Source organism: Zootoca vivipara, chromosome 1 (assembly GCF_963506605.1).
Source record: "Zootoca vivipara chromosome 1, rZooViv1.1, whole genome shotgun sequence".
Classification (NCBI taxonomy): Eukaryota; Metazoa; Chordata; class Lepidosauria; order Squamata; family Lacertidae; genus Zootoca; species Zootoca vivipara.
The window spans coordinates 99,306,722-99,450,900 of record NC_083276.1 but is presented as its reverse complement, the minus strand read 5'-3'; the positions used below and the strand labels follow the sequence as shown (position 1 = coordinate 99,450,900).

Sequence of the window (144,179 nt, the reverse complement as noted above, 5' to 3'; positions counted from 1 at the left end):
TTGAGAAAAGCGACAGGAGTTATTAAAAAAGTAAAGTACATCACTTTCACAAAGAAGCTCATGTTTTATGGGTGTTGACCCTTGGAACACACGAAGGTAAGGTAGCGTAAGAGATAATGAATCAGCTTCACAGCTGAGGTGAAATTTGAACTCAGGTGGTTCAACTGCAGCCACTTATCTACTACAGAATACTAGCACTTTCAGAACCATGGTGGCCTGTATTATTCTTAAAATCATGGTTACCATAAGATAGTTTTGGAAGTGTACTGCTTTACTTCATGGTGTGTAATACAAAGTTTACACACAGTTATTACAATTATTGTTTCTAGGAATGTGTAATGGACCCACACATAATCATAGAGTTTGCTGTTCTGTTTAGAGTGATTTGTACCCCAATGGTCACAGCTCTCCTTAAAACACATGTATATTTCAAGATACAACTTCATTTCTGTGATATCCTTGGTAAGAAGGACTGTATAAATTATGCTTAATAAGAAATTATGAGATAGAAATAATAAAAAATAACAATTTCAGATGAGGAAAAGCTTAAAGCAAAACAAACAACCCCAAAGCCCACAACCCTGTTTATTTACTTGTACAGCAAGCACCGTGTTTGCTGATAACAAACAACACACATTCATCTAAAAAATTGTTTTCCTTGAGTTTTACTATTCAGAGATGCTGCTGTTTATCAGTTTTTAATATACTCTTTGGAAATTGATGTGTACTTTACCCAGTCTTTTAAAAGAACCAAGAGATTCAAAGGCAGGGTAAAATACTTTCATGATTCCCCAAAGAAAACTGAGAGGGCAATTAAACAGATGGTAGCAATAAACTCACTTCTAGCACGTCAGGGAATAGGGTCCCTTATTAAAAGCCTAGCACAATGAAAGCAGGAACAAAACTCCAGGGGGGAATTTTTCCAGTAGCCCATACCTTTCAACCAGGTTGTACATAAGGAACAAGATCTCTTTGGAGAACTGCTTTCATACCAAAGGAAGATTTTGAAGTAGCTCCACCTCCAGATTGCTAAGCTAAAAGCCAACATGCATGTTTAAGAGCCCCTTAAGATCTGGGAGTTGCAAAGCAAGGGTGTCTAGCCCAGAATACATGTGCTGCAGTCAAAGCCTGAAATCAAAGGACTTAAGAATTTAGATTACGACCAAGCAATCAAGACATATTGAGGGGGCTTGTATGCCTTCATTTTATCAATAGCCTCTTGGCAAAGTTGAGAAACATGGTTTTCCTGCTTGAAGCTCAGTAAAGGGGGTGTGAGGGGAACAAGACCACGACAAAATGAAACACAAAATAGACACATCCTTAACACACGACAGCTCTCAGCAATGTTTCACCGTGGAAAACAACAGTGAAGCCAGGTGCCTCGATACAGAGGGCTTTTGATGCCACGGATGCCAAGATTCCATTAAAATGCTAAAGAAAAAAGTTGGAAAGGAGAAAACTCAGTAGATGAGTATTTTCTCTCTCTCTAGGCATCAGGCATATTAATAGATGTCTATCATAACTATCTGTGTTGGCATCTTTTCTAAGGTACGTGAGCACGACAAATGAGGTGTGAACTGAAGAGCGCAATTTGCATACTAACATGCCACAAACTTAGATTTATAAATAAATAAATAAGAAAAGTAGAAACCTACCAACTATATGAGCCTTTTCATGTATGCAACTCTATTTATTCTCTCTCTCTCATATTGGCTTCAAAAGGAAGGTAGCTCAGCTGCACAGTGGACCATGGCACTCATGGAGGTAGCCTGCCATTTCTGATATTGTTTGACATTTTATTTTCTAGGTTTGGTTTCTCATTCATCGGCACAACAGAGCAAGGAATTCAAGGTGTAGGAAGTCACCGTCAGGTTCTACTCGGACTCTTCAGTTAGGTCCAAATTGTACTCAAGACTTGACTGATCTGCTTTTTATAGAAGACTTCACTGGTACGATAACAAACAAACAAAATCTGACTGGCACAAGCAAGCACTTTTGCAGCGGGGAAGGAAGCAAGTTGAATATTGGCTTCACCTGTAATCTCTAATGCTGCTCTGCCCCCTTGTGCTGCTGTAGTGAACTTGACTGAAAAGCAGATTGGCTGTCATTGTACATGAACCCCCCCCCCTTTCTCTCTCATACACACATACACACACACATACACAAAGCCACTGTCACTTCTCACTGTTCTGGCAAGTTCAAGGTCAGTGCCTAGCTATTTTCAGCTCATCTCTTCTTGATCCATTCAGAGAGATGACAAGGTAACGTGATTTGGGGTCAGCTGTATTACAGGAACCGTTACATAAAGGGAGAAAGTAGAAATCAATCCTAGCTGACAGTGTCTTCAGGATAATCAGCGCTCACTCCATGCCGCTGTCAGCTTCCCTGCATCAAACACCATGTTACTTCTGTCAGATCTTTTTAACAGAACCATATTCTCACTTTTGGCAAAGTAAATAAATATTTCACTTGGGCTTGCATTAAATTCATTGTTGGGGAACTTTACCACCTTGGCCTCTTCCAACAAACTCCCCATTCCATTTGTTAGAAAAACATATTCTCTCAATATGTAAATTCTTAGCCATGGCCATTTGTTAGTAAGAGATGATGGGGGAACGATGCAATGGTTTTTTGGGGGGGGGGTGTCTTCTTTTATACTGCTCCTTTTCAATTCCCCCCCCCAAGCACGGCCCCTTTTCCTCCAACTACATCTGCTCCCTGAAACGTTTGCCTAAACGATGCTCATCGCTGCGCCGATTCTATTAAGGCTTTGCCGTAATGTTTTAAGACACCTTTCTCAATTTGTTTGATTACGATCCCTTTCCCTGAACCATTTCCTCCCTGCAACTAGACATCTTCTTCTGTGTGGAATTATGAACATATCATTTCACAAGATGGGCTGCAGTTTAGTGGCATTTCAGCGACAGCACATGGTATGTCAGTTTAGGGGAAAGAGCTGCTATTCCATCCCACCCACCTTGTGCTCCCATGAAACTGCCAAAGCCTGCAGTACTTCTCGGAAGAGCAATTTACCATAATATTAGTTGTCAGTAAATTCAAAGACAGAGCTCCTAAAGCTATAAAATGGATTAGAAGCCATTTTTTGAAAGAATATTTTTTTAAAGCAAACTAGAGTAAGAGTATACTGTCAACAAACAAATGCTTCATCATAGCACTGTAATTTGGAATTTTAATTACCCCTCTGCTTCTGTAACAAAACAATGTCTGAACTGGCAGCCATTTGAATCTCTCACAGGTCATTGAGCATTCTAGTTAATTACTCTATGAATAGCCTGTTTTTCTCCCCTCTGGAAACACGTTTCTAATGGCAGTCAAGGTCTGACAAATGTGTCATCTACATAATTAGCTAGGAAGCAACACAAAACATTAAACATGCTTTGTGCCGACAACTATCAAAACATTTCATTTGTTGTCAATTATTCATTACTTTGTAGGTTCTGAAGGGGTTGTTATTATGGAAATAAGTCCAGATGCTAACAAGGTTAGAGCTTTTGATTCAAATTAGTAATCAGAGGACTAACTTTACAAAAAAAAAAAAAGGTATCCCCTCGTACATTTGTGGCAGCATTCAATCGGCAGTGAATTATAAACGAATTTAGCTAAGTTCAAGTTTAAAATTGCGGCAACATAGTGTGATCACTAATGTGGAGAGTTGCATCCTCCTTTGAAGTGCAAGGATCTAAGCAGTAGTAGTAAACTTTCAGAACCTTTGGCAAGACTAATTTGGATTGGTAAATAGACTAAAATATTTTCACAGCATGACACGTCAGAACATAGGGGATAGGGGAGAGCTTGGAAATTTTCAAAACGTTTTATCCAATCCATGCATTCTATTTGATATAATAAAAATAAAAATAAAAATGATGGTTGTGATGGAGCAGCCATCCCAGCTCACACAGTATTTCATCTAGTTTTCATCATACGGCCCTAACCTTTCTATCAAGGGGTTGGAGTAAATTAAATCTGGCTATCAAAAATTGTACTGAAGATTTCTCTTCTATGAAACACCATTAGAGTGTTTTCCAGAAAATTAGATGGATAAAACTATAGCAGGGGGCAATTTACAATGCAGGGCAATTTTAGTTTGACGCCTTTCTCATCCTTACTTCCAGTTACCTGAAACTTGCTCCAATAGGCTAGGGAAAGGGAGGGATACAGAGCACAGCTATTTTGCCAAAAGCATATAGCATATCAATAAATTAGGGGAATCTCAGGATTAGAAGTTTTGCTATCAACAAAATGTAGCAAAATACACTGTAGATGCCTAGCTCTAAAGAAATGAGCTTAGATGTGTCTAACTGCATATGATTCAAGCTATGTGTCTTAAGTATTAAGATAATCACTGCTAGAAAAACAGGAAAGGAAGAAATTACTGGCCAGGGAAAGAACAAGTGTGTGTGATTCCTATAAAACTGAACCAAAGGCTCAGATTACTATGATTTCATACTGGCTCCCCCACCCCACCCCACACACACTTCTCCAAAAACCAGAATTCAGCCCACTGCCCTTCAAAGTAAGAATGCAAACAACCAGATCTCCAGATGAGCTCTTTTGCCTTCTCTTACTTGGCACCAGGCCTAAGTTTACACCTGAAGCCGAATGTGGTAGCAGAATGCATGGAAAATGGCGGCAGTAGCCTTATTTCATGATTTCCTATATTAATAACTCCCTGCAAATAGGAAGCCAGCGCAGCTGACAATGGGCTGGCCCTTCCTTCCCAATAACACTAGTTTCAGTTTGCAGGGAGAATTTTGTTTTAAATGGGAATATTCAAAATTGGTGTCCCTCGGCTGTAGTCTAAAGTGACACAGTCCTTTATACCACCTCAGCATTCTTAGAGCCTCATTCTGCTGTTGGTCTTAGCATTTCATGCCACACAGTATGGACAATTTTACCATTTCAAGGTCACACCTGTGGGAAAACACGGCCATCCATATTGACTTAAACATAGATGTTCTTTAGAATCATAGAGTTGGAAGGGACCCCCAAGGGTCATCTAGTCTAACCCCCTGCAAGGCAGGAATCTCAGCTAAAGCATCCATGGCAGATGGCCATCCAACCTATGCTTTAAAAGCTCCAGGGAAGGAGAGTCCATCACGTCTCATGGGAGTCTGTTCCACTGCTGAACAACTCTCACTTTCAGAAAGTTTTTCCGAATGTTTAGTCGGAATCTCCTTTCTTGCAACTTGAAGCCATTGGTTCAAGTTCTATCTCCAGAGCAGGAGAAGGCAATCATGCTCTCTCCTCCATGTGACAGCCCTTCAGATATTTGAAGGTGGCTATTGTATCTCCTCTCAGTCTCCTCTTTTCCAGGCTAAACATACGCAGCTCCTTCAAGCACTCCTCATAAAGCTTAGTTTCCAGACCCTTGATCATCTTAGTTGCCCTCCTCTGCACACATTCCAGCTTTAGATGTTCCTCAAGCTGTATGGGAGCCACTTATTCTGCCTCCTGTACAGGCAGGAGAATATTTACCAGTAAATGACCCCCCCACCACCACCATGGGGGCATGGTCTGATTATATGTTTTTCTCTCTCTATAGAATCAGCACCATTCCTACAGCCCACATGGCTGGGCTACTGAAATGCTCTTGTAGCCACACAATAACTGCTCATGAATAAGCAATTTTTATGCAGCTGGAACATACCTAAAGAACACCATATATCTATAACCTCAATCCCGCTAAATTTACATTAGCACCATATTGCTTTGATTTATATTTTGACTCGGGCATCCTTTACAGTGAAAAGTTTACATGTTATAATCATGCTGTAGAAGTCACTTTTCTATGGGTTCATCCTATGCCCCCTGAATTCACGTACCTGCTACTATATCAGTGGGGTCACACCAGTTGTAGTTTGTGGCCTTTAGGATTAAAGCCATAATGCAACAGAATGAACACATAAAAAAAAACCAGCTCCCACCAGGGGGCTGTAATATGGAAAGCAAATTGTGGGGGTGGGGGACGGACTACTCAACTTCATCTGGATTAGAGACAAGGTTTCCTGAACAAAAGCTAAACTCACTGATTAGTTTACGTCAGCTTTCTTACATTTGGGGGGGGGGGTGTACACGACCATGTGTGAAGTACTATGTCAGTGTTTCTTTTGCTGTGAGTTCAAGCACAGAGAAACTTCCCAACACTATGGTGCAGCACTGTGTGAAGTTGACCTCAAAAGTGTAAGACTTGCAGATGAAGCTGTATCTGTGTTACCCTCAAAACATCCTACCAAATGAGACCTTTTTTTCAAAATAATTAGCTTTAAGTAGTTCCACTTGATAGGAGAATAGTCAAAATCACACTCTGAATACTGTGCTTTATAGAATTGTAGAATTGGAAGGGATACCAAAGGTCATCTAGACCCAACCCCCTTGCATTGCAGTAATCTCAACTAGATCATATATGGCAGATGGCCATCCAACCTGTTTAAAAACTTCCAAGGAAGAGTCCACCACCTCTTGTGGGAGTCTCTTCCACCGTCAAACAGCTCTTACTGTCAGAAAGGTATTCCTGATGCTTAGTTGGAATCTCCTTTCCTGTAACTTGAATCCATTGGTTCAGGTCCTAGCCTCCAGAGCAGGAGAAAATAAGACTGCCCCATCTCCCATGTGATAGCAGTTTATATATTGAAGATGGCTATCATATCTCCTCTCAGTCTCCTCTTTTCCAGGCTAAATCTATCCAGCTCCTTCAACCATTCCTCTTGGTTTCCAGAACCCTTGATCATCTGGGTCATCATCCTCCTCTTTACACATTCCAACTTGTCAATATCCTTCTTAAATTGTGTTGCCGAGAACTCCAGGTGTGGTCCGAACAAGGCAGAAGAAAGACAGACTATTACTTCTCTTGATTGGGACATTATACTTCTGTTGATACAGCTTATAATAGCATTGACTCATGCTAAGCTTGTGACCCAATTAGACCCGTAGATCCTTTTCACAAGCCAGGTGTCCCCCATCTTATATTTGTGCAGGGGATCAAATGAGCCTCTCCAGGATAGCTCAGTTGGTTAGGGCGCAGTGCTGATAACGCTAAGGTTGCAGGTTTGATCCCTGTATGGGACAGTGGCATATTCCTGCATTACAGGGGGCTGGGCTAGATGATCCTCAGAGCCCCTTCCAACTCTACAATTCTATGATTCTAGGCTTGTCTACATGAACCTTAGAACTTTCTCCAGGCCACACCCCTCACTGGTCCTGCTTTGCACCCCAAGTGTTTTTGCCTGGCTGGAATTTGTGCTTGACTTTTGCTTCCTGAATATAGTATAGAAAGGAGTGTTTAGACAGGGTGTGTAGAAACTAGCCTGATGTACAAGGGTGCAATTTACATCTGTTTGCTCCACACACTTTAGCCTCTGGCCCTGCCTGCCCACCACTGGCATGTGGCCATCAAAAGGCTACCTAGCCTTAAGCTTGAAAAAGGCCCTGCCCACCACCACTGAACTTAAACATTATTGGCATACACAGGGGCCAATTCACACTTGTCAATGCCCCCCCCCCAACAAAAATGCATCCAGAGCAGGTGAAGTCAACTGCAGGTGTGAACTGGCCCCAAAATGGTCAGCTGAATAGTACTAAAATCCTCACTACCACCTGGTAAAATGTAAAACCTGACTGGTTTTGCAAGTGGTTATGTAACACCAGGCATCCCCAAACTTTGGCCCTCCAGATGTTTTGGACTACAATTCCCATCATCCCCGACCACTGGTCCTGTTAGCTAGGGATCATGAGAGTTGTAGGCCAAAACATCTGGAGGGCCGCAGTTTGTGGATGCCTGTATAACACCATTGTGGGTACCACTTGATAAATGGTCATCTGCATTTACCTTCTGCTCCAGACTGTCACAGATGTTAATTTGTTGGGATAAGTACTGGCTGGGAACAGATACTCTTCAACAATGCTGGTCTTGAACCAACCATGAGAGCCCTTCAATTTCTGCTTTGAATCTGTCAGCCAAGTTTTTTTTTCCCCATTTGGACACTGCCATTTTGTCATATAGCACTTCACAGTAAAAGTCAAGATGGAGGCGCCATATATAATCCAGTGCACTGACTGTTATGTGCAATGTCTCTGTGTTCAGTAAAGGCTAAGAAAATAAGCTTTTTGGGGGGGGGAGATGACAGGGGAGGGACAGCATGAGGAGTAAAATAATTTTAGTTTTGAGGCAAATTGAAGCAGCAATGGTTGTTTTTTATTAGAAAACAGAATCTTATGGGTGTCTTGCCCATTATTGCTTGAGAAAATGTTTTTCTTAGTATCTACATTTCTCCCAGGAAAGAACAAAGTAGAAAGCAAAACAAATCTTCAAAAAAAAGCCCTTCCACTAAATATACTCTTTTTAAAAATGTGTTCTAATGATCTTTCCAAGAAGGATATAATCCATTTTCAACTAAAATTACCTGCAGCTATAACTGGAGGAGGGGGCAGGGGGAAGATCATGAAACTAGAAACATTTTTGAAAGGACTGCAGACTCATTTAATTAAAACTAAACAGATTACATATTTACGCAGAAGTCAAAATATTTTGGAAGCTTATAAACCTGTAAGCCTTAATGCAGTAGAAAAACAAGAAATAAATGCAAAGTGTTACTGTTACACATGCCTGCCTGATCAACGGTTTTCATGTATTGATCTATAAATGGAGTTGACAGTCTGTGTTAGCTGCACATTTTCCAAGCAGCTCTATTTTTGTACAAAACCAATATGGGCAATTACCTTTCTTTGAGATGCCAACTCTTATCAATTCAATGTGATTTAATGTCATATTAATTAAATATCAGGATCTACTTCAGGACAATCTTCACAAAGCAAGCCTCAAACTTGACTACAAGCTTGATGTAGAAGTAAACACACAACAGCCTCGCCTCTCCTGACGTTGCTCAAATAGCTCTACTCAACAGAAGCACCAGTAATTTTAGCAATTTTATTTGTCTCTTTGGCTAGCTGTAACTTTGGCAAGAAGTCGAGGTTCTGGGAAGGGGGATGAGAAAGAGGGTAGCAAGAAACAAAGGGAAACTGCTTCCTGCATCTTTGATAGTGTATTAGAGAGATAAATAAGACAACCAAGTCTGTTTCATCTAATCAAAAAGAACTCTAATTCATTAACATTTTGGAATGACTAAACAGCCTCTGATTCTTAATCTGAGCACCAATGAAAGACGATGTTTCATGCTTTGAATTTGCACTGAGACAAAATGCACCTCTCTGAGATTTAAGAGATGAAAATGGTTAATATTCATGCACAATGAAGGATTGCATTTGAACAGAAAGCATACGAAGAGCTCTTGCTTAATAGAGTCCATGCCCAGCCTTAAGATTTGTGTAGTTGAGATAAGACATTAATATCATTTCATCGATTATGGACTAGTCTTAGCAGCATGGAAGTTCCCACTGAAAACTAGACAAAACTACAGAAGGACTAAACATCTTCTTGCTCCAAGTTGCCAGCTGACAGCGCCAGTCCTATATGCATAATGGTGAAACAATTTGATCTCTATCTGAAAAATAGTCCCAGTATGTGCATGTATGCAGCCATGAATGTTAAAAATACAACATGTTCTACACATCTGCAACACCAAACGAACCTTAATATTTCATGGTTGCCACAAAAGGCCTTGTACTTTTTCAACTATGTTTTGCAGCATATATTTTTTGTATGATTGGCAGCAACATCTGAAGGCTTAGACAAATTCAGTGAGTTGGCAAAGAAAAATTGGCACAGAGTCAAAAGTTCCAATACAGCAGGCTTAGTAGATTGCTGAATATGAATACAATGAAACTAGAGCTGTCACCTGATTAAAGAACTTTTAGTTGATTAATCATATGGCTCTCGATTGATTAGTTTTTTGTGAATTAAATCCACATATGTATTCTGATGAACAAATCAGAATGCTTTTTGTGTGTGGGGGGGTGTAATTTCTACATTTTCAGATGATACATGCATCACAGAAAACTATGTTAGAAGCAACTTCCATCCTGTGTTGAGTAGTATAGTAGTACTAGGAAAGTCTCCTGCAATATAAAATCTGCTACCTGCAGTTCTTATAGTATGTGCATTAAAAATTACTTGTGATTTTTTAAAAAAAATATCTGGTCCCCCATTAATTGGTGAAAGTATTTTAATCCACTACAAAACTTAATGTTGCAGCCTCCACCCCCCCCCTACCGTCCCCAAAATCTTCTACAGAGGTTTTCCCAGCCCTGCTAAAGAGATTTGTATGGGTGATGGGCGAGATGCATGGAATAGGAGAGGAAAGGGAATTCCTATTGTGTGAGAAGAAGTCTGTTTCACTCATCGACAGGCATCACAGGCTATCACCCTATGATTACACATTCCCAATGAACCAGAATGGATCGGTGAACAAAGTGCTGAGCTTCATAGCTATGGGTTCCGATTCTAGGCCAAGTTAGACTTACCATAGTAGCAGCTTTTGCCCATCTTCATCTGTAGAGTTATGTTCTACACATAAATACTTAAAGCATGTTTATATATAAATGATTAACATTAAAATAGTGCTCATTAAATATTTTATTTTCTACTGATGATTATTACCCATTTGCCACCCAAAGGTCCCAGGATGGGTTACACAGTAAAGAAACCCAAATAAAACTGACAATAATTATATTTAAGTGAAATTGCCAGATCTATAGAGGCTGCACTTTAAAATGCTTATTGGGAAACCCTACAAAATCAGGGTATAATCTACTCACAAATCTAGGAGAAAGATCTGTGTATGGGTGCATGAAGCTGCGTACAGATATTTCCAGCTTCTTCTGCTTTGCTTCCTGCTATATTGGACTTTTGCTCTGCCAAATAGATATACATTTGTTTGGTGTTGCCAGATTTATACAGGTACACCTTTTCATAAAATCCCACAAACTGCAATATAGTTGGTGTAGCTTTCAAATGTGATTGACATACAGTGGTGCCTCGCTAGACGAACGCCCTGTAAGACGAATTTTTCGCTTAACGAAGAGATTTTTCGAGCGGAGGTTGCCTCGCAAGACGAATTCGTTTTGTGAGAAATTCATCTACCGAATCGTGGTTTCCCATAGGAATGTATTGAAATTCAATTAATACGTTCCTAATGGGCAAATAATAATAATAATAATAATAATAATAATAATAATAATTCAATGCATTCCTATGGGATGCACTAAACGATTTTTTCACAAAACGAATTGACTCACAGAACGAATTAAATTCGTTCCAAGCTGGAACGTGTCCAGAGGAGGGCAACCAAAATGGTCAAAGGCCTGGAAACAATGCCTTATGAGGAACGGCTTAGGGAGCTGGGTAGCCTGGAGAAGAGAAGGTTAAGGGGTGATATGATAGCCATGTTCAAAAATATAAAAAGATGTCATATAGAGGAGGGAGAAAGGTTGTTTTCTGCTGCTCCAGAGAAGCGGAGACGGAACAATGGATTCAAACTACAAGAAAGAAGATTCCACCTAAACATTAGGAAGAACTTCCTGACAGTAAGAGCTGTTCGACAGTGGAATTTGCTGCCAAGAAGTGTGGTAGAGTCTCCTTCTTTGGAGGTCTTTAAGCGGAGGCTTGACAGCCATATGTCAAGAATGCTTTGATGGTGTCACCTGCTTGGCAGGGGGTTGGACTGGATGGCCCTTGTGGTCTCTTCCAACTCTATGATTCTATGATTCTCTGAAATTCGTCTAGCGAGGCACCACTGTAATTTAATTTCAAAAATATGGGGCAAAGAAAGATTTTTACCTTCTCTGTTCTAGGACTCTTGGCACAACAATCAACCAACATGTACTTCTGTGAATTGTTCCCATTCAGAATCCCACTAGTTTTTCAGGATGTGTTTTGTAATGTTTGGGGTTTTGCTTAAGACTTTGGGCCTTTCCTGTTTGCCTTTCACCAGCCACTTGACAGACTCGCTCGAGCAAATATGCCAAAATACTTTGCATTCTGTCAATATCTAGTCAGGAAACTCTTCATGGAAAAATGAGAGAGATGAAAATACTAGAAAGAGCGAGGAAATGAGGAGCATGGCAAGCTTTCAATCTATTATATCAGAGCCAAGTTTGCATGGTGAAAAGACATACCCTGCGTCTCTATAATTAGCTGCTAAGAAAGCACAACTTTTTCAGCTCCCTACAAAAGAACATAAATTGCAACTGTTATGCTTGTGGAAAACCCAGCAGCAAATGTTGGGTGTCTGGTGGAACTTTTTAGAATCCTTTTTTCTTTTATCATCCCCAAGTATTCTCTTCTCCACCCCACCCAGCCTCATCCCAGACCGAAAGTTATGTAACAAGGTAATACCAACAATGAGAAACTGCATGATAAAATCCTGCCCAAAAGTGAAAAATGCTAATTTTGTCTCATTTAGCAGCTGGATACAGAAATGCTCATTAGTTTTAAGAGGGTTAATCCTTTTAACTTTTGCATATTGATATGCCAATTATGCCTAATTGTACAAGAGGCATCAGTCAAGGTAATAGTGCATAAACACATGAAAGTTATTAAGTACATCCCAACATGTAATAAAGTAGGTGTTAATTGGTAGCTGAGTTCTGCAGGCTATTGAGGTGGATAATTCATTGAGAGATGGATCACTTGTAATTTCTCTACATAATTCCTTTTGCAGTCTCATGCTGTGATGTTTTCATGCTTGTCAAAAACAACTGCAGCCTAGTGCCTTTTGTTAAACACAGCCAATAAAATATGTTAGGCATCATTAAATATACTTAACTTTTAAACTTTTTCAAAGTTACAGTTCCTACTGATAATACATTATACTATTTCCAAATAAATTACAGTAAACATTCTTTTAACTTCCTAACAGAACATCTCACTTATGGGGGTTGGGGGTTGGTGTGTGTGTTTTTTAAGAACTACGTGCAAATGTGTCGCCAGCAAGTGATAGTTTTAAATTGGAAAGCAAACATAAGGAAATGAATGTTTCATCAGCTACTAGGTTGATATTGAAAGGGGGGGGGATTCAGTTCTGAAATGCAATGCAAGTTTCTCTGAACTAAAGATTTACTTCTGCCAACTGAGAGAAGAATAATTAAAATCATGTATTTGCTGAGCTATGGTGATGAAACGGCTGTGGTTAATTTTGCATTTGAACATGGAGGTAAAAATAGCAGAAGGGCGGGTGCGGGGGGGGGGGGAACCAACAACTGCAGCAAGATTATTCCATTTACTGTCTCAGTTAAATAGCTGAATATTTCATAGGGGCTTGCCATATCAGCAGAATAGCCAATTAATAGCTTCGATGGCTCTGAAAAGAGAAATTTTTGGTGCTGGTGTGGGATGCTAGTACAGTTTTGGGGCTTTCACTTATTTGCTCTGATTTGAAAAAACTGAGCTGGAATCCAAAGCGAGTGACTAACATTGCATAAATAATTTTGCAATATCATATGGCCTCAGCTGCAAGTTGCAGCCATTATGGAGGAAAATGAACCAAGGGAGGCTCACACCAATCAGTTTGTTTAGTAGCACAGGATGAGTAAAAGGGAAGGGACATGACTGGCAACAGAGTTCACCTCTAAAGTATTAGTGCTTAAATATTTTCAGGGATAAAATAAACAAATCCAGTACCACTTGGCTCTCTCTGCCATGTGTCAGGGTTATTTCAGACTCCAGATTTTAACTATCACAAATAATCTCAATCATAGTACATTAACAAGTGTAATGTTACATGCTAGGAAGAGCTTTCATTTCTCATTTACCTATCTTAATACAATGTTAGGCCGTGACTTTCAGAAATATAATCCAATGTCTGCAACACAAAGGATTTTTGGTTGTTTAGTAAGAGCTTTACATGGGCACAGCTGGCAACCCAAAATTTCCCATTGAACGAGTTTCTTACTCTATGTAATAAAGAGATGCAAGACTTCTTCAAATGCTTTCCCAAACTACGTAACAAAGCAGAAAATGCCACTGAATTATTGGACTACTGAAGCCACAGTGTCATTATTTTTAGCATAAGAGTGATACCAATGAACTGTGGGAATATGAATGGTCATAAAGATGACATTAGGTGAGTGGATGGATGAGTACCTAAAATGCGAAGAAGCGCTCTATCAGCACTTCGCGCACGTGCAGAAGCATACCTTTGGGGAGCGAATGCCTCCGTTTAGAACGCCTCCGTGGAACGGATCACGTTCCTAAACAGAGGTTCCACCTCTGTACATAATTCCCAACAGGCCTGGGGAATGTGCCTGGGGAATTTTGTACATTCTCCAGGCATAATTCCCAACAGGCTATGGGGTTATACGTATCTCAACTTCATTTTGCACATTCTCTGGGCAATATGCACATTTTCTGAGCAGTATGCATAATCTCCAAGAATGTTCAGGCGTTTACAATCTGCAGTCCCCAGGCTGCTTCTGGCCCACTTCTGAATTATACATGGTCCACAACATAACCTCCATACTGATTAGGCAAGAAGCAGGAAGGTGGGAGGGGCTCCAGATAAAATGGTGGGTTGTTGTTTTTTACCATTATTTACTTAATTTATATCCTACTCTTCCTCCAAAGGAGCCCTTTCCCCTTCAATCCAGCCCCATTTTAACCAATCTCAGCTGTTTCCTAGTCAGTTGAGCAACACAAGGGTGATTGCAGGGAGAGGGAAACTAAACACCTTCATCCCTCCCTCCCTCCCTCCCCCCCCCCCCCCGCTTCCTGCAATTCTAATGCCCACCCCACTCCCCATGGGGTCATTCATAATGGGACTCACAGAAGAGTTTATTCAGCTGAGGAATGCTTACCCAGCAGGGAAAAAGAGAGCTGTGAAGTGTCACTGATCCTACACAATGCCATTTCTGGCCCCATCCTATGCAGGCAAATTACTTTCCTTCCCCCTGCCTTTTGTGCCAGCCAGCATGAAATGTTCTAAGCGACGCTAACATTTGGAGGAAAACTATATTACTGTGTCAGTTACAGTTTTTCATAACAGCAGGTGAACAATAAATCTACAATGTTTTGCCCATTTTTATTTATTCTTACAAGAGGCAGTTGGTCCAGGTGACATGCAGAGGGACAGCCAGGACAGGCACCAGCAGCCCCCCTGCTCTGCTAGCTCCTCTGCCTGCCAGCCCAGGGCCGCTGCCCACAGGATCCAGAAGCCCAGGCAGCAGGTACCACTACTCACCACCTTCCTCCTCCATGGCCAGCTTGGGGATCTGCTGCTTCTGCCACCAGTGGTTAGAATTAGTGGTTAGAGTTGGCTCAGAAGGAAAAACAGCTCAGGATGGAAGAAGGTGGTCAGAAGCAGCAACCAGCACACCTGGTAATCCACTATTAGGATGAAGAGTCAGTATGGATAAGGCAGGGCCAGCAGCAGAAAATATTAGGCTGATCAGCCACCACTTCTGGCCTCTTTCCCATACTGCTGCTCCTACCAGGTTGACTTTTCATCCGGCTTGGCCTCAGTAGCAGCATGAGGAGGAAAGGGGCAGCTCTAAGGCACATGAGGGTGTGGCAGGGTCTAGGAGGATGGGGTACGATGAATTGGCACAGCCCCTATGAAAACAGTAGTTTAGTAAAGGACTTGTTGCCGTTTAGTCGTGTCCGACTCTTCGTGACCCCATGGACCATAGCACGCCAGGCACTCCTGTCTTGCACTGCCTCCCGCAGTTTGGTCAAACTCATGTTCGTAGCTTCGAGAACACTGTCCAACCATCTTGTCCTCTGACGTCCCCTTCTCCTAGTGCCCTCCATCTTTCTCAACATCAGGGTCTTTTCCAGGGAGTCTTCTCTTCTCATGAGGTGGCCAAAGTATTGGAGCCTCAGCTTCACGATCTGTCCTTCCAGGTAGTATGGTAGTAAAGGACTACCATTGGGATTATAATGGACACAGAGTGATATGGTGACGGGGTGGATGTGTCAAGTGAGGAAAAGCTGGGCTAGATGTCTGTCTTCAAGCTACTTCTCCTTCCAGCCCATCTCCCAGCTTTGATACTAGTAGCCTTGCTGTGTGGTTCCCTGAAGTTGTTAAGGTGAAACTAGAAAATTCCAGATCAGCTAATGGAAAGACAATTACCGGTACTGTCTCTGATCTTGTCCAGGAAGGACACGCTGATCTGGCTTTTGTAACTGAAACCTGTTTGGATAAAGGGGGAGACGCTGATCTGGCTTTTGTAACTGAAACCTGATTGGATGAAGGGGAAGATGCAAATGTTTCCCAGATGTATCTCTTTGGGCAGAAAGGAGAAGTAGCTGTTATTTATAAATATATGAATGTATCTATAAATATATCATCTCCCTCATCAGATACTATGTCCACACATCAATTGTAGCATCTGTATCTGGTGTAGGGAACTTAAGACAGGAATGGTTTTGAGGAACCACAAGGTTTTTGGTCTTGGGGGCCTTCAACACACCTCTCAGTGCAAGCTTGTCTGAAGAAGTATGGCACCTCATGGCTGCCAATGTAACTATGGGCTTGTCTCAAATTACATCAGGTCCAACACATATGACAGAACACACCCCAGAGCTGGTGTGGAAAGGATTGGGAGAAAGTGATCTGTAAGTGAGGGAGCCAATAATGACTCAATTCTAATAGGCATATAACTGTTTGGTAAGGTGTGACCGCCATGCTGCTGCTGCTAACCTATGCAATGGTGAAGGACAAATTTCGGTGGTATGAAACAGTAGCTGATTAATGGTTTTCTGGTGTCTCCGGCAAAGTTTCCTGATACTCTAGTCCTCGCAATACTGGAGAAGGTAATGTAATCAGTTTCAGAAGACTTCAAAAAATGCAAAATATATATAACAAAACAAATGAGTGGAGACAGAAAATTATTGTAGAGCAGTACTTACGGGCTCAATGACTTTCACATTATCAGACAGTATCATAGATTTGCTTTGGCTGTGCCTGTCATGGGGGCTGTTGGCACTTTTGATCCTCATCTGAACAGCACCTGTGCTTTCATGGGAACGATGCAGCTTTTCTGCACTGGTATCAGCAGACATTAACCGCTGCATGATTATTATGTCAACCTGAAAAATATAATAGCCAGTTAGGTCAGGCACACCATGCACTAATCTAGGTTTTATTCCATTTTAGGCAGTAAGAAGACAAGGTTAAACACATTGTGCATTAATCCAGGTTTTATTCCAGTTTAGGTAATAAGGAAAAATAATAGTGAAACCAGCTGAGTATCTCTTAAAAATCTATCAGAAGAATCAATAATCTAGGGCACCTTATTACTCACCAACTCGTCCAAGAGCGAAGTTTACATAAAAGATTATCTTTATCTCAAAGGCCACTCTTCTGTTGTGTAATCTTTCAGTAACCTTTCCAGTACATCCAGCTGGCAGGCCTTACAGTTTGCCTTTGGTCTTCCCATGTTCACATCTGAGACAGATATCTCAAGTTTGCTCACAGGCTAAAAGTGAAGTGTTTGGCCTTTGCCGATTATGCCAGAAAGACCAGAGGAGGATGTTGAATGCACGCCTGCTTCATATATTATGTTTCAAAATGCACCCCATAAAACCTCTTATATGCCGACTAAAATAGGTAGATGGTTATGGAACTAATTACAGGCTAGAGCAAAGCAGAGGCAAACATGTTGCTATTGCAGTGGGGGTGGAGGGGTCAGCATCGGACATCAAGGTCACTGGTAGAGATGTCACTAAAATATGCAATTCCTTGACTACATGTCAAGGTGTTGCTAATGGATATATTTTCCACTCAAATATTAGCCATGTTCTCAGGCATCGTTCAGTGCTTTTAAAACACTAAACATGCTTATCTAGTTTCAGAAAGAGAACACATTTTCAAAGCTTCATCCATTTTACTTAAATTGTAACATGATTTTTTTTTGGTACTTGGGACCTTGGGCTATTATTAAATCTGCCATATCTTTTAACTATAGGGTTGTCAGGCCAGATTTGTGCTTAGGTGGGAAATCTTTAAGGAAAGCCCAAGAGCTGTGGGAAGTATAGGCACTTTGATGCAAAGAATGCCATCTTCCGGATGAAATGCAGAGCAACATTTTCCAAATGTTTGCTAGGAAGTATCTGTCTGCATCAGCTGTTTTTCATGTGATATGTGTACCTAAACATAAAGCAAATAGATGGTGAAAGCCATGCTGCATCCTGATTCCTCTTCTGAGGAGGTCTTAATTTCTGCAACTTGCTGCTTGAAGGTAAACACCCCCAAAAGGTCCTAGATATCAAATGTTATCTCTTATGACAGTCTGCACAAACATCCCATAATGGCATTTAATCTTGCTATTGAACTGCTATTCATTTTCTAGTAAGCAGCTATTATTTGTATTTGCCATTATGGTTACTACCATTATGATGGATTGAGCATGCATATGGAAAGGACTTCTCTATGGCAATGACCTCTGTAGATGCAGCACATTTCTATGGCCCGGTTCATACATAACACTAATCCACCATCCACATCACAGTAAGCCACGGTATTACATGAGAATCAGGTCTTTGTTTTGACCCATGATCTCTAGTTTGTAGAAATTAATGGAGAGTGAAACTGAGGTCCTTCTCCCAGCCATGCGACAGGAGGAGTGGCAGGCGGGTGAGAGGAGAGAAGCACATGAGCCTGAAACCTTCCTCTGTCTCTTTCCTCCTTGCGATAAACCATGCTTTCACATTATGTGCAAATGTGGTGCATTTATTCTACAGACACACATTGATCCTCTCTGGATGAGATTGTGCCTCTGTCACAACAATGTCCCCATGTGCCCTACATTTTACCACAGAAGTAAATGCCAGCTATCTATTTGCTTATATGGGAGTGAACTGCAAACCTGATTCCCGAATAGAGATGGCCAAAGAGACTTTGGAATCTGAGGCAGAAAATGCAAACAGCACTCCACCTCATGGTGCTAAAGTATAACAAACTAAATAATTGGCAATGTGCTCATCTTTAATGGCATGCAAAAACCTCCTTCCCCAGGCACCAGCATAATGGTAAGGCTGTTCCTGAATCTGGTGAATCTAGCCCAGGCTTCCTCAACCTCGGCCCTCCAGATGTTTTTGGCCTACAACTCCCACAATCCCTAGCTAGCAGGACCAGTGGTCAGGGATGATGGGAATTGTAGTCTCAAAACATCTGAAGGGTCGAGGTTGAGGAAGCCTGATCTAGCCATTGAGAATCGGGTCTTACCATCTGCATAGCTCAAGCATGGTTCCACGTCTTCTGAAAACCCAAAGCTCACTTATGCTGAGTTGGGCAGCACTGGACTGGACTGGAGTAATAGTTTAATTCTGACTGGAAACACCTTACAAAGATCTCAGGCAAAGGCCTTTCCCATTTTCAGTACCTGAGGTCCATTGACTTGGATAAATTGGGGGCTGAACCTGACTGATGGAACCTCCCAGGCAAGTATATGGATTGGCAATGGGCAGTAAGACAGTGTCCACCGCCTATAATCTGATCCTCAAAGTGGCCCCCAGATAGAACTAGTTACTGACCAGTGTTCTACTAGCTAAAGTGATCTTAGAGATCTATCAATATTCACATTCATTTTCTTCTTTGTTTTGTTGTCTACTCAAAGCATGATGGGGCATACAGCTGTCAAGAGTATTTATCTTTTTTTTAAAAAAACTGTCTAAAGATAAACTCTGTTCTGGAAGGAGTGTGTAGGTACAAGAAATATGCAAAGAATATTACTGAAGCAGCGAAGGAAGGTCTGCTTCTGTTATCTCACTTGGTACGATCCTCTTTGCAGAGGCTGTGGTTTCTATTGTAATTCTCAAGGGAAATTTGCACATATTTTCAGAGGCTCTATTTATATACACTTACTAAGCTAGCAGTACACCTTAGGATTCATATACTGTACCATCTCCTTTTGTAACCTACACACACGTGAGGGGATCTAGCAAAGTTTAGACTCATAGATGTGGAAACCCAGTTATATTGATCTCTCCCTCACCTTCTTTAAAGGTGAAGAACTGTGTGACTTGATCTTGTCTTCATACATATAAGTTCTCCATCACACTTTCCATTTTGAGAATGGTGAAGGGGAGAGATTAGGTAGCAAGTGAAGTGAAAGAGCTCAGACCCAGGAGAGCTGCTGCAATATAATGTAGACAGTAATGTTCTATCTAGATGGACTGATAGTATGGTCTAGTAAAAGGCAGTTTCTTGTGTAAGGATTTGCAGAACAGGGTAAATAAAGGGAGACTGGTGTGACTTGTAAGACTCATCTGTATGTTTTAAGATGTAACCTTAGAATTTGACTTTCACTGTGCAGATACAGTACTCTGCAGTCAAGCAAAAGCCACCTAATCTTCATTCCAGGAAGCTACTGATACAGTACTACCCAATTACTGAGGAACTAAAGGGGAAAGTCTTTTCAGTAAGATATTAGGGGTCGTTATGGGGGGTGGCTCTGGAGAAAGCTGAGAAGATAGAGGGGTGGCTGCCTCCCCTCTGAGGGTGTGGGGAGGTAAGGAAAATGGCAGAAAGACGTCTGGAAAGGAGAACTTTCAGAGATACAAACTTTTCAGAAAAACAACAACTATCCATTGCTCAAGAATTTGTAACTCTGGGGTTCCAGTTAATGATGCAGAAGGCAGCCGTTTCCTCTCTGTCTCTCCATAAGCATTGTAGAGCAGAGCTGGTTTGTGCTCTCTCTGCCTCTGTTGGACATTTTTTGCATTAGCGTTTGGAGAAATCTCCTAACTTTCATTGCTGCTGATATGGCTCCACCACTGATTTTTAGTGCACATGCGATACTGTAGCTGAGCACGTTTTTCATTCTTAATGATATGCCCACAGGATACTATTTTTACTAGCATTCCCACTGTTTATTACTATTGCTGCTAAACTTCAGCAGTGGGACTTCTTACCAAAATTTGCTAATGTGGCTTTATCATCATGCCGTAACATCTTTTAATTTCTTCATTATTTCACTGCCTCTATATTCACCATACCTTTCTCAATCAAAACCATTTGCCGAGCACATTTCTGTAAGAAGTGACACGCCAAAGCTGGTAAACGTTTTTTTGACAAAACCAGTTAAGCCTTTGAAAATGTAAAAGTTATTATTGTTTGTGCTCCCTGTGCAAATACAGATGCCAGTATCTGGACCCTTTCTCACATTATTTATCTATGTTGGAGGCTTCTTTGAATAAGTTGTTGCTGTATTTTCTACTACATCTAACATAACAATGCAAAGCAATCGGTTTCTCTCCCCATCCATGTGCTGTGCTTATTTTATCATGCACATCTAGCAACAGGTTGCATGTAAGACTTCAGAAATAAATGAAGTTTCCTTACCTACAGTTTGCTACACATGATGTTCTTATCCACTGTACCAACATCCACCGGTAGCTTCAAAAAAGCAAATGGAAAACATGAAGCAGTTACGTATGTGAAAGCTACACAAATCTCTCTTCCCCCGAAGCAACAGAAAGAAAGCAAAGAGGAAAGCACGATGTAACCACTTCCTGTTAAAGGGAGTTAAGCACCCCCACAGCAAGTCATACATGCAATTTCATATATAGGAAGAAACTGAAGAGTAAAGCAGGCAAACGCTCTAGCATGAAAATTACTTAAAGTTACTACAAGTAGACAAGCAGACTTTCAGAAGATCAGCAAAGCAGTTGAAAAGGAAATACAAGGAGGAATTAAACTAGCTGGAGTTTGAACCAACTTCCTTCTCCTCTGTTTTCTGTAGAAAATAAAAAGTCTTGCAGAAATTTACTTGGGCATGTTGGAGGCAGATGCTTGGTTCTGCTGCCTTTTTGCCATCTAATTAGCTATTGAATTACAGCTCTAACTACTGCATCTAGTTTACATTTGCGTATAACATTAGGTTTTTGGTGTTGCACTTCTGGCAAGCTTAATGTGCCGCTGTTAATGATCCTGCTTTGTCAACTTCCTGTTTGAAAATTACCTACATGAGAGACTTTGCTGAGCCTCATACATCCTTGTTTGGAAGTCAGTTGCACTGAAATGAAAAGAGCTTACATGTTGGCTTTTTTTTTGGTATCAGCGTTCTACCAGACCAAGTCTAAAATCCTTCTCTGTATTATGACTTTCTATAATGAGGGCATAAGGCACTATGAAGTTGCAATTTCCATCTCCTTCTCTTATGCAATTTCCACACATTCTATAATGAAACGTGAGTCACACCCATAATCAGTGGGTCTGAGGGTAATCTAGTCCAATCCTCTGCAATGCACAAATCACAACTAAAGTATTCATGGCAGTTGATCATTCAACATCTGCTTAAAAACATCCAATGAAGGAGAGCCCATCACCTTCCAAAAGTACTCCGTTTTATTGGAGAATAGCTCTTACCGTCAAAGTTCTTATTGATGTTTAAAAAGGTAAAGGTAAAGGGACCCCTGACCATTAGGTCCAGTCGTGACCGACTCTGGGGTTGCACGCTCATCTCGCATTATTGGCCAAGGGAGCCGGCGTACCGCTTCCAGGTCATGTGGCCAGCATGACAAAGCCGCTTCTAGCGAACCAGAGCAGCACACAGAAACGCACTTACCTTCCCGCTGTAGCGGTTCCTATTTATCTACTTGCATTTTGACGTGCTTTCAAACTGCTAGGTTGGCAGGAGCTGGGACCGAGCAACGGGAGCTCACCCCGTCACAGGGATTCGAACCACTGACCTTCTGATCAGCAAGCCCTAGGCTCTGTGGTCTAACCCACAGCGCCACCTGGGCTCCCCTTATTGATGTTTAGTCAGAGTATATTTGAGATTTGTTCACTGTTGACTTTTTAACAGATTGTGCTCAATTCTTCGACTTCCATTTTCAACCATAGGGTAGGGTTGTCCAGTGACACACCCAGGACCCATATATCAACAAAATTTGTGTCCGGATAGGCCTTAAATACACACACAGGTTGCTGGAGCACAGGGGAAAAAACATGAGAGGCAAGTTCCATGATCTTTTATCCATAAGAGTGTTGTTGTTTTAAAAGAATTCTGCACTTAAAAAATAATCATATTCTAGGGCTGAAGCAAGTTTTATAAATAGAGAAGTCTGGCATAATTTACATCAGGGTTGTATCTAACTAATTGTACTGCATTGAAAACAGTGGATTTAAGTTAGTGAAGCCCGTTGATTTCATTGGGTCCAATTTGAGAAAGCCTTGTTTGGCTGCAACCTTTTTTATTTTGGCTGTTTTGAGAGGATTTTATATTGAAAAGCATTCTAAATTTCATCTTGGGGCAGTCATGCATTAAAGTTACTTAACTGCATTATGTAATTTTGGGAAACTTTACAAACAAGGGCCTGGTACTTCTCACTAATGCTAGTAAACAACTGGACTGAGTATTGCCCACATTGTGTTATTTGTATCACTTACAAATGAAAGCACTTTATGAAAACAAAAGCTGAATATCTCCAAGAGGTCCATGCTGGGCCTCCTATGCCTATAGCCCTAAAGAAGCACAGTTTAGCAAATGAGGCCTACAGCTCTGAAGGGAGGGTCTTCAGTCCAGCTCCCACCAGCCCCAACAAACACAGTCAATGCTCAAAAATGATGGGAACTTGGAAATCATGGCCTCCCCACCTCAAGTTTAAATGACAAGGTCTGCAGCACTGAGAGAGAACAGTTTACAAAATGAGGTCTACAGACCCGAGGGCACCGTATTTAGAAGATAAGGGCTGGAAGAATGACCAAGGGAAGTTGGTGACCCTCTCCCCCCCCCCCTCTCTCTCACACACACATATATAGAGAGAAGACTGACTGGTCTTGAAACTCTGAAATAGACAAACCTCTAAATATAGACAAGTATGAGCTGCAGCTGCAACAGAACAATCCAATGTGATTTATATAGCCAGAAAACAGAGATACTGTATGAGGAAAGTTGACAAGCCCACGCTGAACTGAATTAACTAGCCAAATATATTGTAAACCTGTCATATGCCCTGAGTCTATAAAAATAAAAATCTACGCAAAATTTCAGTTGGACCCTTGAAGAAAAGCCTTGTATGATGTTAAGGGAAGGAACATGCGCTTTTAACACCCCTTTTCTAAAATGCTAGTATCATAGTGAAAGAAGTTGTGCAACACAGCTTCCTCTTGTCAATAAAGCCAATAGTGTCTGTATACTATAAAGAGCTGGTAGTTTTGTATGTTGCTCAGGCTTGAGCCTTTCAGGCTTCCTACCTAAAAATATCTGAAATTTTGATCTGAATGTGTGAAAAGGGTAGTGGGAATTACTTCAACACAACGAGAATGCCCCAGCCAGAAAACAAAGCTTTCAGTTCTAGGCTAAATACCTCATGAAATTCACTATAATTGTCAGGGCCAGTCCAGGACATTTTGTTACTTCAGGCAAAATTGAAAATGCCTCCTCCTGCAACCACTGCCACCTCCTCTGTGCCCGCCCGCCTCCTTTGTCACCTCCTGTGGCCACCACCTCCATTTGATCAGGTGGGTTATTTTGCACCAGATTCAATAAATTTCGGGGGAATAAGAGATGACACACAGGCAATGCAGATGGGAAGACTTGAGGGAGGGTTTGCCCTGAAGGAAACAGCAGTAAAGGAAGATGAGAGAACAGGTGAGTTCACCAAAGGAAACTGGATTACAATAAATAACAAAGTTTGTCATTGGTATGAGCTTTCGTGTGCATGCACACAAAAGCTCATACCAATGACAAACGTAGTTGGTCTCTAAGGTGCTACTGGAGGGAATTTTTTTTATTTTGTTTCTATTGTGGCAGACCAACACGGCTACCTACCTGTAACAATAAATAACAAGTACATTTCAAGCTTATCAGATAATATTTCTCTCTCTCATAATAACCCGCAATACAGCTCATGAAGAATAATCACATTGATAAATGGGGCCCCCTCCGCATGTAACTAGAGCAAGGTGTGTTGCTTGCTGAAAGGAAAATATTTGCACCCAGAACAGGTCTATAGAAGAAAAGCTTCTGTGATTAAACTTGTGACTAAAGTTTCACTCCATCCAAATTTCCTCTCTCTATAGATTTGTTCACATTCAACTTTTATGATGCCACTGGTTTCAGCACCAAACATAGCAGAGTCTACAGAACAGAGCTAGAGGCTTCATTACCAAACCCCACTATCAGTATTTCAGTGGAGGTGTGCTGGAGGTGGTCAAATAATGTGTGAATTTCACCCCTTCCTCGATATAAGTAAGCTGTGAGCAACTGTGCATCCTTTCATTTAGGGGTGGCTGTCATTAAGTGACAGTGTCACATAACTGATATTTGACAAGCTGGAAGCTGTGCCTGGTGCCATTGACAACAAACCCTCACTTATAATAGTCAGAGTGTATGCACGAAGCCAGCATCACAAACACATGCTGATGCATTATTTAAAGAACGCTTTTGACAGGGTTTAGGAACATGTCAGCTGAAAATGCAGAGCATTCTCATTTGTGATAATGTTAAGACCTTTAGGTGCTAAGAGCACCATGACAGAAGTACTGTGGTGTAAAAAAGAAAGAAAGAAAGAAAGAAAGAAAGAAAGAAAGAAAGAAAGAAAGAAAGAAAGAAAGAAAGAAAGGGTGTGTGTGTGATATATTCAGTTCAGTTTAAACAATAAGCCTCTCATGAAAAATATGTCAAATTCTTAACTACTGTCAATATGTTGAAAAGACAGATCCATTGCTATATCAGTATGGGGGTTAGAGGGAAGTGAAACATTAGTTGTACGTACTTTTAAAAGACACTGCACTTTATCAAAATGCAGTCTCTATGAAATTTATATTTTTCAAAGCAAAATCCCTTTAACACTTTAACGTTATTCCAGTCATCCATTATGTTCAAGTAAAGAGGTCATATTTCACCTGAGTTAAAAGCGGGAACGACTCCAGTGGCAGCTACCTCTTTGAGGACCCCCATTCCCCAAAGATCTTAAGCTCCTTTACTTGAGGTATGTGCCCATTCTGTTTGTTGCTTTAATTTCTTTCATGGAGTTTTTCACTTTTGCCTACATAAACCTTTTAATAAGGTCTCTCTAAATCGTCCATTGGGTCTTCTGTGTGTGTGTGTGTGTGTGTGTGTGTGTGTGTGTGTGTGCGCGCCAGACTTTAAAGGGTATTTACCCCACCCCATATCTAGACCATTTGGCATCCTAGCACATGTGTATATCAATGGGATTTGCCTAAGGAAACCAAGCTGCCCTGATCTCCTAAGGCAGAGACAGGGGTGGGCTGGATGTTCCCTTCATAATGCAGAGACTTAAGAATTGGCCTAAAGGTTAGAGGAAGGAGGGCTAGTGGCAGCAAATGTTGGTTTTGAGAGATCACCGTTACTTTTCTTCTTGTGCGTGGAGGGAGGAGAGCTCCTTACCTCTCTGTACCATCACAGATGTAGATGGTTTTCAGGTTCCAATCCCAAGCTTCAAGATTTGTGGGAGAGGCCTTAATTGTGGTCCCATCTGCATCTGTTAAGAACCCAGGTGGTGCTGTGGGTTAAACCACAGAGTCTAGGGCTTTCTGATCAGAAGGTCGGCGGTTCGAATCCCTGCAACAGGGTTAGCTCCTGTTGCTCGGTCCCAGCTCCTGCCCACCTAGCAGTTCGAAAGCACATCAAAGTGCAAGTAGATAAATAGGGACCGCTCTGGCGGGAAGGTAAACGGCATTTCCATGTGCTGCTCTGGTTCGCCAGAAGCAGCTTTGTCATGCTGGCCACATGACCTGGAAACTGTCTGCGGACAAACGCCGGCTCCCTCGGCCTATAGAGCGAGATGAGCGCCGCAACCCCAGAGTCGGACACGACTGGACCTGATGGTCAGGGGCCCCTTTACCATTACTGCATCTGTTACATTATGTGGTGACCTAGGGTAGTCCTTCACTGCTGTGGTGTCTGTTGTGGACACCTTCCATCAGAAGTATGATTGTCCCCATCAGTACTGATTTTTCGTCCTTAGCTAAACATGTTTTTGTTCTATCAGGCATTTGGGAGAATTTGATGGGAACTGTTTTGCTTGTCATGATGATACCACTGGAAGTTACATGACTCTTGGTGGCAATGTATATGATGTTATGGTATTTATTATTTGCTGCACACCATATTGGGATCCCTTTGAGATAAAGGTGGTTTAGAAATTAAATAAATAAACAAATCATGGAGGATGCTATCAGTGGCTACTAGCCATGGTGAAGATGCTAGATGTGTCCCTCTGAATACCACTTGCTGGGCTGAAACAGTGAACAGAGACTGGTTCTTTGGGGATTCCCAGAGGTCATCTGGTTGGTCACTGTGGGAAATAGGATGCTAAGCTAGATAGGCCTGAAGTATGATCTACCAGGGCTCTTCAGAGCAGCATATGGACCTGCTCTGGTCAGACCTCACCTGGAGTACTGTGTCCAGTTCTGGGCACCACAGTTCAAGAAGGATACTGACAAGCTGGAACGTGTCCAGAAGAGGGCAACCAAAATGGTCAAAGGCCTGGAAACGATGCCTTATGAGGAACGGCTTAGGGAGCTGGGTATGTTTAGCCTGGAGAAGAGAAGGTTAAGGGGTGATATGATAGCCATGTTCAAATATATAAAAAGATGTCATATAGAAGAGGGTGAAAGGTTGTTTTCTGCTGCTCCAGAGAAGCGGTCAAGGAGCAATGGATTCAAGCTACAAGAAAGAAGATTCCACCTAAACATTAGGAAGAACTTCCTGACAGCAAGAGCTGTTCGACAGTGGAATTTGCTGCCAAGGAGTGTGGTGGAGTCTCCTTCTTTGGAGGTCTTTAAGCGGAGGCTTGACAGCCATCTGTCAGGAATGTTTTGATGGTGTTTCCTGCTTGGCAGGGGGTTGGACTGGATGGCCCTTGTGGTATCTTCCAACTCTATCATTCTATTCTATTCTATTCTTTATTTAAAAAATGGCATTGTCATGGCACAGAGATGAAAGAGGCCAGACCCAGAGCAGAAAGCAGAAGTCTTCATAGTTTTCAATGGAGCCTTTTGCCCCTAGCCTAAACATAACAGCCAAATTGGCATTGATCCAGCTAGTTACCCACACTTATACCCTGTACATGGTTGAAGCCATTCATCCTTACAGCAGTTAGTCAATTTGCTAATAAAAGAAGCAAGGTATTGACCCCAACGTCAAATATGTTTTTTTCCTCATTTACTAATAGCATTTGATGATCTGACAAGTATTTTGGCTTGGGTTTCTACCCTGATTATTTTGCCAGTTTTAGTAGCTTAATTTCCTATAATCTGATTTGCCTTTTAGTTTAGATTTGTGAAATTTGTCTTCATTTGTGAAAATTGCTTAATGCATCTCTTTAGTGTGTCTAATTAATTTAATTCATCATTGTGAAAAAGAAACTGACATAATAAGCTTAGAAATATCAAGAAATTTGAGATGAATCAAACACACCCCATTCTTGCATCACATAGTATGCATGTGTTTTATAATGATGTTGAATGATACGATGCCGTGAAACTCAAAATTTTGCTCCATTTTGTGATATTTTCATTTTTTAAATGTGATTTGTGACATCCAAACTTTTTTGTTAAACGAATTTCCTTGATTCTATTTTGTTTGTAACAACCACAATAAATTCAGAAATAAAATGTCCATATGTGAGCCAAAATGCTTATTCGTCCTCTTCCTTATTTAGCATCTGCAATGTTCTAGCTACAAATAGCCATTATGTTTCTCAAATGCAAAATTCTGATCCTGCCAGGCAGATCATTCTGTCAAAGAAAGCTCTTTGCATGCATTTCTGGACCTGCCTTCTGGATGTCTGTATTCACTATCAACAAAGGGTAGTGGGATAATAATGCTAGTTCGGTAATTACACATTCAGTGACATACACACAGCAGGTGCTGATGAGATGGGGTGCACATGTGTATCCAGACTTTAATGCCATGAAGCCAGTGTGGTGTAGTGGTTAAGAGTGGTAGGCTCGTAATCTGGGGAACCGGGTTCGTGTCTCTGCTCCTCCACATGCAGCTGCTGGGTGACCTTGGGCTAGTCACACTTCGCTGAAGTCTCTCAGCCCCACTCACCTCACAGAGTGTTTGTTGTGGGGGAGGAAGGGAAAGGAGAATGTTAGCCACTTTGAGACTCCTTTGGGTAGTGATAAAGCGGGATATCAAATCCAAACTACTACTCTTCTTTTTTTTCATCGTGACTGCACCACTTATATAGGATATGCCTTCTCTTTATCTTGTAATATACATGGGAATTCACACACATCCCTCCAGGATTGTTTTCTTCATTTCTTATCTATATGCAACTAAAGGTAAAGGTAAAGGGACCAGGTCATGTGGCCAGCATGACAAAGCCGCTTCTGGCAAACTGGAGCAGCACATGGAAACGCTGTTTACCTTCCCGCTGTAGCGGTTCCTATTTATCTACTTGTATTTTGACGTGCTTTCGAGCTGCTAGGTTGGCAGGAGCTGGGACTGAGTAACGGGAGCTCACCCCGTCACAGGGATTCGAACCGCCGACATTCTGATCAGCAAGCCCTAGGCTCAGTGGTTTAACCCACAGCGCCACCTGGGCTCCCCTATATGCAACTAGTGTTGTCCATAACAGGAATAATCAACGTACTTTGGTCTGAGGGCCACACTAGCCCACTGCCAACTCTTTAGGAGGCTGGAAAAGTAGGTATGGCCTAAGTGGAAAACTGACCATTCAGTTATAAAGCTATCGTCCACAAGAATTGCCCACCAGACATTCTACCCTATTTTCATGCTTTAAAAAAACCATTCATCATTAAATTCAGTAATTTATATATTTTAGGACAGGTTTTTTTTTCCTTGCCTTTTTGTCTTTTCCTAGTGTGGATGGATGGATGACTATGCTACTAACTTTGTATGTATCAAAAGGTTTTGTACCTATTTGTATTTCTAATATTTTTGCAGTTAAAGAAAAAAAGGTAAGATATTTATATATGAAGGACCACCTGCACCCACTGTTGTAGTCTCGTTGCTGAGCAACAACGTGCAGAGCTCAGTGGAGTGGGAGGCCAGCCAACTGGAAGAATCTCGGAGATGTACTTGCCTGGAGGCAGAGTCAGCATACAAAGCCAGGTCCAGTCCTAGGGTTGAGCAAACAGCAATCCACATGGTCAGATAGTCCAGGGGTCAGGGAATCCAAGACCATGGGGTCAAGGGTTAAGATGAGCAGGAGGCAGCAAGGTAGAGCCAGGAACTTCAAGTGTTGTTACCAGCATTTGACTGCTGCTGGATGTTCTGCTTAAGAAGGCCACAGCCAGCTGTTTCTCATCAGTCCCTTATCCTCTGTGTCCTTGAAGGCTGATCAGCTGCAGGTGGAGTCACTCCACCTTTCCCCCCCTTCAGGCTGCTGTTCATCAGGTGAAGATGACTCCTGGCCCATGGCACCCATACACACTTGCTTTGGCCTTATGAGGTTGTGCTCGTAAGTCTGCCACATAGGTGATCCCATATCTCTGGAACTCTCTCCCGAAAGAAGTACTTGCTTAAGTGTAACATTTACATTCCACCTCTTCTCCAAGTTGCTTCTATCCCACTTAGTTTTATCCCCACAAATGTGGGCAAAATTAGGTTGAGAGTCAGTGGCTTTTCCATGATCGTCTAGTAAGCTTCAAGGTCAAGTGGGGATCTGAACCAGGTGATAGTCCAGTGGTCTAATCACTAAACCATATTTTCATGAATAGCCCCATATTTGATAGCTTTTAAAATTGATGTTTCATAAGAACTGTTGTCCTGGTCTATTAAACTACAACAGTTTTAAGTAAATTTAAAGTAACTTGATTGTTTTATATTATATATTGCTTGTGAGTCATCTTGGGTGGGATTTTGCCCTGAAAAGCAATATATACACTTTATTTTGTACTATCACTTGTACATGCCACTTAAAAGTTGGAAAATAATAACTACACTTTGGATGGTATTTTATATTATTCTCTATCATGGAAACTATTATAAATAAGAATTACTTGAATTCTATTAATTGTTCATCACATTTTGTGTAACAGGGTTGGCTGAATGTTCCAGAGCATGCGCAGAACACATTTGTTTTTGTTTCCAAGAAAGCAACAGATGTAAGGAGTAACATATCAAAGCGCTATCTTATAGAATAAGATACACAAGCTAGGGAATAAATCATTTGCAAGGCAATACTTAAAATAGATTTCACTGTAATGTATGTGTATATTGCAATGTGTGTGTGTGTGTGTGTGTGTGTGTGTGTGTCTGTGTGTCTGTGTGTACAGACAGACAAATATATGCCTATACTGCATAACACAAACAGTAACACATTATGAAAATTGCGGATCAAATAAAATGGTAGTGTGTTTATAGTTGCAATCTTGCTGATAACCTTTTCTCAGCAATATTTGCTTTAAACTGAAATCCAGAGTTGTCTACATAGCTTTCGTAAGTGCAACAGCTCTTAATGTCTGCTTCAGCAGAAACCTCTTCTAGCAACTGACATATCCCTTTCCATATTATAAGATAAAGTTTTCAGCCAATGAAGTGAAGCAAATGTAAATTTGGGCTTCAGAAATTCAGATACAGTACACTAATATTTAAAGTCCCGATATACTGCCTGTTTGGCACTAACTATGATTATTTTATTCTATTTTGGAGAGCAGTGAGTGATCTAGGGTGACCGAGTGAAAGCAGATGGAGTCTGTATGTGCCCTGTGTAAGAACAGAATTTGTTTGTTTATTAATTTATCACACACCTTTCACCCTAAGGCCCCAAGGCGGGTTACAACATTATATGAAACACGATGTTAAAAACAGTTTAAAATAACTTTCAATCACAAAAGTAAGGTGAGCCCTCAAATACGTGTGTACCTGAAGTGTCAAAAGCCAGAGTAAAGAGGTGCAAAAGAGCTATTCAACAGAGAGAGGTGGTGGACTCTCCTTCCTTGAAGGTTTTTAAGCAGAGGTTGGATGGCCACCTGCCATGGATGCTATAATTGAGATTCCTGCATTGCAGGGGGTTGGACTAGATGACCCTCAGGATCCCTTCTAATTCTACAATGGACTATGAAAATACATATGGGGCAGTTGTTGTTTTTTTAAAGTAGTACAGATAGAGTTCATGAGGTGAATTGTGAGCAAGTATCCGATCTTTTATTCCTTCACGTAAGAAGCAAAGTTACACCCTTCCTCGTCACTTCACTATGAGGTCAATTGGATGCATATATGCTTTTTGAACTGATAAGAAAATAAGCACCTAAAATTATGATTCTTCAGCTTTTCCCGATGTGTGAATTTAAAAAGAGAGATATTGAAAGTAAACAGAAGATGACACCAGCTTCCCCTCTGGTCTTTTGAAGACTGAATGATTCTGCACGCATACATACGCTATTCTGCACAAAACAGATTCTGAGCTAATTTTTTCTTAAGAGAGGCTTTAAAGTATAAAACTCATCAAACATCTTGTCCTCTGAGACAATGTCATCTAAGTTCAAAGAATGAACAGCCCTACAAAAACAATGTCTTATTTCACTGCATGTTTCGAGTTGATGAAATTGAACTGTTTTTTAATCTTTTCCGTAACTTAAAAAAGTTGGAATAATCAAGCTTCCAAAGCTGAAAAGCAATACTTTATATATTCATTAGCACATATGTAAAGATTTGCACCAGAAGATAAAACCTTTTAAATATTTTTCTGGGAGAGATTTTGTTTATGATTCAGGGTTAACTCAAAAACAAAAGTCACACAAGTGATTCGTGTTAATGAGGGCCCCTTTAATTATTTCTAATTTAGAGATGAATGAACTTCAAACACATTTAAATTTGGTCAAGAATCTCACTGTATTTCCTTTCAACTGAGTGCTGTTTCAAAGGTAGCCAGCCCTTTCCCCTGTGCTTCTAAGTTCTTGTTCATAGGATATCATATATAGGAGATATTAAGACCGAGCCACAATTTAGGCTCCCATGAGCGAACTGTTCCACTTCTGTTATGCCTGGAAATGGATAAGAGATAACAAGAGGAAGTTCCCACTTTGCCATTGGCTCTCCATGGGATTGTGGACATAATATAATCTCATATCAAGAGTGTGACAACTGTAAAATCGCAGAGAGGATCTACAGTATAAGAATGTGCAGGCCTTTCACTTCCCTCAGCCTCCCTCTTTCTGCAAACGAATGGGTGGCATCGCCATGCCACCTTCTACTGTCAGGTTTTGGGGGGTGCGCCTTTCCTGCAGCTGCAGCTTTGAGGGTATCTTCTAGCAACGTAGCTATCTTTTAGGAAGAAAAATTACACTTTAACCTCACCCAGCAGTCACAGGCCACAAGGGCTAGCAGCTACCTTTCCTTCCATCAGAATCTAGATTGCGACAAAGCCTTAGATGTTTGACTTTTGAATGTTATCAAGGGAATCTTCCTTCTTTACCGTGTTTCCCCTTTTTTAAGACACCGTCTTATAACTTTTTTCCCTCAAAAAAACACACAGTGGCTTATTTTCAGGGGGTGTCTTTTTTTAAAAAAAAAAGTGCTGGTACAACTGGGACCCACTGGCTCAGGATGCTCGGTGCTCTCTTCTGCACATTGCTGGGCGCGTTGTTGGCGCTGCCAGTTCCGAGCGCCTGCAGGGTGGGGTGGGGGTGGCAGTGCTTTAAACCCCCAACCCTGTAGAAAGCAATGGAAGTTATGGACTGTAACAATCCTTAAGAGGCGCAGGTCTTAAAAAACCCCTGGTATCACCCTTGAAGCACAGCCTTCCAAAGTCAGGGGGGAATAGGTCTGTTTAGACAAAGGAAAGGATCGGGGGTGATTCTGTGCCCTGGGACCCACAGAACTACTTTAAAAATCCCAACCTGGGGGGGGGGGTCAAATAGTGAAGCCCCATAGCCCTGTAGCAACAGAAGGCACATTCTGAAGCACCCGAGCTGTTCGGTTCCATAAAAAATCCAGGAATTGTAAAATTAACAACAATAATGGGGGGGCACTCTATCCAAAGAGTTAAGAAGGAATGGGAAAGTGTTGAGTTATATATGGAAAAATATGGAAAGGAAAGTTAGTTAAAGATAAAAAATAAATAATTATCGCAAGGGGAAAAATAACATCATAAAGGGTAATAATATTAAATATAAAATAGACAACACAACAGAAAAAGCAAGTATATGACTAAATGAGATCGCACAGGAGTGAGGGAAGTGGGGAGAGAGGGAGGGGGGTAAGGAATGGAAGGAGGCAATGGTTGGAGGAGGGTATAGGGGGATGAATTAAAGGAAAATTAAGACTGAGAAGCGCATGGTTTTTGTTTTTTAAAGATGCAAAGGCTTGCAATCAGCCAAAGTATAGAGCCCAACTTCTAGGAGACTGCGATCTACTTGCGGATTTATAAACTGGAGGTGATCTACCCCCGTTATATTGGTGTTCAGGTCAGAGTTGTTTTTAGAGAGAGGAAATATCCCATTTTTGAGGTTAAAGTAAAAGTTCCTGACCTTTTTTTTATAATGAGGAAATGCTGCTAAAACTCCGTTCTTCATTCCACGAAGGGGAGAGGGGGCGGGGCCGGGTGCTCAAAGACAAAAGAAATGGAAAAGGAGATAGCGATCAAATCCAGCCTCGCATTCATGCAGCCGTCGGGAGAGGCAGGGGCTGCAGCCGAGTGCTGCTTCACAAACAAACGGGGGAAAGTGCTTAGAACCCAGAGAATCCAGCTGAAAAACACGAAGCAGCAACAGCAATTGCACACACACCATCCCAAGCCAGCACAGTAACCAAGTCCCAAAAGCAAGAAAGGACTCAGCAAACACTGCTGCGGCCGGCGTTGCTGCTGCTGACTCGGGGAGCTCAGTGATCTCTTCCGCACAGCGCCTATCACTATGGCTTATTTTCGGGGTACGGTTTATATTTCTCAAATGCTTAGAAATGCTGCTATGGCTTATTTTATGACTACGCCTTAAAAAGGGGGAAACACGGTATCTGCAGGAAATTAGAGATGGACCCTGCAGGAAACTAGAGATGGACTATGGACCATGGAGCAGTGGCAGTTGAAGTTGAAGTATGAAGTTGAAGTATGAAGACTAGTCTAGACCTGGAACATGAAGTTGAAGTATGAAGTATGAAGTTGAAGTTTATGAAGTATGAAGTATGAAGTTGAAGTATGAAGTTGAAGTATGAAGACTAGTCTAGACCTGGAACATGAAGTTGAAGTATGAAGTTGAAGTTGAAGTTTATGAAGTATGAAGTATGAAGTTGAAGTATGAAGTTGAAGTATGAAGACTAGTCTAGACCTGGAACATGAAGTTGAAGTATGAAGTTGAAGTTGAAGTTTATGAAGTATGAAGTATGAAGTTGAAGTATGAAGTTGAAGTATGAAGACTAGTCTAGACCTGGAACATGAAGTTGAAGTATGAAGTTGAAGTTGAAGTTTATGAAGTATGAAGTATGAAGTTGAAGTATGAAGTTGAAGTATGAAGACTAGTCTAGACCTGGAACATGAATGAGGTGACAGAATACTGAAGTTGATAGTACCACCCCAGATTGCAGGTGGTGATTCCATCTATAATGCTCCCCAGGCTAAAACATTTCTTGGCCCTATTCAGGAATTCATTTCCCTCATGTGATGGGAGCATGAGAGCAGGGAACTGTTGGCAAGCCCCACACTCTTTCAGCATAGTGATTCTGCCTTTCAACTTTCCACAAACTGAATGTCACCTGGAGCACAGAACCTCCTCTCCTTGTAGCAGACTCTTTCCGTAATTAACAACCCTGATACTTTTCAGCACATGAGAGAAATGAGTGCCTAAACAGGGCTCCCATATGTAAAAAGCTAGCATATAAGGGGAAAAGCTTCTAACCCCCTCCTTCCTGTTCAAGATCTCCACTTGCAATTGGTTTTTTAAAAACCAGGAATACAGAAGAGCATTGAAAATGTGAACCTACTGTCTGTTACATTTCATTCTACTACCTTTCTGCTGCCTGTATCAACTACAGTGGTACCTCAGTTTACAAACATAATCCATTTCGGAAGTCCGTTCTTAAACTGAAACTTCTTAAACCGAGGTGCGCTTTCCCTAATGAGGCCTCCCGCTGCCGGTGCCCTTCCACCATTCGGATTCTGTTCTTAGACCGAGGTAAAGTTTGCAAACTGGGACATTATTTCCGGGTTTGCAAAGTTTGTAAACCGAATCGTTCTTAAAAAGGACTGTTCTTAAATCGAAATACCACTGTATTCTTGAGAAAAAAAGCACATACAAAATGTGTATTTTAGGGGAAAGTGCATATAAAAATATGTACCATTTAAATCTAATATTTTATAGGTGGTTGAAGGGATGCAAAACTGACTTAAAATGGAAACAAGCTGATTCATCCATCCCTGCTTAAAAGTGCAATCCTGTTACATATCCTTGCAGAAGCAAAATACCTTTGAGATCAACAGGGATTATTTCCAGGTAAGTAGGCAAAAGATTGTAGCTTCAGGACTGTTTCCAACGATAGTCCAACTCAGAGCAGACCCATTGAAGCCAATGGACATAAGGTAACCTTAGACCATTTTTTTTCAATGGGTCCACTGCAATTCTACTACCCACTGCATCTTTTGGTACTGGTGTGCTTTGGCCTCAGATTAGGGCACACAGCAATTAAGGGCTGACTAAATGCTTTAACTTTGCCCAAAGCCTTTTGTACTGTACTACCATGACACAAATTCCACCTGCCTGTTGTCTCAATAGTGGCTATAGTGTATGTCCTTACTTTAAAATACCTGTGTGTTTTTTTCTCATACAGGGCTAGAATATCACATTCAGATGTGCCAGTACAATACTTGCAGGGAATTTTTCAAATGGATTAACAGCCATGCGGGTTGGCAACTGTGACACAGAATTTATAGCCATTGTAGTGCCCTCTAGATGTTGTACTATAACTCCCATTATCCCCGACCATTGGCTACACTGGCTGGGTCTCATGAGAGACACAGTACATCATCTAGAGAGCACCTAGTCCTGCCTTACACAGAACACTCATTAGTTTAACTGTTGGAGATGGATACATACAAGCAAATAACTTCATATTTGTATTCTTCTAATAAAGGTAAAGGGACCCCTGACCATTAGGTCCAGTCGTGACCGACTCTGGGGTTGCGCGCTCATCTCGCATTATTGGCCGAGGGAGCCGGCGTACAGCTTCCAGATCATGTGGCCAGCATGACAAAGCCGCTTCTGGCAAACCAGAGCAGCACGTGGAAACGCCGTTTACCTTCCCGCTGTAGCGGTTCCTATTTATCTACTTGCATTTTGACGTGCTTTCGAACTGCTAGGTTGGCAGGAGCTGGGACCGAGCAACGGGAGCTCACCCCGTCACAGGGATTCGAACCGCCGACCTTCTGATCAGCAAGCCCTAGGCTCAGTGGTTTAACCACAGTGCCACCTGGGTCCCTATTCTTCTAATAGGTACCATTTAAAAAGATTTGTTGGGAGATATTGTCATCTTTCTAACACACATTTTGTCATATATATGTAAAATCTAAGTATTTTTGTGCATATATTGATTACATGCATACACCCCTCCATCATATTACTCGGAAAACTTCTGGAAGGCACATTTTGAATGTGTGATCCATTCCTAGAGGGTTTGTTTTTTTTGTAAAGCTGTTTCATATTATTTGATTAATGGCTGAAAATTGGAATACAAAGATAAAGGGAACTTTGAAATTCATACCTTGGAGTATTAAACTATACTTTGGAGTAGATGTAAATGTCAGAGAGAGAAAAAGATCTAATGAACTCTTTATTGGCAAAATATAGCTCTGCATCTGCACTGAATTTAACTTTTTTTTTGCAAAGCATATGATTTCAGTCTTAAAATAACTATTGAGAAGTTTTCTTACTATTGTTATGAGTTTGGGGAGTTAAACTGGATGCCAGGCTGGGCTCCTCTAATCCCTGAATCCAGCAAGTGTTACAATTTAATCAAGGCTTCTAATTCTTGGAATAGCCAGGCTAGCCTCCTGGTGATGGTGAAAGCCTGGGTAATGAGCCATTAAGGGGGATTAAGGGGCTTAGTGTGAGACAGCAAATGGGTGGGGGCCCCTTCCCCAACAGATAAAGCCAGATTTTGGAGTTTTAGAGACTGATGTGACCTAGACATAAAGCAGCAAGCTAGAGAGTGTGTCTGAGCAATGTTTGATTTCTGTTTGAATCCAGGGCTATGGCTATGGGACAAACAAGACCATTTTGAGGTGTTAGTGCTGTGAGCCCCTCCACTGTAGGTTCAAGTTGTATATATGTATAAATAAGTCATGGAACATAAAGATACCAGTCTCCGCTGTGCTGTCTTTGCAAAAACAAACACGAACTCTGGATAAACGCCTGAAACCCTGGAATCTTGCATCACTCAGAGATTGGGGTGATGTGCAACACTATATTGACCCTCGTCTATTACTTACAATTAAATGCCTTTGTTTAAGAATCACTTTGGCAATGTAGAAGTTGCAGAAATGTCTTTGGCAATGTAGAAGTTACTTACAATTAAATGCCTTTGTTTAAGAATCACTTTGGCAATGTAGAAGTTGCAGAAACTGGTAGTGAATACAACCAGAAGTGATGACTATTACTTCATAAAACTATTTTCCTTTTAGGACCCCAAGTTTTATTCCCCCCCCCAAAAAAAATCTCTTCCCTGCCACAATAATGGCTTCAGGATTTAAATCCTGTGCTGTTATTGTGACTTCAAAGCTTTAGAAAACTGCAGTTGAATGAAGCAGTTCATCTGTCATTATTCAAATAAGAAGCAATTATGATGAAATAAAGATAGAATTCCATGGAGAAATGCCCCAATCAATTTTCACTTATATTTAACAGGAAACATAAAATGATGCATAGAAGAGTACATTTAAGTTAGTTTTTTTTTAAAAAAAACATGCTATGAATGTAAAAAATAGGAATTGCTGATCTTTATCAAGTTCATCGTACAACTGCAGGAGCCATATAAATAGATTTCACAAATATTGACAAAAAGATAGCTTTGAAGGGAGCAATTTTCACATTAGGTGTGGAAACAAAACAATTTCTATATTCTAGATTTGTTTGGATTGTCCATTCCCATGAGGACTACTTCAGATACCACAATTTTCTGATATCTAGATAAGCTATGGGCAGGAGAAGGCAAGTTTCCTGTGAAACATGGCATGGGTATTTCCCCCCAAAATGGTTTCCTGAGTGGGGCACTTGTGGCACAAACGTATCTGTACTGCAGTTCACCTATCATGCTAGATCTATTAATGCAGATTGTGAATGCAAAGAAAACTGCTTGCCAAGCAGCACAAGGGTTGCTTTTAAATGATAATTGATAACAGGCAAAGTGCGGCTTTTCTTTTCTAAGTTAGCGAAGCACTAACCTGACTTTGTTTGATTGGGTCTCAATATTCTAATACAATATGATGTAGGTAGTGATGAAGGAAATGGGAACAGGCAGAAAAAGTTTGTCACCATGCCTGAAAACTTGGTTGTAGATGATTTTACAACATTCCTATATTTATTTATTTCATAAGATTTATATACCACTTGATTGTAAAAAAAATTAAACGGTTATCCATTATTCCTGTTCTTTTTTTCCCCACTCAAGTGTTCGATTTTTCTTTTTCGTCATGAAAGTATTATTTCAATGATATTTAAATGTGTTGCTTGTGATAGAGGTATGAAAATGTATGTTTTATTTGACTCGAACAGGTTGTTGTTCTTGTGATTCCAGTTATCGTAACACAAAGCTTTAGAAATGAAAGCCTGAAACATTTATTTTCTGTGCTGTAGCTCTTCTGGGATATCTACTCTCAGCAAATAATATGTAAAATGCTGACACCTAATGTTAAGTTTGAGTATTATTCTTGAGATGCATTTTCTAACAATTTTAGGAATAAAAATGCTGTTCTGCAGCTGGTAGAAAATAACAAAAAAACAAAAACAAAAAACAGGCCCATGGCTGACATCAAAGTATCACTTTGGGAAGCTCTCTTGCATCATCTTCCAGTCAGTGGTAGGTACACATTCAAGGTGAGCACAACACTTGAAGCATAAAGTATGTTTCAGCTATTTTTTTTTTTGCATCCCCAAGAACCTATATACAATTCCTGATGCCTCAGCATTAAATAATCCCAGGAAACAGAGATGAGAAAGACTTCTGCCCATCACAATTGTATTGGACCATGTGAACTACTGGTCTGAGCTAGCAGCTCATATATTCCAGGAAAATGGCAGTGTTGAGATATGAAGGCATCACTTGACAAAGCAAGAAAACTGTCCCGTTCTTCTCTCTCAGGCTTCTTCAAGATGGGGAAGTCCAGTTCTGACATAGATTCCACAGAGTAGCAGAACCGGTCCCAGACTCCCAGTGAATTTATATGGCAAATGTGTACACACAAAAAGTTCTGTGCATATAGTGTCAGCACTCAAGTCTGCAGCAGGTCTTTAACTAGTGACTGGAGGACTGTCAGACACAGGATACCCTGTGTAACAGCCCCTGCACAAAGGAGAAAACTACAGGGAAATCAGTCAAGGAAACATGGTGAGAGTGAGTCAGGTAGTGCCCATTGACCCCTTATGAACAATTTTTCTTCATTTATATCCTTGTCCAGCAATTGTGCTTCTCCGAGCCACTGCTGATACCACCTGTCCCAAAGGTTCACTTAGCTTGTACTAGAAACTGAACCCTCTGGAATCAATTACTAGCTGAAATTAAACAATTACTTAGTGTCTTGATATTTAGGTGGCTGCTGAAGACACTCTCTCTCTCTGTTTGTTTGTTTAAACAAAATATAAAAATTTCTTCCAGCAGCACCTTAAAGACCAACTAAGTTTTTGTTTTGGTATGAGCTTTCGTGTGCATGCACACCACTTCTTCTTTGTTTGTGTCTGTGTGTGCGGGGATGTGTGTGTGTGTACGCTTTCCCTGGTTACTCAGTTTTTTTGAAATTTTACTTGTAGACCTATATAAATGCTTTTATTGTGTTTTAGAGTCTAATCTCTTGTATTTTATCTTACTGTACTGTACACTGTTTCTGGGGTGTATGGGGTGTTAGGGGAGGGGTAGTACTTCTGGTGAAGGATCCATCATGATCCTTCTGGGCTAGTTTGTCCACCTTTGGTCCTCACCCTGCACTCAGCTCTCACCTGTGGACCCTAGAAGCTGTTACACTGACTGGCTGGCTAAACCAGGTGAGGGTAACTGATGGGTCTCAAACCCTTGGTGAATTAGGGACTTCCCCTGCATACGAATCTGGCGGATTGAGCAGATGAGGCCAGTAGTGGGATAAATGGTAAAGGAGGTGGTTACAGTGCATGTTGCAGACGGAAATGTGGGCAGATGGGGCTCACCAACTACTGAAGGTAGCCCGTCTAGGAGAATTAAAACCCTGATCCTAAACCTCTGCTGCCTTGCAGCTATACTCATTTGTGAGGAAGGCTTCAGGAGTAAGGTAGGTAAAAGTAAGGTAAAGGACCCTTGGATAGTCCAGTCAGAGCCGACCATGGGGTGCAGCGCTCATCTCACTTCAGGCTGAGGGAGCCAGCATTTGTCTACAGACAACTTTCCGCTTCTGCCGCAACAGAACACCATGACAGAAGCCAGAGCACATGTAAACAGCGTTTACCTTCCCGCCGCAGCAGGTACCTATTTATCCACTTGCACTGGCATGCTTTCTAATTGCTAGGTTGACAGAAGCTGGGACAGAGCAATGGGCGCTCACCCCATCCTACAGATTTGAACCACCGACCTTCCTATCAGCAAGCCCAAGAGGCTCAGTGGTTTACACCACAGTGCCACCCGCATCCCTGCTTCAGGAGTAAACCCCAAGGAAAAATTTGTACCCGCTGCTTTGTGGGACATCTTCAGGAGAATAAAAGGCTAAGGAGTTACACAAATCCAGACTGGACTCCCTAAGACGGTTGGGTGGTATCTTGTACACTTCCTTCTGGCAACTCCCGCAGCCAAGCTGGTGCCAAATTTATTGTTATGCTTTCCTGTGGACGACATCAGCAAGGCCGAGGGGTGGGTGGGTCTTGTTGTCTGAGCAGCCCAGGACCTCCAAACACACTGTCCAGGCTTGTGTCCAGGAGGGGTCAGTTTGGTGCTGCTAACGCAGCAAAAACAATACAGAAGGCAGCCGTTATTGTTATTCTCCATCGGTTTGACTTTACTACCTGCTGTAACTAAAAATGCAAATTTCCAGAGTTACAATTCTGCCCAAAAAAGTTTTACTTTTTAAAAGTTACTCTTTAAAGTCCTCATTTTCCTCATTATTTAATAAGTGGCATATATGGAATGTTATACAGCAGAGTAAGTTATCATAGGCTTCCTGGGGCTTATTCACACATGATATCAGCAGTACACTGAAAATGTTGTAAGAATACCCATGACAATTAAGTATTTGCAGAGAGCTGTATTATACAAATACATCCATTCAGAACATGCTATAGCATCATGGCTGAAATCAAACACAAACCCAGATAATTTTGATGAATATCCAGTAAATGTTCAGAAAAAAACTTATAAAAAGAACTAAAGGATCACCAGCTATCTAGATACCACGTCACCAAGACTTACCAAAACTGTATTCTCCACCTTTCCTTTGTCTTCACACTCAACTCATTTTGCCATATTTCTCTCATACTTTATAGATTATAGTTCCCCATATCCAACATATGGGGGCAGGGGACGACCCCTGAAGTACAAGATTAATGCAAAGTTTGTTACAGTGGGATTAAGTGAGTTTGGTGCAATAGACACTGATGGTTGGTGTGCAAAATGTTGGTCTCTTGCTGCTCCTTACACATTCAGACAGCATAATGTCTAAATATTTTTCAGATGGCCCAGTGATTAGACTGATACGGTGGTGGATTACAGTGACAGTTTACTAAGCAGCATACATTTCCCTCAATCACACCACATCTGGTGCACTTACAAGATAAGCCCATGATTCTACACTGAATTAGGAGTCAAGCCCCACTTGCTTAATGGAAGTGTTTCACAATCACTGAGCATGTTGAAAAACAAAACAGTGTGATGCCTTAGCATTCCAGAAGATTGGCATTCTTTTAAAACCAATGTCAGAGGTATGATGTCAACACACATACCCTGATGACCGCAAGAGCCCAAACAGATATAGATCAGGATCCCCCTGGATCTGTTCTTCTAGAGAAGCAGGCTTCTGGGCCATTATCTTGCCTGGGTATCCAGGGGAGCTGTTAATCCTTCAATAAATGGCTGTAAGTGAGCAAAGCAACTCAGCAGAAGGTTTGTGAGAAACAAAAAAGAAATTTAAACAAAAGTTGAGATGTCTAAAACTTAAGTCATTCGTGAATTCTTAAATTCTACTTAGATGTTCATGAATACAATTTCAGCACAAATTAAAATTCCCTTTAATAGAAATTGTGCTTAAAATCCAATGCAGGTTATATCCACAGAGTTGTATATGGTGCCTTATTCCACACAGTGACATTAGACAAAGATTAGGTTTGCAGCTGTCTTTCCGTTTTGTCTGTCAGAAGTAAACCAGAATTATCTAAATGAAGAAAGTATCTAGAATGCTAAAGACTACCCCTATTAAAATACATAAAGCATATTAATTTATGGAGCCCAAATAAGTAGAAATAATGAGTTTTAATAAAAAGTGTATCTATTGTAAATAACTATCCAAGCAAAACTAATCTTTTGGGGCAAATGGGTGGAATACATATAACAGAAACAAACAAACAAAAATTGCTCAGAAGCATTGATGCATCTTAGTAACAGATTAAAAAGTATAGCTGCACCGTCAGTAAGATCAGGAAAGTGCTGCAGTGTCTGTTCTTTGCTTTACAGATGCCATTGCAGATCCCAGGATTTCAATAAATCTGTGCACGTCATGGAAAGAATTGTAGAGAGGAACTGGGGCAACACGGAGAGCATTGGGTTCCCGAATGTCACACTGCAAAACAGTCAATAAACATCTAGCAAATTAATATAGTTGCATATTTGTTTGCCAAACTCCAAATGCAGCAAAGCTAACATAAAGTTTGTGCTCCTGTTATAATGCTGGTCAAATGCAATGCTTCCTCCCATTTCTGGCCCATATAAGCTGAGAAAAGAGGGGGAAGATGGAGAGCTAGGGTCCTTGGTATTGATTTTTCCATGGTATATTTTACAGTGCAATTCTATATGTGTTTACTCAAAGAAGTAAGTCTCATGTTTAATGTGGCTTGCTGCTATGTAACTATGTGTAGGGTTGGGCTGTTAAAATCACGAGAAGCCTTTTTTTAGAAGGGAAGGTGGATACTAATTCATGTTTTGTCATTCCAAGCTGAAAAACCAGGGGGACAATGGGAAGAGAAATTAATAAAAATCAGTTATTATGTGATATTCAGAAACTAGTTGCTATATGCATCAGAATGTTTTCAGAGACCTCTGAGCTCTGGCATAGTCACACCCTGTGCCAGAGGACACGGACCAATGCAGAAATAAAGGAATAAGAAATCCCATTGCTTTAGGAGCTCAGATTGTCATTTCCTACACAGGGAAGGTGTAGGAAACTAACAGTCATGTTTCAGTGTATAATCAGTTAATACTGATTTTCAGGATTGGTTTCTTAAAAGAAAAAGGAATTGCGGTGGTGGCCCCAAAAGACCTGCTGTTCTAGAATGTCGGTGCTCTGGGATTCTGAGAATTCTTGTGAGGAAAAGGGTTTGTGGGTGGGAAATATAGTGGCAGGGGAAAGTAAGACTGATAAAGTAGGTCAGGTCAGGGAAGTTGCCTCTGACTTTGTGCATTGCATTATCTTACAAATAAGTAATAGCTGAGAGACTCTCATGGCAGCATATTATTGAAACACATAGGCACATACTGCCATTTCAAATGATACATTAAGAAGCCATTTCTAGCAGATTGTAAAAACATCTCACTTTTGTTTTGTCAGTGGCTAAAAAGATATGAGGAAGGTGACATGCAGACTCCTTCACAGTTTAGTTTCCCCTTCCATAGCAGCACACTACTCCTCTTAATCTTAATGCTGTGGATTTGCTTCAGATCTTTTTCTCCAACTAGGCCCTTCTTGCCTCAGTTTTCCATTTCCTCTTTCTTCTACTCTCAACTCTCAACTACACTCTCTTCTAACTACTTAGCCCATTACTCACTCTTCTGCATTCTACCTTCTGCCTCCTCACCTCTACAGTTCCTGTTTGGGACCTCTCCCCAGTCTTTAATCTATTCCTGTGCAAGATTTTAATCCCAGCCCAACTGGCAACTTTCTGTTCTCTTCCAGAAGCTGAACTGCGAACTGTTTAGTTCTGTGAGCATTCTGAGCCATCACACCAGCTCAGTTAATCAGTGCCACTACTGCAAGTCCAATACAATATAGACAGCTTGACAGCTTCAAAAGTGATTTGAATTAAGCCTTAAAATGCTCAATATAGTCAAGTGGTAACTTTTCTTGCATGCATGCATTTATTTTTGCTGGGGAAGTCTACAATAAAGGTATCACCTTATATTTTTTATTTTGTTTGTTCCCCAGGGCAAACATAATACCACCACCATAAACCAATTTATGTGTTTTGAAGAAGCATATCAGTATTCTGATTCCCCCTCTTTCTCCTGACCTAAGCAGCGGTGAATAGAAGCAATTCTAGAATTATTACACAGCCCACTATCTTTATTAAATAAAGCAATGTGAAGCCTCGGTTACTTACAGCGACACCTCTTTTTTCCAACTCTTTAAAAACATCCTTAATTGGAACTGAGAAGACCAGTGTGAGCTGGCATCCTCTTTCTTCAATTTGGGAAGGTGTGATTATTCTTACAAAGGGCTGCTCAGGGTCATTTGTATCTTCACTATAGTAATGCTTTATCAAATATTCCAAGTAACCAGTCAGAAGAATGGATTTCCTTCTCAGGAGTTTCATTGTAGTTTGACCAAATACCTATATTTAAAATAAAAACAGACAACTTCACCATTGCAGCAAAACAAAGAGAGCCCAGACAAATATAAATGGCATCCTTCTCTACAAAGCCTATATCCTACGATCTACTTTAGTTTTGCAAAAAGTGACTTTTGAGTATTGTAAGATAGTTTATATAAAAAAGCCAGTCATTTTAATGAAAGTAGATATATCTGCACCTGAGCACAAGAGCACTCATAAGGTTGGGAAGAACATTTGTGAACATACGGTAGCTGTATGAATGCTGTCGTGAGTTTCATTCTCAAGCTATCCACAATATGCAGATGCTGTGCTCAGGAGAAAAATGTTTTCTCTCAGTAATCCTTATAAGAGCAATGCAAACTAGGTCAGAAATGTTATCCTCATAGTACAGCTCATATTTAAAGTCCCTTCTTCTGGTCACCGTTTTGGCTGATGCGAGGTGGGTAATGACTGGTGATAGCAGCTTCTTGGTGGTGGTATCCTAGGGAGATTTTCCTGGTTTTAAGTCTGTTCTATTTTTTGGCACCAAGTAAATATCGTTTCATTATCATCTAATGAAACTGTTGTTTCAATCTGATTGCTGTAGTTCCAAGGAAGAACAGACTCATCCCTAGAAAGGAACGACTAGGGATGGGAGAATATTTCAGTTCATGTTCTTCTCTGTTTCTTATTTTTCCAATCTTAAATTCAGTTCTACACATTCTCACATCACTCTGAATTTTTTCTTTAAATGTCATGAAAATTCACCAGCATTTTAGTGTGAATTTCTACCTAATATACTCAATGTAAGCAATTCTACATAGTATAAACATTTTCCAAAGCAGTTTCCCCAATCTAAGACATTTTCTCTTATTTTTATGCACACTTGCCTCTAGTATATGCATTTTTTGTATATACATTCCTTAGCTGAAAAACTGTGCTGCAAAATTTGGAGAAGTGTGAATTTCAAGGATGGCTGTGTTCCAGTTTGAATATTGTTTCAGAAAGCAATTAGGCAGGTTTGTCTTTAAATGTGAACTGAACTGAATTTCTCCCTCTTCCCTAGGAACAGCATAAGGTGATTGTTTTTTGGAACCTGAACCCTACACTGCTTGGAGGGTGGTCTTGAGAATAAGAATTCCACCAGTTTAATGGTACTGAGACTTGGGGATGCACAAGGGGGTAAAAATATTGTGTGCCTTTATGTAGAAGCTGTCTACGGTTGCAGAAACTTAGGGTTTCTTCCTGCGAGATTAGGCCATTTAAAGTCTATTCACTTGTGACTTTGCAAGGGGTGTGGGAATGCTGCCAGGAATAATGTCCCCATAACAAACATTCTCTCCTCGCAAAAGGCAGGAGATTGTCCTTGCTGTGCATTTACACTTACATTGCTTGGTATTTTCTTTAGAAGCTGTACCCTCTGTTTAATGCATCCCAGAGCAAGATGGGAAACAATTTTTGCAAGCCACCTCTTGCCAGATACACATTCTATTTCACTGTACTACAGCAATTAGCACAAGGGAATCCTGACTGTGCCAAAAGAGGAACACAGGCGTAAAAAGGCAAGTCCATAGAAACTGATGAGCTCTCATTGCCTTTGACCCCCTGCCGTGGGCTAAATGGCTGCTCCCCCTCCCCCTTATGAACAGCACCATCTGGGTCAGAGCGGAGAAGCATCTCTAAGGTCACATAAAGTTTACAAAAATACAAGAGATGTTTAAGGACAAACAAAACTAATTGCCAAACAGAAGAAAAAGTATTGCTGTGCCCCTTTGCAGTTTTTCAGAGCAGGAAAAGCAAACAGTAAAATTACTGATAATTCTTTGGCTTTATTTATTTAGGACTGATGATAGCATTTAGAAAATTATCCCCCCCCCCAGATGGATTCAGAATATCCCTAACAGACAACTAAAGGCTGCAATGAATACAAGTACGTTTTAAAAACTTTGAATGTTGCAGGTTACAGAAAGTTATAAAATATTATTTTACTAGACATTCTGTGCATGGAAATGACAATTGATAGAAGTCTCTCTTTTAAGCTCTGAGAACCCCCCCCCCCCCGGAACTCACATACGAGAAGGAAGTTGGCACAATAACGATTCCCTGTCTCAAACATTGTTCCAAGATACACTATCTATTTCAATTGTATCTGCTATTGGATGCACACTTTACTTCCTTGTAGAAACCCTGCAGATTCACAAGCCAAACCTTTATAACACTTTTAAATTTAGCATCTACCTTCATTTTGTTCTCCTGTGTATCAATTGATAAATCAAGCAAGGGAGCCAGAAGATCTTATTCTGCATTATGGGTGACTGCTAGATGTATGTCAATATACAAACATCTGTGGTCACATGCCTGGCCTTTTGGTATAGCCCAGGTAAGTCTGCTAAGCAATGAACAGAAAAGGAAATTTTATGAGATGAAGCGGTCTTACTTTGTAGCCATTATAAGAACGGGGGAAATGACTTACTGACTTGGCACCATGCGTGTAATAGTGTAAAAGATTCAAAATTAAGTGATGATCCAAGATATGGCTAGTTCAAATTAATATTTGTAAGTCAGCCCCATAAGGCTGAGATGAATATTTTGAAAGCCCATTCACAGCTGTGAAAGTTGGGACTGTTTTGGCTATTTTCCCTCCATTGGGCATAAAGTAACTATTTTCAGGAGAAAGGGACTTATTGTGAAAAGTGATGTTGGCAGCACACCCACCCATTTTCTTAACTCTAAACATACTGTACTGTACTTTTGTTGCCACTGAAAGCAATGACAATCCAGACAGCATATTCCCTGCTTGGGACAATGTACTAGGATACTGTTGGGGGAGAGGAGATGGTGACACCTACTACTGGCAGCAGCAGCAAAATTATTTTATAAAGCAAGAAGAGGGGAAGGGGCACTGCTACTATTTTTCCTAGAAAATCCCAATGCGCCAATCCCCCCATACTTCTGTATTTTCTTATTTCTCTTTGCCCACGGCCCCATCCTATTTTCACTGGAGGGGGGGGGACCCTTAAGAGACTTTCAGCTCACCACTAGCTGTATACAACACCTATCTGACCTCTTCATTTCTTGCCAAAAAAATAAAAATACACATGTGAACACACAAGTGCTGCTTTAGTATAAGTGATAACTAGCTGAAGACAGGTTCATTATTTAAAAAAAGAATTCATGGTGCTGGAACATACTTCAGCTTTGTTTTAAAATTAATGCCTGACTCTAGCATTCCATCCAGATGCTACTTCTGCTTTCTCCTCCTCCAAGCAAGTTATGTGGCACAAAATAATAATGATTATTATTATTATTTATTAATTATACCCCACCCATATGGCTGGGTTTCTCCAGCCACTCTGGGGAAGGAAAGGAGCGGCATTTTCTTTGACACCATGGTAGAGGCAGCAACCAGGCACGCATACCAGTGTTCTCTTCACTGGTATGCTATAAGCAGATGTTAAGGCTGGCAGTATATTCATAGCAGTGAGATCATCCTTTTTATATCACATTAGTCTTCAACCCCACTTTTTGTTTAACTGCTGTATGGAACATAATATAGGTTAATACTACAACAAATTGCTTCATTTGTTTGTACTTGATCTGTCATGAAAATGTAACTGCTCACCTCTAAACTAGCATGGAGGGCACACACCAATAAAATCGAAGGGTTTGATAGTCGAAATCCATTGATGCCAGGGCTCAGCTGCAATTCTGCAAGATGAACACATTCTATTAGATCCCTAGCTTTTGTTTGTTCCCAGAACCAAGAACCAATCACCCACAGGGCTTCCATCTTGTCAGAAAGTACTTTTGGTTTTGTTAGCCCTCATCCAGTGTACCAATGCATACAGACATACATACAATGCATACAGCATCGGCTTGGACCTGCATGCCCCCTCCCCCCCAAAAAAATTAGAGAAATATAGCTAAGCGTTATCAGCTTCACATATCGATGACACCAGGCTCCAAATCTCTATATAACTGCTCCCAACAGCTTCATATTGGAAGTTAAACTAGGTAGCTTTGGCAATGAAATGGTTCCCTATGGCAGAACTCCAGGGATTCATGGTATAATCATCTTATGCTCTCTGGATCCTGCCATAAGTAGGGGCAGAACTGTTGCAAAACACAGCCTCTCAACTCTTTCCCACAGAGACAGCTTAATAAAACTCCATAGTTCATTCTGTCAAAAACCTTTGAGTCCAACGTAAGTTTTTAATGAGTAGATGCAATACCATCTTCTTCTTCAGGGCAATATACAGTGGTGCCTCGCTTAACGAATGCCCTGCTTAACAAAATTTTCGCTTAATGAAAGGTTTTTTCTAGCGGAGGTTGCCTCGCTAGACGAATTCGTTTTCGTCTAGCGAATCACGGTTTCCCATAGGAATGCATTGAAATTCAATTAATGCGTTACTATGGGCAAAAAAAAATTCAAAAAAAAAATTCAATGCATTCCTATGGGATTCTCTAGACGAATTTTTTCGTTATAAGAAAAGACCCGTGGAACGAATTAAATTCGTCTAGCAAGGCACCACTGTACCCTTTTCCTTCACACCTGATCACACCCAGCTCGCCTTTATTAGGCAAGGTGAGCAAGTCAAGAAGGCCGACAGCTGCAACCACCTTGTTCACATTTTCAGGCCTCAAAAAATGAAACTAATCCCATAAAATGTGACCAGGTGGTGTGTTGGACACTTCATTTGTACCCGCCACCACTAGAACATTCAAGTTCTTGTGAAGACTAATGCTTTTATAATTCAAGTGCTTAGCAAACATGTCACAGCAATCTTCAGGGGGCGCCAACATCCCATTTATCAGGAGAGATGTTAACAAACCTCTCACCACTCAGGAAAACTATGCTGGACGGCTACTTGAGCGTGCGATAGAAGTAGCAAAATAAGCTTTCTTTGCCATCCCTGTTGCCATGAAACAGGCAGAAGTTTATGCTCTAGTACATGTTAAGTCGTTGGAATATATTATATATATAATCTGACATATTCTTGGCCTTCTCTATTTCTGGCCCAGGGATTTGTGGGACAAGGACTATTACAAAAGCCTTTCAACTCAGTAACTCACAACATAGCAAAATGATACAGCATCTTAAAAACATTCTAATATTGAGTCACCAGGCTGTAAAGTACAGCAACTCAATAAATGACATAAAACTTCGCTCTGCAAAGGCCTGTTAAATGAGAAGTAGGAAGGTGGCCTTCTTGGTCATTGCTTATTCTTCTTCTTAGGGTTGGGGAGAAAGAATCCGATTATACAATCTATATAAACCATAAAATAAATCCTTACATAAAACTGAATAAGAAATATACATACTGTTTTCCATGAGAAACCGGGTTTTGAACTCATGACCCCACCATCCTACCAGCCTAAAAAGAAGGTAAAGGGGTAATGGCACAGTTGGTGACACAATAAAAGTATCGTTGAATGAACAATATGCCCAGTGCCAACAGACACAGAAATGTACAGATGCTGATTCTAGTTCTAGTCTGGCCTGGATGAGAGCTTCAGGCCCTTGCAAAGCTCAGCTCAATGAAGATACAAGCATTGCAAATTCCTATTTTTTTCCCCTGTTCAGAATAAAATCCAAGCTGGAGGAGCATTCCTGACTAATGCTAGCCCATCTGTTGCCCCCCCCCTCCACAGACACACCACCCAAACTCCTGAAATGACAGCTCTGTGAGGTCAGGGAAAGTTTCCACTAGGACCTTATCCCGCAACAGGAACCATTTGCAACCAGAAATCATGGAGGCCCACTAATCAACTAATCAACAGCCATAAATGGCAACTTTCTGTCCAGAATTCTGCTGGCTGTGCAAAGCTGTCCGAGGCAGCCAAAGGATAGGGTGAGGCCTGCAAATGATGAGGCAGCATCTACAAAGATGGTTGAGGGGAATGCCCCCTCCCATAGTGAACCCTCTTGGTCCAAGGAACCTCTGCAGGGGGTGGACTTTCCAACCCAACTGGAGGATTTCAAGGCTGTAGCTTGTTTGTCTCAAATGCTTTATGTACAACCAGGAGAGAGCTCTCCTGACCACACAGGTTTGGGAGCAATTTCTGGCCTTTTCTACAGGTAAGAGGGCCCTCAGAAGGTGCAGTGAAGTAACATGAATCAATTAATGATATCAGTGCAACACAAGAGCCAGTCATGTTGTTGTCCTGCAATGACAGACACCGTATTCCATCCTGAGAATATATTCTAAGCAACTCCTGATTCAGTGGTTAGTCACACTGTGTGCCAGTGACTATTAGAATAAACTGTACCACATAACATGCTGATTTTTATAAAACTTTTGAATATTAATTTTGGGGGATAATAGATTCTTTACAATCCTCTCTAATCTATAATGGAATGTCATTATAGACAACAAAGTTGAGAAACATCACACTACTGCTTAGTATTATTATGGCCATTCAAATTTCTATTGAAACCACTAACAAAATAATAGCTTTTGGTTATGACACAACAAGGAATTGTCAAAATAAATATATAAAGCATCGTAAAATTAATGCCTGAGAGATTTTGTTCATGATGCTTTGAATCACATAAGGAGACATCAGCAATTGTTTTTACAGTTTCAAGCTACATTTTATATTTTACCATAAAACACAATGTTAGTACATATTCATGTTATTGCAACATTCCAACTAATTCAATTTTGCAGGTCTTGCATCATTTTAATAGGGCTCGTACAGGAAAAAAACCTAAAACTAAAACTAACTCAATGATCATGATGCTTCACAGAATGATGCTCTAAGCTAAGGTCAAAAACACCAGAGCAAATAAACACTCTCTCAGAATGTCTACATGGAGAACATTAGCCTAACCATATGACAAATAAGATTCAAATCTTGGGTGCTGACCATGTAGAGGTCACTACACAACCCTAATTTTTCCCTGTGGTAGTAGCTCTCCTGAGAGGGGAAATGGGACAAAATGCTGTTAATGAAGGCCTTTTCGGGTCTCTAAGCAATCTTTTCATAAAATTCCAAAGACTGATTAGTAGTCTTCAAATGGGCTTCAAATCTCTCTGCTGTACAATCAGCAAAATGACCATTCAGCATACACTGTGAAAGAAAAATGACATTTCTCATCTTTCGCAACAAAAACACAAGGAAAGGGAAAACAGAAAGAGATCACAATAGATTGAGAGGTTGGAAATGAGGAAGTGCAAAATGCAGATGGGACGGGACAGGAAGAAATATGGGCAAGTAATAAAACCTGGGTGTTCATCAAATACACCAACAAAGCTAGCCTTTTACTCTGCTAATGCAGATTCTGGTTATCAAGTCATAAAGTGTTCAATAGCAAAATGTCAACAAAAAAGATGGCGAAGCAACATAAAGATTTCAGATAACTGAAAAATCTATTTTAACTCACCAATTATTTCTGAAGGCTATTTTAGTCATTGCCTTGCGTACGAGATTTTTCAGTTATCTGAAACTATGCATTATCCTTAGTGCTATCAGCTACCATTTCTTTGGAATGTCAAGAGATGAAAGCAAGACAGGACAGGTGGTATTGGGCAGAGGTCATTTGCAGGGGGACAACTGAGTGCTGAGACTGCTGCCTACACCTCCTGCCTTCTTCCATGAGCAAGAAAGCTTTCCCCAGAAAGGCAATATAACAGTTGGTTTCTTCCACACATTTTCTCATTAAGAAGGCAACATGTGAATGCATTCTGTAACCCTTGTGATAACCACTCAAAAGTAGTCCATAAGCATTTTTGAGGATAGTGGATACAATAAAAATAAAATAAAGAGCAATTAAATCTCCAAGATGGAGATGTTAGGTTTCAGTGGCGAGCTTCTTGTTCTTTGCGTTCCCTGCCCCTACCCATCCTCTACCTTATCACATGAACTGTTTCTTTAGAATCCCATAGACATAGCTCAGGTTATAGTTGCACTTAATTTTCAGTTGTTCTTAGTTGTACATTTGGGGGCATTCTACCTCATGACCTGGGAAGGGGCTGCAAATTGAAACTCTAAAGGATTATTGATTCTGGAAAGGGTGAGGGCAAACATAAAATTAGGGCTGACAATTTTCTGCAAAATATTAGCCTGTGATTATTTGAAATAGCTAAGGGCTTAAGACCTGACTATAATGGCTTTACAAATACATATTTTTTTAAAAAATATATATATAGTGAAACTGATGCTAAAGTAAAATTTATTGAGGAGCAAATATTTGGAATGCAAAATGAGTATTTATAATCCATTAACTTTTAAGAATATACTCAAGTCTCTGGACACCAAAAACATGCTTAACATAAATGGCTTCTTCATTTTACAGTTTGAATAACCATTTTGCAACAAGTTATACTTGGTGGTCCCCCAGGCTTTGTGTCTTGATGTGATGCTACCCAAAAGGCAATTGATACCTGGGGGTAGTAAAGACATGGGCTGGTTCTGTGCCCATAGTCGCCTTTGACTGGACTTGACTGTTCAGGGGTCATTTACTTTTTACATTTGCCCCTGTGCTTTAGAAGCCAACACATGCAGTGACCACTTTCCTGACTGGTATCAGTGTGAAGAGGCTGTGTTGGATTCCTTCCTCAAGGGCAAGACTTCTGATTGACTGGGATTCCAATGGCCATGGACCCCTATGTGCATACATACGGTGCCCTATACACTCTTGCAACACACTAAGAGGCTTTAAAATCTACTGTACATTATTTGAATGCTGTATAGTGTGTGTGTGTGTGTGTGTGTGTGTGTGTGTGTGTGTGTGTGTTAATAGTGTGTGTTAATTTTTGCTGGTTTCCATTTTTGTTTGGTTTGGTTTTATTGTAACTTTTTGTAAGCAGCCCTGGGAACCTGTTGGATGGACAGCAGCCAAATTAAATAAAGAAACAAAACTAAACTGGAGTAATAACAGTGCACAGCTGCAGCAGGTAATAATAGATGGAGGATACAGTTGTTGCCCAATTTCAAGGTGGTAATGTCATATGATTAGAAATTAAAAAGCATATTTCAGCGGCCTGGTTTTTAACCTACACAAGCAGCTCCCGTTTTGCCAGTCAAGAGGCAGCAAGACAGAAAATTTCTGGAGAGCAAGAATTATGCCCGAAAGGATCATAATTTGCCCCCATTGCTTTCAAGCACGGTTACGCTAGGGAGCAATCCCATCAGTAAAAGTTTTGTGTGTTTTTATCTAGCTCAGATTTCCTTTCACATCTGTGTGCTTATAGTGAAGCACTGGGCATTCAAAACTTGACTTGTTTCGTTTGTAGTTACATTAATGATGCAAGAGTGTGGGATATAATGATTGCTATGTATATGCGGTGTAGACATCAAAGGAGATCCAGTTTAAAGAACGTAAGGGTGGGGGGGGGATCCTTTGACCTTTGCTTCTGAATAACAGATGAGCATGCTACTCATTTATAATTTATAACCCGGAGGATCACAAGGTTCATTTGTGTTCTAGGGAGGGGAGGATCCCATCCACACTGACTACAGATTATTATTTTTAAAAAAGAATGAACAAAATTGGGCTTGTATTTATGTGGCTTGAGTTTCAGGGCAAACCTTCCTGTCTGTGCATTCCCCCCACACCATCAACAAGACAGAGAAGCAAATGAATGGCAGAAGGTGAGACACCCCATAAAAGGGCAACTTTTCTATAGCGCTGTACTTCATAAACATTCTCAACATGAGCTTACTCTGCTCCATCACACTTGTCTTTTTCATGCTCAGCTTCGAAAGAGGCACCCTCAGAATTTATGATCACCACTTAGAAAAGTGCAGTCAATGCCTGCAAAGCTTACATTTCTGCAGAGCAGAAATGGGCATAGATGGTCATGTCACACTCTGGACTCCTACACACTTCCATTTGTCCCATGGTGTCTAGACAGGGGGTCTGGGAGGTTCTTCTTTTGTCTTACCAGTGTTTACTGCTGAATCAGAACAAACGTCAGTCGAGTCTTCTACGGATTGACGTTTGTTCTGATTCAGCAATAAACTGTGGGTTACCCCACGGGAAAGCGGGAAAAACCTCTTGGATCCATGCCTAGAAATCATGGGGGAAATGGACGAAATAGCGGGACAAAGGAAGAGGAGCTGAGCTATGCTGAAGCACGGTTGCAGCTGGAAAAAGGCTTATCTTATTTTTCCTCCCCTTTCCAACACACATTTTGCCACTCTTCCAGAGTTTTAACCTACATCACATGGCTTTCTAAGGACGAAGACACATGAGATTTGTAAAATACATAGTTTAAAACCGAAAATGATATATCTCACTGATATATCACTTGTGTTTATAAGGAAGATCTGCAGAGGGGTGGTGGTCAAGATTCATTTCATACTGCTATAGGTTGAGGGTTTTTGTATCCACTGTGTTAAAACTTTTCTTGCATTTTAAATTATCAACTGTTCTATCTACAGACATCATGGCAGTTCATTATTAGCAGATTTCTCTCTTAGAATGCTGTAGCTATCCTATAGTTCTATGAAAAGGTATTTAAAAAAAACCCAAGGGTTAACAATAGTCAAATAATGAGACATTTTCATTGGATGCAAAACAATTTTTTCCTATTTAGTCTTTTGTGCAGCCCAGGAACAAAAAATAATGAGAGAAAAATAAATGTGTTTTTTAAAAAATAAACTAAAATAAAAAATAAAGATATCTGGTGACTGGCATAACTATCTTGACTTGGTTGTGGCATGTAAAATGCCACAATTTGGAATAATTGTTTTACCCAAGAAGTAACTGGATGTCCTTTCTGATTGCAGCTTTTATTTTCACATTCAGTAGAGAGTTTAATTTAACGGTTGTAGCAAATGCACTCTGTGCATGAAAAACGCATTGGCTGTTTGGTCAACCAAGTGCAAGGTGATTTACTGCTGATAGGGATTTGAAAACAGAGGGTGCAGATGTCCTCTTTAAAGATATATATTTTTTCCTTGTTAAGTCTTTTAGATTCAGTTCAACTGGGAATACACCAATCTCTGAGCATGTCCCTCCATATTACCCCTCTAGGTCAAAACAAAGGGAGATTGAGTTCACTTTTATAACAAGATACAAGTTTTCTGTGCTCAGAGTATGTGAAAGAGAAATAGCCATTATACTGGGAATCCAATCAGGGCTTGTTGAATTCATACAAAACTCCTCTGGAAGCCTCTAAGGCTTTTGTGATGAGGAAAGGTAATTTCATTCACAGAGAGCAGGCAGAGAAAAAGTATGAGCAAGCTCCAAAAAGAATTGAAGTCTAAATTACATCCTAAGAAAATATCTTACTCAAACCAACCCCTCTAAGGCTAATGAAGTTGAATTAAAACTGTTAAATCAGCTTATGATCAACTGTTACTGCAGAGTGTACATATATCACTTTTATTTAACTACATCTACAGAGAAGAAAGGGGGGCTGGAGAGAAGACAGCCAGAAATACTTTGGAACTGCTATTGAGAGTATCAGTTCCCTGCTTTCCTTCAGAAATTAAAAATCAACCTGGGAGCCAATTTATTCCTACAGATTATTAATGAAGTACACAGTAATTATTCTAAAAGTATTGGGGGGAAACCAATACCATAATAGTGAAAAATTATAAGACAATGCCTTGCTGCTTTAAAAAGCCTGTGAAAATGTGATAAAACTTTTCTAGAGTGCCTCAAAAAGATTAAAGATAACACAGGTGCTGTTTCAGAGATGCAACTTTTTCCTTAATGTTGTCAGTTGCTCATGACTCTTATGATAGTTTATAAATCACTTTTTCTTTAGCACCATGAATTAATTCACATAGACTACCGTATGTAACTAGGCACTAAAGGGCCCTACATTTCTGAAGATAGAAAATAATATATATTTCTACTAGACATCTGCTTTATTAGACAGAAATTAAAGAATATATTAAGTGGGTCAAGAATTGCAAGTAGCATTTTGCATTGACTTCTAAGCTGAATATACTGTACATCTCAGAAATCAGTATAAAGCAGTGTTGAAAATTTATATTCAATTAAAAATACTTTCTAGTGCTAATAATGCAATAATAAGCACCCCCCAGTAAGGTTTAGGGATAGCCAAAGAGAACAATTTAAATGCACACTTCTTTCATTATGTTAAAAGAGCTAGAATCAAATATAGAAAAGCACCCAATAATGATTTCTCCTTATTACAAGGTGATCTTTTCTGTTCACCTTGTGACAAGGAACATGCATATATTAAGCTTGCTAATTGTCCCACATTATACAGAATTGTACAATAATACAAGCCAATATACTTATTATAGCTTGGTTTTTGTATCAGTCACATGCTGAATATTGAAGGTTGCGCTGTTTTTGCTATACGTATAACTTTGTAAATGATTACACTTCCTGTGTTGTGTAAAATTAACTGAATGAAATAGCTCTTTTCTTTTTTGAAATTTGTACTCCTTACTAGCTCCAGATGTTTGCAGAACTTTAGATTATCCTTATTCAATTCTCTTGACAGTTTTGGGCTTCCTTGACATCCTCTTTCTGCCAAATTCCCAAGACAGGCAGGTGTCATCTTTGACTTATTGAGTCAAAGATGCACTTATTGAGAAGAGGAGCTGAGTGCTGGGTGGATATACAGAACAGAAACTGACGAAAGGCTTACATATCCAGCACATTATGGTTTCTTAGCTTATGCTAATAGGCAATTCCCTCCAATATAAAGATGACCTCCATGATGGCTCATAATGTGACTATAGAAACTTCTTCAGTCAGCATTCAACGCCCTGGTGCTTGTGTGTGAAGCTGTATTGTGAATCCTCTCTGTATGATGCATCTGCCTCCCCCAAGAGATTGTGATAATTTCCACGTGGATGCAAGACTTTTCAAATCTCCCACGCAGAAAAAGTCCAAACTCCTACGCTGTACACATCCCACCTAGTTTCATCTTAGCTTTGCCTAGTTTCTAAAGAGGCAGATGTGGAAGTAGTGCTGCATAGTACTCTACTCTATCTGTTCTGCGAAAGGACTTCTAGAAATCTGGATAGGACTTCTATGAAAGTGTCTGAAAGGGAGAAGGGTAAAAAGATAATATGGATCAACTGTGCACAACATTCTACATGTTTAGCATGTACAGCATTACCTGCTGTAAGTGCAGGTAATGAAGCTTCAATGGGTAGAAACACATGTTGAATCCCACAGCAGAAAATAAGCTTGGGGTATTTTTGAATGGGAAAGGCTTAAGGAACTCATACTCAAAATTGCAGCCTCTTGAGGCTGCTTTTCATCCACAAAACTTTACATGAATGTGTGCATGACATGTAGGTGCCGCACACTTTCTTAATGTTCCCTCTTTTTTGAAAAAAAATATGCCCTTGGATATTTGCCATTCACTTGGAGAATCCAAGAATTAAACCCTGCAGGCCTATTCTGTGTCTAGATTGGCCTAATCAATCACGTCTCCCAAGACAATGTCCCATTAAACCTAATTAGCCAAAGCCTTTATTCCTAAACTGCTTCTACTCAGGGGAAGTTTTAACTTTTGGTTTTCAAATGAGCTAGAGGCACTTAAAATGCTCTCCCCTCTTCATTTGGCAGCAAAAATAGCTTATTTTTGAGTACAGTCAAGGGTACTTTAAGAAGTTGGTGTAAAATTTTGATATAGCCCATGAACATCTTAATGTTATCTTGCAACATTATATTAGAAATGGGTAGCTGCTCAGATGAGAAATTCACTTTCTTTCCTTTTGTGCAAAGTCTCAATACAAATGCCGTCTAAACCACCAGCATCTAAATAGTTAGAAACCATTTCCTTTATTAGCTTTGTAAATTACCGTCATTAGAATCCCCTTGCTCTGATTTCACATGACCCTTCTTAAGAAACAATTACAGTCTATCAGTAATAGAAGCAAATCTTTCCAAGGACACCCTCTATACCACCACTAAATTCTTTCATCTCATTCCAATGACAACAACTTTTAGGGATGTTAATCAAAGCAGACTTGGTTACACTTTTAAAATAGAAGCCTCTCAGGTAAATTCATTTATTTATTATCAGAATAAATGTGTGTGTGCGCGCGCTTGTGTGTTTTTGTGTACACAGATGAGGTTTCATTGTAAAAGTCATGACATCTCTCCTGTTTTAAATCCCACTTCAAATAAGGCATTTTCCAGAGCACGTGACAGTGATGCCCTGTAATGCTTTTGACCATGCAGTTGTTTATTTCTCTAACCCAGGGGTTCCCAAACTACGGCCCCCGGGCCGGATGCGGCCCAATTGGCCTCCCAATCCAGCCCGCGACGACCCCCGCTGCCCGCTCTTACGGCGCGCGGCGGCAATCTTCAAAATCGGCAAAAAATTGCCGAAAATCCTTTGTGCGCATGCATATGGGCCTCTCCCGACCCAGAAGAGGTCATTTCCGATGCACTTCCGGGTCGGGGGAGGCCCATACGCATGCGCACAAGCGATTTTCGGCGATTTTTTCCGCCCGTGTGCGCATGCACACGGGCGCGCACTCCCCTGCCCTCCGGCCCGAAGCCCGGTAAGTCTGGGGACCCCTGCTCTAACCCTAGTGCAGGTTAGCCACAGACTTACGAACTGTGGTCTGAAGCAGAAGAATGAAAGAATAAAGCACAAGAATGAAAGCAATTCACCTCGTTGAATGTATTCACTATCTGAATGTATTATAAGCTTTGCTTCAAACCTGGAGCCTGATGTACAAGGTATGTCTCTCCCTACCCACAGCCCCCCCCCCCACTAAACTTTGAATAGCTGTTTATTTCTACCATTTTTTTATTAAAAAAGATAGATGCTTTTAAAGCATGTTTCTTCTGGGTAGAGCATCCCACCCAAATATCGCAGAAAACTCTGTTTTATTTCAAGACCCTACCTGCTGGTAAGCCTGTGATAAGTTTAAGACTTCATAATAAATCCTTTCATTTTAATACTAGGCGGTGTACTGTTTTGCTTTAATCCTCTGCTGAAGCTTATCTATTATTCTCTTGCCTGCTTTACATACATTTATAACCCTTTCATCTTTTTGAATTGTACATTTTGAAAGCCTTCAGCTTAGGAAAAGTTGTTCCGAGCCCAAAACTCAATTGCTCAGAAAAAAAGACTTTTGTTGTGCTCCCTGAACCACGAAGCTGCAGCAACAAACATGCTACCCCTACCCTGGCTTCAGCTTCAGAATAATAATAATAATAATAATAATTTATTATTTATACCACGCCCATCTGGCCGGGGTCCCCCCCCCCACTTAAGGCAAATTAATGATCATAAATATCCTGCCATGGATACCTACCATATGCTAAAGACATTAACAGTAGCATCTCATGGCCATAAGTCAGCCATACCTAGCTTTGAACAGCCTACATTTTGGAGATGCTCAAAACATAACGATGCTCGTCTTTTTACTTCCCATCCAAACACCAAAATTCACACTTGTGAATTCCCATAGCCCTTGCATTTCTGGCTATTAGTCCTTATATTTAAATACTATTTACAATCCCACTGCAGACATCGCAATAAGATCAACTTTGTTTCACAATGCGCATAACTCACAGTTCAACATGCATTTACGACATGAACAGTGATCATTCTCACATCAGCACATGGTTGCTACAGGGAAATACCTTGCACATGTTGGCTCTCAGCTGCCATAGTCTATGATGACCTAGTCATATTTACCTGCTGTCATGCATAGACAAAAGTTTGTAGTCATCATACTACTCATTATAGTATAATGAGTATAGTATAAGAGCCTAAGAACACGAGTTGCTGGGTAGGGGGGCGGGGGATGCTACAGCAATAGCAGAGGTCTATTGCCCCTAAGCCTTGCTTTTGTGCTTCTCAGAGTCATATACTTTGACATGATGGGAACCTGAATGCTGGACTAACTAGGACTTCAATCTAATCCAGGACGGCTCTTCTTCAAAGTGTTAATGGGCTGAACTAGAACTTGCAAGTTTAGTTCTGTTGAATTCACCCTATAGAATGTAAGTGTCAACTAATTGGATTGTGACCGGCATAATTTCTAAAAACAAATAAAAATATAACAGAAAAAACAATAATTGACTCTAAGACTTAAATCAGAACAGCAAAAATGTGTCCTATCAGTGATCACTGCTGTGAAGGAGTCACACTGTTCTTATTTACATAGATGTGGGCGTCTACATAGGCCTACCATTACCCATTTAAATTCATAGCCTTTTAGTTTTGTGTACGAAGAGAGGGGGAGTCTCTTGTGCCTAGCAGCTACAGATAAATTCATAATTAAGATCAAGTGGGCTCTGGTAACAAAAACTCAGAAAAAAGAAATGTTTTAGTGGTAGGACTCTGCTGTTTTAGTTCTGCAAAGTCAAACTTTTTGAGTTTTTGCAATGGTATTGTTATTTGTTTGTGCTAGTCAGGAACTCACCATGAATAACTCCCTTGTTCTCTTATAATGGTAATGATGTCCAAATGAGAGGTGCTGGAACTGAGTTCTTCTTCCAGTTACTAGCCTTTTGTCACCTTTTCTTTTTTTGCTTTCTCTTACCCCTGACTCTATACGAATAAAGGTTCTGTTCTCTCTCTCTCTTTACAAAGCACCTATTTCCACCATCCTTCAAGATTATTTTGAGAATCATTTAGTCCATAAAGCCTTTCCTGAATTACCATAAGCAATGGCTTTAGAGTGCTTCTTTCTACTAGTTAATACACTTCTGACCTTTCCTAACTACTCCTTTATATCCTTCAGTTCTGCTTCATCCAACTTGCTTAGAACACATGGCACTTGATGTGTCCTTACTTTAGTGTCTTTTCAGATCTAGCACTATGTGAAAGGATAAAATATCCCCTCTTCACTTTTCTCAAACTATGCATAATATATATATATATATATATATATATATATATATATATATATATATATATATAATCTCCTTTCCCTATTAATTTGAAATCATGTTCAGCAGCCTGAAGTTTCCAGGCATTTAAAATAATATTAATAATGGTATTCCTTTAGCTATCATCTCATCCTCTAAAAGAGGAGTTGGTGTTAAGAGACATTTACATTTCAAAATGTGTGGTTCAGCGATTTTAAAATTGAGACCTTCCAGACCCAATCTATACCTAGCGACATATTGCTGCTTAATCTATTTACTCTAAAACCTCTTACACGAACCTTCTGATGTGTGGGCATTCATTAAATTTGTCATCTGAAAGTGATATTTAAGATATGAGTACCTCACCTATATCTTTAGTGAAGATAGATGCTAATTATTCATTTGGTTCTGGCAGGGATCCTGCTTTTAATGCTTTTCACTTTCTTATTGTTTGATTATAAAAAGGGAAAGAAAGCCATTACTTACTGAGCCATTCTGTGAACCACTATGAACTGACATCACTTTATACAATTGACTTTTAGAGTCTCACCATTGGAGCAACAGGTGCCATTTCTGATATGCTGGGAGGGGTTGTTCCCTTCCTGTGATGTAATACAGCTGCACTTATTTGACTGGGGCACTCAGTAGGCCCCACTGTTTACCTGTGTACAAATTATTGTGTGGTCTGTGACCAGAAAACCCACCTTATCTCATATATGCAGAAGTCCGTTGCCATTACTGAGAGTTGGGACATACTCTGCCTAGTGCTATGGTAGCCAATTTCCCTCCATTTGATAGTACGGGGCTTGAACATCCACCCTTGGTCTTATATGTATCTTTTTGGTTTATAGCACCGTGCACAATACATAAACGCAGAGTGCAAACATTTTGTGTAACAAGAATTTCTGCCATTGCAGCCATGGGTGTCTGCATGTACCCTGATCATTAGATTATGTGTGCCCATAGGACTGAAGTTGTTCAAACAGGAAATCCGTGAACAGGTGGAAGAAATGCAGTAATGGCATGAGCTTCCGTCTGAATCAGACCTAGCTGGGATGAAAGAAAAGCATTAATATGCTGGATATACACAGCATGTTCTACTCTTTAATGCTTCATATGTTGAACGGCTTAACATTGCCACTGAAAACAACTGCTGGGTTTAAGAATGGGAGAAATGTTTGTGATGCGGGAGTTCATAATACAAGTCACCCCATCTCAAATAAGGTTGATCAAAGGTTGATAAAAGGTTCCTTTGAGCTTTCTCCAACTGGATGGCAATAATTGTTTGTAGCCAGAGATTGGGCCCTTTCAATTGTTGCATTCAAGGACTGGGCAGAGGAGGAATGGTGGAGACAGTATAGATTTACAACAGTAGTTTGCGGGAGGTCACAGCTCAGAGGCATATGAGGGGGAAAGTTGGGAAATAATGGGAGAGGAGGAGGAGGTGGAGGAAGCGGAGCGACAGCTGACTGACACAGTGATTTGAAAGCATCCCAGACCCTCCATCTCCCAGAACCTGGTGATCCTTGAAAGTAGGAGAGCAAAGAGCTCAAAGACAGAAGGCAGATAGCAACACTTGCAGAAGTAACGAATGAGGAAGTGGGAGAGACGGGGTGGTGGAGATTCACTCAGGACACTGCCATTATCCAAGAGGCTGGGTTCTATAGCCTCTCTCTGTAAATACTGAACAAAAAAGGATGGTAAGAAACTTTTCCTTGTCTTTATGCTTTCCTGGGCAACCAGCCAGGAGCAGCTGACAGCATCCCGACAGGTGCTTTTGAAATAGAAAAATAGGTGCCAGTACTCACCATGAAGTTGTTACAGTAAGTGTCACACTTTTTAATAACAAAAAAGAGGTGCCAGTACAATGTACCCTTGGGTATTCCCTTAAAAAAGCACTGGGTGTAGGAATGAAGAAGGGGAAGGAACTGGCTAACATTGTGTCTCTGATAACATCATTATGGGAGTGACAGGATCCAATTTGAACTTTGAACTAGAGCTGTGAACAAATGGACTCTAGAAATTATCCACCTTTTTTGTAAGTAGAGAAAACGAGGGACCCATTTCACTAAATCTCCCTGTGGAGGAGAAAGAGAAATTCTCCAACAATTTATTGGAGGTGTAACTCACTATTATCAGTGGTGGTAGCAAAGCATTTTTTTCCAGCCCCAAAGGTATTGTGGCTGCTTCTGCTGCAACAAGTGGAAGCAGCAGCAACCGACTTAGTAGATGTGGCTTGCTGGGCATTACAAAAGCGGAGAAGAGTATTTGGGGGAAATTTGGCAAAGCAGCCTTCAGAGAAAAATCTCAGAAATTTTATCAGAAAAATGTCTTCTGTAAAATATGGCAACAGCTCTACTTTGAGCCCCTATATAAATTATTTTCACCAAATACAATTCATTCTTTTTTCATAATTCCTTGCGTAACTATTTTTCATAATTTTTCATAATCCCTCGTGTAACTATTCTTTTAAATTATAGCTTATTTTTTGTATTTATTTGTTACCATATTTTAAATTGTCATGAGCTGACCCATGATAACTATTATTATTATTATTAAATTAAATTTATATAACACCCTATAACTGCAGGTCTTAGGGCAGTTCACAAGATAAAATTGCAAAATAAAAACGCAAAATATATAAGCAAAATATATATGATACAGCCAAATAACACCCCCCCCAAAAAAACACATAAAAACCTTTAAAAACAATTAATTTTTGTAAAAAATAATTGTTTTTTATAAAAAAATTAAAAACACAATTTAAAAGCAATTCAAAAGAATGTAAACAGTACTCTCTGCTGGGCAGCAGCAGTCCTTTTGTAGTCTGTTTGGTTGAGAAAAGCAGGAGGAGAGAGATACAAACTGTACAAATAAAATAAATACAAATAAGCTAGAACGGTATCCTAGACTGATGCTTATGTACTCACTGGAACAGTTTCCTAGCTAGAATCTGTTTCAACATTTTTATGGCTGCCATTGCACATCTAATGGCTACTCAGAGAACTGGGTCTAATGCACTCAGAGAACTGAGTCTTCCCAATAGGAAGGTGATTGAGCAAGTGGTTGCTGAACAACTCCAGGCATGCCTGGAAGAAGCGGACCATTTGGATCCCTTCCAGTCGGGATTCAGGCCTCATCATGGGACTGAAACTGCCTTGGTCGCACTGGTTGATGATCTCCGGCGGGCTAGGGACAAAGGTGAGAGCTGTTTCCTAGTTCTGCTGGATCTCTCAGCGGCTTTTGACACCATCGACCATAACATCCTTCTGGACCGTCTAGAGGGGTTGGGAGCTGGGGCACTGTCATACAGTGGTTCCGCTCCTTCCTCCTGGGCCGTATTCAGAAAGTGGTGGTGGGGGGTGAGTGTTCAGACCCCTGGGCTCTCACTTGTGGGGTGCCTCAGGGTTCTGTCCTCTCCCCCCATGCTTTTTAACATCTATATGCAGCCGCTGGGAGAGATCATCAGGGGGTTTGGGCTCGGTGTTCATCAGTATGCGGATGATACCCAGCTCTACTTATCTTTCAAATCAGAACCAGTGAAGGCGGTGAAGGTCCTGTGTGAGTGTCTGGAGGCGGTTGGAGGTTGGATGGCGGCTAACAGATTCAGGTTGAATCCTGACAAGACAGAAGTACTGTTTGTGGGGGACAGGGGGCGGGCGGGTGTGGGGGACTCCCTGGTCCTGAATGAGGTAACTGTTCCCCTGAAGGACCAGGTGTGCAGCCTGGGAGTCATTTTGGACTCACAGCTGTCCATGGAGGCACAGGTCAATTCTGTATCCAGGGCAGCTGTCTATCAGCTCCATCTGGTATGCAGGCTGAGACCCTACCTCTAGTTATCTCTCGCTTGGACTACTGCAATGCGCTCTATGTGGGGCTACCTTTGAAGGTGACCCAGAAACTACAATTAATCCAGAATGCGGCAGCTAGACTAGTGACTGGGAGCAGCTGCCGAGACCACATAACACCGGTCTTGAAAGACCTGCATTGGCTCACAGTCCGTTTCTGAGCACAATTCAAAGTGTTGGTGCTGACCTTTAAAGCCCTAAACGGCCTCGGTCCTGTATACCTGAAGGCGCGTCTCCACCTCCATCGCTCTGCCCAGACACTGAGGTCCAGTGCCGAGGGCCTTCTGGTGGTTCCCTCACTGCAAGAAGCCAAGTTACAGGGAACCAGGCAGAGGGCCTTCTTGGTAGTGGCACCCGCCCTGTGGAATGCCCTCCCACCAGATGTCAAAAAGAAAAATAACTACCAGACTTCTAGAGGACACCTGAAGGCAGCCCTGTTTAGGGAAGCTTTTAATCTTTAAGAAATTAGTATATTTTAATATTTCTGTTGGAAACCGCCCAGAGTGGCTGGGGAAACCCAGCCAGATGGGCGGGGTATAAATAATAAATTTTTTATTATTATTATTATTATTATTATTATTATTATTATTAAACAGTATAGTTCATATATTCCTCCCTGGAGCCCCATGTCCAAAGAATTGATGGTGGCCTGTAAGAATGGTAGAGCCATCTTACAATATACTTGTTACTTCTAGGAATATTTTCCAGTCTAGGAAAATTGGGTTCCCTGTGTTTTTCAATAATGTGCTGAACTGGAAGCATGGAAATTCCCATACGAATATGCTTTGCAGCTCCAGAATGTTCCTAACTTATTTACTGATTTTTTTTTTTATCTTACCAAGGATCTCAGACTACATGATTTTTCCCTCCCAGCCCATACCCCATTTTTACTTCTATAACAACCCTATCAGGGAATATGGCTGGCCCAAGATTACCCAGCAAGCTTCAGGACTGAGTAGAAATTTGAACTTTGTCACTCCAATTTCAGCTAAACACTAGCCATTACATCAGTCCGGCTTTCACAAGATATATTAATAACATCACCATTTGCTTTTATGTATGCTACAACGGCGGCAAGAGTATTGCTAGCCAAGAATTGGAAGACCCATTAATTACCAACAGTGGATGATTGGCAAATGAAAATGATGGAGTATATGGAACTGGCTGAGATGACCGGGAGAATCCGCGACCGGGGAGAAGAAGCGACAGAAGAAGATTGGAAAGATTTCAAAATTTATTTTTAAAAAAATGGTAAAATTGTATATTGAGATTAGATTTAGAAGTTTATATAAACTGCGGGTTTGGGAATTATGTGAAGTAAATTGAAGTATGAGAGATTTGAAATCATAAGGAGTTTTAAATAATGAATTGGAAATTGCTAAAGATAAAGGAGTATTGAACCGCAGACAGAGGGAACTCGAGGAAGTCCCCCCCCCCCAATACAATGTTAAAAGAATAAGGATTTTGCATTCGGATTTTTGTATTTGTCTTTTTAATGTTGTTTTATTGTGTTTATTGTTATTTTCATATTGTTGTGTTTATTGTTATTGTGTTTATTGTTATTCTTATATTGTGCTGTTTCTTTTTGTTGTAAAATCAATAAAAATTATTATAAACAAAAATAAAATCACCATTTGCTAGGATGCAATTGTGGTTTCTGGGGCTTGAAAAATACAAGGCAAGACAGGGAATACTTGAATGTTCCAGAAATGTTAACAAAACAAAAAAAAGGTTCGTAGCTAATGGTGTTGTTTTATGCCCTGTGTTTTTGAAGAAATATAAAGTGCATATCTGATCCAAAGCAAGATAAATGACATTAGAGACCAATATTGCCTCTTAATACATCTTGTTAAGTCGTATTAAATATTAAACTTATTTGACAAGCGGACAAGAATAAGGCCTCTTCTGTGGCTTACCCCATTGGCATTTTGTTTAAAGAAAGCTATAATTTACAGCATACATTGTAATTTAATAAATTTCAGAAAAAATACTTTCCTATAAATATCAATAAAGTGAATAGAATATGAAAGATGAGAAGTTATAAACAAATCTATAATGGGCAGGGGAAAAGGTAGCCATTGGTCACTGGATGAAAGCAATTGATCAAATCATTTAAATGGCATCAGGAAGATCAAGTGGATAGGAATTTAATTACTTCTTTAAGAGGAGGCTAAAAGGCAAGGAAATGAAATCTTAATACAAGTTTGTATGTTGGAATGACCCTGTATGGCCACTGGGTGTCATCCTTGATTCAAACGACGAGTAAAGAACTTCCAGACACAGCATAACATCTGCAACTTCAACAGCAGTTAAATTCTACTCTATTTGATTGTATGGGATACAGCAAATTGTTCTGCATTTAAATCAGCTATAAAATGGAATACTCTGACATAGACAAATTCACTTTCGTCTCACTCCCTTATTTGGAGACCATCCTGGTGACGTAGGAAGCAAAAAGCAGAAAAACACAAGGATGTGATTGCTCGAGATCAATATGTACAATATGAATACTAATCTTAAAGTCCCAAGTAAATGCTAAATAGTAAGGCTAATTTTGGAGGTTTCATGTTCCCCATGGTACCCAGATTTAAACTGTATTTGCTTTCCTAGATTCCCCTCCCCGTTGTTTATGTTTGAGCATGGAAGGACATAAGAATTACTAGTTTTAGTGACTGAAAAAAGCATGCTGTACGCTGATGGTACTATAAAATGATTGTACTACTAAGATACCCTGACAGACATTGCATTTCCATTGCTTTGTTCTGCAGTGTTTCTGTGTTCTGTCTTGTTTTTAGTTTTAAAGATTGCATATACAGTTCTGCAGGCGTACAAATGCACATTATTACCATTATTATGCTTTCCGAAATTATGGCAAAACATAGCCATTTTCAGTATTTGAAATAAAGGAAATCATTGTATAAGTGGCGTTTAAGCTTTTATGCCGAATAATGTTGGAAATCTATAGTTAATAGCTCCGCTCCACAGACTATACTGTCAGTCATAGTTTATTATGAATATCCAGGAAAGGCTGATCTAGAATATAAACCTAGTCAGCATATGCTACAGTTCTTTTGCAAAGGCATGGTCTATGCAGCTTTGACTAGTGTCTGAAATGGGGATGTACAAAAAATGCCTTTTCCAGAAGGCATCAGGTCTGGCAAAACTCATGCCCCTAAATGTTGTGGGCTGAAGAGATAAGGCATTCAGGTCCCAGACCATCAACGTTTTACATAATAGTGGTAAGTAATGGGTTTCCCAAAACTGTCTAATTCAAGTATGCTCCTCCTCCATCTCAGACCCATCACTTCATTCCCCATTCTCCAACTCAGGATAACTGAAATAGATCCAGGCGGTCATGTGCCAGGCAAAAGTTATCTATGTGCAGGTGTTGATCTTTTTATTTGGGCTTGTCTCTAGCTCTGAAGAGCCTTCCACATCCTCTTCAGAAGAGGAGTGCTGTTTCAGTCTTAGAATGTTACTTGGGGGACCTGGAGGGTGGCTACTCTACTGACCACTTAATAATGAGGGATGAGACCCCAAAACCGTTCTCTGCCCAAGCATCTCAGCTGAAAGGTTCAATAATAAGGTGCTTTTTATCTGCTTTGAGATCCCCTAACTTAAACAAAAGAATTGAGGGGCCTTGCTTGAGACTAGACATGGGGACTCCTGAAACACCACAAACTCATCCTCAGATGTGGATGAGTCTAAATTTGATGGCAAAATACGTTACTCGTTGTTGTCTGAGAGTCATGTCTTGCTCACGATGGAAGATGTGAAGGAGTTCCAGGCTCCTTCTCAAGGCCTGTGGACTTTGAACCTTCTCCAAGTCTACAAAAAGCTGCAGCTTACAAAAGCCGTGCAGGAGAATTGACCACATCCTTCCTAGCTCTATTGAGCTAACACTGTAACCGTGTGTTTACTCAGCTGGAATTACGGCAGTCCACCATCAAAGCATCTGTGTGTGTGTGTGTGCGCGCGCGCTACTGTTAGGAGGTGCAGATCCTGAATCCTAGCTAGCACCCACCCACTAGCGCTCCAACAGCAGCTACTGCTGAGCTTGATGAGCAATATTCACATTGAGCTGTGAGAGCTAGTGGATCTTTTCCAAGATGCCTTTCCCATTGTTTTGATGCTCACCTTGTCTTCACCAGAGCAACAGAGAGGCAATTGAGGTGGGGAAGGGAAAGGACCAGAGAGAAAAACTATAGAATTTTATTTTATTTTTTAGAACGCTGGGGGGGGGGGGGATGCAGAGAATCTGGTTCAGAGGCAGATGGAAATAACATTAGCCAGAAATTTAATCAAGGAACCTTTGGAAAGGACTCAGGTGGTGTGTGGAGAGAAACAAGTAGCAGTCGCAGCTAAGAAGCTGACTGAGAGATTTAAAAAAATCAGGAGAGGACCAGATGGAGATGCTAACCTCACACACAACAAAGAAGTCAAGGAAAAGGACAAAATACACAGGCCTGGGGAGGAGAACCCAGACACGAGTAGACCTAGATCAAACTGTCTGCTCCAAGCAGACATTCTAAGTTACAGAGTTTCTTTCCTTTGAGCTGTAGGGGGAGCTAAGCCTATTGGAAGAAATTCAACACTCTAGGGAGGAAAAACACATTACAACAAATGCTCCTAAAATATAATGTTTCACAATTTACACTTTAGTCATCTATGTGACGGTTCTTGGATCTTTCTGTTCCAAAGAAAGCTGAAAAGGCTTCCTCCCAGAGCATTTTTAAAATAGGCCTGCAAATTTCAAACATGGTTACAGGAGAGTAGTGGCTGCAAGCATTTTATACATCCAATAGAACATAATTGACATTGCTAGTATTCTGTGAGAAGCAATAGCCTTGTAACCCCAACTATTTTTATTTCTTTCATTTGGATGATGGAAATTGCAGGGGGGGGGGGGAATTAATATTTCTGTCATGTTCCCTTTGTGAAAAAATTCTGTACATAATATCAAAGACAATGTAACAAGAACCATAAAATACATTTATATGGGACGGGGAGGCGACATAGACAAGTGAAAGAAAAACAAAGAAAATAGTTTAAAGAAGCAACAAACTTCTTGACATTTATCTCAAGCAAATCAGAATCTCTAAGAATCAGCTTGTAAATTGGTGTTATCTCCCACAATGAGTTCTTCTCAATTAGTACTAAAAATGATTCCAAGAATTAATCAGAATTATTGTGTCTAGACTGTTGTGAGCAATATTATCTGTCTAGACAGCCTTGCTTATAATGCAATTGTCCTTGTACCATAACTATTTTTACTCTGAGATTTAGACTTCCTAATTCTAGCCAATATCAAAATATAAACCAGCAGTGTCTTAAAACATTAGCACTAGAAAGAAATATTTACATTTGTTAAGATCCTTTAAAATATATAATGCTACTATTCTTAAAGAATGTGATGTGCTGAAAAATATTTGTTTTCATGCAGCAAGCATACCATCGAAGAGCACTTAATTTTCATAGATTATAAAGGCTTTGATAATGCATATCTTTGCCTAATGCTTCCTAGCTTTATAGTTGGATATAATTTTAATGAAAACATGACACTATTAAAGAGCCATTAGCCACAGAGCTGAATTTCTCTTTGATTTTGTTCACAAACCAAAGACATTAAAATACTGTTTAAAAGAATAATTTAAAAAACCAAAACTACTCTATTAAAGCATCTATTTGGCATGACTTGGGGTTACTTATTTTTAAACATTATTTTTTCACTATTAGATGCATTTATAGCAGAAAGCAGATTCCCAGCAGATTGACATTGGCTGAACTCCTCAATGCAAAGCTGAGTACTTTGGGATGGCTTCCCTAAATTGTGACTGATGCTACCATGTTACCAAACTGTGGAAGACTTGGCTTAACAACCCTTCCAGATATTTAGGGGTGGGTGGGTGCGCACACACACATACAGTGAGCCTGCCACTTATGTGAGTGTTCGGTTCTGGGGGTCTGCATGCAAAGATAAAACTGTGAAAAGTCAGGTACCCACAGAACCGCCCCGTCCCACATTGTGAAGTGCTGCTTACTGGGGCCTGGGAAGATCGCGGGAGGGGCCTGAGAGCTTCTCAAAGCCTTCCTGTGAATATCCCAGAGCCCGGAAGCGTAAAGGCATCTTCCATAACAGGCTCTGTGATACTACCAGAGCTCTCATACTGCCTTCCCAAAGCACAGTGAGCAAGGAAATCCACTGGGTGGGGAAAAGAAATAAGTGGAGAGTAGTGGGTTTTCCCCCCCCTTTCCATTTATTTATTTATTTATTCATCCCCCATCATATGTAAGGTTGCAATTGCTTACGTAAAGCAAGCACAAGTTGTGGGCTTACTGTACATACACATACACACACACACACACCTTTGTTCTTTGTTTACAAATTCTGCTGCCACCATAAAATCTTTAATAATATTTTATCTTGTCCACTTTATATGTAATTTATTGAAACATATTTTTTTTTCTTTTATTATAAACCACCCTTGGGACTGTAGTATAAGGTGACGATTGAATAATGGAATGAACAATCACAGGTATTTTAAATGAATACATCTGCTTTTATTAAACTCTTGTTTATATAGGGTGAGATTCAATGAAGCCAAAGTCGTCATCCACTCATGCAATGGGACTTCTACTTCCTCTTCTCTTTGCTGAACTGCACTGCAGATGCCTATGATCAGCTCTGGAAAGTTGGTGAACCCTCCAGAGCAGATATGGGTGGCAAGAGGGGGTTGCAAGTGGGTGAGAAGAGAAACTGAAGACCCATTGCACAAGCAGACAAACAGCACTGGATGTTGCCCATGCAATGTATATTAATAGACTAGAGGTTATTAATATGCTTAAACTGTTTATGATTCAAATTTGTACTATTGCATTATCTCAGTTTATTTTTCTAATTAAATCCTAGAAATACTAAAGGACAAGATTTGAAGCTCTCTCTCTGGAAGGGCTGGCCTACCCAAGAGGCAGTCTAAGTCAGCCGCCTCAGGTGGTGGAACACCAAGAGGCAGTGTCCCTGCAGGCCCCCTGCCCACCCCACTGTTAGTGGAGAAGCAGCAGTGGCCACTCCAATATCGCCACAAATTGCCATCACCTCTGCTGCTTAGTGGGCGCCGCCACATGGCCCAGGTAGAGGAGGTGGTGGCGGCATGGCAACAACATCTTCACATTTCGGGCTGCACATGCCCTCTGGTTCAGTACTTAATGGAAAGATACAGGGCTCAAAAGATTTGGCAAGTTTCCTTCAGCTTCTCTTGAAGTTTGCCTTTGGGTCAGGTCATACATGTGTCATCACATCATCTATCTCCTGAGAAATCTCTATGTGGGACAAGAAGCTACAGTTAGAACTGGATATGGAACAACTGTTCAAAATTGGGAAAGGAGTACGACAGGGTTGTATATTGTCTCCCTGCTTATTTAACTTATATGCAGAATTCATCATGCGAAAGGCTGGACTAGATGACTCCCAAGCCGGAATTAAGATTGCTGGAAGAAATATCAACAACCTCAGATATGCAGATGACACAACCTTGATGGCAGAAAGCGAGGAGGAATTAAAGAACCTTTTAATGAGGGTGAAAGAGGAGAGCACAAAATATGGTCTGAAGCTCAACATCAAAAAAACCAAGATCATGGCCACTGGTCCCATCACCTCCTGGCAAATAGAAGGGGAAGAAATGGAGGCAGTGAGAGATTTTTACTTTCCTGGGCTCCTTGATCACTGCAGATGGTGACAGCAGTCACGAAATTAAAAGACGCCTGCTTCTCGGGAGAAAAGCAATGACAAACCTAGACAGCATCTTAAAAAGCAGAGACATCACCTTGCCGACAAAGGTCCGTATAGTTAAAGCTATGGTTTTCCCAGTAGTGATGTATGGAAGTGAGAGCTGGACCATAAAGAAGGCTGATCGCCGAAGAATTGATGCTTTTGAATTATGGTGCTGGAGGAGACTCTTGAGAGTCCTGTGGACTGCAAGAAGATCAAACCTATCCATTCTGAAGGAAATCAGCCCTGAGTGCTCACTGGAAGGACAGATCCTGAAGCTGAGGCTCCAATACTTTGGCCACCTCTTGAGAAGAAAAGACTCCCTGGAAAAGACCCTGATGTTGGGAAAGATTGAGGGCACTAGGAGAAGGAGACGACAGAGGACGAGATGGATGGACAGTGTTCTCGAAGCTACGAACATGAGTTTGACCAAACTGCGGGAGGCAGCGGAAGACAGGAGTGCCTGGCGTGCTATGGTCCATGGGGTCACAAAGAGTCGAACACGACTAAACGACTAAACAACAACAACCAACAGCAACAACAATAACAATACATGTTTCTCGTCTGAAGCCTTTTTGTTTCCTGAGGCCAACTGCCTCCTGCTGTCACTCTCATACCTTCTGCCTTCCTTTCATCTCAATTCCTGTTCCTCTGCCTGCTACATCCTCAGGCTCTTTTCTGCCTGAACTGTTCGCACTGCCCATGCAGGCCACACACTGATCTTTGGCAATTCTGGGAGTGTGCTTTTATACAATATCAGACCTTTCACCAACAATCACTTCTATTATCTGACATCCCATTGGTTTATAACTATGAGTCAATGTGAGCCAGCAGAATGTTAATTAACTGGCCTTTCATAACGTGACCTTTTGAATCCTCCTATCTTGTATAAATGCTGACAGGTTTAACTATGAACCACAAAGGCCTATAACAGCTTCTTTGTATATGCAGCAACTGACAGCAAGCTGCATATAACCTCTTACTCTTACCTACTTCTAAATACAATATTACACACACATGCTTCTAGCACACTCTTGCAGTTTTATCACAAAGAAGCGAAAATATATTTCATGCATTTATTTATGTATACAATAAAATGCATTGTGGTATTCTTTCAGTGTGATCAGTCCCAGTGCCATAGTCTTAGAAAATCAAGCAACAAGCAACAAAGAAAATTTAAAGCAACAAAGAATACTCAAGTAGAAGCAGTTAGTTCCTAGGACACTATTTTTCAAAGTGAAGAATCATGAGGATGAAGGAGGTGGTTTTCTTGATTACTTGATTCCCTGGTTAATAGAATACCACTAATAAATTTCGGTTTGCTGCTATGTATGACTGAGCTGATATCAATCTTCATGAATGAAGGCAAAATAGACTCTGTGTGTGCATAAACAATGCAAATTATCACAATTTTGAAACAGCAATTCAACCATGCTTGTTTTATCTCTTCAGATGGGTTTTGTCTTAAAAAAGTATTAACACTGTTACTTGTAAAACTGTGTATTCCTGCAAAATAACACTAGCTGGCTTACAGCATCATCTTATGAATGAATGCTCAGGGGGAAAAACTTTTCTGGCAGTAAGTGTGTATAGGACTGCAGCCTTAGTGTACATTTCCATTTGTAGGGTTGGGATTAACACACAAAAATAAATGAATTGTATATGTTAGTACACACACAAATGAAAAAAAATGTGTTTAGCAAACTCTTTTTTTGAAAATGCGAAATATACTTACGTTGGTTTTACAGTCTGGGAATGTTTCTCATGAATGAAAGCACCGGCTAGACCTCCTGCTCCCGAATTGAGGTACTGTAAGATAGAAGTCAGCCTTTACATATATTTTTAGTTTTATCATGCATGAAAGCATAACTGACATCTCTTTGGAAACTGCAGACTGTCTTTGATTTAAGTATAATGTGAGCGAGTGTGAACCAGTAAGGAAAGTGTTCCTTTAAACAGCTTTATATTTTAAATTGCATAGCTTCTTGTAATATTGGCTATGAGCACGTAAAGTGGTTTCTTCGGGTGATGCTCCATATTAGTGGATTTCCGTTTTCCTACAATCTTGCAGAACCTTCAGCATCTTTTGAAAGCGTTTCTTCAAGACCATGTTTTGAATTGCCAACTGTTGAGGGCAAAGCTGTACTGAAGCAGCTTACCTAGCTTACATGTATTTAAAATGTAACACATATAATACAGGTTTATATGAAACAAATAATGAACAGTTCTCTTCAGTCTTTAACCAACTGTTCTGTTTGGCTGTTTTTGCAATATCTGTTGATTTTTAACTGTATTACGAATACTCCAGAATACTAAAGACATTCTCACCTTATAGGAACACCAGCAGGCAAAGTCTACTCCCCATTCGTGTAAATGCAGTTCTACGTTGCCTACAGCATGAGCCAGGTCAAATCCAACAAAGCAACCCTTATGGACAAAGAAGTGATTTTAAGTTTGCTTTGTATATACAGAAATCGTTATTTCCATGCAATTGGATTTGTAATGGTTGGAAAGCCACAAAATGACAACAATGGGCACATCTGTCTAGGAAGGATGCAAGAAGCATCATGACCCTTCTACAACTATGCTCTGCACAACACTATTGTAATGATGATCTCAGCCGCATTTACATCTGAGTAGATATGTATAGGATTGCTCTACTGTAGTTCCATACTACGGAAATAAGCTCCCCACAACTGGAAGCAAGTGAAGAAGCAGGTTCTCAAAATCTACCGAGGATTTCTGCGGGAAGGCAGGCTCCACATGGCCTTACATGCTTTTTGATGTGAAACTCCAGGAAAATACTAGAAGTGAACTATGTAAGCATGCATAGAAATCACCACTTGATGGCAGCATTTTTAAAGTAAAGAATAATAGAAAAATTAGTATTATAAAGCTGCAGTATTCATGAAACTGAAGAAAAACGATGGTACATTTTGTGCATGGACTACAAATTAAAGAATATTTTACTTTTTAAAAAAAGGTCTCTTTATAAGCAAGGTGTGAAGATGAATAGCGAGGGCATAAATTCCCATATCTTTACCTAAAAATAACACGAAAGCTTGAGACTATTGAGTTCTTTCTTATGCTCCATCTAAATTATTAAAACAATACTTTGGTATATTAAATCTCCTCTAAACTATGTAGCTCTCAGAAAGTAATTGCATTTATAAGTGTGATGTGCTAATTCTAATGAAGCCACTAATGAGGCTGTCAGCCTATAAAATTCTTTCAAAATGAAGGGATGAACTTGTAGGCCTCATCACTTGTCAAATGTAGCTAGAAACGATGGATTTTAAAAAAACTATACAAGGGGTGGGCAAAAGGGAGACAATATTCTATTGAAAGATTGCTAAGATTCTTGCAAAGAATCTGGACAGGGCAGGCATGATTTGAACTGGGAAGACATTTTGTATGTGATTTTGCAAGAAGGTGTACTCAGGAGGATAACCTGATGAAAGGTAATTATGGCTTAACTATGGATCGAAGCTGAGTATTCGTTACACATTTAAAACATGCTGGTGCGAGATTACGAGGCTCAGATGAAGGCAGATATCATCTCATGACTAGGTAATGTACTGAAAGTACTTGTTCTTCCTCTTTCACAGCTTCTTATCATATGCAACTATGTAAATGAATCATCACACATAAGATCGCAGCAAACAAGACTTCTTTTCAATGGAGTTAGTACAGTGACCTGTTTCATAGAAGCTTGTAGCCAATGCAGTGCTGAGTGTCCCATCAGCAAAAGGATTTACACTTGTGCAACAAGACTTTCTCTCCCTCTCCTACGCCCCAAACTGCTCCCTCCCAAAATCTGCTCCAGAGGGTTGGGGAAAACCCCAGTACAGTTACAGGGGGTGTAAGGGGCCAGGGGGGCAGATAGAAGGGGAAATCCTACTACACAAGTGTAAATCCTTGTGCTGACAGGATGCTTACTTGGTGCTGTGTTAGATACAAGTCACACAATTCTAGCCCAACTGCATTGGCTGACAATTAGATTCTGGGCCCAATTCAAAGTGTTGCTTTTGACCTATAAAACCTTGAATGGCTCGGGATATCAATATCTCAAGGATCGGCTTTGCCCAGACGCCGCAATAATGACCTGAGAGGCCTGGAGGGCAGCAATACAAGAAAGGGTCTTTTATGCAATGGCTCCCCATTTGTGGAATGCTCTCCCCAGGGCAGCTCGCCGGGAGCCTTCATTTCGTATCTTTATGTGCCAGGCATAAAGTTTATCTATAACTAGGCCCTTGACTAACTGAACATTTTATGGCCTTTTAAATGTGTTTGTGGGAAGGGGTTATTGGTTGATTTATTTGTTTTCTTATTTTGTATTTTGCATTCTCATTTTGTATTTTTATGTTGTGCTCTGCGCTGTGATCCTTGGTAGAAGGGCAGTATACAAATGTAATAAAATAATAATAAATAATGCTAAACCATAGTTTAGCAGTATGTGAAGGGACAGAAGTAAGGCTTGCACAGAAGCAAGCTCTCTTATACAGCTATAATTTAAACTAACCAGAGTTTAGCATTAAACCCAATCTGGCTATATGCACGGTAAGGAGAAAGTGGATAAAGAAAAGCTTTTCTGCCTCTCACATAACACTAGAACTTGGGCAATGAACCTGAATGCTGGAAGATTTGGGACAGGCACAAATAAAGTACTGTACTTCTTCACACCATGCATACCAAAACTGGGGGCTTCACTCAAAATCTTCCCTCACTATAAACCTGCCCCCTGATCTTGAACTCAATTGCTTCAGAGCAAGTCCAGGTCTGACCATCAAGTGAGAAGTCAGTTGAGAGCACAGATCAATAGTTCTTACATATATACTTTCTTATCAAGATCCATGTTCCAAAGTCTATTACATACTGGAAAGCTTAGCTGAACTCTCCAGCAGTAGTTAAGGTTTCATTTGCTGAGCTTCTCTTGCTACCATTACCATTTTGCCAACATAGGTTATTGCAGAACTAGGCAATATGCATAGTGTATGCAATATTCGATGTATATGTATAAACACTATTAAAGCACAACCTCATAAGAATGCTGGAATATACTCTGCTCCTAAAACAAGAAAATCCCTTTGAATAAAACAGTTACACAAAAAGGATTGGTTCGGGAATGACTTTTAAATGGCTTTATGTATTGGAAAGATGAAAAGGCTTGTCTTGCATGGGTGAAAACATATTAATGCTTCCACCAAAGTCCAAAACATCATAATACTCAAGCAGTGAACCTCCAAGACCGTTAGCCATCTGAAGTGGCAATCTTATATACACTTCTTTGTCTCATTTAGCATGTAGCATTTACTTCCAAGTAAACAGTCGCAGAAGCATTATGTACTTAAGAAAAACTGAGTTGAGGAGATTTCACAAATTACAACACCACCACCTAGCTTCTATTCATGAATACCAATACAGAAAAGTTGCAGCAAAAACCTCATCGTCCTTTTCAGTATTTTTATCATGTGCCAATGATAAAAGTGTGATTTAGCTATCTGGACACAAATCAATTGATAAGATGCAATGGAGACACTGTGGTCTAGACTTCTTTCCAAATATAGATTTCATTCCAAACATACTCTTATACATGTACTTTCTTCTGATGACATTAGAAATGTTTTTAATTTTTAATTATATAATTACTCATCTAGGTGAATTATCACACCACTTTTAAGACAGACATTAGGAGTGGTGAATATGTTGCCCAAAACCACCCACCTTGCTTTAACCAAATTAAATTAATATAATGAGCAGTTCTCTGAACAGTGACGTTTGAGTTGAGGCCATGTTTGAGGCTTCGTTACACATGAACAGTGATGCACTCTACAACCAAACACACCCCATAGTCTATTATATAGGCTACAATAGAATGCTTCTTTCAAACCTATCTTCAGCCAGAGGATGAGATCCTGTGGGTGCCAGGGAAGGCCTCTGATGATGCATGAGCACCCATGAGCACCATGTTGGTAACGCGGACATGCATTAATAGCAGACTCATAATGAGTTTCCTAATCCCTATCTTGCCAATATGACACTATTTCCAATCTAAAGGGAGGCATGTACCAGAAGAATGAAATGGAGAATCCTAGAGGTAAGGCATTGGTATCTGAATGAAACTCTGAACATGAGCATTTTATCGCAGGGCCAGTTTTTATAGTGAACTCATTAATTAATAGTAAACTCATTTTCCAACCATCTATCCTTATCCTGTCACAAAGATGCCATCCACAAACAATAAAGAAGCAAAAGCAGACCCAGAAGTGCACCCCCCCCCCAAAAAAAATGCAGGGGGAAGCCCTCTAAGGGGCCAAATCACAACCACCACCGAACAGTCGAATGAGGGATGAACAGGCTCAGTTGCCACATAATGTTGAGAACAACAGTACAGTGGTACCTCGGTTTATGAACACAATTGGTTCCGGAAGTCTGTTCATAAACTGAAGCATTCATAAACTGAAGAGAACTTTCCCATTGAAAGTAATGGAAAGTGGATTAATCCGTTCCAAACGGGTCCGCGGAGTACTCAACCTGAAGCATACTTAACCCGAAGCATGGGTGTAATTGGTTCCGGAAGTCTGTTCATAAACTGAAGCGTTCATAAACTGAAGAGAACTTTCCCATTGAAAGTAATGGAAAGTGGATTAATCCGTTCCAAACGGGTCCGCTGAGTACTCAACCTGAAGCGTACTTAACCCGAAGCATGGGTGTAATTGGTTCCGGAAGTCTGTTCATAAACTGAAGCGTTCATAAACTGAAGCGAACTTTCCTATTGAAAGTAATGGAAAGTGAATTAATCCGTTCCAGATGGGTCCGCGGCGTTCGTAAACCGAAAATTCGTAAACCGAGGTGTTCATAATCTGAGGTTCCACTGCAGTAGTAGTACGGTAGTTTAAACTCGTAATTTTCACAAATAATTAATCAATGTGAAATATTTATTTTATAAAAGATAAAACTGGAAGAGTCATAAGTTTTCTGAAAGAATTATTATTATTATTATTATTATTATTATTATTATTATTATTATTTTAAAAAAGCTTCCTGAATGGGTTGGGAAAACAGCATGTAATATAAAACTGGATTACAAACTCATGACAGTGGCTGTGTTTTGGTAAAGAAAAAGCATCCAACCATGCTAGGACAAATATTTTGCAAAATGCTTTCAAACCCATCTTCCACCACCAATCTTGGCAGGAACGCATTTTGTGTGCGGGTTCCTTCTTTTATACTGTGTTTAAAACTTGCTTACAGAAGCAAGCTTTCAAACAATGATTACAAACTTACAAAAGGAAAAACTAAGAACTGTCTTTTGATTTCTTTTGTAAATCTACTAAACAAATATTTGCATAGTACAGATTTTCACAAAATGGCTCTCGTCAGCTTTCCTTCTTTTATTAATATTCACTATTTCATTTTTATATGTTATAAAATGTCATGATGCTCTGTGCTTTCACTCTCACCTCCCACAAGTGACAGCTAATAATATTGAACAGGGGCAGACCAACACAGGATGTCGTGACATCAGGACACAAATATAATCTATTCGATAATATAGAGAATAAACTGGGAACAACAGGTGTGGCTGCCATTTTTGATAGCAGCAATATATTCACCATAATGTCTAGTTTGGCCCAAATATAAGATCTGTAGCTTAATGTGTTGGACGTTCTTATTTATAGAAGGAGAAGCAATGATTCTAGGCCTATCAGGGAACATCTTTCTCAATATGAAACCCATCGGTTAAGAAACCTCAGCAGAAGAAGCCTTGTTTAAGGCTGTCCCTTACCTCCACCAAACATTCAGCTATTAGGACTAGGGCATGGTGTATGTGTACTGTATTTCTCATGAAGTAGCCTTCTATTTCAGACAAAGGGAGAATTTCCTGAACCTAAGTTTAGAGATTTTCAACATAATGGAAAGAACTTGTATTTAGAATAATGCTTAGTGATCTTATTGAAATGAGTGTTACGTTTTAGTAAACTCCTATTAATCTGTGCATAAAGACTAGCTACTTTTTAGATACAATGCCTAGTTTTAATATGTAATTAATTGAAATGAAACTGTTTACATGAAAATGTATTTATTACTATTGTAAGCTGTATAGATCATTTCTGTTTAGACACAGTTCAAATTCAATAAAGCTAAAAATTGTACTGTTTTAGAAAAAGTATCAACAGTTTGTGCAACAATTCTTAATCAATAGAATGATATGTATTAGGACATTCACTTACTATTTAGCATTGCTAGCATGCCCACTGTGACTCTCTCAATTCCTGCAATGCTTTTAAAAATGTCTCTAGCTAGATAAGGCACATCTGATACACCTCCTGAAATTCTGTTGACCTCTTGATAAGAACACTTAATTGACAATTGTTCTTTCTGATTCCTGAGGTTAAAAATAATCCCTGAGATATGTCTGTAGAGTCAGTCTCTTTTATAAATTCCCCAAGGATGAGTCACTGAAAATGAGTTACCTCATGGAGGTGATATACTGAGTAATCTGCCTGTCTCCTGTGAAATTGCTCAGCTGAATAGGAATACTGTCAGTACCACCAGGAGCAAACCGGCCCTCCTGATGGAATGCAAAATACTGCAACAGCGGATGCTATTGAGTTGGCAAAAAAGGCAGCCACTGAACCAATTGTTGATGAAATATACAAACACCTCTTATCTTGAAGCAAATTAAAAGCTTCAACTTGCTTGACCATTTTTAATGTGTTGAACTAAAAAGGAATGCAAAGTTTCAGTGGATTTGGCTATGTTGAACTGGCCTTGCAATTGCTCTAGTCTCAGCACAGATCATTCTGAATAATAAAGTGAGTAAAACATGGATGCCCTTTAAAAAATACAGTCCGCCATGCAAACTGTGCCTAATTTTGTTACTTTATAGCAGGGGTGTGGAACTAGATCCAACCAGCAGACCAGATCCTGACCTTCCCCCAGTTTCCCCCTCCCTCAACCCTTTCCAATTCCACTGCCCACTTTTTAGTCACCTGACATCACCATGAAATCAAACCACATGAACAAAGGCACATGGCTTATCAGCTCTGACAATAAGCTGATCAACATCTGTAAGCCCTGCTTTCAGAAAGGAGCCACTTCTTTACCTGCCCCACTCCAGACTCCATGAGGTGCAGAACAGGTGGGCATGGCTTGGGGAAAACTGCCTTGTGAGCCAAACTGGGCCCCTGCCAGGCTTAATTACGCCAGCAGACCAGCAGTTCCTAGCCACAACTTTACAAGATTAAATGACTAAGTTAGCAACAACCTCAAGCCCATAATCATGTGGAACTTTTACAGAGTTTATAGCTCACAAATGCCAGTCTTGACAGAATAAGCAGCAGTTTTGAAGGCCCAGCAGTGAACATTTTCCATTATTGTCCTCCTCAGAACTTTCATCAGGCTACTGGGAAGAGCCAAGAGCTGCAGAGCATACAGCTGTCCTGGTGAGGAGAAACTCCACCCCCATGAACCAAAACCTCTAGTCCTACCTGGCCTTAGTTGCAAGGGGGCAGGGAGAGAAGGGAGAAAATTTTCCCACTATGGCCATCATGGTACTTTCAAAGAGCAGCAGTTTAAGCAGTATCAGCAACAGTGCTATCTGCAGCCTGGGTTGTGAACATTTCCCATCAAGGCTTCTTTAAGACATCACTGAATTGCAAAGGTATCTATTATGTTTCCCTTGTAAATAAGTTCTTAACAGTTACTAGCCTGAAAGAAATGTTTGCTAGTGGGCTCAGGGTTGGTGGAAGGAGGTTTAAGAACACCAACCCTCCTGCAAGAGCCTACTTCACATCTATGTTTACAAGAGAATATGGATGAGGCAATTCTGTCCCTCCGCCACCACCTATTCACTCTCCTGCATGCACTCACCAACATCCAGTTCCCTTCTTGCCTATGTTTGTCAGGCTAATGTGTAAATACAAAGCTGCTTATGTGTTTTTTATATATTAATTCTTCACTTATTAGTAACTGCATTGGAGGAGGCATGAATATTATAAACAAGCAAATAATACAGTGTCACCTATTCCCCAAACTTTCAAAGAAAGGCATGCTAAAAAGCTAGATTTGTCAGGGTTGCACTTCAGGGTTCCTTCACCCACCCACTGATATAGGCTTCTTGCTCCCTGGAGAGCTTCTGAACGGAAGCCCTTTAAATTCAACATAGCTTTTAAGAGCTGGTCAAGGAGAATGCTATGTATACTCTGCATTAATAAAACCTTAATTCCTAACCAAAAAACATCCTGCTAGCTGAACATATTGTGAATATTAATAAAATGTGCATTCATTTGCAAATTTTAATGTATAGCTTGGCATGCCTGCTAGCAAAGAACAAAGCCCTTTACATCTGGAGGTCCTATTCCCTTCCCTACTTTATCTTAGCATATACTGCCCAGATGTTTTCAAGTATAGTTCCACTGCCTAAGCAACTAAAACAACCAACCAAAAACATTACAGTAGTTGAAAGTAAGTCCCACTGAACTCAGCTGAACTTACTTCTGAGTAAATGTGCACAAGACTGTGCTGTAAAAAACAACCACCTTTCTTGAGATTCTGGATACATAATTCTTCATAATTCCAGATCTTCGGCAACAGCTGTCAATACTAATTGTATAAAGTTGATTACAGGGTTTTTGTTTTTGTTTAAAAAGGAAGACCTGAGAGGGTGTACTTAATTCTTGGATTTTTTTATAAATAAAATTGTTGGTGCCACTCATCGATGAAAAGCTTCTCACACCCAACATGGTTGGCTTTGAACTATAAAGCCTCTCCAGAGAATTAGGTAGAGGAATGGTTTTTCACAACAGCAGCATGAATAGATCTTTGAACTACTTGGGCACTTGGGTATTTCTTGAAAGGGTTGGGACAAAGAACTAGTTAGGCCTGACATGGTACACAGAAGAGCACTTAAGGAGTGTGAATGCAGTCAATTTAGAGATCATTTTATACAACACTGCTGGAATTTAAGGCAGGGAATAGGTTCCAATGACACTGGAGGAACTAAAGTGTCAAATGAGTGAAACTTCAAGACCTATCAACTTTGTCTACTAGCTAGTGTTAAAGGAGTGAATGAATAGAAAACACAGCCAATCTTTTGCTAAGTAGGTGGCAGTTTTGAACAAATACAGGCACACCTCATTTTATTGCGTTCCTCTTTCTTGTGCTTCACAGATATTGTTCCCTATGAGGGTGTGGGTGCAGCTCCAGGCAGCTGCCCACTTCCAAGGAAAGGAAGCCCCCTGCCCCTACAGCATCTCTACTGTCCATGGGAATGGAGTTGGCTAGGGCTGGAGCCGAGTTTTTCCACTTCCGCCCCTGCAGCCAAGGGGGCCTGGCTTAACAGATTACGGTACAGTTTAAAAATAACTTTTAAATGCACTGGGAACCCAAAATTTCTTTGACTCGTATACTTGCGACATTCACTTTATTGTGGTGGTCTGGAACTGCAGTATCCCTGAGGTATGTCTGTACAGAAAAGCTGAAGCATCAGCACATTTAGCGCAATGGTTAATTCAGTCTGGCTGCCAGGCTTATTAGCAGAAAAAGGGTGCAGTTCTAATATTCTATTTTGACAAGCCTCTCACTTCCCAGCCCTATCCCTCAACAGTATCTCCTGAATTGACAATTAAAAAAAAATCAGCAATTTGGATAAGTATCAGTATTGTTAAGCAGGCTGCTCATTATTATGTCAAACACTTAGCCAGCACAACTGTTCCCTAGCAGCAACCAATATACATTTGCAACAAACCATTTTTGATTTCTACTTGAACCAATGTTGGCAGAGGCGCCGACTTGCACCCAAGATTGAGGGGCCCGACATGCGGTACACATGTGATGGTATGTGTGTATCATGTGTGGTGTCATGTGTGTGACACACACCATACATACAACGTCACATCACCTGGAGGAGGCCAAGCACAGAGACCAGTATGGCGTGGCTTCAATGACCGGAGGCTACTCCTCTCTCACACTCAGGAGAAGCCAGCCACTGAAGCTGCACCATGCTCAGACTCTTCTGCCCCCTGAGGGGGACCAGCCCCTTCCCAACAGATATTGAGGGGGTCAAAGAGACCTTGGCCCTATAGAGTTGGTGGGCCTGGTTGTTGGTGATATTTGTCCTTGGTTCATTTTCACAAAAGTGTCAAACTTGTCAAGAACATGAGGGGTTTGGGGGTTTTTGTGGGGAAGGATGTATGAATCTTTACTACTGTAGCAACTGTACCTTCTCTTGTCCAGCCTTTGTTATTCTTGGGATGTCAAACAGCTGTCCTGTGTAGTAATGCACACCACTGAACAGAATTATGGCAACAGAGTCCCCTTCCTTCTCAATTACAGCAAGGATATCTTCAGTTCTCAAGGTCTCCTCCCCCTGAAATAAATTGAAGCACATATTTTATATCAACCCTGGCAGTGCTGAAACTGTCATTTCTTGTTTCATAATCTATTTTTTATGATGTGCCTTGCTGACTTCAGTAAGCGATCAAAAGCAAATCCTTAACATGGCAGTAATCTACGAAAGAGCAAGCCCTGGAGTAACCTTTGAATGGGTGAATGATCATTAGTAACATAGCTTCAAGGTGGTAAATTATTCTTATTACTATTATTATCATTATCATTATTATTAAAAAAGGATATTCATGTTCCTTCCTTATATGTTTTGCTTGCCTGAACACTTCAAGATTCCCTTAACTGGCTTTGTTTTTGTTTTTTAAGATATAAAAAGATGTAAATTTTGATTCAAAGAGCATACACAGAGGGGGACATGCCAATGACTACTGTGAGCCTTCCCCAAGAAGCTATGGCCCAGCTTGCTATTAATGATGTGTCATCAATAGAAGATTCAGTTTACGCAACTGAGAATGGAAATTATGGTATCACCATATGGACACATGACAATTGTCCAAACACGCTACATTTCTATCTCCTGTGAGCCTTAATTTAGTCATGTTATTATTTGCAGCCTTTCACAAAATGTTATTATGTGAACTAGTTCATATAGCTTTAAAAATCCACAGAATATATATCTATAACCATAGATATACGGCATCTATGGCAATATGTGGAATGTGTGGAACTTCAAGATTCACAGTTAAATATGCCACTGCATAGCAGCTTCTGAGGAATAACAGCAGGAGAGAGTTATCGCCTTTGAGCTGCGCTTGTGGACTTACCAGAGTTACATGGCTGGTCACTGTGGAAAACAAGATGCTGGTATAGATGGGCCTTTGTTCCGATTCTGCAGAGCTCTTCTTATGTGAACCTGTGTGCATAGCCTAAAGCATAGCCACACACACACACCCCAGTTGATGGACACTGCCATTCAAATGGTGTGCATGGACCACGTCATATGATTGATTATGTGGGAAGGGGTTTAGCTGCCCCGCCTCCCCAATGTTTTATTCAGGTTGGCACCCCTGGCCTAAAGAGTGTTCTGTGTCTTATGACTTTTGAAATAGCTGGTGCTGTGTAAAGACTAAGAGTTCCACAGTTTGAATCTCAAGCTCAGTCATGAAATCACTAACTGGTCTTAGACCATCTGGCCATTATGTCTTAACACCCTTATCTCCATATCACCACCTGCAATATGGAGGTAAAAACACTGACCTAACTTATAAGGTAGTTGTAAGGATTTCTCATCAAAAGTGCTGCAAAAATATTCCATATATATATATATATATATATATATATATATATATATATATATATATATGAATAATTCTGACCACTGAGGTCAACTGACGAATTTGCAGGAACATAGTCATTGCTTTAGGCCACTGGGAAAAGGAGATGCTGCAGCAAATATTGTTAAGGGAAAAGCAGTGTCAATCACTGTGCATCCTGAGGTTCCCAGCCAAATTAGAATTTCAGTGACATCCTAATTTGTCCTAACATGTCACCACTGACATATACACAACAACATAAAGATGCCATGCTGGGCAAGACTCAGCAACCTATTTATATGACATCTTCAGTTCTGACATCTGCACAAGACTTAAAAAGCAGCCTCCCACACCTCTCTTCACACTTTTAAGACAAACTTGGTATCCCACAGAAAGCTATTAAAAATGTTACTGTATTTGTCTCTCAAAAACAATAGCATTCATATAATCCAAAAATGTAAAAACCCTTAAGTCATTAAATATAGAGAGATTTGAACTTGGGGGGGGGGATAACTTTTGATCCTTTAAAGCTAGTATCCCCGACTCCCTTTCCTCATTTCCTCTTAGCAAGGGATCATGTACGGTAAAACACACCATCACCAAGGGATCAATTAAGCAGTGAAAACTCCAAATGAAATTAGATGTGCCACTGCAAAGAGCTGAGATAAGATTTGCTGATTTGAAAGTAGCTCCTATTATCTTAACGATCTCTCAACATCTATCAAGGACTTGAGAGTAGCTTCTCATTTCTCTGGAAAAGGACTTTTTTCGAGAATCAAAAGGTCATCAACAGTTCTACTATAAAGTAACAAAAGTTCTTCATGGCATTCTTTTATAACGATCCTAATTACATACTCCTCTAAGCAGAAACGTGTTGCTGTAGTAATAAAGGAAACAGTATGTAGTCTTCATAGGACTTCTATAAAACAGAGAGTATTCTACATACTGAGACTCACATATACTGAAGCTCACAAATATATATACTCAGAGGAAGTGCAGTATGAGGAACATACAAATATCAATGTAGGAGAATTTAATGTAAGGAATACCATATTCTGATTATTCAGTTTAGATTTGTAGTAACATTTAAAATTAAATTTAAAAAAATGATTTAAATATATATATTGAAAAATATAAGTCCACTCTATTTTTAATACAGTCCTAAAATACATACAAAATAATAAAGTGGAAACCTATTTATTTGTGTAAATTCCCTTAATTATGACTAGAATCAAGATAGCTAACACTATAACAAAGTAAAAAAAAACAATCCAGAATGAAACAATGGTTTTTAAAACGTAAGATTTAAAGCTTAGAGGAGTGGATAAAATCAATTTCATTTAATGTAATGCTTCTTCTGCTTTTTTTTTTAAAAAAAAAAGCTTTTTCATCATACCTGCTCGAGATATACAGTGGTACTTTGGTTTACAAACTTAATCCATTCTGGAAGCCTGTTCTTAAACCAAAGTGTTCTTAAACCATAGCAGCAGGGGACTCAATTTACAAATCGAACACACTCAACAGGAAGTGAAACATGTTCTTATTCTTAGGCAAAGTTCACAAACCAAAACACCTACTTCTGGGTTTGCAGCGTTCTTAATCCAAGTTGTTCATAAACTAAGCTGTTCTTAAACCAAGGTACCACTGTAGTCATCTAAAATCTACTTTCGACTGCGTCAGACCAACACGGCTACCTACCTGTAACTACTACTTTCTTGTGTTCAGAGAATAAGTCCTCCTGTAGAGGGGAAGTTCTGGTGCAAGGAGAACATTTTGTCGCTGTGGGTGTGGTTCTACTCTACTGAGTGCATCTCAGCAACAATTCCCTCCTCAACCTGAAATCACACTATGTTCAGGGTTCCAAGACTAATTATAGACTGAGGAAGATGAACTTCAACAAAAACTAGGGCACCAGCACAAAGGGAAATTTCCAGGTGCACAAAAGGCAAATATTGCCACCTATACTTTTCTGAATAGAGGGGTATTTGGACTTTAGGTGAGTGTTTCAGCATGAATTGGAAGGTCATATAAGAACTCAGGGCTCTTGGCAACCAATTGTCTTGAGTGAAATAATGCACAAAGATTTGGCTTTGGTTCAACCAAAAGTTGCCAGGCTGATGTATACAGTGTTCATATACAGTAGTACCTGTAGTTACAGGTAGGTTGGTCTGGCGTAGTCGAAACAAAATAAAAAAATTCCGTCCAGTAGCACCTTAGAGACCAACTAAGTTTGTCATTGGTATGAGCTTTCGTATGCATGCACACTTCTTCAGATACGAGTGGTACCGCTAGTTGCGGACATGATCCGTTCCAGGGTGCTATTCGCACCCCAAAAAGTCTTTAACTAGAGCGGGTACTTCTGTGCAAGCGCGGAGCGTGATAGAGTGCAGAACGCTTCTGCGTGTGTGGCGAAACCCGGAAGTATACACGTTCGCAAGCCAAAAAAACGCAACATGAACCTAATGCAACATAAGGTATGACTGAATAGTGTTGGGGGATTCTCTTTTCTATTTCAATGAAATGTCAATGAGACATGCAAAATGAATTATTTCCAAATGTGTTAGGTTTTGCCAGCTAAGATATCCTGACAAAACAAGAGAATTTGAGTCAAGGTAGAGACAAAATGTGGGGATGCACTGATACTTTCTGGTAACACCTATATATATATATATATATATATATATATATATATATATATATAACCAATGACTTTGCCTGGTGTTAAAAAGACATATGGGCTGATTCCATGTGAGTAAAACAACAACAACAACAACACCAACAACAACACATACACCCTTTCCCCAGTTGCTCCTGCCCATGTTCTTATGGTCTGTGAAAATGGGCAGGCTTCTATGGGGGAAAGTGGTCCTTTAAGGTCAAATTAGTGGCAATACAAATTATCTCACATTAGAGACAAAGAAAGAAATATAGGGGCTGAGCAAGTAAATCATAAATACAGGTTTTGATCCAGATGATCTGAATGCACAGCACAATGAAGTTATATGAATCCACTGTCAGTATTTTATACACCTTCACAATCAATGCTGGTAAAATCCTAAATCACTTCTTAAATTCATGAATGTTTAAAAGGATGTGGGAATTTGCTGTGAAGAACCACTGGAGGGCTACCATGAAAACTGAATATATATTTTAGCAAAGTGCTAACAGAGATGTACTATATTAGACAGGGTGCAATGAATAACCCCTATACAATCAAGTATCACATCAGCAGGGGTTTCACAATCATCCATCGAGGTGGAAGCTTTTTTAGACAAAAAAGTAGATCTGGGAAGACAAGGAGATTCTAAGTATAATATGCATTTAGTTTTCTTGTCTCAGAAGTTCACAATAGGTTGTTTATAATAGGTTGCAAAGAAAATAAAGCATAAGCATACCAATATCCATTCTTGATTAGATATCAATATAAAATACCCATTACAAACCTCTTGTGGTTCTATCATAAGCATACTGCTCTCCATATCTAGCCCATGAAATTGGAGTTGAGACTCAACAGCATACTGTAAATAAAATATTGATTGTTTTTAGTGAGCAAATGTAAACAACAAAGAAGCATTTCTTTCGCATAGCAACAATCATCAGGATGTGTGCGCATGATGTGCCTGGGCAAATCTCTGCAAAATGTTTCCAGTTCTACATGTCTCTTTCTCTTTGCAATTCAGGGAACCATAGAAACATAGTATCATAGAATTGTAGAGTTGGAAGGGTTCATCTAGTCCAACCCCCTGCAATGCAGCCGTCCCATACAGGGTTCAAACCTGCAACTTTGGCGTTATTAGCAGCATGCTCTAACCAACTGAGCTATCCAAGGGCCAGTGTCCAAGGACATAACTCAGTGATAGAACACATGCTTTGCATCCATAAAGTTGTAGGTTCAGTGCCTGGCATCTCCAGTTTAAAGGATTAGGTGGCAGGTGATGTGGAAGACTTCTGCATGAGAGCCTGGAAAGCTGCTGCCAGTCAGAGTAGATAATACTTGATTAAATTGTTGACATATTCTAACAGCAAAAGGTCCTGGTAAGCCCACACAGATCATTGCTATCTTCCTTTTGCTTCAGTGCTTCTAAAGATTATGGGGGGTTGGGTACTCTGCTAATCTTCATGGTTTTCCTCTTCAGATGTGATGCTATATGCAAACACAGGAATTTCTGTCACTTTTTTTCTTGGGACCCACCCCTTATCTGAGTGCAGCTGGTTGGTGTGGAACAGGCAAATTAGGAATTTACTCTCAAAACGCTTAGCTTCCATCCAAACCCCTGGCCTAAAACCAGTCCTCTGGAACTGTATCCATGGCTTGATACAAGTGAAAGAAATATCTTTCCAACAGCAACCTCTATGGTAGATTATGCATAGCATTATGAAGTAGGCTTGCTAAATGGGTGCACTTGGGGAGACCAATAGAAATCACGGTAAAAAAAAGTAGTAGTTATTGCAGAACAAAATGAAATTCAGTACAGCCAGCTTGATAGTCAAAGGGATAGGCAAGTTGTATTAATCTCACAGGTGCACTTTCCCCCTTCCCCACACTCAATCCCCTTTAAACTGAGAGTTAGTTGCAGAACTGTCTTGTAGTATCAGATGGAGGAAAGGCATGCTACTATCTTCCTTTTTAAATCTGGGTAATATATGCCAGAGCACATAAGAGGAATATTCAGCCTGCAGAGACAATCAGGGAGAAAACAGACTAGGCAGAAGCCACATAGGATTTATCACAGCTACAAGGGTTAATGGTAAAAGACTGAAGAGGAAAGACCTTTGAGGGGTCTTTCCCACTCAGCGCACTGGGAGAGAAATGCCAACTACATGGAATACACCCATGCAATCTGCCCTCCCTGGATGTTTGTATTATTTCTATGCAGCCCTCAGCCGTGTGGGACCAAAGCACAAAAATGCAGCTCTGCCTTGGTTTCATATTGTTATAGATCTGGGATATCAGAGTCTGAAGGTGCAAAGGCCCTCACAATTCTAGGAAACAAAAGAAAAAAATCCTTCCAGTAGTACCTTAGAGACCAACTAAGTTTGTCATTGGTATAAGCTTCCGTGTGCATGCACACTTCTTCAGATACCATTCACTAAATTCTAGGAAGTTTGTGAATGTTGAAAAACAATGGATTTCAGAATTTAGCTAATACTTGGGGTATTGAAGGAGAATTACAGGCTGCAGAAGTTCTCCTGAACTGGGCGAAACAGTTTAGCTTATGCAATATAGCCTGGCTGGGCTAGTTGAGTGGAAGCCATTATGAAACAGTGGCTGGACATTAACACATCAAAGAAAGATCCTTGGGTCTGTGCAAAAAAGGGGTTGCCAAGTTTACAAGGAAGTGGTGTGATGCCAATGCAGGGGGAAAATGTGTCCCTTTTAAAACAGAGAAGTTTGGAGAAGTGGAGGGGCCACTTAAGAAAGCTTGGGATATAGAAAAGAGGTTGCCAGAACTTGAGGTATAATTCCATGTGGGGGCGGAAGGGCAAAACCATATTGGTGGGCTAGCTGAAGGCAGGCTGGGGCAGAGACACAGAGATGCCTTGGAATCTGTCTATGGCTCAAACAACATCTAACATTAGTTATGCAGTTGTGCCTTTAAATGCAGGGTTTTTAAAAAGTAAATTGTCAGTGCATACATAACTCCCTATCCCAAATTCTTACATGGGTAGGGGACTTGAACTCTTTGTCCTCCACTATCATTCCAGTCCAAGTAGGGAACCCCATGTATGCACTCCACAGAGGGGGAAATGTTCCCATTGAAGTGAAGGAGACACCCATTCATGCAAAGTAAATTACAGGTGCAGGAGGCCTGGACCAGAAGAAGACTGGGCAGGAGGGGAAGGGTTAAAAAAAGAACCCACCCCTCATGCTACAGTGATTCTGATCTTGATTGAAAGTTCCCACATAAAATTGATGCAAAAAACCTCCCTCTTGCACTTATAAACAGTTACATACCTAACATGCAATTACTGTATTTAGTTTTAACCCACCAATCCTTGCAGACTGGGCACTGCATTAAAATATGTAATTAATGTGGTATGTGTATAATTCACAGCATTTAATAATCATCAGTGATGTCATTGGTGTTTGTGTTCCAAATTGCAATGGCTGCCTAGCTGGTGCATCATATTTTCCAAGAAAAATGTAACATACTGCAGTTTCCAAGCTGAAAAAATGCTGTAATATTCCCAAAAATAAACCACTGCATTGAAGGAAGAAGTCTGTATTTCATACAACATATGAGCAACAAAGGAATATTAGCTGGAAAAATGTGTCATGTCAACTAATTGTCTGGCAGCCCAGAAAGGGTCTGAATTGCACCCTATGTGAGTTGCATTTGTAGAGATTTTTATAGCGCCTCAGTGATCAAATATCCCATCAATTTCTGAGTGTTTACAGAGTTTGATAAAGTAGCAGTGAGTCACAAATCTGAAGATTAATTTGCTGCAATCTGTGATGCATGGACTATTGTCTCATTTTATAGCACACAAATGATGTTTGAATTAGTAATCTAAAGCACCATGGACAAGCATTTCCCTATCTGTCTAGGGATATAAAACTGTTAATGTTGTGAGCTTTGTATTGATTTGGTTTCATAAAGTAAAGCAGAAACAAGAATTAATAAAACATTTACAACCTGTTGTTGATTTAGACCAACAGCTTGTTCAATGTCTTTAAAAAGACTAATAAATCAATGTGGCCATTCAATCTTTTCCTTGTGCAAGGTTTTTATTTGAACAAAAAGAATAAAGGCATGATCAGTAAAATATGCCAAGCCCAAGAGTACATGTCCAGATTTCCTGTTATTTCTAAAGGAGGATCAGGTAATAAATAATGAGACAGGATTCCTGGTATGCTTTTGAAAGTCACAATGGATAACACAAATATTATGCAATATTAATTAATTCCTTACATGGTCGGAGGGAAAAGCGTTGGCTTCCAGAAGGATTTTATAGCGATCTGAGGTAGGCTTAAAGAATGATAACTGCAAAAAAGGTAAAACATTTATTAGTCCATAATTATTAACACTTATTCATTTCATTAGTTTAAGGTGGCCCTACCCCTAAGTTGCAACTTTTTCAGAAGTAACCAGCCACATCAACATGGTGCAAGATACAGTCATGAAATTTATGGATGCCAATACGAAATAGATATATAACTGCCCAGAGTGGCTGGGTTATGAAGAAGAAGAAGAAGAAGAAGAAGAAGAAGAAGAAGAAGAAGAAGAAGAAGAAGAAGAAGAAGAAGAAGAAGAAGATATAACCCAGTTCTTTGGAACTTGATGGAGGAACAAGATGAATGGTTTCTGCACGCAGTCATGGTGGCTAAATTCTCCAGCCTCCCTTCTCCCCACAGCTGCTTGTGTTGCTGAAATGTGTCTGCACTACATAAGTAAATTGAAAGCATGAAAAGAACCAGAGGCTGCCAGGGAAGGAAGTTTGCTGGGTAGGGTGGGAATTTGTTTCTGACTTGGATTTTAATCAAAGCAGGAGAACAATTCGGGGCTCCTAATACTTCCTGAAACTTGTATCCTAACTCCAGACATACAAGTTTAATGGACATCTATCTCTATCTGCAATAGAAAGACTGCTCAGAACTTGGAAAATAAAGATTTCAATCCCAACAATTCTCTATTTCTAGTCCTCACTCAGTGACAGTGATGTGTTGGTGGTGCGTGTAGTGTACTAGCATGGGTAGTGCAACATGGGACCTGCAAATTTTTATTTCTATGAAAGGGGAACTGCAATCTCACATGAATTTATGGCTCTCATACACTGCTCACAAGTATGCTACTTCAATAAACAACTCTTTAGTTTAAGCTGGTAACCAGTATAGAACTGACTGCAAGACCCAGACAGTAACAAGTTTGACATACTCAGGGTACACACACCAGGGCCTATCCCTCCCTATCCCCCAGACCCCACCTTTGATGGTCATGCATCTAATATATTTGCTCTGCCTCTGCCAATGACCTCTGAAAATTTACTTCCATACCCTTTTGGCAAATAAGTGGTTCGGAACTACAACAATTTCTGATAGATGTCAGGAAAGCAGTCAAAATATCATTTTAGAAATGCACATGGAAGCCTAAGAAGCAAGTAACAGAAGTGAGCATCTGATAGTGCTTTGAAAAGGGTGAGGTAGGTGGGTAGAACTCTGAGAGGAAATTCATAGGGCAGGGTGGTTGGGAATGCACTAACCTTATTGTGTAAACAAGGTAGCCAATGAAAAGTTTCATGAAAGCCCTGCAGATGCTCACAGCAGCAAAGGGCTCTTTGCAGTTAGGCTTCCAACCTGATTTCTCTTCGTGGCATGATCTTGTTTCAATTCAAACTGTTCAATTAATATGTTTATTAACATGGGCGTAGGCAGGGGGGGCAGGAGGGGGCAATTGCCCCCCTAGAAGCAGGGCCGCTGGCCAGCCTGCCCCGCTGCCCGCCCGGTGCCGTCTCCCTGGCTGGCTGTGGAGCGGGCGGAGGGAAAGCCAGGCAACCGCTTTGCGCGACTCTGGGGCTTTCCCTCCACCTGCCCCGGCAATTGCAGAGGGGGAGGAGGGGATCGGAGCAGCCCAATTTCGGGCTGATCCTGGCTCCCCCTCGCCCCTGCCGATCGCGGAGGGGGAGGAGGGAGTCGGAGCAGCCCGATTTCGGGCTGATCCTGGCTCCCCCTCGCCCCTGCCGATCGCGGAGGGGGAGGAGGGAGTCAGAGCAGCCCGAAATCAGGCTGATCCTGGCGCCCCCTCGTGCCTGCCGATCGCGGAGGGGGAGGAGGGAGTCGGAGCAGCCTGAAATCGGGCTGCTCCGATCCCCTCCTCCCCCTCCGCCATCGCCGGGGCGGGAGGAGGGAAAGCTGGCAAGGGAAAAGGGAGCTTTATTTGCCCCGTTGTGGCCCCTCCCCCGCCCCTTGGCCACGCCCCTTGACCCGCCCCTTGCCCCCCTGATTTTCATCCTGGCTACGCCCCTGTTTATTAATGAAAAACTGGGGCTTTGACATTAGGGATAATTGTGGTAAGCTGTAAATTGTAAACTAAGTATTGCACACAGATAATTAGAAGACCACTTGCCATCCCTTATAAAGATTTTATGGCCTCACGGGTTTAGAACCATATAATCACAGAATCAAAGAATTATAGAGTTGGAAGGGACCCCAATGCAATGCAGGAATCTCAACTAGATCATACATGACAGATAGCCACCCAAACTCTGTTTAGGGCTATAAAAATAAGTAACCCTGACACAACACCTAAATTATAATGCATTACATTATAACTTACAGAATGCATTGTTTTGAAATATGGTGCTGAAAACTAGGTTAGAAGACTTTAAAAGGGCATTCAACAGATCCATGGAAGTCAGACCCATGATTTTAAGTAAGCAAGCTTTTTTCTAATTTTATGGTTAATTTTAACTGATTTATTTTATGCTTTATCCCTTTGTTATCCTTCCAGTATTCCTAGTATACATTGCTTAGAAACTGTGGTATTTATATAAATTATTAAAATAAAAGGACAACTAAAATAGAATCTTTATGTTCACAGACAGTGTAGTTTTCAATATCAGATGCTCTTGGACAAATAATACCTTCATCAAGCTCTTCATCAAGATATATCTAGCAAAGAAATTCTTATGACTTACCATTAGGAGATGCAGATTAACTGTCAAGCCGTTCATTAATGCTACCTCTTCTTTATGAGCCCCTGAAAAGCAATAAGGCAGATGTTTCCTTATTTCTTTTGTCCTGTGCAAGGTCTGTGCCAGTGCTGTGCAAAACCTCATGACATTGGCTTGCAGTTAATGTCTCCCTAATGACTGAGATGTAAATACATGTTTGATGTGTCACCACGGAGAAATTTAAGTAAAAAAAGTTCTCCTGTTGACATAGTACACCATTCTAACAGGGAAATATTTATTTTTACCATTCTGTTGTGGCAAATAAAGCAGATAATGAAGCCGTAACACTTCCTTCCTTGAAATCTACCTGTTGATTTGTTGCTATCATTAACAACTTGGTCAAATTCGGCACTAGTGTGCCTTTGCCTATTAAATATATCTCCAATATAAAGGCCTAAATTGTCTTAGGGGCAATCATCTATTTTTAAAGTGGCCATTGTAATGCCAAGCAAAAATGTGCCCTTAATAAAAATAAAGAGACTTGCCTAACAATTATTCAAACCTTCATTATAGTAGACATAACGGTGGTCTGTAAGACAAATGGTGCAAAGATGGGAACACGGTTAAACTATTGCATTTTGGTCATGGATTCTGAGCTTTATGGCAATTAATAAAATAAATGAAATTTAATGGGAATCAGCAGCACAACAAATGGATTTTTCCAATACACCAGAAACAATAAGGTGCTCTCTGACTCCTGTTAGTCAATATGGTGCGAGAAAAAGATGAGTAAATTCATGTTATGAATAGAAGAACACAGACACAGAAAAAAAATCATTACCAGGGTTTAGATGAAAATAACATGAACCAGAAAAATATGCAAGCATTTTAAGAAGCTTTTGTCTCTGATGTTGTTTGTTAAGTCATAAAGAGGAAGGCATTATTGGCTGGATTGTTTTTTATCAACTTTTTTCTCTATCAAAGGTTCTTAGCTGCTCATTTTTCTAGCAGTTGCAAGGGAGATAACCAGGAGATCAATCACAAAGGAGAAAAATGGATGGAGATTGACAACAACAACAACAACAACAACAACAACAACAACAACAACAACAACAACAACAACAACAGGTTCTCAGGTTCTCCTTCTCTGCATGTTTTCCTGGGATTTACTTCAGTTTTCTCTGCTGAGGAGGAGGATTGAGCTCTACAATTTCTAAACAGGGACAGCCATGTTGCTTGCATGTGGTGAGCATGCATATGTAGCTGTCTTTTCTTAAATCGGCCCAACCAGATTTACACAAACGTATGGTAAATTGTCCAGAGTTTTACTCTTAAAGAAAAAGAAAAATTCCCAGGTATAAAAAAGCAATAGTAGTCCACACTGCTGCGCTACATCTCTCTTCTGGATTTTGCATGTATCAGACATGCAGTATGTGAATATATTGAATTGTATGCAGAACAACAGCACATATGCTCCATAAAAGGTTAGAGCCGATAACTAATGAGGCTCAGCTGTCGGACTTGGCTGATAGCCCGGAACTGGAAGGGAGGCTTGCTTTGATAAAGGAACTGGCTGGGAGGGGTGAGCAAATGGCAGGAATAACTCAAACCTCAGAAGAGAGTTTGTCCGAGTCTGGTCCTAGTTCTTTAAAGTTACAGGAACGTAGGAGGGGAGGGTTACAGGATAAGAGGAAATGGCAATTACAGAGAGAGAGGCAGAGGGCGTTGTTCGAGCGTAGGAATAAAAGGAGGTGGACTCACGCTAGAGAGCTAGATGAGTCATCATCTGATTAACTAGTGGTCTTGAGCAGGAAGTTGCAGTCTTTCTTGTGGTTACTTGCCTTTGTTTTGTCTATTTGGAATAAAACTCACTATTTACACACAGACTGTGTGCTAGCCATTGCTGTTGCTTACAGCATGACTCATCTAACTTGCTGCTGAAGGGGAAGCATGTGGATTTAAGCAAGAATGGAAGAAAAGGGGAAGCAGCAACCGGCTGGGGATTTATCAGTCGGCGCAACAGCAATGGAGATGAAGTTAGAAGATAATACTGAAGCTCTCTGGGCAGAGAACCAAGAGTTGAAGGCAAGATTAGCACGGCTGGAAGGAGTGACCTCAGAACAAAATTATACTATATGGGAGAGAGAGTTGTTGGCAATAAAGGATGCTCTACAAACTTGGCGACATTTCTTGGAAGGGGCGCAGCATCAGGTGGAGGTACGCACTGATCATAAAAACCTAGAGTACTGGCAGACGGCTCGTCAATTGAACCAACGACAGATTAGGTGGGCGCAATTCTTTGCCAGGTTCAATTTCCGGATTAAGTATGTGTCTAGTGCTCAGAATCAGCGGGCGGACGCATTGTCCCGAAAACCGGAGTATTCCGAAATAGAGACCGGGTTAGAACGGAGATTGATCCTGAGCCCCGAACAACTGCAGCTAGCAACAACGACGGCATTAGAACGGTCAGACTTTCTCCAACAAACGCAGAAGGATGGGTTCGCTCAAGAGAAGAGGAAGGCAATACGTAAGGGGGAAGTCCAAGGGAAGGAGTTTACTGAGAGAGGAGGGCTGCTGTACAAGGGGGAAGCTCTCTATGTGCCAGAGGGAGAGCTTCGTGCGAGGGTGCTGAGACAATGCCATGACAGTCCAACAGCAGGACATTTTGGGCAGTGGAAGACGGAACGTCTGGTATCAAGGGATTTTTGGTGGCCACGGATGCAGGAGGAGGTCAAGGAGTATGTCCGGGCATGTGAAGTGTGCCAACGGTCCAAAAGACCTCGCGAAACACCAGCCGGGCTACTTCAACCACTGCCCACACCACAAGCACCGTGGGAAGGCATTGCTATGGACTTTATCACTGATTTGCCCGAGTCGCAGAAACAGACAGTGGTTTGGGTGGTAGTAGATCTGTTCTCCAAGATGGCACACTTTGTTCCTTGCAAGAAATTACCGTCGGCACAGGAGACCGCGCAACTCTTCATAGAACATGTGTTCAAATTGCATGGATTGCCGCAGAAGATTGTGTCTGATAGGGGAACGCAGTTTACCTCCCAGTTTTGGAGGAGACTGATGCAATTGCTGAAGGTGGAGGTGTGCCTCTCATCGGCTCGGCATCCTCAGACAAACGGAGAGGCCGAACGGACGAACGCGACGTTGCAACAGTACCTACGTTGTTACGTGAATTATCAACAGGATGACTGGGTTGGGAAACTAGCGTTGGCTGAGTTTGCTTATAATAATGCTGTGCATGCTTCTACACAGCAGACGCCATTTTTTGCCTGCCATGGGCGACATCCACGGGTGTTTCCAGGTCAGGGAGATGGACTGGCAGTGCCTGCAGCTGAACAGTTCGCAGAAGAAATGGAAGCGTTGCACAGTATTCTGCGAGAACAGCTAGAAAAAGCGAAGGCTCTGTATAAGGCAGAAGCTGATAAACACCGGCAAGTGGGCAAGGAGATAAGGGTAGGGGACCAAGTTTGGCTATCCACTAAAGATTGGCCGAGCAAGGGACGTTGTAAGAAGTTACTGCCGCAACGGGTAGGGCCATTCGAAGTGTTGGAACAAATAAATCCTGTTTCATATAAGTTACGTTTACCGACTTCAATGAAGATGTATCCGGTGTTCCATCGGTCACTCTTATCGCCAGTAACGCCAAGACACCGGTATCAGAAGAGGAAGGAGCCACCACCTTTGCCCATCTGGGTGGAGGGTGAACCGGAATATGAAGTGGTTCAGCTATTGGACTCTCGTAGAAGGGGCAGGGGGGTACAGTATTTGGTGGCTTGGAAAGGGTACGGACCAGAGGAGAACTCATGGGTGAATGCGAGTGATATACATGCATCTAGGCTGCAGAGAGAGTTTCACCATAGGTACCCTAATAAACCCAAACCCCGGGGTTGGGTAGAGGAGCAGGCAGAACAGGCAGACTGGGAAGCTGAAGTGAATGGTGGGTTTGAAGAGGAGGAAGAAGTAGAAGAGTCGCAACCGGGTTGCAGTTATTGGGGAAGTGAAGAGGGAGAATGGTGGGAGGTATCTCATAACGCCCCAAGTAAGGAAGTGCGGAGGCGGGAGGAAGGAGAGGAGGCCCCTAGAGGGGGGGATGATGTTAGGTTAGAGCCGATAACTAATGAGGCTCAGCTGTCGGACTTGGCTGATAGCCCGGAACTGGAAGGGAGGCTTGCTTTGATAAAGGAACTGGCTGGGAGGGGTGAGCAAATGGCAGGAATAACTCAAACCTCAGAAGAGAGTTTGTCCGAGTCTGGTCCTAGTTCTTTAAAGTTACAGGAACGTAGGAGGGGAGGGTTACAGGATAAGAGGAAATGGCAATTACAGAGAGAGAGGCAGAGGGCGTTGTTCGAGCGTAGGAATAAAAGGAGGTGGACTCACGCTAGAGAGCTAGATGAGTCATCATCTGATTAACTAGTGGTCTTGAGCAGGAAGTTGCAGTCTTTCTTGTGGTTACTTGCCTTTGTTTTGTCTATTTGGAATAAAACTCACTATTTACACACAGACTGTGTGCTAGCCATTGCTGTTGCTTACACTCCATAAAAGAGAACATTTACTGCTAAATGCCATTATTTTTATTGTAGATTTTAGTCATGTGTGCAGACACATAGAGATAACTGCTATCAGCATTCTTTGCTGCCTTTTCTATTCCAAGAGAGATCCTGCAAGTCTATACAATTCTGCCCAGGGGTGGCGTGTCCTGTTTTGCTGTGTTCTGCCCCTCCCACGCCTCTGCTACCTGCATTGCGTGGTAAGAGCTCGCTGAAGTCTCACGAGATCTCATGCACTCTGTGAGATCTCACAAGATTTTGGTGAGATCTCACCAATAAAAGATGCAACTTGTGGTGCAGTTTTTCCGCTGCTGGCAAAGACAGCAGGATGGGTGGCAGGTCTATAAGGTAGGTGTGAGGCAGGCATTGTGTCTAGGGCTTCTTTCACTCAAGGCGGGTGCTTCAACTTGGCTCATCAGTGGGCTGAGCCGGATTCTGCCTATGAAAGTAATGGTCCTGGAAGTACACTTGTTGTCATCTGTCTGTCTCAAGAGACAATGAAGTGTGCCTCCAGGGATGAAGTCAAACCTCTGGAGAATCACAGTGCCTGTGGCTGCAAAGCCCATTGATTCATACAGGCCCGGCTCTAGGTGTAGTCCCGTTGGCGCGGGGCACCGTGCTGGGGGGGGGGGCGCTGGAGCGATCTCCACGCCTCAGCGCCAGGGCGCCCGACCTGCTCGAGACGGCCCTGGATTCATAACTGCTGCCTGCTGTGTTGTTTTTGCTGCACTAGCAGCACCAAAATGACCTCTCTGGGGAGCAAGCCAGGGCAATATGTATGGGGGTCCTGGGCTGCGCAGACAACAAGACCCTCATCTCTGCCTCACTGATGTGGCCCAAAGGAAAGCAGAGCAATCCTTTTGGCACCATCATGGCTGGAGGAGTTGCCAGAAGGAAGCGTACAAGATGCCAACAAGATGCTAACCAACCATCTTAGGGACTCCACTCTATGGATAGGGTACTGAAACATAAGCCCTAAATCCCGGTGCTTTTACAACCTGACTGATCCACTTCCAAAATATTTCCAGAGTATAAATATAACTACTGTTAGTTCACTTGCTGTTCAAAGCACAGACCAAAATTAAATGGTTAATCTGCAGTTCACCTTTAGATGCATGCCAATATCCTATATTGAATATGACACCACATTTGTCATGTAAGTCTTGGACTCTTGTAAATGATATATTTATTAAAAGCTTTTCTTTATTGGATTTTGGTGCCCACAAAACAAGCCTTATCTGTGCCCTAGGAAAATCGTTATCCTTCATAGCCTGCACTGCATTTCGGAAATGATGTTTCTGTGATCCAATTAATCTATTACAATATTCAAAGACAAGTATCCAGTAGACAAAATGAAGTTTGCTCTTTCCAACTCATTACTCAGCACCATATATCCTGGACAGCATAAACCCCCCATACGTCCTTCCTGATAAATCTTTTCTGTAATGGAAAAAAGCATGACCTGTGATGCGCCAACCACTATTTCCAATATAACTTTGGAAAGTACAGCAGTTGCATTAGTGCAACATGTGTGTAAAATAAAGGGAGAACTGAACTGGAAAAAAAGAAAGAAGGCAAGACTTCAAAAAAACACAAGACAAGACAGTTGTCTTATAATTCAAAGTTACTGCAAAACAGCTCAGTATACATTCTCTCTCAGCACAAGCCTAAAAAGGAGCGATGCAGTTAATCTCATTCCATCAGAATGTGATACTGCCAAGGTTGCAATATATTAATAACATGCTGTGGAAAAAAAGAACAAATTTTTATTTTCCTGTTCTGTTGCTTAATATGGGAATGAATGGGGGAAAGGGGTGGTGAGAGTTTGGGTCTCTGGTGACCTTGACTCTGCATTTCACAACGTATTTACTATTGGAGTCTTCATTTAACAAGAAAAAGGTATGCTCATTTAATAAGCAAGGTGTTATAGAGTCATAAACCTTTAAATGGCCCAAAGGAAAAACCATTTACTGCCTTTATTGTATTCCTGAATAAATCCCACAAGACAACACTCACTTTTTGTTCTACAGATAGAACAAGCTCCAGCGGTTCTTCCTCCTCCATAAAATGCTAAGCATAAAAAACTAACTTAAAAATTCAGTTTATTTTCTCTTGTCAAGCCTACCACAGGAACACAAATCCCTTCTTTTCCTCCATGTAACTGCATCCACTGTTACTGGAAAAAATGCATATCCATCTTAAATACTATGCTGGATGGGTAATATTTTAATAGTGGCTTATCTTGCATTTTATCCTTTTTGCATTTTTTCTTTTTACCTAAAGGCAAATGATGTAGTCATTAACCAGTTGAGATTGTCAACATAATGGGACCATAATCTGGAATTCTTGAAAAGTCAATTTGTTTTCCTTTCTCATTATTGGGGAGGGGGGCAACTCACTAACATGTGGCAAAATCAATAAAGTGAAATTTACCCACAATAAAATAATGCTAAGTCTTAGAAGCTGAATGCCATGCCACACTTTGAAATTCAGTTGTACAGCCACTGAGGTGTGTGTGGGGATTACCTGTGCAAGCGAGGAGGGAGAGATCATGATAGCACTAACATGACAGCAAACTTAATAGTCCCTGGTGTGCAACAGACCTATGAAATACTGCCCAAAGCAAAGCAAAACAGGTTAAGGATGTGAAGATCTTTCTTCATAGTTTCTTTTATAGAGAGCTTAAAACATGGTTCCCCAACAAAGAGAATACAAATAGGCTTCTGCATAGAGATCTACTGTTTTGGATCATACCTGCCAGGTCTCCCGCTGAAAAATGCGAGAGCAGCAGCGGCGCGGCACTGGATGTTGCATAGAAGCAACTTCCGGGGCTGCTCTTCCCATGTGTGGGCACTGGAAATCAGGCAGAGCGGCAGCGGAAATCACTTCTACGCATGCCTGGCGGCTATCTTGGTGGTGGCTGCATGGCGACGGCCATCTTGGTGACGGCCGCCTCTATTCGGCCACCACCAAGATGGCTGCCGGGCATGCGTAGAAACGACTTCTGGTGCCGCTCTGCCCGATTTCCGGTGCCCACACATGGGAAGAGTGGCACCCAAAATGGAGGCTCCCTGGCAGGTAGGAAATCCAGGGGATTTCCAGGATTTTTCTCCATTTGGGAGAACAGAGGGAAACGGATTAAAATCCAGGGGTTTCCCGCGAAAAACGGGATACTTGGCAGCTAAGTGTTGGGTATGGAAAACTTAGCTGGTGGATAATGGGCAGAAGGGCCTCACTGAGCAGACATAAGCTGTGTGACAGCGAATAGAGTATGTTCCTATTAGTTCTAAAACTCCACTTGTATTTAAAGGCAAAGTAATTTTCAAACTTTAAAAAAAGTGTCTGAATGCTGAAGGCATACAGTAGTTGAAAGAGCAAAGCTTAAAAAAATCTTTTTAAAAACAAACAAACTCTTCTTGTTTTCCTTGAGAAAATGTTATATTTGACTGCAAATGTGGGTCCCAGATCTAAAAATAACAAGATTCTTTTTTTTCTGACCAAGGTGAACAAGAAAGTGTAAAACAGATTTATTGGCTGTCTAGCAGATTTTACATTAAATTTTCTCATGTTGCATTCACAGCCAGTAATTGCTTTGTTTGTTGCTATGTTGTTCTGTGTCTCTAGCTTCCCTTCCTCTTGGTTTGCATTGCTATTTTCTGGACCCCATTTGTTTTTAAAAAGGACACTGTGGACCGTGGCGTTACTGAAGATTTTGCTAAAGACAGAATGGCAACCCCGCAGAAGAGAATTGTGTGTGGCATGCATTGCCACAAACATTAGGTAAGTTCTGACTCTCTAGCTGAAGCAAGAAGTCCAAAGAGAGGCAGAAAAACCAGATTTTGCAGCCAGCTACTGAATTCCATATCCACCCCTCACTAGTGTATTCACCTTCACATCTTACAGCAGCCCCGCAGCAGAAGCACAAGAGAAGGACAGCCAAGGCCACACACAAGATATGAGACCAGAGGCAGCACTGCAGTGCCTCTCTGGAAATACTCACAGATGTTATGAAGAACTTCAATTAGAATAATGAACAAGCAGTCTTCTGATACCTTAAAGGCTCCCAATTTTATTATGTTTTATGCTGTCATGGACCACAGTCCACTTCATCAAATCCATAAAGTTATATGAAGGAAGGTAAACTTTCCAAGACATGGATGTTTTAATAGAGATTCCTGCATTTGACTAGATGACATTCAGGGTCCCTTCCAACTCTATGATTCTATGAATTCTTATATAGTATTTCATTAATAGAGAGGCCCACACACGCATATGTGCTGTTGGGGGTGTAACTAATAGAGATATTAGGTAAAGCAGGAGTACTTAACATGGGGCCCTCCAGATGTTTTTGGACATCTCCCAACATCCTTCACCACTGGCAATTCTCCCACTGGTGGGAGCTGGACTCCAACAACATTTGAAGGGCACACTGGCTACCCGCAATAGTGTCTATTTCTGTATAATCCATTTTTGCACAGTAAATATACACCTCAGATTTGATCTGTATGCTTGCATGTTTCCTTCAAGGTAGTACTGTTATTGAGAGGATAATTTATTTTCATATCACTCATAGTAAAATAATTATGTTTGAGAATAAGCAATGCCAACCCTTACCCTGTGTATTGCATCCATTGCTTTTGTGATCGCTTTGGGGAAAATGGTTGTTCAAGTGTTACAGTCATCTAGTGACTGCTGCTTGAGGCATAATTGCAGAGGAGTGGCACCACTATTCACACCTCCACTGTTTACTTCATTTATATCCCAAGTCCTCTCCCTTCCATGAAGATTCTTTAGACAATTTGACAGGTAGTATCAACTCTAATTTTCATCATTTTCTGCACTATTAATTCTTTTTTTTTTAATTGACTTCCTTGACAGCAATTAAAGACATTATCATGTAACAAGCAGCTATTGCTTTGTAAACAAAAGGAATGATCACTGATTCATGGTGACATTTGTAGGGGTGCCAAGTTTTCTTTGGTTTCGTGCATTAGACCAAATAGTTTATGACGATCCCAGAACCACATACTGCAATTAGTTTCAAGACATACATTTGCTCATATATTACTGTCTGCATTAAATCTTCTCAGTTCAAAGTTTTAAAATGCAGTTACTTCACATACTTACTGAGAAGCACTCAGAGCAGAACAAAAAAAAACCAATGGTAAATTTTTGGAAGAAAAGTTCCATTGTCTGACTTTTTTTCTAGTGCTACATAAACAGTGGGGAAAAAAAGATATATTTTCCAAAAAAAATATTTTCTTACCTACAATATCAGCCACAGGCTCCACAATGCACTCATCCCCTAAAGCCCAAGGTCGTTTCCCAGTGAAATGACCATGAACACCCCTGAAAGAGAGAACAAATGAAAATTCATATATGTGCCTTTGGTATAGTCCTAATATCAAGAATGCAACACTCATTGTGGAGCTGGAAGAGAAAATAAATAATTTTATTGCACCACATGCACCTGTAGCAAACAAGCAGTCTACTGTAGTTTTGTATTGTACACAAACAAAACAAAGTCAACAGACACGGGACAGATACTAATGAGTCATCTTCATGCTTTGTTATAGGAGAAACAAAAAATAGCAACAGCACTCAGCGAACAGCTAGGGAATAGAACTGTGAATGGTTGAAAGTCACAGTAAATCAAGTTCAGAGTAAACTACAGTAAGCCATTATGTGTGAATGCAGCCAAAGTGAACTGCAGCCAGGGGCCTACAATGCAAAACAGTCGTGTCTCTTCTATGTCAGGTAACTTGCTTCTCCAGGAAGCAAGATGAAATGGTGATAGCGTACAAGAGTGCAATGGGTCTGGCAGGAAAGGGTGACGGGCTAATTTCTCAGTTCAGAGGCAAAACCTGGCTAAATAATGTACTAGAAAATTAATGGTGTGTCCTCTTTTTATATTACACATCTTTGTCCTCAGTTACTTAGTAGGATTTAGAAAAGTGCCCGCAAATGAATCCTCTCATTTGCTCTGTCATTTTACAAGATTCACTGTTAAACTTCCTCGTTCTCTGCCAATTCCCCAACAGAAAGGATCTCACATTTTAAATATTTTATGTAACATTCCTATGAGCTATTACAGATTTTTCAATGTGATTATTATTACAATGGGAAAAAATCTGTGTACAATAAATCCAAACCCAAGTAACTAAATTAAACATAAAGAAAAGAGAGTAAGAAACAGGTGCACTTGAGTCACTTGAATGAAACGTTTCAATTATTACATAGGCAGAAGTATTTCTTTAGTGACTCATAGATTAATATTTAATCTAGACTAAACCGTTTTCACTACCTTCTTTTTTTACATAAGATGATAGTTCACAGTTTTTCTATGTACTCAATTCTGAAGTACTGGGCATACTATAGATTGAAAGTTCTGAAAACAGCTGTGAAATTTTATAATATATAGCACCCTAAAACACACCTATATCAAATTAGTTTTACCGTATATCAGACTCAGCCCTCACTTATTCCCAACTCCCAACCTGATAGGCATATGATCAATATGATATGTTAACCAATTTCATAAAGCAAAAGGATAGATGACCTAGGCCTGGTTTTCACATTGCGTGAAACCATAGTTAATATAAACAAGCAATTTGCTGATATATAGTGCACCAAAATTCTGACCCTGTCCCCCACTCCTGGCGGCACCACAAGCAACATGCTACATGTCTTGGCGTGCCATCTGTACTTGGGTTTGTGGTTTGTTTCTCTTCAAAGCATAAATAGTATCCAAGGTCTGATCTTGGCAGCAGAATACCAGTTTAAACATAACTTGGGGGTAGTGTTGGTGATGAAAAACTATGTGTTTTATAAGATACAGGGTAAAACAATGATGTTGTACCCCTTTCTAACAGAATACTTTCAAACACTGTCACATCAGGCTCCTCATTAACAAATTGAAATCACTGTAAGATAGATGTTATAGTAAAACATTATAGTCACTGCATTTCTTAAAAGTAACAGAAATTTGCATAACATTCATTTGCCTCTATTGCTTTCTTGCAGTCTTCTCTGCCTCAACACGGCAAAATCCTAATTTGCCAGTTTCAGTAGCTCTAAAAGCTAGTAAGTAGCCATGAAATAGCAACCTTCAGCCACGGCAGACTGGCACTGCCTTCAGATAGGACCAAAAGGTTTCCAGTTCATTTTTCAGAAGTCTTTAGCCTTCTGAAAGGCTTGCATTTGTACTGGATTTTGGGGACTGACTTTTCTAAATATAAGCTGCTCTTCCCTTGCTGTTCTATTTTGGTCTGGCCTTATTATGACATTTTCTTTTCTTTCGTTTCTCTGAAATAACAGGCTGCTATTTACTTCTAAGGGACACAGGTGGCGCTGTGGGTTAAACCACAGAGCCTAGGGCAGGGGTCCCCAAACTACGGCCCCCGGGCCGGATGCGGCCCAATCGGCCTTCCAATCCGGCCCGCGACGACCCCCGCCGCCCGCTGCCGCCGCCCGCTCTCACGGCGCGCGGCGCAGCGACAATCAAAAAAATCGGCAAAAAATCGCCGAAAATCCTTTGTGCGCATGCGTACAGGCCTCTCCCGACCCGGAAGAGGTCATTTCTGGTGCACTTCCGGGTCGGGGGAGGCCCATACGCATGCGCACAAGCGATTTTCAGCTATTTTTTTCCGCCCGTGTGCGTGTGCGCATGCGCACGGGCGCGCACTCCCCCGCCCTCCGGCCCGCTGCGCGCGCACTCCCCTGCCGTCCGGCCCACCGCGCGGGCGGCGCGGCGGGCACCGGCCCGCCGCTCGGTAAGTCTGGGGACCCCTGGCCTAGGGCTTGCCGATCAGAAGGTCGGCGGTTCGAATCCCTGCAACAGGGTGAGCTCCCATTGCTCGGTCCCAGCTCCTGCCAACCTAGCAGTTCGAAAGCATGCCAAAGTGCAAGTAGATAAATAGGAACCGCTACAGCGGGAAGGTGAACTGTGTTTCCGTGTGCTGCTCTGGTTCGCCAGAAGCAGCTCTGTCATGCTGACCACATGACCTGGAAGCTGTACGCCGGCTCCCTTGGCCAATAACGCAAGATGAGCGCCGCAACCCCAGAGTCGGTCACAACTGGACCTAATGGTCAGGGGTCCCTTTACCTTTTTATCTACTTCTAATATTTTCTCAATACGTTGCTGTCAGGGAGCCTTCCTACAGGAAGCCTCCTCCCCTCTTGCTGGCCAGCACTTCGCCCAGTGAGATCAGCAGCAGTGGGTCAGGTGAGGGGAATCAGGAAGTGAGCAGGACGGAGGTGTCAGGGCTCAGCGATGTTGGAGAGCCCTTGCGCCACCAGGACCAAGAAATGGAGGGGAGCAGGCAGCCCCTTCCGGAGCCCAAGTTAAGACACACCACCAAATGTAAGGTCGGGAGGAGGCGTTTCGGGTTACCCAAACTCTTATGCTGGTCCCGTAGCTGGAAACGTCCACTCCCGGATTCTGTGAGTTAATGAGAAGTCATGGGGGGGTTGGGGGGGGCTGGCTATCTGCACTGTAAATACTATGCACAATAAAACTCTTAAAGACAGAGCAGACTCGGACATTGTTACTCAAGAGTAGCCGCAACAACACCCTTACAGTTGCTTTGGCCTAAGTTTATATTTTTGAAACTGTCTTATCTACACAATCTAAACTATTGTTTATCTACAATTGGTCCCATCCACACTATATATTTAAAACACATTTAAAGCACATGGCTTTCCCCACAATTCCTGGGAAATATAATTTGGAAAGGTTGTTGGGAATTGTAGCTCTGTGATGGAACAACTCTATTCTTTGAGGTCATGTGCTTTAAATGTATGGTGTGGGTGTGACTGGAGTGTACATGTATGAGCACACAATCTTACTTAATATCAGTCTTTCTGTTTCCAAAGTTCAGAGGTGAATATTGATACTTTTGTACACAAAACAGCACCATGAACATATTAGCAGGGATATATTAGCAAGCTTCAAGCAACTCCAAAGTTTGCAGACATGCCAAAAAACTACTAAGGGGGAAGTACCTGCCCCCGCCCCAAACCAGCCAAATGAGGAATGAGCATGCTCAAAAAGCTGACTGATTGGAATGGGGCTGTAAAACCAGATGGCAGGAATAATTGATTGGAGAACCATGGAAAAGGACATGGCTGGCTGACTAGCTGACTGGAACATTGAAAAGGAGCACTGCTTGTCCACACTGTTGTAACTGTAGTTTTCTAGACCAAACACAATAATCATCTCTTTTATTTATAACTATTGGCATTCATTCTGTATATAAAAATAAGAGTGAAGATAGACCCAAGCAAGGGAGAATTATGAGGCCGCAATCTTGTGCACAGTTTACCTGGCAGTAAGCCCGCACTGAAGAGTAAACATGTTGTAGGTGTGATGGGTCTATTTTGTTACAGGAGTGTCAAAGATAAGGCAGAAACTGTATTCCTTTTTTCATGAAAGGTAATGGAACACAGATACATATAAGATATACAGAATCATATTTACTTCTTTCCACAAACTGAGAAAGAAGGGGGGAATTGTTTATGCTCCCTGAAAATAAATGCCTTGGATTGCAGTGAATTTTGTTCAAACTATTATCACCACACTTAAGTACACCGATCTTGAGTATAAAATTCTTTCATTGTACCCAGGGCAAACAGATGCATGGAAAATGAACAAATGCAAAGTTAATGTGTGAGAAATGAAATATTACCTCTCTTGGTCCCTTTGAATGGAGAAGAGAGCTATTTAACTTTAACTTCTTGAATGAAGTCAGCCATTTCCCTGAGCTACTACAATAATCACAGAAAAATTGACAGGATTGCATTTTCTTAAAATGGCTGGCAAAACTGCAGAGCTGTGCTAAATGAACAGAAAGAAGTGCTAACTGAAGTTCATATGCTCCTATTCACTCCTTCTTCCTTCACAGCTATCTAAAAAAGCAGGTGCCTTTTTATTATTAATTGCAACTCTCTTGTTTTAACAAGAGACTAGGTAAGGGCAACTCTTTCCCTCTTATAACACAATCATAGGCATGTCTACCCAGAAGTCCAATTGTGTTCAATTGTGCTTATTCCCCAGTAGAAAGATGTAGGATTGAACTGCTAGTAGGTGATATCTAACTAAGTCACGGTCAGAACAGACCCATTGAAATCAATGGGCATTATTACACAGCAAAGTCAGATTTCTTCAGGCTGCTATGAACCTAAGCCCAGCACAGCCCTAACTCTCTAGGCTTGATTCTCCCTTCCTGAACTTTAATTATGGCCACCAATCCCTGCTTACTCACACTCTACCATCCTTCCATCTTTCACCACCTTCCTAGGGCCATTTCTCCTGGGAGGAGTGTAAATATGGGCAACTGAAATAAACCACTTGAAGAATTTACCATGGACAGAAAAATGCTGGTGGGACTAGTAAATGGGGTTCAGTGGCTGATTTTAGTAATAATGAGGGGCCAAGGAAAAAAAGAAAGAATTAGTTGCAAGCACAGCAAGATTGCATGCCTGGAGTCCCACAATTTCAGATTTTGAAACTGAACCAAATTCTGAGTTTATGACAGACCTTATAACAACTCTGTTTTATTTTTTGAAATGCAAATTTCAGATTTCAGAATGTGAATTTTACAAGCATCTCAAAAGTTTTAGGCTACAAAGCAATAGTCTTTATTCTAGTGTCTCAGATTTAGGACTGACCAAGCAAAGGGTCAATCTGAATACTGCTGAAATAGGCACCAGGTTACCTATTGAAGGACATCTAAAGACTTGTGGGAACTACTACAATTTCCATGATTATTTGGGACATACACATATATCATATCATATATATATATATATCAGGCTGCTGCATACACCATATATATATATGGTGTATGCAACCTGAAATGCACAGATCAGGACAGCAATTATGAGACAGATACAAGGATTGCATGAGGTAATCACATACACTAGTAGCAACAACTACACACATACAAACAATAGGCAAGACTTGAACTAGGACAGTTAAAAAACAATTAGGCAAATAGCTGTAAGCTGAGGAGGATTCTTCCAATGTGAGCTGGTTAAAGGTTAAAAGAAGGTAAAGGCGCCCCTGACCATCAGGTCCAGTCGTGTCTGACTCTGGGGTTGCAGCGCTCATCTCGTTCTATAGGCCAAGGGAGCTGGCGTTTGTCCGCAGACAGCTTCCGGGTCATGTGGCCAGTATGACAAAGCTGCTTCTGGCGAACCAGAGCAGCACACGGAAACGCCATTTACCTTCCCGCCGGAGCGGTCCCTATTTATCTACTTGCACTTTGACGTGCTTTCGAACTGCTAGGTGGGCAGGAGCTGGGACCGAGCAACGGGAGCTCACCCCGTTGCAGGGATTCGAACCGCCAACCTTCTGATCATCAAGCCCTAGACTCTGTGGATTAACCCACAGCGCCACCTGGGTTACTGCAGCCATTTCTTGTTTTCCTAATTTATGGCTCATATCTTACAAAACAAAAAACAGTATATTGTTGGGAAAGCACTGAATATTCATTGTATTTCCATGAGAAGGGGATTTTAACAGAATATCATCATATTCAGGCTCATTTTCAAAATAAAACCATTTTTCTTTACCCTCAAAAAAGCACAGTTAGTGATTTATGTCACTAGGAACTACTCACAGTTTAGCCCACTTGTCAAGTTCTTCATCCAAGTAAGTCTTAACTTTCTTTGGCTGAAGACCAAGAGAGTTCCCAGCAAAGTAGATGCAGGTCTCATTCTTATGCACAAAGGCTAGATTGGCTGAAGGAGGAAAATCCAAGAAAGCCATTAAAAATGCTGCCACCATTACCTTTCTTATCTACACAAAAGATTCCCCATGAAAAACGTCGTACCCATTCACTAATGATGAACCCAATACAAAACAAAACAAAAATCCTTCCAGTAGCACCTTAGAGACCAAGGTGCTACTGGAAGGATTTTTTTTATTTTGTTTCAACTACTGCAGACCAACACGACTACCTACCTGTAAGATGAACCCAATATACAACTATATTCCTGAGATAGCCCTCCAATTAACAAACAGATACAATTCATTTAATTAAAAAAACACTTATTCATGATGTAATAGATTCTATGAAAACTATGCCAAAAATACAGATATAAAATTCACCATAGTACCGACAAGTGTAGAAAAATATATCAGCAGTGTTAAAAGTATGGTAAAAGCAAGTTATTCCCTTTCTCTCAGTAACAAAAGGCAAAACATCTGAGAAAGGAACTTCTTGGTTTTTCCATTACTATTATTATCTAAAGAGAAACAAGAGTATATTAATTAATACTGATATACAAGTACTTGTACTTAATACTGATATTATTATTATTATTATTATTATTATTATTATTATTATTATTATCACCTCCTGGCAAATAGAAGGGGAAGAAATGGAGGCAGTGAGAGATTTTACTTTCTTGGGCTCCTTGATCACTGCAGATGGTGACAGCAGTCACGAAATTAAAAGACGCCTGCTTCTTGGGAGAAAAGCAATGACAAACCTAGACAGCATCTTAAAAAGCAGAGACATCACCTTGCCGACAAAGGTCCGTATAGTTAAAGCTATGGTTTTCCCAGTAGTGATGTATGGAAGTGAGAGCTGGACCATCAAGAAGGCTGATCGCCGAAGAATTGATGCTTTTGAATTATGGTGCTGGAGGAGACTCTTGAGAGTCCCATGGACTGCAAGAAGATAAAACCTATCCATTCTTAAGGAAATCAGCCCTGAGTGCTCCCTGGAAGGACAGATCGTGAAGCTGAGGCTCCAATACTTTGGCCACCTCATGAGAAGAGAAGAATCCTTGGAAAAGACCCTGATGTTGGGAAAGATTGAGGGCACTAGGAGAAGGGGACGACAGAGGACAAGATGGTTGGACAGTGTTCTCTAAGCTACGAACATGAGTTTGACCAAACTGCGGGAGGCAGAGGAAGACAGGAGTGCCTGGCGTGCTATGGTCCATGGGGTCACGAAGAGTCGGACACGACTAAACGACTAAACAACAACAACAACAACAATAATAATAATGCTAGGCTTCTATTCAGCAGTTTGTTGGGTGCTAGACATCACGCTAGACATCACACAAAAGCTATACGTTCCCCAAGTTCCAATACAAAATATAAATGTACATGGAGCAAATTCCATGTACCTGATACCGGTATTGTCATTTAGTGGATCCAAGTCAACATGATACTCCAAGCTTAGTCAACAGTGCCTGCTCATATAAATGCCAAAAATAAGAGATTTAACATGGGTTGTAGCATCAGTGGTAAAATATTAGCACAAGATTCTTCCATGCCATATATCACATCTTCTTTTTTAAAGACAATTCCTAATGTTTACTATGAAAGGGGCAAACTGGGGACATTAGAAGCTCAAATGCCATTGCACATGCAGTTAGATAAGACTAACTTAACTCAGAACATCAGTGAAAGGAAAGGAATACTATACACTAGCATATGATTTCCCATTTCTATATTTTGTTTAAAGGCATGTATTTGCAACAATGAACTTTAATGAACAATGAACTTCTAAATTTTAAGCAAAAAATAAATAAATGTTTTGAGGCAGTTCCTCTGTATCATTTATTCTACTAGTGGGGAGAGTCTTGTGCTGCTCAGAAATTTGTAGAAACCAAAAAATGCTACCGTATGATTTTTAAACGGATAGTACAATTTGAGAGTTTGGAGTTGTCATGCCAAAGTCAAGACCAGGCATCCCCAAACTGCAGCCCTTCAGATGTTTTGGCCTACAACTCCCATGATCCCTAGCTAAGAGGACCAGTGGTCAGGGATGATGGGAATTGTAGTCCAAAATATCTGGAGGGCCGAAGTTTGGGGGTGCCTGGTCAAGACCATCATTGATTTGAAATGGTGTCACGTGTCCAAGCATCAATGAAGGTAACACATCCCTGTTTAACACCTGATCCCACTGTGAATGGTTCACTTTGAGAGCCATTGTTATCCAGTCAGGGAAAAAGGGAGGCAGACTATGTTTAGGGCACCTTTTCTAGCCCCTTCCCCTTTTGGGGGTGAGCAGAGTAGATCCTAAACAGGACTGCTCAGTTGTGGATACAGCTGCCAAGCTACTCAATTGCCTCATTCCTCGAGTCAGAACAGCTGAATCTGTATCCACCACTCATGTGCAGGTCCCTGACTAGGGGGTTCCAGATTTCACAGTTCTGCCCCCGTTACCATTTGCCGATCACCATGAGACTTTGTTGGATTGGGGTGGGTTTTTGGAAGACGCCTGTGTGTGAATTTGTTTTATGTGTGTAGATCAATGCGCTGACCAATGCAGATTCTTCGCAGTATGGCTCTACAGTCATACCTCAACATCCAAAGGCTTCGACTTCTGAAGATTTCGACTTCCGAAGTTGTCCCGGCGTGCGCGGTCGGCGCATGCGCAGAAGCGTGAAATCACGCTTCGCTATTGCGCCATAGCGGTGCTTCGACAACTGGAAACCTCGACTTATGAAGACGACCGCGGAACGGATCGTCTTCGTAAGTCGAGGTACCACTGTATTCCGATGGCATGAGTATCACGACGACCAGTAGATTCTTATCTGCTGTAGCCTTCATCTGCCTTCACAGCTGTTGTAACATACCGCTTGTTATCTTCTGCCTGTTCTGCCATTGAGCACTTCTTGGATCATTCTTTGTCTAGCTCCTGCCCCTTGATCTTACTGTCTTGGGTGACCCTACTGGGAGTATGAGACTCCCAACAGCTTCACTCACAAGGATCATAGGAACATGCAAGCCCACTTACCATGACAAGGTTATTGTCCAGCGAGAAGCAAACATGTATATGACTATAGCAATAGTCCTCTAAAAATTTAATTTAAAAATATAGGGCAATATCCAAGTAAGTTGTATTCAGAGTAGATATATTCATTTTAATGTATTTAAGTTACTTAACTCCACTGAGTTCAATGAGTCTACTCTGAGCATGCCTAATGTTGGATAATGCTCATCTTTTTTGATGGATAATGCAAAATATTCCCTAAGCTGGAAATACGTATATTAAAAATTCAAGTGTTTTTTTAGACTTTCATAAGTTGCCAAGATGAAATGTGGGCAGGCACGGTTCACTTGTGAAGGGGGAAAATATCTGTTGAAAATGTTTGCTGCTCAGTAGGGGAAAAACAAGCTATTATGCCTATAAATGATAGAAGGGGTGATTAGCCCTTTTCATCACCTTCCATTCTATATGCTACTGTTTCCTGCTAAGGGTCATAAGGAACAGTGCTCATTTTTGCATGTCTCAGTCATCAATAGCTTGTACAAGAATGTATACTAGTCAGCAGCTTGAGCAAATGTATTAAAATTTACATAAACACTTCTAACATTATATAAAGAAGAATAAGTTTACATTTGTCTGAGGCAATTTCATTTTAGGGCTATAGGGAAACATTAAACCACAAAGCTACTCAAACTACATTTTAAAGATACTACTTTGAATTCAACCACTAATACATTTTCCAGACATAAGAGACAACGAAGATAACTTCTTAATTAAAGCTTTAAAGGCTTTTAAAAAGCCTAAATCACAAAACCAGTTCCATCTAATCTATATTACTGACGTTCTCCTTGTTTTCATCAGCATCCTTTTTTAAAATGAGCAATAACAGAGGTGTAAATATTATTCACACTTCCAAATTGGTTCTGTTCACAGGCCTTCGTTATTCAGAAGGACAATAATGGAGTCTCATTGAGATTAGAAGAAGCAAGCATTTTATTTGAGCCTGGGGCAACCCAGTCATATTGGTGGGATACAAATAATAATAAAACTACTACTACTACTACTACTATGGTTGTTGTTGTTGTTGTTGTATTTGAGCAATTTTCAGAAGGATTCATTGAATTCCAGTCAAGCGTTAGAACAGGCAATGTTAAGGTATTTCATCTGCTCCTTCTAATGAAATATACAGTGGTACCTCGACTTCTGAATGCCTCGACTTCCGAAGGTTTCGACTTCCGAAGTCCACTAACCCAGAAGTATTTTTCCCGCACACGTGTTCTGCACATGCGCAGAAGCGGCGCATGTGGTCTGCGCATGCGCACAATCGTGCTTTGCACATGCGCAAAATGGACGCTTCGACTTCCGAAGTTTTAGACTTCCGAAGAGCGCCACAGAACGGATCGCCTTCGTAAGTCGAGGTACCACTGTATACCGTTTAGAGCTTAATATGTAAGGCAGTTTTAAAGGGTTTTAAATATACAAAACCATTGTTCCTGATCATTGGCGCACAATACCAGATTGCTACTTACTGATATTTTCTTAACTGGGTGTGGTATCCAACCAAATCACTGTAGCACGGCTCCATGAGCATAACAGAACTTTCCCTCCCTCTCCTCCTCCCATGCAGACGTGTGCACGCACAACACACACACACACACACACAGGCACAATGTGCTCTGGGTTTTCTGCAACAGTCCACAGCATATTTTGGGGTAGTACAATAAGCATGTTGGGGTGACCTTCTACTTGCAGATATCACTCCATGTGCACAATGATTTAGATTGACTAAACCCTTTAAAGTCCAGATTTACACCATTTTGCTTGCCCATTCCACTTTGAATCAACTTACATTTTTTCTATCTAAACGCCACTACAGTCCATCATTCACAGCATCTCACTTTCACTAAATAGATCCTTGCTTTGCAGTACTACTGTTGTCTGGATTTCAATGTGCTCATGATATTAGCTCATCTAATATTTCTTCTGGAGATGTGACCTCTAAATGGTGAATGCGGTTTAATAATTCTAGAGGACAAACAGCACTGATTGCTCGGTCCACTTTGTGAGTGAGATCATACCTTGAATATGTATATGTTTGTGTGAGTATAACAAAGAAGCTGGGGAAGCTATAAAGATTAGCAGATGAAAAATAAGATTAATTAGAACAGATGTGGGGAAGCTTTGGCCCTCCAGATGTTGCTGAATTACAACTCACACCTGCATCAGTAAGCATGGGCAATGAATAGGGATGGTGAGAGCTGTAGTCTAGCAACATCTGGAAGGCCAAAGTTTCTGAGTTAAAAGTTTCTTACAGTCCTTTTTTATTACAATCTTTACAGAGAGAGGCTATAGAACCCAGCCTCTTGGATAACGGCATTGTCCCAAGTAAATCTCCACCCCCATCTCTCCCACTTCCTCATTCATCACCATCATCACCTCCTCTACGGGTGCTGCTAAGTGCCCTCTGTCTTCAAGCTCCTTGCTCTCCTACTTTTAAGGGTTGCCGGCTTTTGGGAGATGGAGGGTCTGGAACACTTTCTTATGACAACATGTCAGCCAGGTGCTGCTCTAGCTCTCCTATGATTTCCCAGCTTTCCCCTTCATCTGCCTCTGAGCTGTGACCTCCCTCATACCCCTGTTGTTAATCTATACTGTCTTCTTCTTCCTCCTCCCTGGAAGGGTCAGGATGGGGAGGCGGTCTCCATCATTCCTCCTCTGCCCAGTCCCTGACACTTACCAATCAAGAGTGTCTAGCTGGAAATATGGAGACTGGTTTTATTCTGAATCTGTTCCTTTTAATACAATTCCGATATGGCATTTGGTACAATAACTTATTGTTGACTCATGTTTACATTAAACTTCAGTGACTCAAAGCAACATTTGAAAAAAAACTATTTTTAAAGACAAGCCCTCCCTACCACCATCTCCCTGCCAATTAAAAAAAGCTTGCTTATTACCTGCTTAGAAGAAGTTGAAATACTACTGGAGTTTGAACACTGCAGTTCAAGGACAAGATGTATGTTTGTGTGAGAGGGTAGTATCTCTTACACAACTCACTCCTGCACAAATTGAGAGCAACTGCAAGATATCTAGATGTAGAAATCTGTTTCAACATACAGAACACATCTACATCCGGGTGTCTTGAGTAATTTTTTTATCTACACAAATGATGTGAAGGGAGACAAAATATGTGGCAATCAAGTACTTTAACAAGAACTGGACGCAACATTTTGTAAATAGGTCTGTTGTATTTTCCCTTCCACATTTCTTGATTACAATGGCTAAATCTCTGCCACCTTAAAGTGCAGAAAGAAGTGGAATGCAAAAAAACCCTTTGGCAGCTTCTCACTTGATTTATGTCATGACTACCTAAAACAAGCTGTTACTAAAACTTAGTTTTGACAAGATTAATATATAGTTTATAAGCTTCTCCCCTCCCCCTTTTAAATGGCATACCTGCTTTACAGGATTTGCTCTACCCTGCTTTCAAGACAATGCTGTACAATGTTTTATGTAAATATATAAAGAACTTGGATTATCTCTTCTAGCTTCATGAGTGAGACATCCAAGATCCATTTGGTGCACAGATAAATGTCAAGCAAGATCACTCATGCTTGTACACACCATGTAAATTATGTTTACCCCAACTATTATTTAGATCTGTAACTGGCATTAGTGACAGCTAAAGGGAGAAATCTTAACCTCCAGCTGGAAAGCAGCAGGGCCAAAAGGAGTGACGTAGCCACTGCCACAGCCCAAGCCCATCTGCTTGTGTTGGCTAGGGCAGAAGGTTTATGTGGGGGCTTTAAAAGTGCAAAACTAAAGATCTGGTAGGCGATTGAATCTTTCCTGCAAAATAATGACATTGTGAAGGCACCCTCAGAGCAGTTTGATTTTACTGTCTATTTGAAGAGACTGTTGCTTTTTTGGTTGGTTTGTTTCTTTAAAAAGATGATTGTTATTGTTAACTGTACTTTTTTGTTTCTTAACTATCTTGTTAGGCACCCAAGGAGCATAAATTCATGCAGAAGTTACAGGATACAAATCATGTAAACAAATAAATAGAAAGCTACAAAGCTTTGAGCTCTCGTCGCTGGAAACCAAAGGAGGGAAGCGTGCTCTTGTGCTCGAATCCTGCTTGCAGGTTTTGCACAGGTTTGGCCACTGTGAGAACAGGATGCTGGACTAGATGGGTCACTGGCCTGATCCAGCAGGCTCTTCTTACATTCTTATTATCTTACCTGAAATCACCACCTGTCTGTTTACTACACCCTGGCTTTTTTGATGTATTGATTAGTTTCACAGATTATACAACAATTTCAAGATATTCCATTATTATATATTCATTATATATTCTGTTCATCTTTTTTAGCCTGATAAATGACTGGAAGCCTTAGACTGGTGTTTTGCTAAGTGCCACTGGTAAGCTAACACAAAGCCATTAAAGATGTCCAATCAATCAAGCTGCCTAATTATCTAATTTATGGTAGACTAACTAAAAAAAACACTCCCAGAAAGGATTAGTTTCTGTAAATGATGGTTCTATTTTAACCACATTAAAGATATTAGGATGGTGTATGATTTTTTTCAAAAAAACCCAACATGCTTCAAAATAAAGGTCAGATCTTGTTATCTTTAAACACCACAAACAACACTTTCATAGACAGTAACACCAAGCTGCATAGATCTGTTGTACAATTCAATGTTCTAGTTTAGTAGATTGTTGTTTAAAAAGAAAGTCACCACTATCCTGAACACTTACACCTTGACCCCAATTTTTTTTTAAAGGGAAATCAGGTGAACAAATATAGAGATAATATTTTACATGCTTACACACAGAGAGAAGTTCCCAGGATTCACAATCCACACTCACAACCACAACATGAATTCAGAGTTGCTTCACAGTGCACTTCAGACTAAGAAAATTACAGCAAAATTGATTAGCTGTCACAAACACAAGGATGAAAAGTGGGAATTTCTAGCCAGTCTGCTTGTTTAATTATGAAATAAACACTGCAGAATGCCCATAAAGAAGGGCTACAAATGTATATTTGAGTGTTTGGGACAGACCTCCCTCCCTGCCCCTGAATATCAACCTTCAATTAGGAGACTGGATAAATGTCATGTGACTTTGTATATTATATATGGTTTTTTACATTTTCAGTAGCTATCTAACCAAACTAGACTGACTGCCAAAATCATTAATAAGAATTATTTAAAAGGTATCTCAAAGGCAGAATGGAAAATAAGATATTTCAATAGCTATTTATATATCAGTTAGTGAATAATTCTGAAAAAATAACTGAGAAAATACCGATTTGAAAATAGTTCATAAATGGGGAATCTGAAGAATTCTTTAAAAAGAGAAAGGGAGCATTCATTATAGATTCCTTGGCCAGATTTACTTTTGGCTAAAGAACCTTTAGCTTAAGAACCTTTAAAACTTTATCATCATAAACTTCATTACTTTTTAGCAGATATTCTAGTGAAGTCAGAATAACTTTAGGGACTTGTTAAAACTGGACTCAAAGCAAAGATAAGCTTTACAAGCCCCTGAATTCTTCTCTGGCTCAAATTAAAATCTGACACAAAAAATGGTTGGCTTCCCTGGCTGACATGTGCTTTGTAGGGCCTGGAGAGCTCTCCTAGCCCAGCAAAGCTTGCAGGGGGTTGCCCATCCCAGGCTCAGAAATTCCCAATGGCTGTCTCTAAGACAGGGCTGGGCTGGTTTAGCAGCCAAGGATCACCTGAGCTGACAGAGTTATCATTCAGTACAATCCCCTGCTGCCAAAGCAGGTAGTTCAGCCGATGCATTCTGGGTAGAAATAAAAGATGAGGGAAAACCCAATTTCCTGCTGCAGTCCCAGATGCGGTGAATTCCCCTACACATTCTTGGACTTTGCACCTGAAATCTCATAAATCTACTTGAAATATACTCGGAGTCGAGAGTGAATTTCATGCTCTTTATTCAGCTCATATTCATCAAGGAGAAGAAGAGAAGACGAATGGCTCTTTTCCCAAAACCATCTGCTTATATACATTATTTACACAATGGGCCTTGCGTGATTGGCTACTTCAGGGCTACACCTGTGGGCCAATTATATTGTGGATTGACTTCTGCCTGCAGCCTGATTGGCTGCTCCTACAGGCCAATCAGGTAGCAGATTCACTTCTGCCAGCCGCCTGATTGGCTGCTCCAGCAGGCCAATCAGGTTGCGGATTCACTTCCACCTGGAGTTGGATTGGGTAGCTCCCGCTGATTCTGAATCCTATTGTTCTAGGATTCAGCTCAGTACATAACACCCCTCCCCTCTAAGTTCCAGTCCTGCCCGGGAAGTTGCATTCGTAGTCCCCAAGGTCTGCCGGCCGCCTCCGTGTGCGTTGTGGCCTGGGGTGTTCCTTGGTCAGGGGTTCTGGTTCTGGCTCGTGTTCCGAGGCTGCTGGCTGTGCCGGGGCTGTCTGGTCTGGCGCCACTGAACCACTAGGTTGTGACTCTGGTTCCGGTGTCCTTCCAGCCTCAGGGTCCCCCTCTGTGCCTACTGCTTCTGCTTCCCCTGCCCACCCCTCTCGCTCTACAGGCCTCACTGCCCTGCTGTCCCCTTGGGACCCCTCTGTCCCGCTCTCCTCCCGGGTTCCTCCTGGGAATCGTCGCCGTAGCTGGTCGCAGTGGCGGCGCCAACATTGCCCCCCTTCCGTTAGTACCTCGTATGACACGGGACCGGTCACCTTGGTGACTGTGGCAGGTACCCATGCTGGGCCTGCCCCAAAATTCTTTGCATACACTGGGTCCTGGGCCACAAATGTCCGGGGGTTCCCTTCCCAGTCTCCTGATGCTGGTTTGAATGGCAAGAAGCTGCTGTCGGTTGCCATTCTGGGTTCCTTGGGTCCTGGAGCTGAAGCCTGGATGCACGGTGCGATGCAGCGGTGCAGCAGGTGGCGGTGCTGCGGTGCAGTGCGTGGTGGCGGTCAGCTCAGCCGGATCCCACCTTCGTCGCCAGTGAAATATACTCGGAGTCGAGAGTGAATTTCATGCTCTTTATTCAGCTCATATTCATCAAGGAGAAGAAGAGAAGACGAATGGCTCTTTTCCCAAAACCATCTGCTTATATACATTATTTACACAATGGGCCTTGCGTGATTGGCTACTTCAGGGCTACACCTGTGGGCCAATTATATTGTGGATTGACTTCTGCCTGCAGCCTGATTGGCTGCTCCTACAGGCCAATCAGGTAGCAGATTCACTTCTGCCAGCCGCCTGATTGGCTGCTCCAGCAGGCCAATCAGGTTGCGGATTCACTTCCACCTGGAGTTGGATTGGGTAGCTCCCGCTGATTCTGAATCCTATTGTTCTAGGATTCAGCTCAGTACATAACACTACTCCTATTGAATGTAATGGGAAAGAGTTAAGGAGACATGGTTCATATTTCTGGGTCATGGGTTGGCTATAAAAATTTTCAATATATTCCTCTCCCCCTTTTTCTCTTTCTTTCTTTCTTTCTTTCTTTCTTGCATGCTTTTTTTAAAAAAATAATAATAATCTCATTGTATTATGTTGAATTGGCTTGCCCGTTGCTAATTTTTCACATAAGAAGCACATCTCCTAAAACAAGAAGAGTTGCAACCTGAATAAAGAAATCTTAGCCAATGAATTATATGAGTTTTAATATATTACTTGAAAACATATCATACACACACATATTACGACAGGGGCATAACCTGGTTTTCAACACTGTGATTATCTCACCAGCTAAAGATCACAATATACCAATATATGACAATTACACCCAATATGCCAGCAAGTTTTGAAAACTCAGCAATGGCCAGAGGATTGGAGAAGATCAGTCTACATCCCAATTCCAAAGAAGGGCAGTGCCAAAGAATGCTCCAACTACCGCACAATTGCGCTCATTTCACATGCTAGCAAGGTTATGCTTAAAATTCTACAAGGCAGGCTTAAGCAGTATGTGGACCGAGAACTCCCAGAAGTGCAAGCTGGATTTCGAAAGGGCAGAGGACCCCTGACCATTAGGTCCAGTCGTGACCGACTCTGGGGTTGCACGCTCATCTCGCATTATTGGCCAAGGGAGCCGGCGTATAGCTTCCAGGTCATGTGGCCAGCATGACAAAGCCGCTTCTGGCAAACCAGAGCAGCACATGGAAACGGCGTTTACCTTCCCGCTGTGGCGGTTCCTATTTATCTACTTGCATTTTGAGGTGCTTTCGAACTGCTAGGTTGGCAGGAGCTGGGACCAAGCAACGGGAGCTCACCCCGTCACAGGGATTCGAACCGCCGACCTTCTGATCAGCAAGCCCTAGGCTCAGTGGTTTAACCACAGTGCCACCTGGGTCCCTAGCGCCACCTGGGTCCCTAGCACCACCTGGGCAAGCTGGATTTCGAAAAGTGCAAGCTGGATTTCGAAAGGGCAGAGGAACCAGAGACCAAATAGCAAACATGCGCTGGATTATGGAGAAAGCTAGAGAGTTCCAGAAAAACGTCTACTTCTGCTTCATTGACTATGCAAAAGCCTTTGACTGTGTCGAACACAGCAAACTATGGCAAGTTCTTAAAGAAATGGGAGTGCCTGATCACCTCATCTGTCTCCTGAGAAATCTCTATGTGGGACAAGAAGCTATAGTTAGAACTGGATATGGAACAACTGAGTGGTTCAAAATTGGGAAAGGAGTACGACAAGGTTGTATATTGTCTCCCTGCTTATTTAACTTATATGCAGAATTCATCATGCGAAAGGCTGGACTAGATGAATCCCAAGCCGGAATTAAGATTGCCGGAAGAAATATCAACAACCTCAGATATGCAGATGACACAACCTTGATGGCAGAAAGCGAGGAGGAATTAAAGAACCTTTTAATGAGGGTGAAAGAGGAGAGCGCAAAATATGGTCTGAAGCTCAACATCAAAAAAACCAAGATCATGGCCACTGGTCCCATCACCTCCTGGCAAATAGAAGGGGAAGAAATGGAGGCAGTGAGAGATTTCACCTTCTTGGGCTCCTTGATCACTGCAGATGGTGACAGCAGTCACGAAATTAAAAGACGCCTGCTTCTTGGGAGAAAAGCAATGACAAACCTAGACAGCATCTTAAAAAGCAGAGACATCACCTTGCCGACAAAGGTCCGTATAGTTAAAGCTATGGTTTTCCCAGTAGTGATGTATGGAAGTGAGAGCTGGACCATCAAGAAGGCTGATCGCCGAAGAATTGATGCTTTTGAATTATGGTGCTGGAGGAGACTCTTGAGAGTCCCATGGACTGCAAGAAGATCAAACCTATCCATTCTTAAGGAAATCAGCCCTGAGTGCTCCCTGGAAGGACAGATCGTGAAGCTGAGGCTCCAATACTTTGGCCACCTCATGAGAAGAGAAGAATCCTTGGAAAAGACCCTGATGTTGGGAAAGATTGAGGGCACTAGGAGAAGGGGACGTCAGAGGACAAGATGGTTGGACAGTGTTCTCGAAGCTACGAACATGAGTTTGACCAAACTGCGGGAGGCAGTGCAAGACAGGAGTGCCTGGCGTGCTATGGTCCATGGGGTCACGAAGAGTCGGACACGACTAAACGACTAAACAACAACAACAACTGTATATAGAGAGGCACTGGCTGGCTTCACAGTTTTTCCCACATTGTGATTTTTGCATAGCATGCACACGCACACACCACATGATTTGTGATATATTGCCAGGTCAAAAAAATATGAAACCAGTATCACAATATGGACTTCAAACCGGATTTGGGCAATATATTGAAATATCGCCCAGCCCTAACACAAATGAATAAAAAATACCGTATTTTTCAGTGTATAAGACTAGGTTTTTCCCCTTTTAAAAAATGTCAAAAATTAGGGGGCATCTTATACACAGGGCCATTTCCCCCCATTTTCTGAAATATGAGCCCCCCAAAATAGGGGGTGTCTTATACATGGGGGTGTCTTATAGACAATAAATAAAGTTGTTCCAAATTTGAATTTAGGCAATATATGCAACAGTTGCAACATTAGCTATCTCAGAAGCAGCATTCTCACCTGTGTATAACAGAAAGGGGTATATCCATCTTCAAAAGCAGCGTGTCATGAGTTGGTGATTGCTGTGACACTAAAAACCTGCTGTCCAATTAATCAGGGACATTGGTTTAACTGATCAGAATATTTTGTCAATTAATTTAACTTATTTATCAACTCAAACAACATTGTAACCCTCATACCTGGTATAAGTATTCAGAAAACCTCTTATAGTGCCACAAGAACCATGAGTTCAACCCTCCTGCCAAGTGTGTTGTTCCTGCTCCTTCCAAATGATGTTTGTGCAGGAGCATAGCTGCCAAGTTTTCCCTTTTCTCGCGAGGAAGCCTATTCAGCATAAGGGGAAATCCCTTTAAAAAAGGGATAACTTGGCAGCTATGTGCAGGAGGCCTTTCCAGTGGATTCCAATCAACCATAAAAAACTGATAGTGCAAAACTTTCCTGAATGCCCAAAGTAGCAGCTTCTTTTGGCAACAAGTATCTGGAGGCAAAGCAGCTCAAATCCATTAAGAAACACTCCTGCCTATAATTTTCAATCAGTCACTATATTGTTGAAAGAGACTGAGTGACAGCCTAAGCACGACATAAGTGCTGTATTGTATTCTTCCATTCTAATCAGAATGGGAATGAGAGCATAAGGCATTCAACTTGAGGTGCTGATTTTACAACGCAGGAGACATGCTGTGTTCAAAGATGTGGCGCCAATCGTTCCATTTACCCTTTAAGCAGCAAGGCTTCCTGCAGATTTACAATAAACATATGCAAGGAGATACAAAGCCACCTTGGTATAACTGTGGTTCTTACTTGGAGGCAGATCCTTCACTCTGGGAATATGAAAACATCCACGCAGGTGTTTTAGTTCATCTTCTTCATCTAACTGAACAGCAACTTCCTTATCCACTGGCCTGCATGCTAGCTGTGAAGCAACGGTTTCTATAATGGCTGCCGGCGAGGCATAAGAAGACAGATCCATTTCTCACTCTAAAAATGAAAAGGGATAAAATATTTTCATTTAGATTCTGTGTCGTACATATTGGCTAGTGTCTGATGCAAAGATTATAGTTACCGGTATGTCTGCTGAGTAACAGCCTTCAAGCTTTAAAAAGTGAAATACTTGGAAATGTAAGGAAAGAGCGAGAAGTTCTCAATTCCAGCATTTTTCAAGGCAGCATATTGCTGTAGCCCTAAAGCCATTAGTTTTAAATACAATGCTTTCTCTATAGAGCTACATCAGCAACTTCTGTTTTCTACCACTGCTCCAACAGCAGTAACAAATTCTATAGTGTCATTCAAACTTGCAGAATCAGAAAGCCGCAGGCAGCATTATTGTTTCTACAATCTGTGCTCCTGAAAATGGCAGGTGCGTTGCCACATTTAAACTTGCATTTTCAAGCCTGAGCAATCTTTTGGCTCCTTTAGCTTCTTGGTGTGGATGTGTAAGTTTTTAGCTTGAGAGGCACGACTGGAATAGGCAGACTAGGCACTGAAGAAGTGAAAGAGGAAATTTCAGTTGAATAGGCCTCTGCCGGAGAAAAGCTGTTTTCTCACAAACCACAAGGATATAAAATCTAAACAGTTGTCCCTCAAAATTCCTTTTCACTGACACAAAGATTTCCTATAGAGCCAGATTCAGTTTCTGGCCTCCATTTGCATTTATCAGATTGCCTGCATCACTGGAAAACACATCTTGATGAACTAGTATGGTTCTTTCTGTGTGGCAGAAAGAAGCTCAATGCAAGGTGCAGATGAGATCCCTACTGAAAGTGAAAAACACAATCACATATTCAAAATTGTTTCTGTAGTATTTTTTGTTTAGTTTTATTTAGTTTCAGCATCTCCCTAGGCCTCGTTATTGTACCCTCTTGGGCCTTCCTATTTTCTATCTCCAGTCTTATCCTGATTCCACATTCTAGTTGACCAAAATTGTGTTGAGCACTGGCAATCTGAGCATTCAAAGTGGTCACTACTCATAGTGTCTTCACAACCTTCATGTTTCAGTTGAAAAAAAATAAGCTCAAACAAAAGCTACAAAACAGAAATATTTTCTTTTACATATTTCTGCATGCTCAAATTTGAGGCCCTAATGAAAAGCCATTTTTATGTGGAAAGTGGCCAGATAGTGGCTCTCAAAAAGTTTTTCAAAACATAGCCACTTCCATTGATTAATGAAAATAATGAATTAGTCATTCATTTGGTGGTAGGTGACGAATCAGTCTACATCCACTATGAAACCAGCTTTTTCTGCAGCACAGAATCCATTTACTAATTAAATTAAGTGCTGATTACTAATTACTTATCCTAATTAATAGAAGAGCACCATTTGGTCACCTTCAAAACATAATTTGCTATTCACCTACCGTAAGTTCCACATTTGATCAACTGAGTTATTCTGTCTCCATCATTGCCAGTGCTGCCAACAGAATGCTTCAAAATACATCCTCATTTGCACAATCAGACATAATCGAACTCAGCATCTGGAAAACTGATCAAAAGCCTTGGCCTGTTTTGCATATAACACTAAGCCAAATTATAGCTTACCATTAAGCGAGCAAGTGTGCTGGTACAGAAAGAGAAAGTCACAGCCACTTTGCTTCTCCCCTGCTCCTACTGCACTACCAGAAGCTAGGCCATGGGAAGGCTTAATGCCATGTTGTCTGAGTGTATTCCATTTTATCCCTTGTCCCCTGGTTTTCCAATTATCCTCTTATCAACGGTCAGTCAGTATTCTGGGTTTGTTTGTTTGTTTGTTTTAAAAACACTTCTGCATCTCTAGAGCAGTCGATATGCCTGAACAGAGATTTTCATTATGGTAAATCTAGATACTTAAATTATGACATAAATAAATTGAAAATATTCAACTAATAATAATAATAATTATTATTATTATTATTATTATTATTATTATTATTATTATTATTTCCCCAGCCACTCTGGGCGGCTTCCAAAAAAGATTCAAAATACATTAAAATGTCACACATTAAAAACTTCCCTGCACAGGGCTGCCTTCACATGTCTTCTAAATGTCAGGTAGGTATTTATCTCTTTGACATCTGATGGGAAGGCGTTCCACAGGGTGGGTGCCACTACCGAGAAGGCCCTCTGCCTGGTTCCCTGTAGCTTTGCTTCTCGCAGTGAGGGAACTGCCAGAAGGCCCTCGGCGCTGGACCTCAGTGTACGGGCAGAATGATGGGGGTGGAGATGCTCCTTGAGATATACTGGGCTGAGGCAATTTAGGGCTTTAAAGGTCAACACCAACACTTTGAATTGTGCTCGGAAACATACTGGGAGCCAATGTAGGTCTTTCAGGACCGGTGTTATATGGTCTTGGCGGCCGTCCCCCGTCACCAGTCTAGCTTCCGCATTCTGGATTAGTTGTAGTTTCCGGGTCACCTTCAAAGGTAGCCCCACGTAGAGCGCATTGCAGTAGTCCAAGCGAGAGATAACTAGAGCATGCACCACTCTGGAGAGACAGTCAGTGGGCAGGTAGGGTTTCAGCTTGCGTACCAGATGGAGCTGGTAGACAGCTGCCCTGGATACAGAGTTGACCTGCGCCTCCATGGACAGTTGTGAGTCCAAAATGACTCCCAGGCTGCGCACCTGGTCCTACAGGGGCACAGTTACCCCATTCAGGATCACCATTCAGGATCCACACCAGCCCACCCCCTGTCCCCCAAGAACAGTACTTCTGTCCAGGGTGGATAAAAATCAATGATTTTTTTAAAAAAAATAAAAAAATCGGATTTTTTTGATTTAAATCGGATTTTTTTTATTTAAATCGGATTTTTTTGATTTAAATCGGATTTTTTTTATTTAAATCGATTTTTTTGATTTAAATTGGATTTTTTAAAAAATAAAATGCTTTTTGAGGAAAATATATTACCATCCAAAGGTTATTCCATCATGAAATAAAGATTAGTTTTTTTAATTATGTAGAATAAGGTTGTATATGTTTAATTTTTGGGGTAAATAAATTCCATTAATCCATTCACAATGTCATGCTCTTCCAGAGGTTTTTGTAAGATTATTGGGCAGTTTCTCTGCCTACAAGATATTATCACAGATGCTTGGTTTACTTTTGCAGTTCTCAAAACTGAATTTGACTCAACAGAGATCACATGCCTCTTCTTCACAGCAAAAATGTTATAACATGAACAGAGTTGAGAAAAAGACCTTCAGTGCTAAGTTTCAAGAAGTTCAGTGAATAGAATAGAAACAATATTTTTCTGATTCTTTGGAGTGGACAGTATTTAAGTTTTTCATGTGTAGGCTGGGCTGACAGTCTAAGTTTCTTAAAATATATATATTTTGTTTTTGTTTAGCCAAATTAGTTAACAAACATGGATGTTTGTTTAAGCAAATAACATATGCTGTAATGTTATTGTTTCAGTTGAATAAATCTATTTAAATTGTTATTATTAAAGTAATGATTATTTTTCTCCTTCCTAAGTACAACAGTAAAGTTGTCCAAATATGAATAACCTATTAAACTGGGGATAAAAAACTAATATGAAAAGTTGTTATTCTAAAAATCTTCATCTACTTGCATATTAAAGTTATACCAGCAAGAATTAGTCTTTATGTAGAAAACTATGATTTAAATCAAGCCTTACTGACTAGTGATTTAAATCGTGATTTAAATCAGTTTGATTTAAATCAAATCCACCCTGCTTCTGTCTTGTCAGGATTCAACCTCAATCCAGTTAATATAAGAATTATGAAGTGCAATAAAATATCTAAAATGAAAATAAATTAAATACTTTTAAAGGAATGTATTACTAAAGTCTAAACTTTAGGAAACCAATAAGGAAAATATTTTACTTGTAGAATAACTATTAGGGCAGTGAACCAAGTCAAAGGTTAAGCACTTTTAAGTCATCCTTTCCTTTCAGTGGGAGATTGAAGTATACACGGATTTCTACACCACTATTGATATTACTTTAAAATGCTTAATTTGGCTAGATTACACACTAGATTTTATAACAATGAATAACTTTCCCTTGCATTAATTAAATACTGTAACTACTACCAGTTACAAGTCTTTTTGCAATTGGCACCAAGAATAATATCAGTTTTTTCTAAACCACTGATTCTTCTAGTAATCTTAAATTAGATGAAAATTAATGTGTGCTGTGTCCCTCTGAAACAGATTTTGCTTACCTTCAGCTAACAATGTTACTTCTTAAGGATTCATTCTCTTTCCCCCTTTGCACCGCAATCTAACATACCACACATATTTCCCTCCCCTTATTATCTCCTCTGTTTGCTTTTCCTTTCTACTTTTTGGACTTTGACCTCTTTCCACCCCCACTTCTACCTGGGACTCTAGCACACTTGTCAGCAGCCCTGTTCCTATCTCACACAGCACAATACAACAAACCTAAAACCTCCATATGTTTAAGCTGCATTTTAATTCCATTCCCCAAATCTTTGATTTAATATTCAAGGAGATTCCAACTAAACATCAGGAAGAACTTTCTGATGGTAAGAACTGTTCAACAGCAGAACAGAATCCCTTGGGAGGTTGTGGACTCTCTCCATTGGAGTTTCTAAGCAGAGGTTGGATAGCCATCTGCCATTGATGCTTTAGTTGAGATTCCTGCATTGCTGGGGGCTGGACTAGATGACCCTCAGGCTCCCTTCCCACTCTACTATTCTATGGTTCTATGATCCACTTCTCACACTTATTCTTTAACTGTACATATTCTGTTCCACTTCTGCTTTGTAAATTTGCTATCAGCTCCCAGTTCTCCTCTTTTAGAAAATGATTTCACAAAATGGAACTCACCATTAGCTTTGGCAATCTATATATTTAACAAAGCAGATACAGTCTATATTAAGCTAGGGAAAATCTACTCTATTATTCTATCAGTATAAATATCTGCTATACTACATATCAATACCGCTTTTAAAAACAACATGAAACAAACCACAATGGCATATAGTCCATGGAGATGCAAAAAATATCACACTGCAGAAGGAACTTGAAATATTTTAAAATATTTGCTAGTGCAGCAATAAAGTGTCTAGAATAAAGAGTAAAGAAATGCAGTCTCATGTAAACCATCATGCAAAGACACAATGCTAAAAAGTTTAGGGTTATATTTTGGAAAGAAAAAAAAATGCACACATGCAGTTTTTTATTATGCATATTTGCTCAGAAATAAGTTCCACTGAGTTTAAATGGGACTTGTTCCTCAATGTCCAACCTTTCTTGGCTGTAAGTTTAACTGAACTCTGAGATGTGGTTCCAAAAAGATGTGCCCATAATCAGATTACCTTCAGCTAACAATACAGTAAGCATTGTATTACTGATGCCATTCAGCAAACATCTAATTATGCAATATGGTGCTTGCCTCCGGAATAACAGACTGTGGCATGGGGAGGGGTGGAATGAGAAAGGGCTGAGTTACCGAGATTAATAAACTCTATTTACCTTATAAAAAACTGGAACAATGTTGGAAGTTCAAGACTCCATAAATAAATAAATTCTGTCTCTCACACAGAATTAAGAGAAAATTTTGAAAACTTGACAAATTTCAATTTAACTTTTTTTAAAAAAATTGACGGCACAGCTAACTGAAAGAGAGACTGGACTGACTGAATGACTGACTTCACAATTCAAATTCTGACAAAGTAACTTTTTTGACAACCTGTTTTTTCTCAGGTGAAAAAACACCAAAATGCTATACAAGATGTCAATGTTAACATACTGTCAGAGTTCAAATACTAAATACCACTAGAGGTCAACTTGTCAAACTGTGTATCAGGTTAGAATTTTTCCAGACAAATATTTTGAGGAGGTATGGGAGAGGAAAAAAATCAGATTTATCAACATAATAGTAAATTAAAATATTTATTTTACAGCCTTGTAATTAGTCATTCAGAGGACAAGCGATATGCAAGATCCCACCACTCTAGCTGTGGTGGGAAATATGAATGGGTTGTATTTTCCTTTTTTCTTCTTCGTTTTGTCTCTGAAGCACTGTAGGGGATGGGAGAAATAATTCTGGGTTTTTTTTACCAGGCCCTCATATGTCAGTAGGCTATTCAATCGATTTAATGGAGATGCATCCTACCTGGAGCTGCATCCTACCTATCCTACCTGCAATATATTTACAACGCCCGGCTATGAGTCGTGAAGGCCGCTCCCTGCAAGACCTTTTCCACCTGGCTGAGAGGGCAGGGCCCAGACTCACCCAGCTCTATTACAGAGGCCCCTGGGGAGACTGGACAGACATTGCTATGCCTGACAACAAATCCTAATTATTGGATTCTTTTGCCCCATCTTTTTGTTACTGCCAAACAGCCGTGTCATACTTATAATATTTTGTTCTCATTCATTATGCTGTTTTAAATGTGCATTTTATATTTAACTTCACTTAGCAATGTTTTCCTTCAAATGTTTAAGATTTTGTTTTTGTTAGCTTTGTTTGTATTAAATATGTATTCTGTAGTTGACCTCCGCTGTAATGTTTTATTTTGAAATCTTTGAGATGGTATTTTGGTTTCCTGTTAATTGTGTTGCTTTGACTGTGTACTTTATATTTGACTTTCTTTAGAAATGTTTGACTCTGCATTGTTTTATTGATGTTTAATATGCTGTAAACCACTTGGCGATTTTTCTTAAAAATATAAAGCGGTATGGAAATGAAATAATAATAATAATACTGTACATATACAGTATTGGGAAAAATACAAGATTTCATGTTCCTTATTTATTTGCCTACATTGATACTCAACACAACAAGCCTGCTAAAACTAAGCAGTTGCTGTTGGTGGTAGTAAAAACAATAACTGTGACAACAACAACAACAACAACAACAACAACAACAACAAACAACAACAACAGCATTGTAAATGGTCATTTGTAGCAAAACAAAACACGGGGCCTCCTTCCACAAGGAACTAAAAATATTTACTTTGTTAAAAAAATTAAAAGAATGTATAAAACATAAATAAATGTATTATTATTAGTATTAATAAACAAATTAAAAATCTTAAGTATGACAGAAGTGGGAGAATGGTAGCAGTAAATTGGGGAACCATAGAAAATTAGTCTGTACTTACAATTAATTGTGGCTTGAGGGAGAAATGGAGACTGTCAGGGCCTAGCCCAGCTTGAGGCTTTTAGCACAAATCAGATTCAAATCGGAGAGCTTATGAGTGCTGAGTTCAAGGACTACATTTCCCAAAAGCTTTTCTGTCTTCCTTTTGACTGAGAAACAGAGAAAAATAGAGTGGGGGGGGCCGCAGGTTCCAGGAGGTAGGGAGAGGTAAACTGGGAATGACGTATGTGTGTGTGTGCAGGTGAACTCAGATGTGAGAGCTCAGGTGGGGCCTAAACAGGTTGCAGCAACTGAGGTAAGAGAATGGGCTGTGGCATTCCAGACAGCGGGGGGGGGGGAGCTGTGTGTGTCATATTTTTGACTGCTCTCCTGCATTCAAAACCCAGCTTCAGTTGAAAACACAGCAAAATAGCATAGTGACCAAAGGGATGGGGTACATCTTTCCTCCCTGCTGTGCTCCTTTTCTGTATTCTGGGAGGTTTTCACGGAAAGAAGATTTGAAGTCCCCCCCCCTCCCCATACACACAGTCTGAAATGGTGTGGCCCACTCCACCCTCTCAGCTTCCTGTACACTACTGCAGAACAAATCTCTCAAAGCTGAACCTAAACAAGTATAGTTCTGTTGGTTTCTTTCTTTCTTGACTTTTTCTTCCTTCTTAACCTTGTTTTCTAGTTTCTATAAATACATAGAACAAACAAAGCCCATGTTCCCACCCCAAGAAACATTCAATGCAAATACAACGTAAATAATCCTGTCCCACATGTAGGTTTGTAAATGGTTTACAGTTGCTTTCATCAGTTAGGAGTCTTCTGCTCTCCACCTTAACATATTATCCCAGGTGAGACAACATTGTCCTCTCCAATGTCCTGTACTATAACACTTTAATAATAATTGTTGATCTTCATGTTCCTGAGCGCACTTAAAATGCTTCATTAGTTTCTCCATAAGGGCTATATTATCCCATATTCCATCCCACCATGCCCCTGATGGCTTCCTAACATTATACAAACTGCGCTATGAAAGCCTTGGAACAGAAGGGCTTAAAATAATACTGAACTGCAGTCACAGAAAGATTTGGATTCATTCATTTTGAATCCGGTTACTATGTTAGAGCACCTGGTTTTGTTAGTTGTATGTCATTTTGATTTCCAGGGCAATAACAGGGTTAGATAATTAACACAAGTGGTGTCACCACATGTTTCCAATCCAGGTTACACTAGTTTAACTTCTAAGTACACGAGAGAAAGAAAGAACTACAGAAGAGACCATTGAATCAGGCTAATGTCCCATCTAGTGCACCCTCCTGTTCTCACATTGATGAAGTACAAACCTTGCTCGTCTAAATGACTAGAAAAGGGAACAAGCTACACCTTTTCATTTATTTCATTTTAATATATAAATTCAGTGTGCCACCGGTTGGTCTGAAACCTGTATGCTAAAGTAAGAACATCTTTGATTAACTCATGGCTTGACTAGTTATAATACCCTTTTCTTGCCTGCTGTAAGAAACCAGAGATTTGCTGAGTATTGCATCTCCTGCATATTGCTAATGTGCTCCATTATACCGTTTCTGCTTCATATTTCTGTCCATTTGTACTAAGAGTCTTCTGACCTTGTAAAGTGATAATTCTGACACCACTTAAACCCAGTTTCAGATTTTCAGACTTCCTACCTTGTTTCTTTGTCCTATCCCCTTTCTTCCTAATTAGGGTCCTTCCTTCTAAATTTATAGAACAGCATGCTGTAGTGTCTCTAATAGCACAAACTGCCTTTTTCACAACCATGCTGGAATCTTCTTGCTTGCTCGACATAACTTTTTCTTTCCTGTTTTTATTTCATCTGAGCTTTGGGGAACACCCCTTTTGCTACATGTGGCGGTTCTTCATCATATGACCCCATTACTGACCTCTCTCTGTCTTTATGCTTCTGTACCAAGTAGTGCAGTCTCTTTTCAGCTTTTGGAGCTCCTGCTCCTGGTACAATAGGCCATATGGCAGAAATAAGCACACCTTCATATGTAGGGTTATGTCTGCTAGCAGTTGGATTTCACAGGAATATAGGTCGCTGCCTTATACCAAGTCTGACCACTGGTCCATCTAATTCAGTCAGTCTTGCCCAGCCTGGTGTCCTCCAGATGTATGAGATTACAACTACAGATGCCTGGCTAGTATCTTCCCTTCTGGCTGGTATGTGCGATGGTGGTTCCACTTCCTTCAGGCCTGCTGGGCAGCCAGCGATCAAGGTTTCGATTGCACTATCGCTTAACCAGCCTGTAGTCTTCTTTCTCAAATATGTCCTAGAACACTTTCCAGTGCCCTTTATCTCAAGGTCTTCCCAATAGTCCAAAGCAGTTCAATTGATATATCTCAGGCATGTCCAACAGGTAGATCATGATCTACTGGTAGATCACTGGACATTTGCGGTAGATCACTGGTAGATCATTGGCTCCCCGCAAAGAAGCTGAACAACTGTGGCTCCCCTAAATAAAGCTCAACATTTTACCTCCTCCCTGAAAAAAACTCAACAACTTTGACCTGAACCCCAAAAAGGAGGTAGATCACTGCCAGTTTTTAACTCTGTGAGTGGATCGCAATCTCTTGGGAGTTGGCCACCCCTAATATATCTGATGCGGTGGGGGGGGGGGTAAACACAACATGCTTTATTATGGTTTAAATGTTATATTTAACAATAACAACAAAGAGTCTTGTGCCATCTTAAAGATAGCATAAGCTTTTTTGAACTACAGGCCACTGATATATGAAATGTTTGGAGGAAAGAGGGAATTATAAACAGAGAGGCCATAAGGTAATGAAATGCAGAAAAGCACAGATGTTGATAATTCCATATTTGACACTCCAAAAAACCCAGCTGAGTTGATAACACAGGTATCCTGGCATTGGTAAGCCCCCCCACACACACCTCCGCTCTGGTCCCACCTATCACTGCCATGCAGCCATCAAAACTGGCCATGAAGCAATGCGGCAGTTGTGCTGAAAAAGTTCCACCACCCCTGCTTTCAGCCCAAGCCACCATGAACAGCAAATTTAGAACAGGCCCAACCAAGATGAAGTCTCTTCAGCATTTCACTTTATACATATATATCTAACCGAGCTACATTTGAACTACAGCTGACTTATCTTTTAAAGGGCCCTTTATTAGTACTCCCTGAGGCGCGGCTAAAACATTTTTAAGTCAATTGCAATTGTCTCACTTGTGAAGAGAACAAACCTATCAGTTTCTGGTGAGTTGCTTCATGGAAGGTTACAGGTCTCCATAGGGACTGCCTGTGATCTTTAGAAAGTGCATTTCCCTCCAGCAAGGCATAAACACTCAGGAGAATTGCTAAATGTCACTCAGAACCTATTACTGAACACTCTGTTGTTGCACTTCTCATTTTACTTACATTATGGTACAATCTCCTTTAAGTATATGAAAATCCTTCCTAAATGAAAAAAAGTGGATTCAGTCAGTTATGTGGAATAATAGTGTGTGTCAGTTTTCCCAGCCTAGAGAAAATAACTTTTTTTTATATAATCTATATAAAAATCCGTTATTTCTGCTCCAACAGGATGGAGCATGAAAAAAAAGTTTGTCTTTTTCACTGTTGTGCTTTCTTTTGGCTATTTCAAAATATTGTCTCCTGAAGTTTTAACAATACATTGATTACACAGAATTTTCGAGATCCTGCTTTGGAACAATTTCCTTGACGGAAATTAAGGCAGCAATCCTTACCTTGAGGTTACTCCCATTGAATTTAGTTGGACTTATTCCTAAGCAGTCATGCATAAGATTGCATTGCCAGGAATATGGGCTTGAATAAAGTGAAGCCTGTCCTGCTGTTCAAAGTGCTTCTACACACATGGATAGTGGCAAGTTGCAGGGTCTGGCAGCAGTTCCTTATCCCACGCGGACTTTTGCAGGGAGGCTGTTACTGGAAAAGAGAAGTTGAAATTGCTTGCAGAACCAATCTTCTGCCTTTCTGGATCTAAACCTTATGAGGAAATGACTGTGACAAAAGGTAATACAGATAACCTTAAAAAAAACAACTTACAGATCTGTCATTTATGACACCTTGTCCACAAGCATGTTCATTAATGAACAACAATTCAGAATGTGAACATTTCATTATTTGCAAAAATTCAATGGAATGTTAGTCTTGCTAAAAAGTTCCTTGCAACAGAACTTTGATAAGTTGCTTCCTTCAAAGTTTCGTGGTGGGCGGTGTTGCGGCTGGGCATCAGGTCATTGCAATGATCTGGCATGGGGGTGGGAGGTTGACGCCCCTTCGTGCCAACCTCCAGCTGTGTCACACCCTTGCCAGCCAATCAATACTGGCAGGGGGCATGGCTGCAGTGTGGCCAGGGGGCTTCCTTCTTTTGCCTCCTCGCCGGATCTCCCAACCCACCTGCTCTCTTTTTATGCTTTGGTATGACACGACTTTGCTATGGACAATTGTTGGCGGCCATATTGTTAGGGTTGGGTAGGAATTTTCTCACTTGGCAAATTGGCACCAGCCATTTGGTTTTCGCCTACCTTGTAGCGATCATCACAACTTTGTAAGGCGCTGTGGTCTAAACCACAGAGCCTAGGGCTTGCCGATCAGAAGGTTGGCAGTTCGAATCCCCGCAATGGGGTGAGGTCCTCCTGCTGCCAACCTAGCAGTTCAAAAGCAAGTCAAGTGCAAGTAGATAAATAGGTACCGCTCCGGCGGGAAGGTAAATGGTGTTTCCGTGCGCTGCTCTGGTTTTGCCAGCAGCAGCTTAGCCATGCTGGCCACATGACCCGGAAGCTGTACGCCGGCTCCCTCGGCCAATCAAGCGAGATGAGCTCTGCAACCCCACAGTCGTGAACGACTGGACTTAACAGTCAGGGGTCCCTTTACCTTTACCTTTAAGCCTTTGTTTAATGGAGGGGAGGTTGTAGCCTCTGCCTGCCCCTCCTCAATAAGGGTATCCTGTTAAAGGGATCCAGGGGTGTGTATCCTGTCTGATGCCTGGACATCAGCTAGGGCCATGCCACAACCCCAACAGGGACCCCTCGGGGTGCCCCTATTTGCTGTAGGTCATTAGGGCTCCCCTATTGGTGGTTTACCCTTAATTGAACTCCCTGCAGACGGGCGGGAGTTGAGATATAGCCTGGCTTCACCCAAACCACTCACATCTGTAACCAATAAAGTTGTGGCCTTTTTTTATCCCATGAACCTACTCATGTCCGTGTGTTTATTAATCAATAAGGAACGGTGGGGCACAGAGCCTCAGCACGCAAGCGTTAAATTTTTGTACTACTTCATTCATACGTTCAGAGACACCATAAAGTTGATGATATTCTGCTCCTTGGTACAGTGACACTTTCGTGTGAGAGATGTTCTACACAAAATAAACATGCTACAGCCTTCTAAGGACTGTATTATATATATATCAATTCATATAAAATAGATTTTTTTCAAAAATGAAAAGAAAAACCTTGTATTTAGAAAAGTAGCACATTAGCTATAAACCAGTCCAGAAATTTGTTTTTCTTTATAATCATAATTTCCAAAGGAGCATGCAATCTCGTGTGGTACAGTCTCAACAGGGTTGTATCCCATGATTCTTTACAGTGAGGGAAAATGGAATGTAATCATTTTGATTACATCACAACCAATGAGACTATGAAGGCATGCCTTTATGTCAGTCTCCTATACCTCCAATTTAGCATATCATTATCAGTCTGAAAAGACGAACCTGTACGTAAAGGAAGATTGTATTCCATGCTGCTCAGGTGGATTATGGTGCTGAGAACACCACCATTCTCATCTAGTTTCTTAGACCTTCTATGAGGGCTACCATTGGATCAACATCAGTAAAATAGTGCAGCAGAGCCCTGGGTATAAGTAGAACAGGTTCCCATGGAAACAGGCTCATAAAGCCAAATTTCAAGTTATATCCACCCCACGGAAACTGCTTGAAATAGCCTCCATATGTCACCTGCTCCATGGGATGGCAAGGATGTGCATTCTCCTTCAACAACAGTGTTTCATACGGCAAGCTACTGTACAAATTGTGGTAATTTGATCACCCTGCATTAGCAGTGAGAAAATTAGTGTTTTAAGAGGGGGAGGGCTTTTTTTACACCCACAGTCTTAAGTGTCTTCACAACTATGCCATCAATAACTAGTGTGTGGCTTCCCTTCCAGTCTCGCTGTAATACTTTCTTTCCAAGAGATGGGGCAGGAGGGGCGGGTGTGTGGTGCACTCCTAGTAATAATTATATTGTTCCCCCCCAGAAAATGAATCCGTGTTAGACTTGTTAAGTCCAATACCCTGGGGTTCTAGGGCTGACTGTTAAGGTTCATCATAGGCACTTGTGGCAATCTTTTCATACATTTTTTTTGTATGAGTTGGGGAATGAGGCCTTCCAGGCTCAACTGAATCCCATCAATGGAACCCTTGTGCAAAAACTTCCACTTGTGCAATGGGACTCCCTCCTCTCCTCCCTCTGCATCCCACCTGTGTTTCCTGAAATTAAATTCCCTCCAAGAATGTGTGGGGTGGAGGGGGTCATTCCGTTTGGCAAGCCAAAATGCTTGTGCTGACAGAACAACCAGAAGAGCACTATGCTGAATTCCTCTGTTTTTTGAGCTGGCTTTTGAAACACATTTTTTTTTATTAGTATCTTGATTTCTGAAATCCTATCCACCTTCCTCAATCAATATTCTTGAAGATATGGCCAATTATTTTAATCACATATGAAACCTCCATCGTTATCATATTGTTTCCCTCCCGCTTTAATCAGCCTGCTGAGGGTTTATTGTTAACTGGGGCACTTCAAACAAATTTTAGATATAGGGTACAATCAAAAGACTTCCTTTATTAATGGGGAAGTAGGGCTGCCAAGCTTATTTTGTGTTTTCTTTTTGATTGATTATTTCACAGCATGTTGAATTCCAGCGGGGGGGCGTGCGAGGTGGAAATAACATTGCTTTCTAATATGAACTCAGTAAAATCTTTGCATTAAAGTCAGATGTTCGGCATTAAATTGTTGTTGTTGTTTAGTCGTTTAGTTGTGTCCGACTCTTCGTGACCCCATGGACCATAGCACGCCAGGCACTCCTGTCTTCCACTGCCTCCCGCAGTTTGGTCAAACTCATGTTCGTAGCTTCGAGAACACTGTCCAGCCATCTCGTCCTCTGTCGTCTCCTTCTCCTAGTGCCCTCCATCTTTCCCAACATCAGGGTCTTTTCCAGGGATTAAATATCCAAAGCTAAATTGGTGTCCTTGATTTTTCTATTATAAACTTTATTCTACATAATCATACTAGTGCTAAATAAACAAACATTCTGTGTCTATTTCCCTAAATTAAGCATGTTTTTCTTTAACAGAGCTTTGCTTTTGCCTAGATGTGGGAAAGTAGCTTGAAATGGTACTTAACAACATATTTGTCAGTATTTAGTGCGGAAGAGCGGCCAGATTTTTGGAAAGGCATCTGAATTCTTTTTAAAGTGTTCATGGATGTATCTCAGCTCAACTTCTGACACTGGAAGAGCACCAGGATGCTCACAATGAACAGGTTGTGCCAGCTACGTTTACCCTGATTCACTTCAGCATGACTGTCTCCTCTTGTTCATCCTGAACCGTAATTGCAGAGCTTGCAAGCTATAAAGGTGGCTATAAACTCCCAGGCTGCAAAAGGCCTCTGCCACAAAGAGGAAGATAAGAGGCAGCAAAAGTGACTTTGTGGAAAGGGTGAATCAACACTCAAGACACAAAGAGAGGATCAGTCATTGAGAAAGGCATGTGTTGTACATGCCTGTGCTTGCTTACTCAGAAGTAAATCCAACTGAGTTCAATGATACTTACTCTCAAGTATGGACAGCTAGCATTCAGCCTTAGGATGGGTTGTTTGAACCTGTTCCGCTGCTGTTTTGCAAAGTGGCTAGCTGCCTCTTTTTAAACTTCACTAGTTCTGCAACTATTTCTTTTTCCTCTATGGCATTTCTGAATATTATTACAGTTTTCTGATGTGGCATTTTGCCAGGCATGGAGCAAAATGATGGATAGCTAGTCATGCTGTGAGCAGTTTATTGTAGTTAAGGTCAATTCTTGAATCATCTCAGCCCATTTTTTCCCATTACGCTTGAGGGGAAAAGCCCTTTTCATATTTTCCATAGTTTGCTTAAACCTTTCAATTCATTCCCTATGGGAGGGAATGAGCTGCTGTTTAGAATTATTTAAATGTTTCAGTTGATAGCATCGTATGAAAAGGTTGCTCTTAAATTCTGGTTCTTCATCAGATTATAACACAGGGAGGCAGCTGACAGCACAAGAAGCGTTAGCAAGATCACTTTACTGATAGCAAAAAAAAGTTTTTGGCTCCATTAATATATTGTATTAGCCATAGTCTCCCTCAAGATCAAATTCAGAAATGTAGAGCTGATGGGATATTCCTATTCCATCTGGCTCCATGCAGTTATGACTGTAGCATTGTCTGTAGTGCCAACCAGAAAATATGGAGAACTCTCAAGATTCCACTATATGGGAGGATGCTCTAAATATATTTTTGCCAAATGTTGGCTCAAGCTAAGATATGAGACAAGCCAGAGCAAAACTGAGTTACTCGACCATTCGCGTCGTGTCTGCTCGGAAGCTATTATTCCACCTTTCCTACTGGTTGTGGCAGGTACATTTCTATGGTAGCTCCATGGTTTGATGGGTTGCTGGACTTGAGGCTTGGGCTCGCGGGGCCACATAAAAATGGGCCCTGGGTCACAGGTTGCCCACCTGTGCTTTAAACATTCAAACTCTAATCCCGACTTCATCTATCTCCCTTCCCTTCCCTTATAATGCCACCTGAAGCAAGTCATTTTCACCCTGTTCATGGCAGAACCGGCCCAGAGCATTGGTTGTGGTGTATTCAGTGACACAGAAGTTATTGTAAGAATCCCAGTGAAATATCTTGGAGAAACTTTGCACTTGAAACATCCACATTGGTAATGCGGGCATCACAGATGTAAAAACTAGCTGCCAATTGCCCCCCCACGCCAACCCCAACCCCCCAATAACAGTATTACTGACCACATCACTAGTTTGACATGAAAATTGCTTATTGATTCTCCCAAACCATACTAATATAATTTATGAGTACTGGGGAAATTCCATATTTGCTATAACACCGAAATCTGTATCATTATTACCTGGGTAGAATTAGGTTCAAAACACCAAAAATAATAACAATATTATTATTTTTTGAAAAATGTATGTATGTATGTGTGTGTGTAATAAGTCATTTGTTACAATCCCACTATCGATTCATATAAAATAAACGTTAAAATTCATACAAATGTATGTGAAATGAACAGAAAATTGTGTGCTTTTCCTGAG

General features: G+C 40.8%; 2 protein-coding genes across 7 annotated transcripts in view; both read right to left on the bottom strand.

Annotated features, from left to right (window-relative positions):
* The window catches only part of ARHGAP15 (Rho GTPase activating protein 15), a 375,586-nt gene extending 354,078 nt beyond the window's left edge, over positions 1 to 21,508 (bottom strand). Inside the window, exons 1-2 of one of the 2 annotated variants that reach the window (XM_035130906.2) lie at positions 21,255 to 21,508; positions 16,820 to 16,999 (exon numbers count right to left, since the gene is read on the bottom strand). In XM_035130906.2, coding sequence (XP_034986797.2) covers positions 16,820 to 16,984 — 165 coding nt within the window. In that variant the 5' untranslated portion in view covers positions 16,985 to 16,999; positions 21,255 to 21,508. The remainder of the gene's footprint in view (positions 1 to 16,819; positions 17,000 to 21,254) is intronic. The other variant, XM_035130887.2, reaches the window with a different exon arrangement.
* A 19,854-nt stretch (positions 21,509 to 41,362) lies between these two features.
* KYNU (kynureninase) lies at positions 41,363 to 134,969 on the bottom strand. 5 transcript variants are annotated; one of them, XM_060279553.1, is made up of 14 exons: positions 131,911 to 131,926; positions 129,111 to 129,235; positions 127,558 to 127,734; positions 113,608 to 113,728; positions 107,253 to 107,335; positions 97,452 to 97,513; positions 94,730 to 94,801; positions 91,259 to 91,333; positions 86,378 to 86,524; positions 75,887 to 75,960; positions 51,075 to 51,127; positions 49,375 to 49,460; positions 45,543 to 45,773; positions 41,364 to 43,789 (listed from the first exon to the last, which is right to left on the bottom strand). In XM_060279553.1, exons 3-14 carry the CDS (start codon positions 127,724 to 127,726, stop codon positions 43,646 to 43,648), a joined length of 1,317 nt encoding a protein of 438 aa, XP_060135536.1. In that variant the 5' UTR covers positions 127,727 to 127,734; positions 129,111 to 129,235; positions 131,911 to 131,926; the 3' UTR covers positions 41,364 to 43,645. The 5 variants fall into 5 exon arrangements, with proteins under 5 accessions (XP_034986764.1, XP_060135536.1, XP_034986744.1 ...); XM_035130853.2 differs by lacking the exons at positions 129,111 to 129,235; positions 131,911 to 131,926 and adding exons at positions 76,480 to 76,578; positions 134,821 to 134,969 and having other exon boundaries at positions 41,366 to 43,789; XM_035130843.2 differs by lacking the exon at positions 131,911 to 131,926 and adding an exon at positions 76,480 to 76,578 and having other exon boundaries at positions 41,366 to 43,789.
* Positions 134,970 to 144,179: the final 9,210 nt, after the last annotated feature.

Coding starts and splice junctions, on each gene's coding strand:
- KYNU (XM_035130853.2), bottom strand. CDS start 127,726: ATGGATCTGTCTTCTTATGCCTCGCCGGCAGCCATTATAGAAACCGTT. Junction 76,579..86,377: donor CAAAGGCTGGACAAGAGAAG/GTACAGTTGCTA, acceptor TTTGTCCATAAG/GGTTGCTTTGTTGGATTTGA. Junction 51,128..75,886: donor TCCCAGACTGTAAAACCAAC/GTAAGTATATTT, acceptor CCTTCTTTTTAG/GCTGGTAGGATGGTGGGGTC.